Genomic DNA, 110,646 nt, shown 5'->3' with positions numbered 1-110,646 from the left:
TTGAATTTGGAATTTCGATAATTCAGAACTGAAATCGGTAATTCCGTTTTCGAATTCGTCAAATTCGGATCAAATTCAAAAATAAAAATTTTGAAATCGGAGTTACCGATTTCGAATTGGATATTCGATTTAGGAAATTCGAATTCGATTTCTAATAATAATATTTAAATATAATTATAATATAATATAGTTTTTAACATAATAAGTTTACTAATTGAAATCGAGCTTCCGAGTTCCGACAAATTGAGCTTCCCTATCTGCAAAAGCCTAAATTTCTCTTAACTCACCTTGTGCTTCCGCCGCGCCGCCTCTTCCTTCATCGCCTCTTCGTCACTGTCTTCGTCACCGACGAAGCTTACTCCCTCTCACTCTCTTTCACCGACTCAGTTTACTCTCTCACCGACACCCCTACTCACCGCTTCCATCGCCTCTTTCACCTCAGAGATTTCACTCGTGATTTGCATCACACCTGAAATTGAACACCAGTTCTTCAAGTCCGACAGAGACAGACACCATCAGCCTTCATATTCAAGACTGTCGGACAATTTGAGGTATGCCAGTGCTTTTACTCACCTTTTTCAGCTATGTTTCTTACGCCAGTGATTTTTCATCAATAATTTCAATGGCATGCTCAATCCTTATTTTTTCTTAGTTAAATGCGTTCTTTGGGTACTAATACGCACAAAAAATGGTTTTGAGTGTTAATTAACAAATTGTATTATTTGACCTTTTTAATTTCTTTGTTTCTTCTTCTCCCTGACATACACGGAGCAACAGAGGTGCAACAGAGGTGCTGAACTTTTGTTTTTCAACTCCTGTTTTTCACTTATGTGTTTTCCAAGCACATCTTGAAAACCATCCAGCAGGCAGACGCCATTGTACATTTTTGTGCACTGTATGTGTTTTCTGTTCATGCTTCTGGCTGCGAACATTAAATTTGTCAAAAGACAGTTTGCCCGTTTCTAAATTTATATATGACAATGTAAATTAGGGTGTTTGCCTATTTTTAAGTTGATTAGTCGTGGAATATGTGAATGTGCTGAAGGTGCTATGACTTTCAGTTACAATTGGCATTTGTTTGTGCTCTTTCTGAGATCTCTGAAGCTCAGCACTCAGCAGGGTTGAACTTTAATAGATAGAAGATAATGATTAGATGTGTTCATGACATGTTCGTGGATTAAATTGGTGTTAATGATTCTGGTTAACAACCTGTTTTGGTTGGAGGAGGAACGGCTTTCAAATCTCCTCTTAAATAGAGGCGGAAAAAAAAAAGAATTCGGGGAATTCGGAATCCACCGTATTCCGAATTCAATTCGGTATCGAATTCGAAATCAAATTCGGTCGGGAAAACTGAAGCCAAAATTTCGAAAATTTCCGATTTCAAACTTCCGAATTACCGCTTTCGATTTCGATGCACACCCCTAGTCAGTCTGTTTGTCCTGCAATTTTCCTTTTTTTTGACTCGTTAGATAATTTGGTTGCCCTGTTGTTGAGTTGCGCCGCTGGTGAAACCGGAACTTAATTGGGAGGTAGACTCCCTATTAATGTTTTTGGCCGACAATCAAAAATGTCAATTAATTGGTGGTCAGGTACCAGATGTTGGTACTAAACTGCTAAATTCCCAGTATTTCACTGCTAAATTCCACCAACGGCCTCAGTAAAAGTCTTTTTCTTTTGGTATTATCTGAAAACTGGATAAAAAAAAAGAAAAAAAAAAGTCCTCGGTCTTTCAGTTGGACAGCCTATCATATGGTCCCTTCTGTCACTTAATTCAGTAATTGATAACCAAGTCATTGTGGAGTTGTATTATAATTTGATATTGAAGCATGTAGAAAGTTTCCCTTGCTTCAAGTACTTCCATTTGGCGAATTGGGATGAATTTTTGACACGTTTGGTTACTTGGTGAAGTGAAGTGAGAATTTGACACAATCTTCCAAAGCATGTTTTTCAGTTGTTGAACAAATCTTCTTGTTTGTCTTGTCGGGTTAATATAACAGGTTAACATAGATATAATAACCATGACTCTTTCAATAATAATCTCATACTTCCATTTATCATAGTTGCCAGTCTTTCAATCTTTAGCTGTTATAGGTAAACACTTAATCCTATAATTAGAAAACTTTATTAACCGAAGTGCAGTGACACAAAGATTCTATGATGAAACAGAATTTGATTTTCTGTACAGCAAGGTTCTTTTCTTACTTTAGCCAAAGCTTTTTCTGCTTCTGTCTATAAGACAAAATGTTTATACATATCTGGTTTCTGTCCTTTTGGTGTATATTCTTCAAATCATCTTTTCTACAATCCACCATTAGTGTATTTCACAGAAGCTCAAATGCTACTCCACTTATTAAATAATATAAGTCCCTTGCTAGGTTTACATGCTACTAAATCATTCCGTGACCTCCTGTTTCTGAAAGGTAAACAACCAAATCTATTGTTGACTAATTAGAGCTCATTAAATTATGCACAACTTACAGTTGGAAAACTATTATGTCTACATATTAAGACTGCTGTCTAATGCCAAACATGTACAAGGAATCTGAATACTAGAGAAGCAACCAAAAGCTGCCAGGTGTAACCAAGAATGTTAGAATATAAATTCTAGCCTAGGTATAAAAATTCTGAGTTACATGAATATATTTTTGACATCACTAAGAACAATTCTAACCGTGGATGATTCTAACTATGTTCTTGAGGCTAATGATTCTGCAATTGGCCTTAGTCTGACAACCCTAAAGAAACTGTCCTGGTCAAACCTACTTAAGTACTTGTAAACAGATTGCAAATATAGAATTAAAGACTATCCCAGAATGAATGATGAAGCTTTGTTGTCAAGATGACTTATCATGATGACGACTTATAAATTGGACTTGTTTGGACCTTTTGATTGTTTTCTAGACTTGTATTGTTTTTTGTTAATTCTAATATTAGACAATTGGACATGTAAGTTGGATAACTATGTTAATTGTGTGTGTTAATTGTTGGATATTGCTCTTATGTTAATTGTAGTTTAGCATTTATATCTTATTCTGTGCATAGATGTGTGTGTGTGTGTGTTTCCTGAGCTAGGAAACTTGCATTTAGATTTAATCTAATGCTGCTGTTCATGGAAAGGCATGTAGATAGTACACTAACAGGAGATGCAAATTAGGATATATATATTATTTATTTATTTATTGAACCAGGGTTGAACCGGTCCGACCGGTTGAATCTCGACCCTTTCACTTCACCAGTTCGCTTGACGGTCCGGGTTTTAAAACATTGATCACGGGACTTGCTGGTAATTATCAGGTTACGAAACTAGTCGGATCACTCGTAGGGGGCTTGCAGTGATTCTCATTTGATCATACGTAAATGTTTATTTTTGGCATCAAAATGTAGCATAGTTGGTAATATGTCAGGATTAGAAATAGCTTGAAGTTTTATATCAAATGAAATTTATCAGTCTGTCTTCAAAGTAAGATAAAAAAAAATTTGGGTGTAAAAAATTATAAGTTCTCATCAATTGTGTGGGTTAATTCGTAGGAAATGATATGAAACCTTAGAGGTTATAAAATAGGGATAATTTCAGAAGTTTCTGACACTTTCACTGACATCCCCTGAGGTTCTCAAAATTTCACTTACTTCCCTTGCTTTTGATTTTGTGGTAACAATCCAGTCCAAATCAGATTAAAATATTATTTTCATGTGTGAGAAGGTATTTTTATTCCATAGCTACCCTTTGCAGAAGTTGTATTAGTAGAAGATTCAAAGAAGAATAAATGATTTGGACTAATTAGTAAAGTTGAGGGGGGGTAAGTGCAATACAAAAAATTGCATGCACCAGATGTGCCATGCAACAGTTATTTGGCAGATTTTGCAACGGCTAGCTGCAAATTGCAACGGCCAGAAGGTTTGCTGTTTCAGTAGCAATAGCATATAAAGCAAAGCAACTTAACTACCTCTGAGGTTTCAAGCTATTAACATTCTTTGCTACTAATTTGGAGTGATAACAAGTGCATTTGCTGTGCTACAATTAGAGCTCTGAGTAAAAAGTTTTAGCTGCAACCATGGCCTCTTCAAGCCATAGGGGAGAATCATGGAATTCACCTACATCTTTCTCCATTAAAAACAGGTTTTGCCGCTGTAATCACAAAGCAACCGTAATGATATCAGAGAGTGAAAGGAATCCAGACAAGTTGTATTTCTATTGAGAAATTTCCAACTTTGTGATGAATTTTAAAAAAATTCTACAAAAGGGGTGATTTTGGGTTTAATTTCCGTCAGGGGGGTCTTCGCATTTGTGAATTTCACAAATGCGAGCTTACAAGAGCTCGCATTCGTGGAATGCGAGCTCTGGTTATTGAGCTCGCATTCGTGGAATGCGAGCTCTTCTCAATTTTTTTTTTCCTTTTTTAAGAGCTAGGGAATTATTTCTAGGAAGCAAATGCGAGCTCTTATCTTTTTTATTTTGGTATTTTTTGAGAGGTAGGGAATTATTTGCAGAAAGCTTCTAATTTTTGTTTTAAAAAATGTTGCAAATATTTAAAATTTTGCAAATAGCTCGCATTTGTTAAATTTGACCTGCAAAAATTGTATTTAACTTTTTTGTTAGATTTCGCATTTATAAGTATGACTTGTAGAAAATTAGATTCAAATTTAGATGTATTAGGGTTTTAAAAATATTATATAAGTGATAAAAATTTTATAAATTGTAAAAATAAAATCAAACTGCTTGGATAATTAAATGTTATATTTGCATAAGAAATAATACAATAATCATAATAATGATAATACAATAATATTGGTGTAATAAAACTGCCATTAATTTAAATATTTACTTATAATGCCCAAAGAGCCTAATTACCAATTTTTTCTTCTCGCGCTCAAATATAACATTAACCCGCATGCGAGCTAACCTTGAAATAGAAAAAACACAGAATCCCGCTTGCGGGTTTCAGGAGTATTCGGATATTCTCATATGCACCTATGCAAATCGAACCAACCGGATATCTTATCCGTATCCCATTTTTTTAAATAAAAATCTTATAAATTTGAAAAATAAAATCAAATTTAGATGTATTAGGGTTTTAAAAATATTATATAAGTGATAAAAATTTTATAAATTGTAAAAATAAAATCAAACTGCTTGGATAATTAAATGTTATATTTGCATAAGAAATAATACAATAATCATAATAATGATAATACAATAATATTGGTGTAATAAAACTGCCATTAATTTAAATATTTACTTATAATGCCCAAAGAGCCTAATTACCAATTTTTTCTTCTCGCGCTCAAATATAACATTAACCCGCATGCGAGCTAACCTTGAAATAGAAAAAACACAGAATCCCGCTTGCGGGTTTCAACGTTATTCTGCGCTTCGTGTGTTTGCTTTTGTTTTGCTTTTGTCTTTTTTTTTTCGAAATGGAGGGTTGGCGGTGGAGCTTAGTACGAGCTCGCATTCTGAGAATTGAGTTAAGTTAAGACATAATGATTAACTCAAAAATCCACTTAACAACCAAAATGAATGTTCAATATCAACATTTAGACAAAAGACAGAGGTGGAATTGAGCAACACTAGTAAAGGTGTCATGTAGCTTTTCGCAGCACCAGGAAAGGAAAGTTAAAGGAACAAATAAATTTGTACCTTTCCTGTTGTGTTTGCAACTATTTCAAAATAACAATTAATTCTTCACTTTGTTGCCGCTACTCCAGTGCATATTAGGACCACTGGTTTGATCACAATTTCCTTTCCATTTTTGTTCTTGTTATTTCCTCTGTTTCTTTTCCTATATCCAGAATGTCGTATAAGACCACATATAAGTGATCTTATATGTGATCTTGTTATTTCCTCTTGTCAAATCACACCAGGCACAAAAAATGGCGCCAATATTGCAGCTCAATTGGCGCCTTACTCCCAAAATGACTGGATTAATTCATGTATCAGGAATCAAGTTTCTATTATTGTTGTTAAGCTTAATTAATCATATCAGATGCCATTATGTAACTAAACGGTAGTAATTAACCCCAACTACTTGGGATATATCTGTAATTTTGGCCCTGATGACGTCAGAAAAGGGGCCCAATTTTTTATCAAGGGAGGTAAGTGAAATTTTGAGAACCTCAGGGGATGTCAGTGAAAGTGTCAGAAACCTCAGGGGAGGTTTCTGAAATTATCCCTATAAAATAATAATTTGTTTTTTTTAATAATTAGAAATGAACATTGAATTGGGTGGTAAAATAGATTTAACATTCTCGGGTACCATGTTTTCGGATCCGATCTGAAAATCCCTAATGACCATTGTAGCCCTCAAATTATACGTCCGTTGATTCAAACTTAGGCTTCATTTGAATCGAGAGAAAAGGATAGAAAAGAAAGTATCCTGAAGGAAAGTATTACCATTTCATTTCTTTAGAAGTTTTAACAAGGACGGAAGAGAAACGAAATGAACGGATGGGATTTCCTCTAATTGGTGAAAATTTTTCCACCCAAAATTGGAAGGAAAATGACGGAAACTTGTTGGGCGCCAAAGGATATTTTTAATATGACAATTTTATCCTTTAAAAGTTGATACAAAACGTCGTTATTCCCGATATATCCTAGAGTTGATTTGTAAAAGCATCAATGCAAAGCTTTCTGAGTTCTATACTTTCTATACTTCCAACTAGTTCTTTGATTTTTTTTTTGTTCTTCATCCACAATTCAATAATAAAAGATATTTCTTTAACTCAATCTCTTCTTTCTTTCTTTGCTCAATCTTCTCTAGAAAATTGTGAAAAAGTATTTTTTTGTGTATAGATTGTTATTGTTTATAAAAAGTTCTAAATTTTTTGTTCATTTTCTATCTCATAAAATTCTTGTCAACGAACTCTTGATTTTTATAGTATTGATTTGTGATTATATCTTGCATGGTTATGGTACGTGTAAGCTCCAGCGGTAATACATGAATATGAAATTTGAATGCATACAATATGTTTGTTAATTTGCCTACGTAAGCTTCAAATTTAAAAATGATCCAGCAAGAACTTTCATTTCTCATGGATTCCAGTTTTCGTGTTATAAATCAACAATCCAAACAGCTTCACAAAAACTGATGCCTCTAGGAGTTTTATCATCCATGGGATCAGCCCTGACTCTGATCATCTGATCACAGACGATTAGCTTTTTGTAAATAGGGCTAATAATTATGAAACGTATAAAAAATGTGCTCTACATCATTTGAGAACTCAACTTCTTATTATTCATCTTGTGAGAATGCACATGCAATTGTTTTGGAATTTTATCCTGTCCAAATATTCTATTTATTGGAACAAGAAAGCTAATATTTGGACTTTAATTTAAAAATTGAAAGGGAAAATACGTAAAGTTATATTCTCATAAAAGTTTTTCTTTCCATATCTCTCCAACTCTCAAATAAGAGAAAGACATTTCTTTTCTTTTCTTTCATTGAACTCCCAAACCAAAAATGCATCTTTTCCCTTCTTTTCCTTTCTTTCCTAAGTTATCTTTTACTTTTCTTTCCTTTCTTTTCTTTTCTCGTCCTTCATAAACTCCCTAACTGGTTGTTGACAACTTATAAAAGAGTATATAATAATTGTTTCTGTTTCAGTGTGATTTTGCAATCTATCACTTTTAGACAATTGTACACATGCATATGTATATGTGGGTCTCTGTTGCAATAGCATTTGAGTATACAGCATAAAACTGAAATACCGCATTCACCTAATAAGAAAATATATATATATATATATATACACATGCATATACTAATGAAAAAAAGCTGCATAACTTGTTGGAACAACAAATCAAGGTGTTCACACCTTTCAGTTATGAACTTAATTTTAACTCATCGGCTTATAGCCCAATTTTCTCTATTACTACAATCTACATATCTCTAACTAAAATGTGTGTGCCATGATACCATCTTGCTTTACATTGAAAAGATGATTAGTTTAAAAGCATATGATCAAGTGTGACTAATGATTGAGGAGAAACGTAAATGTAGAATGTGTTGTGGAATATTTTACCATGCTGCTGGAAGCAAGAGCGGAGATCCGATTGACCCAGGCATCGACGGCCGACTTCCAGCCGTCACTGAGCTTTTGGTCGGTGGAAGATGGGGCCCATTCCCAGAGGAGACGACGAGTTTTAACAGCAGAGACGACGTGAGAGACGTCCGAAGGGTTTCTGAAGGAGTGTTTTTCGTCTGAAGGAGTGTTTTTCGTCTGAGACATCAATGCGAGCGCCCGCATTGATGTCTCAGCTACTGCGGTCACTTCTCAGGGAATACATCCCAGACGAAAAACACTACTTCAGAACCCTTCGGATGTCTCTCACGTCGTCTCTGCCGTTAAAACTCGTCCTCTCCTCTGGGAATGGGCCCCATCTTCCACCGACCAAAAGCTCAGTGACGGCTGGAAGTCGGCCGTCGATGCCTGGGTCAATCGGGTCTCCGCCCTTGCTTCCAGTAGCATGGTAAAATATTCTAGAGCACATTCTACATTTACTTTTCTCCTCAATTATTAGTCACACTTGATCATATGCTTTTAAACTAATCATCTTTTCAATGTAAAGCAAGATGGTATCATGGCGCACGCATTTTAGTTAGAGATATGTAAACTCAGAAAGTATGAGTCAAAATGGTGTGGAACTGAGTCAGGGACTCTCAAATTAGCAAAAAACCAAACCCATCTCAACTTCACAGAACATCAGTTTAGAACCCTTATAATTTGTGAGAAGTTTAACTCCGTGTTGATTGTAGTAATAGAGAAAATTGGGCTATAAGCCGATGAGTTAAAATTAAGTTCATAACTGAAAGGTGTGAACACCTTGATTTGTGGTTCCAACAAGTTATACAGCTTTTTTTTCATTAGTATATGCATGTATATATATACATATATTTTTTCTTATTAGGTGAATGCGGTATTTCAGTTTTATGCTGTATACTCAAATGCTATTGCAACAGAGACCCACATATACATATGCATGTGTACAATTGTCTAAAAGTGATAGATTGCAAAATCACACTTAAACAGAAACAATTATTATATACTATTTTAGAAGTTGTCAAGAGCCACGGGGAACTCATTTCAGGAGTAATTTGAATGAATATTATACAACCAGATAAATCCTGGGCTGGAATATGCTTGCTAGGATTGACAAGTCAGGAATGCAGTTCAGAGCGTTTTATGGCTTCCTACTCAGAATGGTTCAACAAGATCTTGTCTCATATGCAGGTATTTGAGCTTTTCCCAGTGACATATCAGACATTTTTTGCCTATTAGAGATATCTTTTCTCGTGCTTGATGTTAATCTGTCATTTAAACGTTTTCTGGAAATCACTGGACTCTTTGAGCAACCAAAATCTAAGTGGTGTTGTTGTCATCTGTAGCTTTCCATCTTTATGATTTAAAATGCTATTAATCAAATTCATCAATTTTGCCTTTCCTTTTCCTCAATTGCAATTATTATTCCTGCATTTTTACCTCGACTAATGTCACAGTTCATGTATTCCTGTTGCTCCCAACTGAATGTCGTACTTTGATGGCGGCAAGTATGTTAAGAAAGACTTGAGGGAAGGGAGAAACATTTATGACCACCATATTGGTCGAATGACAAACACATAGGTAAAGTTTTGGCGTATAAAGAACAAAGGGATGTAGGATTATATGGTTTCTAAGAAACGTGAACATAATTTTGTGATTGACTGGCGATAGAGGGAGTTTTTTGGTTCAATCATACCAATATTAAACACTACTATGTCCGGTATTTACCTCATAGCTGTAAAAATTTTGAAATCCTGCTGTTACTATGGGGATTCACATCTTGCTATCTTTCCTTGCTTTCTCATAACCTTAACAGTGCTCTTTAGTTGAAACTCTATTAAATAATTTACTGATAAAGATATTCTTTCTTTCTTTTTTCTTTTTTCCCTTTTGTCACTATGAGCAGCCTCCTTAAGATTCCCATTTCGTGAGGGTCGCTTCTTGTGCCTCAATGTCTGATCTGTTCACAAGGTTTGTTTTGTACTTTACAGCATTAAAAAAACAATTCTCCATGACACGAGTTTAGGGATTATTTCTGGATTTCCTTTTTGATGTCTTATTTTTAATCTTAAGAGCATTTCCTGCATTTCTGCAAAGGGAATCCAAAGAAAGATGTTGCAGAGAAGAACTGTGCAGTCTATCTTTTCTTTCTTGATGCTGAGTGGGTTTAGGAGTTAACTTGTTGAGATGTTATTCAATAGCATGCTTGCTCTTTCAAGCTTAAATTTGTTAGTAGAAGTGCTTGGCTTGTCATGAAATGCGTTCTTGCAGTATCCATAGCAGTGCTGCTCATGTTTTGACTGACTTAGGTTGGGTGGATTTCCTAATGCGAAGAAAGATGGGAATTCGCAAGCCTCTAAGCTTGTTCAACCAGTACTGAATCTATTAAATGAGGATAGCTCTGATGCCTTCTGGGTAGGTATAAATCTGTAGGAAATTCTTTTTTTTTTTGGGAAATTTTTTTCCTCACGAATTGATCTATTTAACTCCTCAACTGATTGATTTCATTCTACCACATTTGATGCATAAAATATTTATTCCTCTTGCAAGTTTTGCATTTCTTTATGATTTCCCATTTAAATATAAAATGTGGTAGTATTCTAGAAGAATAGTTTGTTTGGATAGGAAGATTTGCAAAAAAAATTTCAAATTTTTTTCTACTTATATCATAAACACAATTTCCAACCACCTTTTTATCTCACATACATCACATCACAAAAAGTGTTACAACAATTATTGCAAATAACCTCCTATCCAAACAAACTCAAGCATATCCTACTTCTCACAATATCTTTTGAATGAAATTAATCCTGGAGAAAACGATATAGTTATTAAATTTTTTTGACTTTACCAGGATTCTGGTGTCTCGTTCTTCATCAACCTACATTCCAAAGTCAATAATTGCGTACTGCTTTTTGATTTGTATGTTTTCATAGTAGTAGAGTTATGCAGAATTTCACAGTTGTTTGTCCTTTTCAATCTGTAAGTTCTTTTTTTTTTTTTTCATGATTGGCTTGTGCAGGAAGAAGCTATCTCCTTATTGTGCACACTTACAAATGTTTTTCCAGCTTCTGTCAGCCGACACTACGATAGTGTGAGTAGTTCTTTCTGTATGAAATGATTTTTTCATGCATCTTGTTGATAATCTATTCTCAAATGCCAATGGGTGTTTGCTGTCCAGATTTGAGTTATTTTGAGAATCACCAAAAACTTTTTCTTGTTTACTTACAATTATGTATAGGTTAAGAAATGAAGGTGGCCACTATTTACATGCTAGAAATGTAGAACCACATACTTATCTATGGTCCTTTTGCCAGCACTGTTCTTTGCAGAACATGAATCTGAGTGGAGAACTATATAGTAGAATTGGCCTGCAAAGAAAGATGTATAGTTTGAAATGCTACATCTCATCCTGGGTAATGTTTGCTTGATGTTTAGGGTTCCTAAACTTGCGTTGTTAGTCAGGTAGGGATTTCCGGGGTAACCTTTTATTGTTTTTCTTTCTCCTGGTGAGGTATTGACAATGCAACAGATTGCATGTAAATTCATGTTGGAAATTGCTAATATAAACTTGGGAAAAAGCATTGTTAATCTTTTGAGTGGTGAGAGGATTGGGCTTTAGAAATTTTAAAAATTACTATGTGCAGGTTGGTTATTATTGCAATAGAGTCCTTTTCCTTTCTTCAATCTTAGTCTGGTGTTTGATCTTAGATTCACATTTCATTAGCAGATATACAAAGGGAAGGCTGTTCTGATGCTTATATTCTGGGTTTGCTCATCCTTTTAAGTTTCTTTATCCAGAACTAACATCCCCTAACAAAAGGAAAAAGGAACTGACAGGACCAAGTTGCTCTACTAGACATATTTAACTGGTTTTGCTGGCTATTATTATGAATGATTTACTGATATACAGTGAATTTGCAGGTTGAATCCTCTATATTTTCAAAATTTGTGTCAGAGAATTGTCCTGTCAGTATATTCAAGGTGATAGAATTACTTGATGCATTTATTTTAGGTTGGCTTGTTATAGCCAATCCAAAAAGAGTTAATTTGTCTTGGTCTGCAGAAACTTGCTCATGGCTTGGCCTTACTTCCAAAATCCCGAGGAGATGAGGATAGCTGGTCACTGATGATGCAGAAGGTCTTAATATTCATAAATAATCAACTATATGTTATGTTCCAAGGTCTAGAAGAAGGTAACAGTTGCTTTAATTTGGAGATGGAACTGCTATTTTGATTGAATATTTAGGTGCTGATGTTTTATTCACCTGTTGCAGAGGCCAGAAGTAGTGAGGTAGTGAGGTTGTTACTTCCTCCAGGGAAGGACCCCCCACCTCCCTTAGGAGGGCTAACGGCATCAGCAAAAAACTCAGATCAGGCAATGAAGAGGCCTGAACAAGTATTAGTTTCAAGAGTCTCTACCCTGATGACCTGCTGTTGCACAATGCTTACTGATGCTTATCCCGTTCAGGTGATATGCCTCGTTTAGTTTATGATATCAAATATGTGTAAAGGACCGAATTGATTTCTTGTATTTTTTAAGGGAGATACATGAACTCGTTACCTTGAGCATAAGTTTGTCTGGTGCTCTATGCAGGTTTCTGTGCCTGTTCGTTCACTGGTAGCTCTTGTTAAGAGAGTGCTGATGGTCGATGGCTCATTCTCACAATCCTCCCCTTTTATGACTGCCATGAGACAGGACTTGATTTGTTTAGAACTTCCTGAATTGCATAGGTGCAGCCTGGAGCTTCTGAGTTCTAATGTAAAGGGACTTCGCAGGTGACTGATTTGTCTTCTTCTTGTTCTCTTTTAAATGTAATCACTCTATTTATATCTTATTATAAAGCTTGTCCTTGAGTTCTTTGTCCGTTGGATATAAAGCTATGCTCTTTAGTTTGATTTCCTCTTCCTTCTTTAGTTTACATTTCAAAAATGTTAGTTGTAACTTGATTTTGTATGCGCTTTTGCAGTCAGTTGTTACCACATGTGGCAGATATCACACGACTGCTAACAGAATATTTTAGGACATGCGTCCTGCCAGAGCTAAGGATTAAGGTTTACTCAATTATGAAAGTTTTGTTGATGTCCATGGGGATTGGTAAGTAATTGTTTAACATATCTTTTCACCTCTTTGCTTATGTTGATATTGGGTGCCTGGAAATTGATGTTAGTTCCTGCGCTTAGTTCATCTGTCATGCATTTTGATCCCTTATGGATGCATGTGCAAGAATATATGCTTGTAAGCATGAGATACTCTTCTCCTCCTCCTCTTGCTCATTTCTGTCATATTGGGGGTTCAAAAATAGAAGCACATGGAGCATAAGTTGCTCATTATTTCGAAACCTCTAAAAATTCTGTAGCATTGGAACTCGTGAATCTTGTTAAAATTTGCTTTATAAAACTGTCATTTGAATATCCCGACATTCTACAAGTCTACATGTTCTATGGAAGATCATTGCAATTAAGGTGATTTTCTATAAGTATGCTGCTTGTCAAGAGCCCTGAAAAAGAAATACTAAAACAAAATGAACCTCAATACTTTGCATGAGTCCAGAGCTACTGTCAGTTTGGCCTTGATGAGTTTATTAGGCAAAACGTGTGATTTATGATATTAACACCGGGATTGATCTTGTACGTACTTGAGCATAAAGGACTATCAAAGGTTTATAAGTGCATTTGGTTGGCTGAGGTTAATATTCTTCAAAAGGCATGATACTTTTCAGGTTTGAGTTCTCTAATTTTTTTCACTGGTCAGTATCATATACATGAGATTTTTCGACATCTCAGGTTTTTATGGGATACCATTTCCATGTTGTCTATTGCTTTGCAACTTCTTTTGTGAGAACTAGATAATTGTCCATACTCGTGTTTTTATTTGAAGACATTTTGAACATGATGGTAATTTTCTACTTGATCTACTACCGTATCTAAGTTCGAACATGCTGCTTTACTCGTATGTAGAAGGTTATAAGGAGGTATCAGGTTGATGCTCACAGTTTTAATCAAACTACTTTGACTTGATGACATTTGGTGTCATAACCAGGCAGTAATCTTTTGTTATCTAACCTCGTTTGTTTCTTTTTGTGATTTAGAAGATGTTTTCATATATATCTTTTGCCAAATTTGCTAACAAAAAAATCGTGCACCCATTGTGCATCCTTTACCAATTTTGTGTGACAATTTTTTCCCCTTACCTGCCTTTCTCTTAATCCATATTTGATATAGGTTTGACTTTGTAGCATGCTACAACCGATTTTTTTTTTTTAGCATCTAACTCAGTGGCAATAGTTTTGGTGCTTACCAAATTTGAAGTGATGTTTTTTAGAGTAGTGCTGTTGATACTAAAAAAAAAAAAAAAAATCTTCTTGTAATTCGTTCAATTCAATAACCCTTTACTACCTCTTTCCTTCTTTCGCAAACAAATACAGATGCACACAGAGATCTGTCACATGGAATTGTTTCTCCTAATGGTGGTGGTTCTTGACAGGGATTGCAATATATCTGATCCAGGAAGTTATAAGCAATGCATTGCTTGATCTGGATCCTCATGGTCGTGAGAGTGGTGGCTCGTACTCTGCTGCACGCTCAAAGACCTTACAGGATGCACTGCAACAATGTTTTCAGAGAAAAAGGAAGCACCCAACTTCAGCTGAATCTGTTGGAGACCAATCTGCTAAAGGTGGTCTGGAAGTGGAGACATCCCAAAATATGACTGCAATATCTGTCAGGATTGCTGCATTAGAGGCATTAGAAGCTCTTTTGAGTGTGGTATATTCCTTCTTTATCTAATTAAATGCATTGAGTTACCATCATTTATATGCTTATGAGAATACTACTTTAGCTATTGACTTAGCAAAAGGTGTGCTCACAAAGTACCTCAAGTTTGTCTTTCATTCTGCTTCTTTCTACTGTCTCTGTGGTTATTTTGGAATAAGAATTCACTTTGGAAGCCTTAGAGAGGTGCTTCATTTTTGGTCTTGTACCATGGTAGATCCTGTTAATTGTGCTTTTTATGCAGCCAGTATTAAGCTCCTTGAGCTGAAACTTCATGTAGACGGTGTAATGGTCTATCTAGCTGTACTTATCTGGAGTTATATGCTTACCGGTATCTATTTAAAGTAGTATGCTTAGTTAGTCTTGCCGACACATCTAATCTGCTTTAGTGTTAAATATCATCCATTATGGCTGTGATGTTATAGTTGGTGCTAAGTTGATCCAGACTTCAGGCATTTTCAGGCCGTATTTAGTAGGCCTATGCACTAAATTTGCCCCTTGCACGTTTAATTATGTTTCCATATTGTCACTTAATGGAATGTAGCCTGATTTTCTGACATGGGGGGCATCTACTTTATTTGATGTACCTGTCAGTATTTCAATATTCAAATGAATGCAGCTCCTATTTTTCTCTAATTGTGATTCCAATAAACTGTATATGCTTTCAGAGCTTACAATGAAAATTTTTATTTTTTGTCAACAGGCTGGTGCCATGAGATCAGATGGTTGGCGATCAAATATTGATCGTCTCCTTATAACAGTTGCAACAAATGCTTGCAAAGTGGGATGGGCTGACAACAATAGTACCGTAGTTTATGGTGAAGCTACTCCTATATGGGCAGACTTCCAACTTGCTGCTTTACGCGCACTTTTGGCATCCCTTCTTTCTCCTGGTCGTGTTCGCCCTCCACATCTTGCTCAGGGTCTCGAACTTTTTCATAGAGGTAAGTGCTGTCCAGCCTCCAGTGTCATCTTCTTCCCATGCAATCCATGGGCTGTCTCCACGTTGTACATTTGAATTGGAGGCACGAACAATTTATATAATTAAGATAGATGAGGGGATACCAAGTCAAGTTGGTAAACCTGAAATAGAGGTTGCTTGATTTTGTCCTTTATGTAACTAACATGAGCGGTATAATTGGAGTACTTGTTAAAATGCTTGTCAAATGAGTGATGTATGCCTGCAATTTGTCTTGGTAATTTCGTTTGACAGTAAGAGGTCTTCAATATGTAAGATATGGAAGGAATAACCGTACTTGTAAGAGGTTCTTCTGCGGGGCTACTTGAACCCTTTTTTTTTAAGTTAATGGAATTGAAAAAGTCTACTTTTCTCGACTTCTTGCTCATAGATTTATGCGTTCTGGTGACTGCAGGCAGTCGAGAATCTGGAACAAAAATTTCTGAATATTGCTGTCATGCTCTTTTGACCTTGGAAGTGCTCATACATCCTAGGGCCCTTCCATTTATAGATCTTCAATCGGCAGTTGACCATTATGGCAGCGCTAGCCTCAACCTTCCAGACGTACACTTCGCAGATCACAGAAAGAACACTTCATTTCATTTTAGCACACTAGGAAAGGAGCCTTCTCAGCCAGAGTCTGGGGATGATGATCTGTACGAAAGGTGGCTGGCAAATGGTGATGAAACAGATGTCAATGACCTTGGAAAATATACCAGCAGTGATAAAAAACCCTCTGGGACCTCTACCGATCCAGCATTAGAAAAGCTTCCTCATGGTGGTTCTCCTTCTGAAAGAAATAAGCGTGAAGGTGGTGAATTTGGGGAATCAATGGCTGTTGCAGCTGACAAAGTACCAGTAGATGGGGATGAGATAATGGTTGACTTGCCGACTCCGGAAAGCTACAAGCAGACAGAAGAATGCGATCATATTGAAGGGCGAATATTGGTTGCTACAGCTGGTGGTCATACTGCCATCGAATCAGATGGACTGGTTTCAGGCAGTGCTACATCAGCTGATGGTCATACAGATTTTGTTGTAGCAGCAGGAAAAGATGTCTCTTCTTCAGCAAGTAAAAGAAACACTATGGTTACTGAGCAGAGTGTCACGCCAACATCTGCGAAGGATGTGGTGACAAGCCAAGATCATGAATACACTAGGATTGTGGAAAAGATTTCTGCTACAATATCAAACACAGGAAGGGGCGCTGGATTGGTGCTAGAAATCAATGACGACACTTCAATGGATTCACTTCCTGATATTGTGGATGGTGATCCCGACTCTGATTGAGTGAAAATGTATGTGTATGATTGGGCAGTATTCGATTAGATTTACTAGTGAATGTGTTGAAATTCATTGTATATTGAATTTGAAGTTCTTCGTAAGCATGTTAGAAAAATTAGGGGCTTTTTGATCCTCGTAAGAGGTTTTACGCAATTTTGAGATGAATGAATGCAGTAGATGATAGAAGGCTTCTCTTATCACTTAGCAATGTTGTAAAAGCAGTTCGAAACATATAATCAAGGGGACTTTATTTCCACAATAATCTCATTCTTCAAAACTATTCCCAAACTAATGCACTTACAAAATATATTCCCTTGTTAACTTACTTGTTATCATGTGGACTTCGAGTATGGAAAGTATTTACATTTTCATCTTATATTAAGAGGTACAATCCACATCAATAGATTTTTAATAATTTTTCAGTAGTTCAAATGTTGCTACTTATGTACAATCTTAAAGATAAATAAAAATATTTTTCTATCTATTATTGAGTTAATTAGTATTTCTCACATTAGATTGGCTCATATAGCATGTTAATTTTGATATTTACACTGACCTAGTTATATTTTTTCTCCTATTCTTTTGGAATGTTTACTTGTACTTCAAACAATTTGAATTTTTGCAAACTTCCTAAAATTTACAAAGTTAGGAGACTACCATATATAAAATTGCAAGTAACAAGTAAAAAAGAAAGGAACTTGTGACATAATAATCAAGAATAAAGCGAGGGAGGAATAATGGCAACAAAAAAAAAAGGTTCTTCAGCAAAATCATTGCAATTTGGAGGGTGATCAGCAATTTTAAAACACTAATTATGGATCCACTTTCCTTTTTTTAATTTGCTTATAGAATGTCCTTAAGGTACTAAATAAAGAAAAACTATGTAATATATAAACAAAAGATTTACAAGTTATTTTTTTTCTTTGATGGGGAGTCGACATGACAATAACTAGATTAATAAGGGAATAAAAACTGAAAGAGCATTACTTTGGGATTATTTTTCGAAAAGTAGATTAGTGTAGCCAAAAACTCATCCAAGGGTCATAGTTTGGAGCAAATACATACCATAACATGATTCTTAGTTCTCCTCATCACATATATTGCTACAGAATTCCACTCGCCAAGGGAACAACCAACAAGCGGCCACGGAAACACGGCGATGAGATGCATTCAGATGCGCTCCAATAGAAGTGACCAGGTGCGCAATTTGCTAATGTTTTTTTGTTTTTAATCCATTAGCGAAGTGGTGGTGTCAACGATCAGCTTGTGTTGACACTTGACACTGAAACTTAAACTTCTGATAATCCTAAAGTGAAAATTTGTCATGCATTTTATGTGTAAATCTCCATTTCTTTCCTGATACTAGGCATCCTAGAAACGCCATTCTAGTCCTGCATTCTCGTTTGGGCTACAACCCACATTGTCTGACTTTATTATTGTTTTAACAGTAATTCCCTTAACTAATACTGTGAATTCTATTTCAGTGTAGTCTGCTCGAAATGCTACTTATTAGTTAATACTACTAGTTATTTTCTTTCCTACGTTAGCTAGCTCTCATTTTCTTCTTTATCGGGCTGAAATATTGGGATCTCTTAGGTTTTACCAAAGCCAAGCAAGAGAATCTAGAGGATTGGTCAAAAAAGAAATACTACTACTGAGACAAAAAACCAAAACAAAAAATTAGTAGTGGAGTACGTAGGTGGAGAGTTGAGTGAGAGTCAATCAAGTCTTCTCATGCTTGCTGGAAAAAGTTATGCTTCATTTGACTCGAAAGATGGAAAGCAACTAACTTTAGTTCTCTGGCCGGATGCAAATATGAAATCTCATCTCTGTTAGAATCCATATTTTGTGTTGGTATGCAAAATTTTCTAATAACAAGACTCGATTTCTTTAACAGCTAGATCATCATATACTTGCCACTACGACTTTAGAAGCAATTGGTGGCTTATGGTTCTCAACTCGGAAACTGGAACTTCATCCTGCCATACGCTCCTTGATTGGAAGTATAGTAGGCATGACTGCTCTCCAGGTGTGTCCTACTAAGTTCTAACAATCCTCATTGGCGAGTTTTATCACAATTGTCTGGCCAGTTCCTTGGCATGATTGCCTTTGTCAGACATGCATAAATGATTTTACATTTATGTGTTAAATAAAATTTGCTCCATCGGCAGGTCACTTTGAGAGTATCAACTCTTCTGTCATTCGTACCTGTGTCATCTGGCAGTTGGCATAGCTCATCAAGCTGGAGCTCTAACGCTTCTAAGTATGATGCTTCTGCTCAATCACACCATACGTCGGCCGATGTCACTTCTAAAGACTCTGTCTCCTGTTGTAAAAACAGCCACCTAGATGATCGTCAGGACAATGTGTAGTAGACGGCAGATTATTTTCAGCTTCCGATATTTAGATTACTTAAAAAAAAAACTGCAAATGAGAGTTCTGAATGTAGCTGTTGTATGGAAGAAAGGTTTGGTGCAAGCCTCTCTTGCAGCGGCAATTTCTGTCAATCAGTGGGAATGCTCATTATTTTAGAACCATTGTGGTATTTTCTTTTTCTTTTTTTTTTGTCACTTTTAGGAATTAACCTCTTAAAGCTGCGCAGAGTTTTTGCCCCAAAAATACGTAGCAATGTAGAGTTTTACGCCAAAAATATGCAGCCATGTAGTACACGAGGATTAATAATGGGATCTGCCGATAATTATCAGATTACGAAATTAGTCGGACTACCCGTGGAGGATTTGTAGTGATTTTCATTTGATGATACACAAATGTTTATTTTGGCATCCCAATGTAACATAGTTGGTAATAAGCCAGGAATTAGAAATAGCTCGAAGTTTTATGTCCAATGAAATTTACAAGTTTGTCTTCAAAGTGAGAAAAAAAAAATTGGGATGAAAAAACTATAAGTTCTCATCAATTATGTTGATTAATTCTTACGGAATGATATGAAACCTTAAAGGCTATAAGATAATAATTGAAAAAAAAAACTCAAAAGAAAATAAGAAAGCGAAAAGTTAAATCATCTATAAATTGAACATTGAATTGGGTGGTAAAATCAATTTAACATTCTCAGGTACCATGTTCCTCGGTGGGTAGTGCACCCGTTTGATTAAGTGATAATCCTGTCCCTATCCGTCTCCCGTAGGTTCAGTTGGATCTCCCTCCGTAGTTAGATTAGGATATAAATACAAAAATGATGATTGACAAAAAAAATTAAAAAATTTAAAAAATGCAGGGTTTATCAATTATACCCTCAACTCTCTCGTCTCTCTTCAATGGCGGCCAGTAGTCACATTCAAGGTATGTACGACATCGCATTGAAGCCTTAGCTACTGCGGTCACTTCTCAAGGAATACATCCCGGACGAAAAACACCCATCAGAAACCTTTCAGACCTCTCTCACGTTGTCTCTGCCATCAAAACTCATTGTCTCCTCTCGGAATGAGCCCTATCTTCCACCGACCAAAAGCTCATTGACAGATGGAACAGACTGATGCCCCAAATTCACCACCTTCATGCTCATTTCTTTCGGAAGGAGAATCACCATGAGGAAGCTTTTCAAATGCTGGATGGGTAGAGGTCCCAGAGGATTCTTTATCACTGCTGGTATATTTTCCAAGGTCATTGACATCTGTTTCATCACCATTTGCTAACCACCTTTCGTACAGATCATCATCCCCAGACTCTGGCTGAGAAGGCTCCTTTCCTAGTGTGCTAAAATGAAATGAAGTGTTCTTTCTGTGATCTGCGAAGTGTACGTCTGGAAGGTTGAGGCTAGCACTACCATAATGGTCAACTGCCGATTGAAGATCTATAAATGGAAGGGCCCTAGGATGTATGAGAACTTCCAAGGTCAAAAGAGCATGACAGCAATATTCAGAAATTTTTGTTCCAGATTCTCGACTGCCTGCAGTCACCAGATCACATAAATCTATGAGCAAGAAGCTGAGAAAAGTAGACTTTTTCAATTCTATTAACTTAAAAAAAAAAAAAAAAAAGGTTCAAGTAGCTCTGCAGAAGAACCTCTTACAAATACCGTTATTCACTTATTCCTTCCATATCTTACAGAACTTACATACATAAGAAAAGTAGGTTTCACAAACATAAGGAAATTACGCCATAACTAGCCAAGATAGTAGTACTGAATGATCCAAAAGAAGCACTTGCATGAGTAGTTAGGGATATCATAGCCTAAGGAGCTTTTATTTACTATTTTCTTGCATAAGTTTAGCATAGTTTTATCTCTTTTAATTCATTGATCGTCTAAATAATAGAAAAGTTTTAGTAGTGCCCATAATTGTCCGATCTTTCTCGTGAGATCGACTCGATATATGCCCTAAACTGTTAGTTGACCTGTATACTTGCAGTCAAAATAGGTGTAAATTGGATTTAAACTTGTACTTATATTAAAATTCCCGTCAAGTTTTTGTTACTGTAGCGATTTGATATATGTTAGTTAAAAAGGTGATTGAAAAATGTGTTCATGAAAAATGTGATTGGAAAACGGGTGTAGTTGATTCACGGAAAAAGGTAATTGTTCAAAGAAAAATTGCTGTCCAAACAAGGCCTAAGACTTCCAATGACAAAATCCTAAAGAAAGCATTCCTCCATTCCTTTCATCAGTGTATACTCTGATAATCTTATTCTTGAAGGGTCCAAATTAAAACCAATTTTCTTCCATCTATCAGTCATGTTGCAGGCAATTCATGTGCCTTCTCTTCCTGAAAAGAATTTTGACTTTTGGAACAATTCGACTTTCAAGTCTTGATCTTTCCACGCACGTGCAGGAGCAAAAGAAATTAAAAAAAAAATTCTTGATCTTCTAGAATTCCAAAAGATGCCTAATCTTGATCATGTAACACGGCAGGAGTTTTACCCTTTATACATAATCAGTGGAAACTTTTAGACTTTTGGTTAAAGAAATTCATTACATGATACAAAGTAAGGATATGGTAGAATTGAAGACACTGTTGGCACAAGACTTTACCATCATATTAGATACAACATTAATTTATGTAGTGTTTGCATGTGCTCTTTGTCTAATTGGAAGAATTATATGCTTAATAAGATTCTTGCATGCAATCTAATACTGGAAATTTGGTTAATAGGGGCTAAATCAGGTATCATAAAAAAAGAAAGAAACACCAACACATTAGGAAAATGAGAAGATTACGGTCCGTAACTTGGTTGCAAGTGACGGACACAATCAGACCGCGGATTATATTCAATGAAAAAGGCATACCAGTTTGTCTGACAACGATGCCTCAATTAAGATAAATCAAATTTGTCCAGTGCAATGGCTACCTACATTGACTAGGTAGCTGGTTCCAAATGAAAACATGCTGCCCATTCAAGGAAAGTGAAGCCAAGGGATCTGCTACCGAATTTGGTCCTCGAAAGACATGAGCAACTGACACATGAAGCTGTTACAGAAGAGATCGAAATTTTGCCAACATATTGCATAAAGGCCATTTTGCACCCACCGAATAACTAAGATGCACTCGAATTTGCGAATCAGCGTCCAGACATTTCTCTAGAAAAATTCCAACTCCACGTGTTTTACCAAAATCAGAAACCATTCAAAACATGAGTTTACAGCTGCAGATCTACACAGCAGAAATAGCTACCTCGAGCGCTACCAAGCTCCCCCCTCTTCACCTGAAACAAACGAAGGGACCCGCTGCTGCCCTCAGAGCCATTGCATTAGTTGCAGAAAAGGTTGGAATCTTAATTTCCTTTTGAAGTTTCATAATCTGATTTGCGTTTAGTTCTTTAACTCCAATCTCCATTTCTTAGTGGATGTGATAGTGGTAGTGATAGTGATGATTTGAAGTTTTTCTCTGATGAATGCAGATACAATCATGTTAATACTTCCCAAATTCACTTCAGTGATGTGATAGAAACAAAAATATGCCAGGAGTATTCAAAACTAAAATTGAAACCAAATAAGAAATGCAATGGAAATTGCACATTGCGCCCGTATTGTTAATTGCATAAAAGGAAAAGTTTTTCCATGATCTAATCTAAAAAGTGACTAGGAAGGAATGAACTGAAAAAGGAGGGCGAATGTCACCTCAAATGTTGAAAAATTCTTGAACATGTAATTTGCAAATGCAAGGCAAGAAGTATGATGTGGCTAGCACTTTTTCGATAGGATCCTTGGAGTAGGCAAATCCTATGTTTTGCAAAGTTGGCCATGAACATGAAGAAAAATTCTGAAAGAGAAACAAGAACTAAAGAGTAAGTTGACAAAATTATTATCAAGAAGCTGGGATCATATGCACAACAAATGATGCTCCCGTGATTTGAGGCACTGGAGCATTCCTAGAAAATGAATCTAACAGAAGAACGTACCTTTACACCCCCAAGGTCAAGCTCTTGCGACTGACAAGCAAGATTCAATATAGAATTAGCTCACTATTGAAAGCTATGCAGTTTATATCAGAAACCTTGGGGCCATTCTTTCCCCTCCTTTCTCTTATTATATGGTAATTTGGACAATGAAAACCATATTTTTCATGCATAGTGGAAGCAGGGGAGGACACCAACAACTCTTTTTTTAGCGACTAGAGCTAAGAGCAGTCAGTAATTTCCATATCTTCAAGATAGATGAAGTGTTGAAGACACTTGTAGGTCATTGTTCTTCAGCTCTTATGCTGCTCCAAGTGAAAGATGGTGAGGGTGAAAGACAGGAGCCAGTATTATGGAAGTGACTTTTTTTTTTCAGTGCCACTAATATTGCAGTCTGACCAAGAAGGGAAACTCTGCAATATCCTCCATCAAAAGGATATGGTTGCAGTCTGGAGGCAACACCTAGCTCAAAAGCTCTCAGTTACATGATGCTGCCACATTTTTCAACATAAAGATGCGAGGAGGGCTTGCATTTTTCCAAGCAGCGAACTAAGCTCCTTGCAATACGTACTTCTGAAAAGAGGCATTAAATGATCATGGTCTCAATTCTACAAAGAATTGTAAACAATGATTTGTCTTTCAAATTTTTACATAATTCCTATGTAGAAAGTAGGAAGAGAAAGAGCAGGAAAGGCAACCACGGATGATCCCCCACTTACTGGTGAGCAAATGCCATCTTTGAGTATCAACTCTTTTTCAAGAAGCGTGCTTGAATTACAGAAATTCATTCCAATTCATCAAAGGTCTATAGGGATATATGAAAATATTTACAATGAATACAAAGTGCAACATACCTAGAATATCTTGTTGCATAGGATAATATGAAAACATCAGAAGTGGAGCAGAGCATTAGAGTGGATTATGCAGCAAATACATAACTAAAGAAGCTATACCAGAGATAGAGTGCAGTCAATTGTACTCCATGAAGAACAACATACAAGGGGAAGAGATATTAGAAACCACTTCAAATTAGTTGCCTTTTTTCTTTTTCAGAAAAAATGATTATGCAGTAGTTATTGCTTCCTTTCTGTTTTTTATTACTAAGGGCTAAAATAAGTGAGCAGTTTGAATTTATTCACCTTTCTGTTTATTCAGAATTGTTGATGGTTATTGTCAAAAATGTACTCATCTGATGTTTATACCCTTTTTGAGTAGAAAGATCTTAGAAAGTTGAAATTTAGACATCAGCTAGACAAATACAAGGTGAAGATAAAAATGAAATTAAGTCATAATTGTCATCAGCACAAATATCCATCACTGGTTTTCTGCTCATTTTGTTTTTGCACCCCTTTCTACTCTCCAAATTAATTTGATGAACTCTTCATCTATTTAGGATCAAACACAAAGAAATATCCAGCAATGGTGCCTTATACATATCTAATGCTACCACGTCAAAAAGGGTCAATACCATTGAAACCAACAACGGGCACCTAAGCCTGGTGAGCTTCTGATTCACACTACTTTTCATATGAATAGAAATATTATTTTTATGTGTACCTTGAATTGCTTGAATAACACAGCATAAATCCCATTAGCTGTGTTATCTCTCATCTCATGTCTAAACTAGTGATTCCCAACCAACATACAACACCCAAGTCTAGACTATATTTTGAGGGGGATATGCAATTCTAGATCTAAAAACCTTACCATAATGCAATGAATAATGACAGCATGATGTTGTGGCCTGAAAAACATATATGCATGACAGGTTCTAGCTTGCGATATTCTGGTTGATGGTTTCCACATTGGTCTGTTTGCTGTATGAAAAACCAAGGAAGTTAAAGATATGTGGAAGTAAACTGCATCTTACCATAAAAAATTGTTCAATTAACCTCAAAATAAAAATGAAATTTGCAAAAGAAAGTGCTGGAATAGTTTAAAATAGGCATAATAGGTATGGAAGTATTTAGTTTAGTGAAATCTTAGAGAAGATGTCCTACAATAGCATAATGATAAAGAAAGAAATTCAGGAAATTCAGGAATTAACAGAAAAAGGAAAATAACAAACCTTCAAAGATGCCATCAAGAACAAATACTCGTATAGAATGGGTGCATAACAGTTCCCCTAATAGGAATTGAATATAATATGTGAAATATTTACATTACATTGTACTGTGTAGTGTTCAAAACAATTTTAAGAGTTACCATAACTATGGCATAGAGGAAGAACAGATCTTGATGTTAGGGAAACAAACTAAAATGCCAATGAACCAAAAATAATAATAATTGTAATGTAAACTGAAAGTGCATGACTGATCGCAAGGTAAGTTTATCATCGACATGCTTGAAATATGAGCTACCTTGTTCTAATCTTCTTCCTTTCTCTACACTAAAAATAATGTCAACAACTTTGCAATGGCCGTCATTCTATAAATATTAATCTATTGCAAAGATGGAGGTCACCACCCCCATTTTGCAATGGCTGAAGATAGAGCAATGATGGTCCTTAAAGTATTGAGAAAGGTGTATCACCTCGATTGGGAGAGAGCAACCCACGTCCTGGCAGATACATCAAATTTTGACAAGATTAGAGTACTTTAAAATTGCTCTTGAAGAAGCAAATTGTGTTCGATTATAGTTTAAAGCAGAATTAAAGGATTATAAAACAATTACATTAACAAGTCAGGCAAAATAAGCTTATAGCTTCAAACAAAAAATTATTGAGTGTATCAAAGAAAGCACAGAAAACATTAAGAAAGTTTAAGAACAGCCTAATTATTGTAGGTTTTCGTTCTCCATCAGCAGTTACCAAGGAAAACATTTGTCTGCCTAAATTTGTGGCCTACATGACTAGGGTGCAGAAATAAACCAAAAGCATGGGCTCTTATTTAAGAAAAAAAAAAGCTGAAAAAGTAATACAAATGGTGAAATCTGTAGCTAGAAAGTAATATATTATGAGATTGTTACACTAGTAAAGGCTATTGCCTCAACTGTCCTTTCAGCACATCCTAGTTATTCACAGCAGGCAATTCGCACTGCAATCACAACAAAAGATGCGCTAATTACTTGTCATTTTGCCTTTTGAGGTTTCAGAGTATTCCAAGAGAATAATATATATGAAGGAAAGAAAAAAATTGAAAAACAAACATGTACCTTTAATTATATAAATAGATGATGATGAAGGTCTTGTAACTTTTGGAGGCAAGCCCTCACCTGTGATCGGTGTCATCATCAAGGAACTAGCTCGTCATCGATTACCAGGCAAGGGATGTGAGCAATCTTGGGCCAGTCTTGTCCTTTATCCCATTCTAGCCTTGGTTTCAACATTGGGCAATCTGAGATATCTAGTGTGGTGAGAGAGGCAGGTAGTCCCTCTTCTGGTAGGGATTGGAGTCTATGGCAGAAGCCGATTACTAGGTGTTGGATGGAGGTGAGGTGTCGAAGACCTGAATAGTTTAGCACTTTTAGATTCTGAAGGGATTGCAACAAGAGAGCTTCAAGTGTGCAAGGCAGCTGCTAGTCCTTCTCTGGAAATGACTCTACTCCATCCTTGATATCCACAATCCACAAGTCTGTGAGATAAGGGAGTTTCTCCAGACCCCACTCTTTCCGGCGACTCGTGAGCTTTTTGCATCTCAAGATCTTAAGGGATTGTAGGCTGGAGGGCAAGCCCCCTTCTCAAAAGCACTCAATTTTTGGACAATTTTCTAGATGCAGATATCGAAGAGATGGGAGAAGGGATTCCATCCGTTGCGACAGCGCCTTGAGCTTCTCACAATCCTGGATAAAAATCTCCGTTGGATTGGGGGCTGCCAATCCTCCCTCTAGAAAAGACAACAAATTATCGCAATTGATGATGTCTAAAAATTGCAATGATGCCATCACACTACTAGCAGAATTTGTTGTACTACTCACGATCCCAGATGCAGCAGGAATTGAGAGCACCTCAATACTCTTGCAATCGATAATAGAAAGACCTTTTAGCTTGGGAAACGATGCAAGCCGCTCGACTTTGAGAGAATCACAATTTTCTAATCTCAAGTAGTCCAAGGTCCCATCCTCCTCCGAGCTTTCACTCTCTAATTCCAAATTGTAATTGTAACATTCAAGTGATTTAAGTGAGGCAGGTAGTCTACTCACGTGCAAGGGTAAAAGTGACTCGCAATCATCAATTGTCAATTTCTCAAGCCTAGAAAATTGGTTGAGTCGCAGGGGCAACGCTCTCAAATTTTTTAGCGCTGAAATCCTCAATTGACAAAGAGACGAGAGTTTTGGTTGAATCTCTTCATTGAAGATGCTCAATCGACCATCGGGACTCACAAGATTGCTGCAGTTAGATATCTCAAAGCTTTGCAGTAATGAAAGTTGTTGGGGAAGTTCTCCAATTAGTTTGGGATAATCAATTATACTAAACTCTTCGAGTCTATTGAAAACTTCACCTTCTGGTATGTGCCATCTCTCCGACTTTGGCAGCTTATTAATTCTCAATTTTTTTAGAGATTGGAATGGTTTGGTTGCACTGACATCTCCATAAAAATCTTGTGTCAAGGCTGATATACGATGCATTCCAACAATTTCAAGTGATTGCAAGAACCTTAACTGCCCAAGTGTAGGCAAGGAATGACAATATTCACAACTAGAAAGACTCAAGGATTCCAAACGGCTTAATGAAGGGTTGACTAGCCAATTTGGAAATGTTATCCCACAGTATCCTTCGATTTTAAGATACTTAATACTTGAATGAGGCCGTAGTTTATCAAGGACATCCCTTGCAACTTGTGAATTGTTAGCATCACCGTTCCACTTGAGAGTTAACTTTTCAAGGTTTTTCTTGCCTTCCATGTTCGCTAAGGATGCATCCATACCGCTAGAAATATTTTCCAGCCCAGAAAGGAATAGCTTACCACGTAGCATAGGCAGCTTGCCTAACTCCTTAATTGTCAAACCATTGTCTTTGCCAAGACTCGAAGGTTTATTAGTCTACCCTGTTAGGTCTAGTCCCAGAAAATTAACTAACGAGAACAATAGGGTTCTTGCCAACTCAATAATGACAATAACAAAATAAATAAATCAAATAGAGAAACACGAAATTTACGTGGTTCAGTCCAATTTACCTACGTCCACGAGCGAAGGGGTAGCAGATTTATTATGACAGAAAGAGAGTACAAAAGAGAGAGTACAAAACCCTAGAAAATAATTTCCAAGTCCAAAAGACACCTAAAATTGAAAACACAAAAGAGGCTAAATAGCACTAAATGCTTAATGGTCCAAAGACCAATGACTTGCTCTTTTGGTTTGATGCCAAACCAAAACTCCTCTCAGATTGGGGCGCGGGCCCCCAAAACTCTCTTAGACTGATGCACATTGCACTCGGGCTGGTGCCCTTAGCACAATTAAACTCACTTAACTCCACTATATTTATAACCACTAAAAGGAAATACTTCTTTATAAAAGTTCCGATGTGGGATACAAAGACACACTCAACAAATCTCCACCTTGGCATGTATCCAACATCGGTAAATAGTAGATAAATAGCAAACAAACTCCACCTTCTTCATAAAGTTCCAACGGATCTCAACGAACCACAAAAGTCCCAACGAACCACAACGAGCCACCAACAAATCAAGATGCAAAAGCCTCAACAGGTTCCAACAGGTCAAAACTCACAAAAGGTTCAACAGATCCCAACGGGTTAAAAATCACGAACATAGTAATCTTGCTCCATCTTCTTCTCAAAACCCTTAACGAGTTCCAACAGGCCAATTAACTCTTCTTCAAAATCCAACCGAACTCCAATGAAAATTTTTTTTCTTCACTCTCTGTAGCACCCAAAACTTGTTATTGTCATCAAGAACCCAAAATCTGACCATGACCCAAAACCTGAAGCTCTGATACCAATTTGTTAAGCTGGTCCCAGGAAATTAACTAACGAGAACAATAGGGTTCTTGCCAACTCAATAATGACAATAACAAAATAAATAAATTAAACAGAGAAACACGAAATTTACGTGGTTCGGTTCAATTTACCTACGTCCATGGGCGAAGGGATAGCAGATTTACTATGACAGACAGAGAGTACAAAAGAGAGAGTATAAAACCTTAGGAAATAATTTCCAAGTCCAAAAGACACCTAAAATTGAAAACACAAAAGAGCCTAAATAACACTAAATGCTTAATGGCCCAAAAGCCCATGACTTGCTCTTTTGATTTGATGCCAAACTAAAACTCCTCTCAGATTGGGATGTGGGCCCCCAAAACTCTCTTGGACTGATGCACATGGCACTCGGGCTGGTGCCCTTAGCACAATTAAAAATGAGATACTTCTTTATAAAAGTTCCGTGAGATACAAAGACGCACTCAACATACCCATTTGTGGTGGCATTTTCTTCAATGGAGTTTCACTAATATCCAGGCAACACAAGTTAATCAACTTTCCTAGATTTGCCTGCAACTCTTCAAGTTCTTTGCACTTTGACAACAACAAAGTTTGTAGATTATAGAAACTACAAATCCACTTCGGTAGCTCCTTTATTTTTGTAGAAGAGAGATCCAGAAATTGAAGTTGTTTCAAACCACTACATGAGTTCGGTAACTTCACAATATTCTCATAATAGGACAAAGAAAGAACCCTTAAAGCCATGAATTGGGGCAAGGTATCCTCTAAGAATTTGTTGCTTAGAAAACACGTACGATCCAAATCTTGATCCATTCTCAATGGCAAGAATGTTCTTATATCCTTAGACCCCCTCGAGATTAAATTTATGAAAAGTGTCACACACACTAGGATAGTATGAAAAATGTCTTGCACCAGCTATTGTAGCATTGCCTTCCTGATGATCTTCCAACCCAAGGCAACATTTCCCAAAAACAAACCTAGCCAAATCGTTGACAAGGTCATGCATGGAGAAAGTATGGTCAGTTGACTGATGAAATAATGATCTCATTATCAGTTCATGAAAGCACTTCTCACCCTTTTTCTCAAATCTTTTTTCTTCTCCTGGATACCCTAGAAGATGAGAAGGAAGATGAATGTAGCTTAATCTCAATACTGGTGTGGGGCCATTTTGATTATCCATTTGAGTCCACTCTTCACTTATTAAAATTTTTTCCCACTCTTCCGGGGTTGTTCTGGAGCGCAAAATACCTGCAACTGTTTTCACAGCCAAAGGCAACCCTCCACACTTTTTCACAATTTTGTTTCCTATCAATTAGAGTTCTGCATTTTCATTGGCATCTCGATTTTCAATGCATGCTTCTTAAATAATGACGGGCAATCCTCCTCTGCTATCAAATCCAGATGATAAATTGACCTTTCTTTAGCCATCATTCTTGCAACATTCTGATCCCGTGTTGTAACAATGATCTTACTTCCACGTGATCCACCGTAGAAAGGGCTCCTTAAATTATCCCACTGATTGTAATTACTATTCCAAACATCATCCAAAACAAGAAGGAACTTTTTCTCAGTTAGGCCAGCTCGTAGCTTCCATTGAAGGGAGGACAAGTTATCACTGTCGACAAAAGAAATATCGAGTTCCCTTAGGAGTTCTTTTGATATCCTGGTAGCATCATATTCTTCTGATATGCTGAGCCATGCCCTAGTGGGAAAACTCACTTCCACCCTCAAATCTTTGTAAACTATTCGAGCCAAGGTGGTCTTGCAAAGCCCACCCATTCCAACTATTGGAACCACTATGATATTGTCTCCATTTGCATCCTCAGATAGCAACATTTGAATTAGCTTCTCTTTATCAGCATCTCTCCCAAAAATAGCAATCTCATCAACCAAAGGGGTTTCATGTTGTTGATGTGATTGTATTCTTGATTGAATGACTTGCAAACCCAAGGGATTAATTTGTTCTATATACCCCTCCAGGCCCTCCACTATTGTTTCTATCTCGGGCATGATCTTCCTAAGAAACTTATCACCCGAAGATGTACAAGGCAGAATCCTTTCAAAGCATAATCTTCTTAAGGCACTTTTCCAAGTGCTGGTAGTGCTTTGGTACTCAGTTTCTACCTTAATTCGCAGAGTTTGAGCGTTGATTCTGTCCAGTAAATCCTCTGCTTGATAAAATGTGTCATGAAGCTCTTCAAGCCATTTCTTGACCGATTGGTTCCGTATTTCCTTGTTCTCTGCATCATCAAGCACCGCTCCAACAGTGTGTAAGTTTCTCTTGAGCTTCGGGAGGAGATCATCATCAGCCGTCCTATTACGAAACAAATTCAGGAATTCAGGTCTGGCCATGCTATCAAATAGCACTTGAAGGAAAGCGGAGAGGAGTGAGCCCCCCACTAAGGCAGCAGCCATATCTCCAGGCGAAGATAAAATGAAAGAAACTTGCACAAGGAAAACAACGAGAGACAGAGACCTGCAATAAATGAGGATAATCAATTTTGTTTGGGAAAGTCAAGCTCAAAGAAAGAACATGAACATCAATTCGTTAGGTGTGGCTTTAGTTTAATTATAATGAATTGGTAAAAAAGTAAGCGGCAGCCATAAGTTGGGTTTTAAGTTGACAAAAGTTTTACAATTTTTCTGGGGCCAATTAATACGCTTAGTTTAGCATTTTGAGTCTCTATTTAAATGAAAATGAACTTTCAGACATCGGGGAACCTTTTTTTTTTTTTTTTGCCTTTCACATATTCTTTTCGTATATTTTTACATTTTCTTTATTGACAAAGATTTTTTATGAATTTTAAACTCAGTATAAAACTTGTTAAATGGACTAAAGACCAAATGAAACGGTTTAAAAAATGAGAATGGTTAGCACAAAACTTTTGCAACAATAGAAAGCAGAAGAAAATTGGAGAAAAAAAATGCAAGAAATACACTATTACTAGTAATTCCTCTTAGTTTGTAAGGTTGAAAGATGAACTAATCTACCCGATACTCGAATCGAGATTGGATTGGTAAGAGTTCATTCAAACTTAGTTCACTAATTAGTCAAGCCAGTTTGAATAGCATCTTATGTTCCATAACATTTAAATTCAATAAAAAAAAACAAGTTCAACAAATAAACAAACTAAATTTTAACAAAATTTTGACCTTATTAAAATAATCAAACAACTTTGAATACTAGAGTCTTCGACTTTATTGGACTTATTTACACCCATACCTTTTCGTGATTATTATTATTATTATTACCCGCTATGGTTTAAAATCCTATATTTAATTCGCTCATGATTTGGATTAAAATTTCACCGTCAATAGTAAAAAGCCAAAATCAAACTAATAAATTGACAAATTCAACCTTACACTACTTTTTTTTTCTTTTTTCCTTTTCTTTGTCTCTCTCTGTTTTTTTTTTTTTTGGAAATGAAGAGATGATTTTGAAAACCTACAAAATTTTAATTTTCTCCAAATACGAAAGAGATGGAAGAGAAATAAAAAAATAAATAAGAAACAAAAAAGATGGAAGGGAAATATAAAACAAATAGATAAGAAACAAAAAATATGAAATCTTTTTCCACAGCAAATATCATTATAGGTGTTCAAACCAAATCTTTAATGGTATTTTCTAGTTCTTATTTATCTATTTTTTATTTCAATTTCTCCTTTTTTATGTTTGGAGGGGAAAAAGGTAATGAAAGGATAAATTTGTCAATTTATTAATTTGAATTAACTTTTACTATTGATTGTCAGTTTTAATGGAAAACTATGATATTTTAATCTAAATTATAAGGAGATTATATATATATATATATATATATATATATATATATGTTTTTAAACCATAGGGGAGTTACGTGGTAAATCACGAAACCACAAGAAGGGAAAAAATAATTTATCCTTATTATTATTAGTTTAACTTTTTGTAATCATGTGTATAATCCAATAACAATTACATAAAAATCATCACATCACTATAGAAAAAGCAAGCTTCTGAAATGCAAGTTTTCTTAGTGAAAAAAGCAACGAAAGAGAAACAGGTACAAAAACCATTTGAGAACCAACCTTAGGTACCTTCCCTGCATTAAAGTAACAAAAGCAGAACAGGAATGCAAGTTTTTCCAACTAACTGGCAAAACGGAAAAAATAAAGAGAAAGAGAAAGAAGAAAATATGAAAAAGAAAAGTAATGGTGGGTGGTAGGGAAAGTAACCAATGATTCCCTCTGGTGGTGATGAAGAAAAGGACGAACCGACAAGAAATTGTCCCATGAGAAGATTAATTTAAAAAAAAAAAATGGCTACAGGACCTATAGTACTCTTTCAAGAAAAGATAAAGAGGGTTGCTTTGTTTTGCCAACTAATCAGCTAAGGATCGGTCTTTACCCTAAGTTCTCGATTCGAGTTGTACCCCCGGGAAATGCTTTCTGAACATAAATTGGAAGTGAGACAGATTTTACACCTAAGTGGATATATTTTAGGGATTAAATTGGAATAAATTTCATACTTTAGGGATTAAAATGAATAAGTTATATATTTTAGGGACTAAAGTATAACATTTTATAATTCAGGGACTAAAGTGCCCTATTTTAAAGTTTAAGAACCAAAGTGAAAACTTGGGTATAATTAAATGATACAAAGTGGAATTAACCCCATGATAATTTCTTCATTTTTTTTTATTAACAAAGGTTAAAATTAGTCAAAGTTAATATGATCATATCCCTCCCTAATAAATGAAGATACATGTCATGCATCCAGATGCGCACTACAAGAAATGAAGAGAGAATTCATTGGAGAGGAGCCAAATTCTTATAGGGTTTTCTTAAACCTTTAATGTGGGATTTGAATTTTGTAATTTGCAATTAACCCAAAGTGTCCCCACATAGTTACAAACGAATTTAACATTTTCAACCTATTAACGAATATAATTTGTTTATCCGCTGAACCTATACCAAAACAGTAAAGTGTACACAGCTCATCTTCCTTTCAAGTTCATGCAATCATTTGCTTGTTAATTTTCTTAAACTGATGAGTTGTCAGATGCCAAAAAAAGAAGTGGTGGGGTATTATTTACTTTGCAATATATTAATTTGAGGAGTTAACTAATCTACTAAAGCATGGAGATCTAGTGAAACTTTAATTGGAATTACTGACCAATGAAGCAATGCTGTTCATTTTTTTTTTTTTTGGCTTAAAAGAAAAGACACAGAGCCTTTTCACGAGTAATTTGAAGAATTAATGTGTAATTTACACGGTTTGAAAGCTAGTTCAAAAGACAAAGTGAATAGAGGAATTTCAATCCGTCTAATATCTTGGAAACTGCGTAGAAAAATATTAAAATAAAAGCCACATCTGGAAACGGCAAGGAAAAGACAATGAAATAAAACAACAGGGTCCATTATTAAGTCGATGAACCACAAATCAAGACTTCGTATCAGCACAAAGCTTGGCAACGATTGTCATATCGTAGCTGTTAGTATTTGTTGACAAATTTAAAAACATTTTAGGACTTTCGTTAATTTAAATTTAGCAATTGGTGCTATATTAGGTGATTGCGTATTTGATTGCCTTCTGGGTTATAAATAGGCTATTTTATAGTATTTTTCTATGAGATTTTTTTTTTTCTTATCTTTCTCATCTCTGCTTACACCCTTCACACCTTCAAGTGTTAGGTTTAAGATTCAAATTTTGAATCTAATAATGAGAAAAAGTCCAAGAGCCCTTCTCTGTTTATTAGACCGACTACACTGGTCAGAGTTTAAAGGACTTATTGATCACAATTTATGTGACATTCTTCATTGTTTTAGATCTAAAATTATTGTGATTTGATTTCTTTATTCCATCCCACATAATTAGTATTTGATTATAAAATTCCTTCAATTCTGTGATCATGCACAATATTAATATTAGAATTCTAAATTTTGAGATCTACAGCATTTCCTTTTCTTTCTAGTAACTCTTTTTTTTTTTTTTTCATTGGGCTTCTTTCTAATAACTCACACACTACATATTCAAGCTTAGGTATGGCAGAAATGATTAAACTTAGAAATGCAAAAATGAATTAGAAATAAATTGTCATTTTCTTTGTTAATAGAGGAATTTATAGATGCGATAAGGAAACAAATTTCAGGTTTTTTAAAATATTTTTTAAGTACAATGGGTGTGAAATTTAAGAAATAGAAAGAAAAAAAATGGAGATTTGAACTCAATACTTCTAGTTTCTAAGATTTCAATTCTAACCACTACATCAAAACATTCTTGACCAAAATACGTGTATCTTTTATGATATAAGCTTCAAAGTAAGAACTATAATAATAATATTTGTATATCACATTGATAAGTTAAAAGTTTTAAAGTAACTTGCCTAAACTTGAATTTAACGAATATTAGTACTTTTATGGTCACTATTCGACTTTAACGAGATTCAACTCGGGCTCCAACTCATCCAAGTAAGCAAAACTAACACGACTCGGCTACACTTAGTAGCGTACCAAGCTTGGAACAGGGTCCATTATTATTAACGAATTCATTTTCACACCTCATAGCTCTAGAGGCCTCCGGGATCATAGTTGGCCCACAGTCTCTTGAATTCCATCAGCCCAACCCATGTTCAGAAATGTACAGGACGTCGTCGTCTGGCAGTTCAACAAGTTGAAAATCTCTTCCTCTTTTGCTTTTTGTAAAGATCGGACAGAAATACGACAACTTCTGAACTACAAGAAGATGATGAAAGGGTACGCATGGGCTGTTTCGGCTGGATTCAATGCTGCTCTTACTGCCATTGCCGCCAAGCACTTTTCTTCCCAGGTGATTCTTGAGATATCCTCCAATAATCAACTAAATCATATCAGCAAGAAGAGGCGTTAATAGTTGTTAATAGAAAATGTATTCAGCATTAATGGCTTGAATTTGGTTAATTATCAAGAAATTCGTCTTATATTTAAGTTTGTTAACTTCCATGTTGATCTGGAATGAGAATCTGATTAGGTTGACGTCTATTTATCTCCTGATAAGAGATATGTCTTGTTGATTTGTAGTGAGAAATGAAAATTTGTTCTTCAGTTCTATCTAATATGTTTTAACTCTTTAGCCCCAGTATAAATGTGAATATCAATGTTATCTGGGTAATTGGTCATCCCATTTCGGCTGCATACTGTTTTATTTCAACTAGTTTATAAGAGGCACTCCTGCTTTGTGTATTCTAGAAGCCTAAATTTTCTACTATATGTTCAGTTGCCTCGAGCTGGAATTCCTTCTTTGAAGGCCCTGCTTCCTACTCGGATCAGCTCATGTATGCAAGTTGTCACGTTAAGGAATACCAGTGTTAGTTTGAGTGCCTAGTAATCTTGAGCAAAAGAGTACTTATTTTCCTTCCCAATATGAAGATTGAAATGTAATTAGCATAACACATTACACATGCCATGTCAAATTCAAACTCATCAACAAAAGTTAGAGATAAGCTAAAACTTATAATATTGCTTATGTTATTAGTTGCTGTTTATCATTACATACCTGAGAGCGTATCCATTCAGATCCAAATTCTGCTTATGGAATTTAGCAGGGAAGGAGTCAACCTTGATTATTTGTAGAAATCTTAATTTTCTGCTAGTATCTATCGTTTGCCTGCATGTGTTCATGAGGAACAGAGATACAAGAAAGTGTACAAGTTATCTGAGCGTGTCTCTCTTTTCTTCTCAGGAGATATCTAAATGTCTTTGCTGCGGGAGTACAAATAAAACCTATCTATAATCTATTATCACTCAACTGACTTGTTTTTGTTGTAATAATAGCTTGTTAGGTATGGCCTGGTCATAGTACTGAATGCTTTAATGTGGGGGTGTTATGTAAATAGCCTAAAAGCTCTATCATCTCTCCAAGCTACCGTTACAAACTTTGCAATGAACTTTCTATCTTCTGGATTGGCTGGATTCTTCCTCTTCAAAGAGGTGCTGCCGTTTCAGGTAATTAAGATGATTTTCAGAGGTCAAGACACCTGCACACTTCGACTTATTATGATAGCAAGATTTTCCCCAAATCCAGCCTTATCCATGGCTACATGCCATAGTTTTACTTAGTTGCTGCCATTGCAGCACTTCCTTTGTCCTTCTTAGACAGTGAAGTGATGGACTCAAAGTAGTAGTTTAGTTGAGTTTTGACTCTTATCTCATCTTTTTGTGCCAATGGCTGAACTTAGTAGTGTTTTACATGTTCATCCTAGTCTTTTTGTTTGTTGAGGAAATAAGATAGGATGGATGATAGAGAGGTAGAGCTATCACACCATGTCTTGGTTCCTAATTTCGATTCATCTAGCAGTGTTCAAGCATCAATCTCTGTGGATTCATTTCTTGATGAGTTGTTAAGAAATGGCCAAACATGTACTCACACCCATACTTGCAACCCTCCTGGCCCTGATGCTACACATACTCACACATGTTACCATACTCATACCCAAGTCATTCCATCTGAGAAAGTGGACAATCCTAGTGAGAAAGTAGATGGTCCTTGTGATAGTAGAAAGTCAACATCAAAGACTAGGAGGTCTTCTGGAAATAGAGAAGCTGTTAGGAAATATAGGGAGAAGAAAAAGGCACATACAGCTTACTTGGAAGAGGAAGCTAAGAAACTGAGACTGGTAAACCAACAGTTGATTAGGAAAGTGCAGAGGCAAGCTATTCTTGAAGCAGAAATCTCGAGGCTTAGAAGCCTTTTGCTCGATGTTAGAGGGAAGATTGATACTGAATTGGGTGCTTATCCCTTACGAAAGCAGTGTACTGCAAGCACTAAAGTTAAAGAAGGGGAGTCAGGGATGCAATATTCTGGTCTGGCAATGAAGCTTCAGTGTGAGAATGATTTAACTTGCTTCCATCCTCACGGGGATTCATCCATAGAGGATGGTGGTTTTGGTGGATGTGATAAAATGGGAGCTTCATCTTGGGAAGGAAACTGCCAGTTTGCAACTGTTGCTTGTAAAGCTAATGGACCTGCAGAAAGAAGTGGTATGGACTCCGTGGAAACAAGGCTTTCATCTGCATCTCAAGCAGAGTAATCAAGAGCCAAGGCAAGATATCAATTATGACCTTCCCGATCGTCAAGTCTTATAGAACTTCTGCTTTAGTTAAATTTATGATAGAACTATGCTAGGTTGGCTGGGGTAATACACATCTGAAGTACTGAACATTCCAAGAATATAGTCATAAATCAGGTTAACACTTTGTTCTATAGAGAAGTATGAACCTGTAGATATTTTTGTACTCAAAAGGGGAAAAAATGACCTCTATAGTATATGGTATCCTACATGTATGAGAGCACTGATTGATGTACATAAATCTCTATTTCACTAGTGCGGTTTTCAACATTTTGGTGGTTGTATAATAGCACCCCTGAGTAGCTCTCTATGTGGTGGGATTTCCGGTACACTACCAGAATACTTAATGGATGTTATCTTTTCTCTACGTTGGTGTAATTGTGATTTGATTGTATTATGCAAAGATTCTTTGATTAGGAATCTAGGTACCAATTGAAGTAGAAGCTCTTTTTCTTAACACTAGCAACTTTCTATCTGAAGTTTCCTTTTAGCACAGATTGGTGCTGGTTATGAAACTAGGACATTTGTATCTATAGAAGGGTTTTTGTGTAGCACAGATTGGTGCAGGTTATGAGACTAGGAAATTTGTATCTCTAGAAGACCATACAGATGACAAGCTTGATGGATAGGGTTAAGCATCCCAAATCTTTCCACTTTGCTGAATGTCAGTATTATTTAAGGACAGAGTATTCATTGGTCATTTCCTTTCCTTGCAAGGGTGGTTAATTACTCCAACATTTTTTTTTCTGATAAGTAAGTTTTCCATGAAGATTTTGAAGGTCAATGAACGCCTGAATTCTTGAACATTTAATCCTTCCCCATAATAGATGTTGATTAAACGCAAGATATTTACTTAAAATGTACAATGCCATCTTAACCATCTTGACCCATTCGAGTCTATATGGCACAAGTTCATGAGGTTACAAAATGGATAATCCTTTGAGGTAAACAATTTTCATTAACAAAAAAGATGTGTAGATTATACAAGGAACAAATCAAATCTGGTACTTCTGGACAAATGTTGAAGAGACGTCGAGAAAAGTAGTTGATTAAAACTGTGGACTGGACTAGGCGACGCAACGACTTATTTCGAGATAGAGAGCATTGCAGGGACCGGAATGTGGGCAATATTCATGCCATCAACATCCTGCTAAGTTTCCTTGGTGTAATTCAAGGTTTCATGCCTGTCACATAAATCATAAGAATGATGAGAAAAATATGTGCAGAATGCAGTTAGCTTATGATCAGATCATTCCATAGATTCTTTTGCAGGATTTTACCGTGTACTTGAGGGTCTTCAAGTGTGGTAGATCTTAGATTTCAGCCACAGAGGAAAGGAGGCAGCGACTCTTCTGAGAACAATTGGAGTTCTGTTCCCCCTCAATCTTGAAGGAAGATCTTGAAATTGCATCAAAGCAATTAACATGCCAGGGTGTATTCTATTGGTATTTTGAAGTGTAAGTGTAAGCATTGTTATGATCTTAGTTTTTGTTATTTCAATTATGCCCTTCTTAATTTGTGGTTAAAGTTTTATCTAATATTAATTGTGGGTGGCTTAGAAGAACAGAGTGGTTGATTATTAAGATCACTAAATTGCTTCATACCATATTGATTTAGAAAGAAACATCTCCTTAAGGTTATAAACAGTGAAATTATTTGAGAAACATTACTCGGATGAATTACATGAGTTGTACACATCCAATTCAAAAGGGAAAAATTTTTTCATGTTGTTCCGAATGGATTTCAATATGCAAAAAGTAATGGAACATTTATAATTGAAATAACAATATTGAATTGGAAAAATGAAAATCCAAAGTAGCACCATACAAGTTATTATTATGTTTAATATCAATACCTCAAAATAAGAAAAACTAAAAACTATTTATAAGATGATATAAAGTGAATAGCAAATGAATCAAGAAGTTGGAAACACAATTCAAATGATAACAAAGACGATTTCTAAATAATTGAAATCCCAATTCAAGTGATTGAAATCCAAGGGAAGGCAAACATATTGTTATTGGCAATAATATAGTAGTAATTTATTTGTATTGCTTTGAGTAAACCAAGTCCATCCATCAAGCCATGCAAAAACCATGTCTAATGATAAAACAAGAATGATAATAAGAGTAAACTTAAAATGAAGAATGATATCCTTTTTTTTGTGATGCCCAAAATACCCTTGGTTTCTAATGATTACACACACACACACATATATATATATATATATATATATATATATATATTGTATTACAATATTAGTGAATAATGGTAGCGGTTATGAATTTCATTTATGGTGACAATTGTAAATAGATAGATTTAGTGCATTCCAATAATTGACAATAATGATAGTGGTTATGTATTAAAAGCTGGCAATTGAAAAATAAAACACTCCAATATACTAAAAATTAAGATTAAAACTGTTAATTAGCCACAATTTGCATTCCGATTCCATGATCATCAAAAACAATGATGCTGAAACCAAAAAAATTGTGTTCGTGTGAAAAAGTATACTTGTTGCTTTTTCTTTGCATTGGATTATGCTAAAAAGTATGAATAAAAGCAAAGGAAAATGGAAAAATCCAACTATCTCTATCTATGAAATTTCAATTGTCATGAATCATTATACTCCATTATTGTCAAAAATAGCAATAAAAAGAATTCAATAATTTGTTTATACTCAATTCATACGTAATGATTGTGGTTTATAAAAAAAATTGAAACAATTGTAGTTTTATATGTAATAAAATCACTAATATACAATAAGTTTGGTAAATCATGATATTATCAATATTTGATGTGTTAGAGTTGAAGCTATAAATAAAAAAATCTTTGGTTCATGAATTCAAATTTTAATCCTAAGGGACATGTTAACTAATTGGAATGCTTTCTTTCTCTTTCTATTTAATCAAATTTTTAAAAATAATTTGTTAAAGAAAATAAATAACATAAAAATACTAAATTATCATATTGATGATCAAAATTTTACAAAAAAATCTTATTATTTAAAGAGTAATATATTTTAGAATATTATAATCACGTGCAAAGTAAGTATAGTATTTACTAGTTATGTAAATCTAAGAGTACTATAATGCTAAAAATCGAGGATGCAACTTCGACTTCTACGAGCTTTAAACTAGTTGTGAACTTTTAGGCTGACCACAGGTCCACAAAGGCTAGCCAGAATAGTGTTGGAGTTCCAGGAGATTAACCAGAATAGTGTTGGACCTTTTTAGCTGGTTATACAGAACACAAGCTTCATTTCCATGACAAAAAATTTCGAGTTGTACCTTGAAGGGGTTCAAGAGGTAATACAGATATTTTTAATCAGGACAGACGTTCATACATCACAAAGAGTAAATTATTCTTATTCTTAGCTATAGCACAGACATTCACCATAAAAGAGACATTGATTGAAGTACAGGAAAGCTCAGCATGTCTGAGACATCATGCTTCAGAAAGAGAACAAGTGTTTGCATCATAAAATTATTATGTTACCGTAAGTTAAAGAAATGCAATAAATCCAGTCTCTAAATGTGATTCCGAAATTGAATCGTTTTGAGAATGAAGCCACTGAAAGAAGGAACAATTCATCTTACTCACTGAGAAGTAGACAGCATTAATGTTCATCCAAGAACCACACAAATCCAACTACAAAAGCAGATTGCTTGTGGCAAGCATCAAACGAAAAACATATATCTGTATTTAAAGCCGTTAGTTGATCACCATATACAGAAGGCACACACTCAGCTTGAAATTTGAGTTAACAGAGTTCCAAAAAGCATGAGTAGAATAACGCACAGCCAACCATTTGGCTGTGTATTAAGAACGAACTAGCGTCACTGTTGATGAGCATATCTTTTGCTATGTTTAAAGAATCCAAGAAAGCTCAATTTTGAAGGCTGTAGTTTGTTTGCGTGCAATGATCCTTTCTTTTTGCTCCCCACCCATTACAGAGGAACTACTGCTACTAAAATATTAAATGTTCTACGGCTACTTTCAATTTAACCATAATAGTTTAGTTAAAGTAAAAGTTATCCAAATCAATATCCACACAATCCTCTAGAAAATTTCCAACTTCTCGTACTTGCCAAAATCAGAAACCTTTCAAAACGTAAATTTACACAGCAGAAATAGCTGCCTCGAGCCCTACTAAGCCTACCACCACCCTCTCTTCACCTGATATGAAGCAGTCATGGTACTCGCCGCTGCCCTCAGAGGCATTGCATTAGTTGCAGAAATGTCAATCATTCAATTCAAAGCATGACAATAAAGCCACATTTTTGCTTAAAAGTAAATATTGGAGTCTTAATTTTCCTTTTGCATTTTCACAATCTCCTCTTCGTTTTGTTCCTTAACACTAATTTCCTTTTCTTAGTGGGTGTGATAGCGATAGTCATGATAATCATGTTAATACTTCCAAATTCACTTCAGTGATGTGATTGAAACAAAAATATACCAGGATTATTCAGAAACTAAACTTGAAATCAAATAATAAATGCAAAGGACTTACAACATGTGCCCCTATTTTTAATTGCAAAGAGAAAGGAAACGTTTGTCTACGATCCAATGTAAAAAGCGACTATGGAAGAATGCATCGAATAAGGAAAAGGAATATCATCTCAAAAGTTGAAAAATTCCAGAATTTGCAAATGCAAGGCAGGAACTATGATGTGGCTTGCACTCTTGCAATAACATCATTGGAGTAGACAATCAGATGTTCTGCAAGGTTGGCCTTGAACAAGGAGAAAAATTCCAAAAGAAAAACAAGAACTAAAGAGTAAGTTGAGAAGATTTTCAGCAGGAAGCTGGGATCATATGCACAGGAAATGACACTCCTGTGATTTTAGGCATTAGAGCGTTCCAAGAAAATGAATCTGACAGAGGAAGGTACCTTTAGACCCTCAGGGTCGATCAAGTGATAAGCAAGATTCTATGTCGAATTAGTTCACTATCTAAAGCTATGAAGTTTACATTAGAAACCTTGGGGCCAGTCTTCCCCCTCCCATTCTGCCCTTACATAGTGATTTGAGCAATGAATACCACATTTTACATGCATAATGGAAGAATGGAAGTTGCCAACCACTCTTTTTGTAGCAACTAGTGCTGAGAGCAGTCAGCTATTTCCATCTCTTCAAGATCTGTGTAGTGTTGATGATGCTTGTAGGTCGTTGTTCTTCAGCTCTTGTGCTGCTCCAAGTGAAAGATTGTACCTGTGCAGTGTGCAAGACAGCAGCCAATATTTTGAAAGTGACTCTTCTTCCACGGTGCCACTAATCTTGCATTCCCAACGAGAGGGGAAATTCAGGATATCCACCATCAAAAGGATATGTTTGTAGTCTGGAGGCAACACTGAGCTACAAAAGCTCTCAGCTACAGGATGCTGCCACACTTTTGAACATTAATGCACGAGAAGGGATTGCATCTTTCCAAGCAGCAAATTGAATCCCTTGCAATATGTACTTCTGAAAAGAGGCACTAAAAAATCAGTCCAAAATTTTGGAAATAATTATCAAATACAACAATGATTTGACTTTCAAATTTTTGTCTATTTCCTGTGTCGAAAGTGGGAAGAGGAAGAGGAGGAAAGGCAATAACGGGTTACTGGTCAGGGAATGCCCTCTTTAAATACCAGCTGTTGTTTCAAGAAAAGTGCTTGAATTACAGAAATTCATTCCAATTTATCGAAGGTCTACAAGGATATATGAAAATATTTACAATGAACACAAACTGCAACATACCTAGAATATCTTGTTGCGTAGGGTAAATATGAAAATATTAGTAGAAGTGGAGCAGAGCATTAGAGATGGATTATGCAGCAAATACATAACTAAACAAGGTATACCAGAGAGAGAATGCAGTCAATTATACTCCATGAGGAAAAGCATACAAGGGGAAAAGATAGCAGAAACCACTTCAAATTAGTTGTCTTTTCCTCTTTCAGAAAAATTGATTCTTCAGTATGTATTGCTTCCTTCAGTTTATTATTATCGAGGGCTAAAACAAGTGACCTGAAATTTTATGTTTTGGGACTCTCAAGTAACTATTATATGAACTGTTGACGGTTAGTGTCAAAAAGGTACTCATCCAACGTTTATACAGTCTGTGTGTAGAAGGATCTTGGAAAGTTGAAATTTGCACGGCAATCACACGAATACAAGGTGTAGATAAGAATGAAATTAAGTTATAACTGTCATCAACACAAATATCCATCACTGATTTTCTGCTCATTTTCTTTTTGCACCCCTTACTACTCTCTCTTCAAATTAATTTTATGAACTCTTCATCTATTTAGGATCAAACACAAACAAATATCCAGCAAGGAGCCTTTTACACGCCTAATGCTACCAAGTCAAAAGGGTAAAATACCATTGGAACCAACAAAGAGTACACAAGCCTGGACCATATTTAGAAAGGACCATGCCAAATCCATAGCAAGAAATATTACCTTAATGCAAGGGATAATGATAAACCAAGGAAGCCAAAAATATTTGAAGGAAACCAACATCTTACCAGCAAAAATTTTTAATTTACCAGAAAACCTAAAATTAAGAATGGGAGCTGCAAAAGAAAGCACTGCAAATGTTTAAAAGAAGAGTACAAGGCATGGAAGTATTTAGCTTGGAGAAATGTCCGGAGATGTTCTGCATGGCATATTTATGCAGAAAGAGAATGAAGGACATACAGGAATTGACAACCTTAGTGGTATGCAACATTCTAATCTAAGAGCAATTTTTATGACAGAGATAAAACCATAAAGAAAAGGATTTTTTTTGTACCCCAATACATCTTGCATGTACAAAGTACTCAAAAATGAATTATGTCTTCCAAGACAAACAGGAAAAGGATGACTCTACTGGAACCCATGACAGTTTGTGTTCAATACAAAGGTGCTGCTAGGCTGTGCCATATCCCTTCAATTTATCATTTCCTCCATTCATTTCCGCAGTTTTCTTCCCCATTTCATCTTTTTGGTCTTGTTTAACGTCTTATTATATATAAAAGCAAATGAATATTTTGAAGAAAGCTTGGTGCAAAGAGCTAGAAAGGAGCAGATAACTGAACATACCTAAGGTGACTTGAAGATTCTATTGACTTTATATGCTACAGACATTCTGGAAACATACATAAGAAATTCAAAATGACAAAATACACGCTACTAAGTACTAAGGTATCAATGACCAAAAAATATGATGGTGATAATATGGGTCTTACCAAGTATCCTCTCAACTTAAGGTCAAAAGAAGCTAGCCAAATCTGGATATGAAACAACTGTCAACATCTATAAAACCTGAGATCAAATGACCAAGTTCTCCAAGAGTCACGACATTGAAGCGTCACTTTTCAACCAGTAATAAGAAAACCTTAATAGACATTTTCACTTGTGTAACTAAGCTTGATCCAATTGATACATCCCATGGTTTAAGCAGGTTACATGCCAGAAAGAAGTCCTTTTTCTATTCTAAAGAACTTCAACTAAAATTCATCACAGGTAAAAGGATTAAATAGCTCATGAAGATTAACAATGGTGCAGCAGTTCAAATGGAGTTAATAGGAATAAAATAATATTACAATGATGTCAACAGGAACAAATACTCATAGAGTACAAATGAGTAACAATTCCTAAGTTGAGTTTACTATAACTTGCGGATTGCATTTTACTGAACTGTGTGCTATCTGTTCAAAACAATTTCAAGACTGCACCACAATTGCCATATAAGTGAAAGCACAAATCTTTATGCTCCTAAGAATTGTCAGGGGAACATAATGAAAAGTCAATGAATTGCAACGTGCAAAAAGGAAAATAATTTACCTTCAGAGAAATTGTGAGTGCATAACTGATCACAGAATAAATACATCATTGGCATCCATGAATTGTCAGCTATATTGCACCAATCATCTTCTACCCTGTAGTGTCATCAATGTGGGCAGTTTTTTATTTCTGCCATAAAAAGCAGGTAGGTAGACCCTCTTCTGGCAATGGCTGAAGCTGAAAGCAATAACGAGCTGTATTCCCTAGATGGGAGAGTGCAATCCTATTCCTCACAGATACAACAGATCAGGATCAAATTAAAGAAGCCAGGACTGCTCCTAAAAAGATGAAAATTATTTCCTATTATAGCTTAGAAAGTAAACAGAAAATTGCAAAGCATGCACATAGAAAACTTTTAGCAAGTTTAAGAACAGTCTAACAATCATAGATGGTTAACAACATATTGAAGGTTTCCTTCCTCCATCAGCATATATCAATTGAACAAACGTGGAGAAGAAAGGCCAAAGACTTTAGCCCTCTATTTAATCACAACACAGAAATCCTACTGTACTATACCAAACAATCAAACAGAGCTAGCCAATATGCGAAAGAAGTTGAAAACACTCAAAGATTAAAAGTGTTAAAAAAATATAGGGTACCTTAATCCAAAGAGATGATGGAGGTCTAGTAACTGTGGGATCCCTCACACTTCTAGCGTTTTTGTGAAGGGATTAATTCTTGATCAACTACTGTGTAGGGATGTCTCTAATCTCGGGCCAGTCTTATCATTTCTCCCATTCCAACTTTGGTTTCAGCAATGGGCAGTCAAAGATTTCCAGGGAGGTTGGAAGTCCCTCTTCTAGTAGGGATTGGAGTGGAGTACAGGTCATGATTGTTAGCTTTTAAAGAAAATAGTAAGGTGTCAAAGACCTGAATAGTTTAGCATGTTCAGATTCTTAAGGATCCATAATCCAAGAGATTCAAGCAAGGCGACAGTCCTCCTGCACAACTCTACAAAGCTACCACCAATGCTCAAGTGTGTGAGAGGCAACTTCTCCAAACCCCACTCCCTCCGGTAACTCATGAGCTCTTTGCAATAGGTGATCTCAAGATAATGTAGGCTAGAAGGCAAACGACCTTCTAGGAAGCACTATTTGTCTAGTTTCAGATATCAAAGAGGTGGGAGGAGGGATTTATCCTTTTTGGCAGGAGGCACTTGATGAGAGTAATCTACTATAGATAGGGGGCTGGAAATCCTCCCTCTGCAAAAGACATAAGATTAATGCAGAACTCAATAAGGATTGCTATGACATCAGTCAAAAAAATTCATCTTTGAGTACCAATCCTTTATTCAAGAAGAGTGCTTGAATACAGAAAATTTTTTCAATTTATCAAGCTCTATAAGGTGGCATGCAAATATTTACAACCAGCACAAAGTACAACATACCTAGAATATCTTGTTGGATATGGTATATATGAAAACATCAGTAAGGTGGAGCAGAGGACTAAAGATCGATCATGCAGCATATAAATTATTAAACAAGCTATACCAGAAATGGTAAGAAAAAAGAAAATGCAAATGCAAACCACAGAGGCAGAGTGTAGTCATTTGTTCTCATGCAGGAAAAGGCTTATGAAGGAAAAAGGCATCCAAGAACCCACTTCAACTAGGTCTTTCTACATCCAGAAAAATTAGATTTTGGTATGCATTACTTACTTTCTTTTTCTAATTACCAAGGGCTAAAGTAAGTCAACTGAAGTTTAATTGTTTTAGCATTCTCAAGAAACTATCATAAGAATGATTGCTGATTAGTGGCAAAAGAAGAAAGGTACTCATCTAAAGTTCATACCCTCTTTGTGCAGAAGGATCATGTGTCGCTCAAAACTTACATAGTACTCCGACAAACACAAGGAGTAGATAAGACTGAGATCAAGAAACACAAATATGCATTCCTGCCATTTGATCCTTTTTTTTCTTTCTTGTTACCCCATCTTGCAATCTGAAAATCAATTTACTGAAATCTTCATCTATTTAGAATCAGAAAACAAATAATGTCTAGATAGCAATGGTGCCTTTGATATTCCCTCTACTCTAAATTCTAAACTGGTGCTTAGCATCCCCAACCAACATAAAGCACCCAAGTCTAGACTATATTTAGAAGGGGCCATGACAATTCTGGATCTGGAATCCAAGCCTTAACGTGAGGAATGATAAGAGCGTGTGGTTGAGCCCCAATAAACATGCACGCATGACAGATTTCAGCTTGTGATGTTCAGGTTGATGGTTTCCAGAGTGGTCTATTTGCTGCATGGAAAATCGAGGAAGCTAAAAGATATGTAGAGGTTACCTGCATATTAGCAACAAAAATTGTTCAATTAAATAGTAAACCTCAAATTGTACATAAAAGATAAAAGAAAGCACAAAAATAATTTAAAGAAGGCATAATCAGATGGAAGCATTTAACTTCAGGACATCTTAGGAAAAATGTCCTGCTGTTGCATAATGGCGCAGAAAGAAATTAAGAAATTTAGGAATTCCCAAAAAATAGAAAAGAAAAAATTCAATGATCTCGTCAGGAAAAAATACTCATATAGACAGGGTGTGTAACAGTTCCCCTAATTAGAGTTGACTAGAACTTGCAATATATTTGCATTACATTGTACTTTGTAGTGTTCAAACATTTTTAAAAGTTCCCATGTCTGTAGCATAGAGAAAGCATAGATCTTGATGTCGAGCAAGCATACTGAAATACCAACAAATTACATTATGTAGAAAAAAAGAAAAAAATAATTTAAATTGAAAGTGCATAGCTGATCATAAAATAAGTTTATTGTTGACATCCTTGAAATATGTGCTACCTTGCGCCAATCTTCTTCTTCTCTACTCCAAACATAATGTCAGCAATTAGTTAGTTCTTGGTCTCTAGCATAAAAAGGGAGGTCACTAGCCCCAATCTTCAATGGCTAAAGATGAAAGCAACCTTCGAGGACTGGAAGAGAGCAATTCCTGCATCAAATTTTGAAAAGATTAGAGCACTTCATAAATGCTCCTTAGAAGAAGCAAATTGTCTTTTATTATACTTCAAAGCAGAATTAAAGGATTGTAAAACGAACACATTAACAACTCAGGCAAAATGAGGTCATAGCTTCAAACAGGAAATTATTGAGTGCATCAAAGAAATCACAGAAAACACTTAGCGAGTTTAAGAAGAGTCTAATAATCGTAGATACCTTATAGAAAATTGAAGGTTTTTTTTCTTCATCAGCAGTTGCACAGTTACCGAGGAAAGCATTTGTCTGCCTGAGTTGGTGGCCTACTTGATTGGAATCTACAGAGCAGAAATGTACCAAAGCATGGACTCTTATTTTAAAAAAAAAATTGAAAAAGAAATACAATGGTGAAATCTATAGCTAGAAAGTAATATATTATGAGATTGTTGCATCAGTAATGGCCATTACCTCAACTGTCCTTTCAACACATCCTAGTTGTACACAACATTCAACACATCCTAGTTATACACAACAGGCAATTCGCACTGCAATCACAACAAAAGATGCATTAATTAGTTGTGATTTTGCCTTTCGAGGCTTCAGAGTATTATGAGAGAATAAAAAATATGAAGAAAAAAATTGAAAAATAAAGAAGTAACTTAATTATATGAATCGATGATGATGAGGGTCTTGTAACTGTGGGAGGCAAGTCCTCACCAGTAACCAGCGTCATCGTCAAGGAATTAGCTGCCCATCGACTTTTACGCAGGGGATGTGGGCAACCTTGGGCCAGTCTTGTCCTTTCTCCCATTCTAACCTTGGTTTCAGCAGCGGGCATTTGGAGAAACGTAGTTCAGTGAGGGAGGCCGGCAGTCCCTCTTCTGGTAGGGACTGGAGTCGTGGGCAATCATTGAAGCCTAGATTTTGAAGAGAGGTGAGGTGTCGAAGAGCCGAATAGTTTAGCACTTTCAGATTCTGAAGGTAGTTCAAGTGGAGATATTGAAGCGTGCAAGGCAACAGCCAGTCCTCCTCTGGAAACGACTCTACTTCATCACAGGGACCGCTAATGACCGATTCCGTGAGAGAGGGGAGTTTCTCCAAACCCCACTCTCTCCTGCGACTCACGAGCTTCTTGCAACCGAAGATTTTAAGGGCTTGTAGGGTGGAGGGCAAACCCCCTTCCGGGAAGCACTCAATTTCTGGACAATTGCCTAAATACAGATATCGAAGAGATGGGAGGAGGGATTCCATCCGTTGCGGCAGTGACGTGAGCTTCTCGCAATCCAGGATATAAAGCTCCGTTAGACTGGGGGCTCGAAAAGACATAAGATCATCGCAGCCCGAGATGTGTAAGTGTTGAAGTGACGCCATCACACTGCTAGTACTACTAGTTGTAGTAGTTGTTGTCATGCCACTCTGATTCCCAATCCCAGGTGCAGGTGCAGCAGGAACTGAGAGCATCTCAACACTCTTGCATTTATAAAATTGAACACGTTTTAGCATGGGAAACGAGGCAAGCCACTCGACTTTGACTTTGACAGTGTCACAATTTTCTAATATCAAGCGCTCCAAGGCGCCACCATCCTCCCCGCTTGAACTCTCCAATTCCAAATTGCAGCATCCCTTGTACTCAAGTGAATAAAGTGAAGCAGGCAGTCTACTCACGTGCGAGGGTAAGAGAGACCCACAATCATCAACCGTAAGTCGGAATAATTGGTTGAGCTGTAGGGGCAACTCCGTCAAATTTTTTAGCGCTGAAATCTTCAATTCACGGAGAGATGAAAACTTTTGTCGAATCTCTTCATTGAAGATGCTCAATCGACCACTGGGACACACAAGATTGTCGCACCCAGATATCTCAAGGCTTTGCAGCGATGCAAGTTGTTGGGGAAGCTCTCCAATTAGTTTGGGACAGTCAATTATACTGAGTTTTTTGAGTCTATTGAAGACTTCACCTTCTGGTATGTACCATCTCTCCCACTCTGGCAACTTCTCGATTCTCAACTTTTTCAGAGATGGGAATGGTTTGGTTGCACTGATGTCTCCATAAAAATCCTCCGCCAAATCTGATATATGATCCATCCCAAAAATTTCAAGTGATTGCAAGGACTCTAGCTGCCCAAGTGCAGGCAAGGAAAAACAATTTTCACAATTAGAAAGACTCAACGATTCCAAATGGCTTAACGAAGAGTTGCCTAGCCAATCTGGAAATGTTGTCCCGCCATACCCTATGATCTTGAGATGCTTTATGCTTGAATGAGGTTGTAAATTATCAAGCACATCTCTCACAGCTTGCGAATCATTGATAGCACCATTCCACTCCAAAGTTAACTCGTCAAGGTGTTTCTTGCCCTTTAGATTCGCCATCGATGCATCCCTACCACTACAAACATTTTCCAGCTTTGAAATGAAGAGCCTACCACGAAGCTTAGGAAATTTGCCCAACTCCTCAATCATTGAACCGCTGTCCTTGCCTACTATAAAATTAGTCAAAACTCGAAGGTTTCTCAGTCTACTCATATACAGTGGCATTTTTTTCAACGGAGTTCCACTAATATCCAGGTAAGACAAGTTAATTAACTTCGCCAAACTTACCGGCAACTCTTCCAGTTTCTCACAATCTGACAACAACAATGTTTGGAGGTTATATAAGGCGCAGATACACTCTGGTAGGGTTTCCAAAGGAGTAGAAGAGAGATTCAGCAAACGAAGGTGTTTCAAATCACTAATTGAGTCGGGCAACTTATGGATTTTATAGAACAACAACGACAGAAACCTTAAGGACCTGAATTTGGGCAACATTTCATGCAAAAATTTGTGGCTCAATCCTTTTCCGCCACGTCGTTTACTTAATGGTAAAAATGTTCTCAAGTTCTTGGTCTCCCTCAAGAGTTCAAATTTATGAAATGTGTCATGAAAACTACTAGGATGGTATGAAAAGTAACTTATGCTGCCTATTTTACCATGTTCCGGGTCATTATCTTCCAGCCTGTAACAGTACCTTCTAGAAACAGCTATGGCCAAGTCATTGACAAGGTCGTGCATCGAAAACAAACCGTTAGTTGACTGCTCAAGTAAGGACCTCAACCTCAACTCACGTAAGTACTCTTCACCGATTTGTTCAATTCCCCTGTTTTCTCCTGGAGGCTCCAAAAGATCATTAGCTTGCCATAAATGAATTATTTCCTCTTTTTTAAACTGGAAATCCTTATGAAATACAGCACAACATGCAAAGCACCTCTTAAGACGAGATGGAAGATGACTGTAGCTCAATCTCAACGCTGGCAAGATGTCATCTTCATTGTCTGTTTGAGTCCATACTTCACTTACTAAAATATCTTCCCACTCTTCAGCCGTTGTTTTTGAACGCAAGAGACCTGCAACTGTTTTCACAGCCAAAGGCAACCTTGCACACTTCTTCACAATTTTCTTTCCTATATCTTCAAGTTCTAGTCTTTGATCTCCATCTATATTTTCAAAGGCATGCTTTTCAAATAAGGAGCAGCAATCTTCCTCTGCTATCAAATCCAAGGAATAAATTGACTCTTTTTTACACATCATTAATGCAATTTTCTCATCACGTGTAGTTACAATGATCTTACTTCCTTGCATTGCACCTGTGAATAGCACCTTGAATCTATCCCAGTCACTGTAGTCCCGATTCCAAAAATCATCTAAAACGAGAAGAAACTTTTTCTGAGTTAGCCCCAATTGTAACTTCATTTGAAGGGAATTCAAATTCTCGCCCATATCAGAAAATGGAATACCGAGCTCCCCAAGAAGTTCTTTCGTTATCCTGGCAGCATCATAATCTTCTGATATGCAAACCCATGCTTTTGTAGGAAAGTGATTTTGCACCCTGTTATCTTTGTAAATCAATTGAGCAAGAGTGGTCTTACCAATTCCCCCAAGTCCCACTACAGAAATCACAGTGAAATTGACTCCATTTGCACTCTCAGATAGCAACATTTTAATTATCTTCTCCTTATCAGCATCTCTACCATACACTGTGGCCTCATCAACCAAAGAAGTTGAAGGAGTTCGACAGGATTGCCTTTTTGGTTCAATAACTCGCAAACCCATAGGGTTAATTTGTTGTATGAACCAATCCAATCTAGCAACCATTTTTTCTATCTGTGGCATCATCTTCCCAAGGAAATCATTACTGAAAGATGAGCTGTAATTCAAAGCACTTACCTGACTGGTCGAGTTATGGCATTTAGCTTCAACCTTCAGTCGTAGTGCCTCAGTGTTGATCTCATCAAGCAAGTCATCTGCCTCGTAGATAGTGTCATGAAGCTTATTTAGCCATCCTTTGACAGCTAGGCTGCTTGTTTGCTTGTTCTCTGCATCATCAAGCACATCTCCAACTATTTGTAAGTTCAGTTTGAGTTTCTCGAGGAGTTCTCCGTCATTCTCTCTTCCCCGAAATAGATTCAAAAACTCTTTTGTAGCCATCCTATCAAATACAACTTGAAGGAAAGCCGAGAGGACAGAGCTTCCCATAGCTAAAGCAACGTCAGCCATATCTCCTAGGCACAGGTCGGGAAAGCAAAATGCTTGCAGCCTGAAACAAGAAAGAAAAAACAGCCCCACAAATAACGCAGGCTTCTTAATGCAGTTGGAGGCTTAATCTTGTGACCTCAGAATGGATAGAACACACAAGTACCTTGAAGATTCAAATTGAAATAGTTGAAAAGTAATGAGTGAGAGAAGTTTAGCTGGCTTAGTTTGCACTTCGCAGGAAGTTTCTACTTCACAATTTCACTGAATGTGGGATGAACTAATACATGTTTTAGAGATACTAAATGAAATTGAAAAATTAAGATAATGCTCATATATACAGTCAAAAGAATACCAAAATGAATTCACTGTCATTGGTATTTTAGCGCATTGGCACTTTTTCTTTTTCTTTTTTTGCTTGATTAGTTGTATATCTGTGCAAGGCGAGCATAATTTCAGATAAGAATATCAACAATGCTCTTGCACATCTGTTTAGAAAAATTCGTATATTCTAAATGTTCAAATACTATGCAAATTTTGAAAAAAATTTTATACATCCGTTTATTTTGATGTGGTAGTATTGACTGAATACTGCAATACAGACAAACAATTGACCTTTTTTTTCATGAGATAGTAATTTAACTTATGCAATGCTTATACACATAGAACTATACAAAGCTACATATTCATTTTCATTTAAATGCAAAAAAAAAAATGCATTGATCCATTTTCTTATGAGAAAATATTTATTTTTTAGCAAAGTCAATAAATTCAAACGTAATGATTAAAACCATGGTAAGTTAAGTCATTCAATACATACATTGAAAAAGATCAAATTTATTTAAAGAGATAAATGTCTAAGAGAGAGAGAGTACAGAAGGCTTGGATACAGAAATAAATAATACCAAAAATGCCCATATGCCAGAACACAATTTTGGGGATTGTCTCGAAATAAAATTGACTACGCAATTAACCTATTATGGGATTTCTGTTTTTTGATAAAATAGAAAAAATGATTTTGAGGTGCTTTTCCTAAGAATCTAATTCAATTTCTATTTTTCTAATTGATGTAATGACATTGAGTTCAAGTAGTTTCATGATTACGTTTTGCTTTTAATTTATTCTTTTTACAGATTGTGGTTAATGCTAGTAAATTTCCTTTTTCTGATAAAAAGAAGGAAAAAAAATCTCATTACGTTGAGGAGATTGTAAGTGCTTCACTGACTTGTTCATATTAGCCTAAAATGTTCATATAAATTTTAGTGGGAACGTTCTCAAGTTAGATGTATTTTTAGTCCAAAGAGATTTCACGAATGGAGAGACAAAGAAGCATTGTGACCCGAACTATTTACTATTCACTTATTCAGCCCCATTTCACCCAAAAGAAAAAGGATAAAGGCAACTTTTTTTTGGAAAGACTGAACAAAAATGGACGCTTTCTATAACAAAGAGCAGTTTGAGAAAGCACATTTGAAGCAGTGACAAAACTTACTTTAGAGCACTGTACCGCAGAGACCTGTAATTTGGGTCAAAGTGAAAGTTTTTAATTTTAATTTTTTTTTGCAGGGCGAAGTTTTACTTATAATTAACTTAACTCATTTGAAATCATTCTAAATTTCAGGGACAAATAACATAAATTTTTAGACTTGGGGGGCAACGGTCCTCTGCCCCTGCTTGCGTCATTTGAAGTTAATAGGATTGCAGAAAACTATAGAAAATTTTAAGCAGTAATAGGAAATAGGGTCTACGGTTCAATCTCAGAACTTCAGCTAAATTCGTATCCTACACCTCAACAATTATCCCATTAACTCTATGAGAAAACATAGAAATTAATACAAAAAAATACAGCAATTAGAATAGGAAGATCACAACTAGAAGTGGCAAAATGGATATATGGTTGATAAATGGTTTTAGTTAAATGGATAGTGGATTAAATTGATCCAATCCAATTAAAACCATTTAATAAATGGATCTAAATGGATGTCATTTAAATAGATAGTATAAACCATGATCCATCCATTTATCCATTTACTCTCCCAAATCCTAAATTTAAGATCCAAATGTTTTTTTTTCCAAAAAATACAGATTCCCAAAGTTCTATCCTTAAATCACCTAAAACCTTTTGGTAATAACAAATGCTTGTACTACTACTTTATTTCAGTTCTTCATAAAATTAGTTTGGTTCCAAGAAAATTTAACTGTTGTGGTCAATTTAACCTTTCGTCATTACTTTAGGTATCATTTTGTAAAGTAATGAACAATTAAGAACTTGGCTATATTTTTATAACTTTTGAATGAATTGAATACGGCTTTACAGCGAAAAGAAGTTTACGTTTCCAATTTTTTGCACTCCTATTCAAGAGTGATGTCTTGAATAAAAGTGGAGTTCTAATAAGAAATCTTATGTTATTTGACAAGTAAAATATTTTCATCACATGTGCACGTAGTACCTAAAAATGTATGAAACTCCTTATTATACCATTGATTACAAGCTACCTTAAATTACTTAGTAAATTAGGTGTCTTTTTTTTTTTTGGATAGTTGGGTTGGGTGATAAGGGGAGAGGGATTGCAAGTATGAGGATTTGGAAAAAAAAAAGGTGTCATTTATGTATTTTAACCAACGTTGCGGGGACACTCGTTAGAAAAATTCTTTTTATAAATAAAAGAATTAAAAAAATAAAAACTATTTTGACACTGCATGATGCATTCTCGCTTTTTCTTTACTTAATAATATAAATGTTTGCAATCATTACTACATGAGAGTTTAATTAAAAAAAAACAAGAGTAGAGACTAAAATATAATTTTGAAAAGGATGGAAGAAGTCTAGGAACAAGAAGCAAATAAAATGCAATTAATGTTATTGGTAACTTGGCATGTGAGGAAGTTATGAAGGAAAGAATAGGTGGTCTCACAAAATTAATTTGACATATGAGGAAGTTATGAAGAAAAGAATAGATGGTCCCACAAGATTTTATCTCACATTTTTATAAATGTGTTTTCTATTTTTTAAATTAAATGGATGTATATGGATAAGAAGGATAATCCATTTAAATCCACCAACATAATTGGATTTAAATGATTATCCATTTAAAACCATTGAATTTATATGAATCATCCAAATCCATTTAAGGTTGGTTTATATGGATGGATTGGTGGATATGAATCCATTTTGCCACTTCTAATCACAACCATGTATATGTTTGTCAAACTCAACCCAATTCTTACTAGTATACCAGAAAAAGTGCATGAAAAAAAAGTACTTTCTGAACTTTAATTTATTCTGTTTCATGGAATTCAAAACACCAAACTTTGGTTAGCTTTGAGAGAATTCCAGCCTTGTATGATAAATTGTACAAAGAATACTGTTCCAAGGTGCATCCAAAATATTAAGGAGAGTGCTATAAAGACTTGAAATTTAAGGTACCATTGAAAATAGAGGACATTTTATTATGGAATATGGCGTCACATTTTTTGAAATTTATAATTTGAGCAGTGATTTGGAAACGGAAGATCTTTATAGTTTTAGAATTCAAACCAAAAGTTGTTTTTTTCCCCTGTTTGGTTTGTAGATTTTGAAAAGAAAATCCTTTGCTTTTCTTTTTCTTTTTTTATTATGAAAATTAACTAATAAGAAGACGAATTTTGAAAAGGAAATGGAAACAAAAATCTCTTTTTTTTTCTTTTCAAAAATTAAAAACTTGACAGACAATCAATTAAAATAAGTTGGAAAAATATTTTAATATTGACGCCAAACTTTGAACTAAAATTGTTTAGATCACCTCATTCTCAACCTCAAACCTTCACTTGCAAACTTGAATGGAAACTGGAAACTAATTGCAGAGTCTATAAAAGAATATTAATAATAATAACAGTAATAATAAAGAACAATAATATTTTGCTAAGAGACCATATAACACGAATTTAACAAAATGCCATGAAATTGAAAAAATTGAAAATTAAAAATGCAATGATGTCGAAGCAAAATGAAACTTACGGTAGCAGACAAAACAAGTTTTGCTTCGAATGATTTCGGGCTCACAAGTCAGTCCAGAAGTTGATGAAAGCTTCTCTATCTCATCTGCTCCTTTGTTGAATGGTGTAGCGAAATGAGAAATGGTGCCGAGTGAAGTTGGAGAAAAGGATTGGGATAGAGTCTGTGATCAAAGAAAGTCATCAGAAAACAATATGAAATTAGAATGTAATCTGAAATGATGAGAAGATAATGGAGCAATTGCGTGGGTAATAAATAGAAGGACCAGCAACAAGAAATTGTCCTTTGATGTGAGTAATCCAGAATAGTATGGGATATATATATATATATATATATATATATATATATATATATATCTATCTATCTGTGTGTATTCTTTCTTTCTTGGGTGCAAGAAAGAAAGTCGAAGTTTCTAACCGCTTAAGAAAGTGAAATGCAGGTTGGAAAGAAAGTAGACACTGATTCATCCATTTAGAAATTCTCAATGATTGTACTCAACCTTTGCTTCATGACTTTGCTCCAATTATCAGTCCATTTAATGCCAAAAAAGAAAGAAAAGCAAAAAATCAAATTCTAAAAAATTCTAAAAATCCAGAATAGTATTGGACCTATAAATTAAATTTCTTTTCCATTTCTTTGGTTTAATGATTCGAACTTGATATCTACTTGCAATTTAATACAAAATCTTCTAATCCAAAGTTGTCTAACAACAAGTTCTTCGCTATGAAGATAATTATAAGAACACCAATAAATTCAGATTCAACTTGTATACCCAGTATTGAATTAAAAAATGTATTAGTATGTTAAATTTATATTGTAGCTCATGTTTCTATATTTGCTTTCTTACCACCCTACATTAGGGAAAAAATCTATCAATATGAGCATATCCCAGAGTTTTACTTTAAAGTACTAAATGAAAGAGCCAATTAGTTACAAAATTGTAATACATGTTTAATAATGGGATATATTTGGAGACAATAAACAAAATTCTAAGAAAATAATATGTAATATAAAGCATTTAATAGAAAATTAAAATTTGTAGATCAACTGATTTAGTAACATTCTAAATATATATAGACAAGTTCATATTTTTCCGAAGGCAAAAAGTTTAAGTGAAGGGGAGGCAAACTGTTTAGGGGTTAAAGGAGATTAGGCAAAAGTTGGGGGTTTTGGGTTGGGGCTGGGGGGCTGCCCCTATTGGCCGCCCCTAGTACCTTTTGACGATTATTTTTGTCCAATTAATACATAAGCATAGGATAGCATTTGAGTCTCTATCTAAATCAAATGAACTTTCAGACAAAAAAAAAAAAGAAAACAAAACAATTAGGGAATTTTTTTCCTTTCACATATTCCTTTTTTATATTTTTATATTTTCTTTATTGTTATAGATTTTTTATGAATTTTAAACTCTGTATAAAACCTATTAAATGAACTAAATCCCAATTGAAACGTTTAAAAAATGAAAATGGTCAGCACAAAACTTGTGAAAAAATAGAAGATAGGGGAGAATTGCTGAAAAATATAATGGTAATTCCCCCCCCCCCCCCCCCCCCCCCCCCCTTTTGTGATTATCATAATTATCGGTTTTAACTTTTTGCAATCATGTATAAGTCCAACAACAGTCATCATATCACCCGAGAAAAACATGTTTCTCACGTGAATCAAAATTCAATATATTCCAAAAATCAAGAGTTTGAAAAATAAATTTAAAGTGGATACAGATTTAAAGCGGATACAATATAAGTCCAAAAATCATTACATCAATTTCAACTCCAATTCATCTAAAGTATATGCTATTCAACATAACCATGCCACGCTCGGGGGAGGGTTGGGTTGGTTGGTACGGAGGAGGGAGTGTAAGCAAGAGGTCTCGGGTTCGAGTCCTCCCGCTTACACTTTAAAAAAAAAAAAAAAAAAAAAAACACCACTCCACGCTCAAGAAGATTGGACTAAGTATAATCGGAAATTTGCTCATTAGTTCAAGGGTAAAAAGCAAAAGGGCCATCTATGGTCAAACAAATTTATAGGAAAGCTCTCAATAGTTTCAAAATGTACAATTGACATCTTATGGTTTGAACCAAATTGGAAAAGCAATGAAAATCATTAAAACTAACATGAGTAAATAAAATGACAAAAATATCCAAATATATATAAGGACAAAATGCAAAAAAATCCTCTTGTGGTTAAGCCAACTTATAGGAAAGTCCCCTATGGTTTCAAAAAATATAATTTTCATCCCTTTCACACATAAAATAGTTGTTCTGATTTGGTTAATATCTGTATATGGGATAACATGATGATCACAAAAAAAAAAAAAAAACCCACAATCATTCATTGCACACGTAAAGTACAATAGTCATTTTGATGGCCTTTTTGACCTTAACAATTTTTACTTTCGCTATTTTTGTGAACATTCACAAATTTTGTACCGGTAGGTATTATAGGATCTAGTTCTATTGCCCACTCGAGAGTATGAGACAGATATAAGCAACTATTTTGCAAAATTTTTCTTCACTTTATACAAAGAAAAAGTATTAAAATTCTTACTTAAAATTTTTTTAAAAAAACCTCTAAGATAATATTATAATAGCAAAATTCCAAATTGAAAACTTTTACCATACCTCAAAAGTAGTGTGCATAAGATTGGTAGTTGATTTCTCTCATGAAACTTTACTCCCTTTTCAATATATTTTCTGAAAGTTTCAAATCAAATCCAGTTTGTATGTTTTGAAATTACAGAGGATTTTTTTTTCTTTAAGTTGGTTAACCATAGGATGCTTTTTTGTATGGAACAAAATAGGTATATCAACTAAAAATTGATTATAAAAAACTATTTTCAGGTACTATTAATTGCAAAACAAGCTCGTGTGCATTTGACACGCTAGTTTTAACGATTTGCATTACATTTTTAGTTTAATTCAAATCATGAGATGTCGGATTATATGTTTCGAAACTACTGGGACTTTCTTGTATGTTCACTTAACCACAAATGCCTTTTTTATTTTTAACCCTTAGTTCAATATTAGATAATGACTTTTTTATTTTTAACCCTTAGTTCAATATTAGATCTTGATTTAATTGAGGTTTTCCTCTTGTAAAACTTTATCAATGATCGTAATAAATTTCCATCTTTTGCTAAAAATAGTGATTGTAATTGCCCTATTTGACGAATTTTAACAGAATTCAATAGAATTTGCAAATTTTGATAATGAAAAAGAAATTAAAGAAAAATGAAGCTTACGGTCAAATGATATCGGGCTTAGTACTTAGCAGTCAGTCCAGTACTGGATGAAGCTTCACCTGTCGACTCCTTTTGGTGTAGACTCTGTGCTCAAAGTTCGTTGTTGTCCCACACAACATACAGAAATTAGAATGTACTCTGAAAGAAGATAGTGGAAACTGAGCAATACGTGGACCAGGAATCAAAAGTGTGGCTAATCACTGCACTGCACCCTTTTGATGGTGGGAATAGACGAATTAACCAGGGAGCAATAAGTTGTCCTTTGATGTGATTAATCTGCAGCTCTACGAAAGTAGAAATTGAATTTTATATGACAGTGACTCTAATTCAAAATGCTCACATCTATTATATTATTATGATAAGCTTCCCTCAATTACTTGAGGAATGCAAGTGAAGATCAATCATGCTTATGCCGAAGCGATTTTTTTTTTAATCTTTTAAATATATATTTATCTATTTACACAGACAGCAGCGTATGAAATTATAGTTTAAATGTAAGTTGGAATTAGTTAGAAAGCAAACAAAGAGTATATTTTCTCCTTTAATTCTTTCTTTAGATTCTATTTTGCAAGAATTTCTTGTTTTACACAAATAATTCTACTGATTAGTTTTACATCAAATTAGATATGTTGATGCTTATTGTTTGTCAATATATTTGCTGCAAAGAGGGTTACCAGTGCATTTCGCCGTTGAAAAGAAAAGTTAAAATGAAGCAAGCAACTTGATAGAAAGACAGACTTGGTGGACGAATTTTACAAACCAACAAATGGAAAACAGAAACAAAAAAGAAGAAGAAGAAAAAGAAAAGTAATGGTAGTTGGTGATGAAATTAACCGACATCGATTCAATTTGGTGCTGATCAGAAAATGGACAAGACAGACTGACAAGAGACAAGAAATTGTCCTGTGAGGTGATTATTCAAAAGTTTACTATCTCAAGAAATGGGAAAAAAATTTGCAAAATTTTGGGGCGAAAGTAAAATAAAGGTTGTAAAACATGTTATTCTGGTTTCATGACCGGATGTGCATTCCGAAAAACTCCTTGCACGCTTTTATTATGTATTTTTATCAAATTATACACGTTTGATATGTATTTTATCAAATTATACACGTTTGATCTAAAAGTTTCAGAAAGTGTTTCAAATGTTGAAAAGAATGTGAAAGTCTCATAAACCTTTGGCTTTGTGAGCCTCTCCATTTGCATGAGCATTCGTGTGAAAGCAGCCAAAGACTAAAAATTCTGCTGTTGACTACGGGGAGTTTCATTGTACCTGATCAGGAGGTCTTGCCCGGTCAGGCCAGGATAAGAATCCAAGACCTGTAATTTGGGGTCAATGTGAAAGTTTCTAAATATTTTGTAGGCCAAGTTTTACTTTTTGTTTTTAAAGATTTTTTTAACCCTCCATTTCACGTCCACTTGATCAGTTACCGTCCATTCGACTGGACATTAGAAAGATTTTTAAAGTCATCCCCTATTCCCATGAAAATCTTTTAGAATTTCGGGGACAAATAACATAAATTTTTAGACTTGGGGATGATCCGCTCTCCTTGCTTCAGTCATTTGAAGTATAATAGGATTGCAAAAAACTATAGGAAACTTTAGCTTTCTTTCTTCAGAAATAATCGGTTACCATTACTATTATTTTTGTTTAGTTCTATTGTAATTTTTATTAAAGCAGAAATAGGAAATAGGTTCTATGGTTCAATCTCAGGGCTTCAGCTAAATTCGTATCCTATACCTCAACAATTATCCCATTTAACTGTATGATAAAACATAGAAATTGATACCCAAAAAAAAATAATAATAATACAGCAACTAAAACAGGAAGATCACAACCATCATTTATTTGTTTGACATACTAGTATACCAGAAAAAGTACTTTCTGAACTTTTATTTATTTTGCTTCATGGTATTCTTTTTTTTTTTTTTTTTTGCCAAAAGCGGCAGATTCTTCATGGTATTCAAAACACCAAACTTTGGTTTGCCTTGAGAGAATTGTAGCCTTGTAAGATAAATTGTCGAAAGAATTCTTCCACGGTGCATCCAAAATATTAAAGAGAGTGCTATAAAAACTTGAAGTTTTAAGGTACCATTGAAAATAGAGGACACCATCTCATGACTATCTTAGATTGATTATATATATTTAAAAAAAAAAAAGTTGATTATGGAATAGGGTTAATTACATTTACCTCCCCTGAGGTTTGACCATATTACCAATCAATCCCTGTAATTTGTCCAAATAACGGTCTCACCCTTTGACTGATCAAACATTTAACAAAAACCCCCTTAATGCCGAAAATGCCCTTATTGAGGCCATGTTGCATTAAAAAAAGAACATATTTTTATTTTATTAACCCTGAAGCAATCCAAAAAAATAGAAAAAAGTTTTTGCTTATTATTTTATAAAAAACATATCTTTGCTTCCATAAATAGTTTTGAATCAATAATTATTTTAAATCTTAAAAATGAATATTAAAAACTAGATAAATTGAAAGAAAAATAAAAAAAGAAGAAATTATTTTAATTCCTGAGGTATGGTTCAAATTGAGGAAAACATGCCTTGTGCTCTCCGCAACATGCCTTGAACCACAAATTCGAACCATACTTGAGGATTTAAAATAATTGCTTCTTTTTTTATTTTTCTTTCAATTTATCTAATTTTTAATATTCATTTTTAAGATTTAAAATAATTATTGATTCAAAACTATTTATGGAAGCAAAGATATGATTTTTATAAAATAATAAGCAAAAACTCTTTGATGATTTTTTTGGATTACTTGAAAGTTAATAAATAAAAATATGTTCTTTTTTTAATGCAATATGGCCTCAAAAAGGGCATTTTCGGCATTAAGGGGGGTTTTTGTTAAATGTTTGATCATTCAAAGAGTGAGACCGTTATTTGGACAAATTACAGAGATTAATTGGTAATATGGTCAAACCTCAGGGGAGGTAAATGTAATTAACCCTATGGAATATGGCATCACATGTTTTGAAGTTTATAATTTGACCAGTGATCTAGAAATGGAGGCCTTTATATTTTTAGATGTCAAATCAATCTTCATATAAACTCAAAATTATCCTTTTTTCTGAAAATCTTATGGGCATGGGATCCAGGGTTTGAAAATCAAACACGTTTTCATCAATTTCAACTCCACTTGATTCAGGATTTATACTAATGAGCGCGTTAACATAACCATAGCATGACCTTAAGACCGGGGGGGGGGGGGGGGGGGGAGATTCCTAGCAATAAGGCCCAATTTGTTCTCCGAATTTAGCAAGGAAAAGGAAATCAAAGAAAAGAAAAGCAAATTACTTTGGAAATGTTAAATCCCTCATCTTGTTTGGTTATGAACGAAAGTAGCAAGGAATGATCTCTACAATATTTCTTTTCTTTTTTTTTTTCTGTTTGATTTATTGATTTTCAAAATGAAATCCTTTGCTTTTCTTTTTCCTTTTCATGAAAATTAACTAATAAGAAGATGAATTTTGAAAAGGAAAAGGAAACGAAAATTTCCTTTTTTTCTAAAAATTGAAAAATTAATAGACAATCAACTAAAATAAGTTGGCAAAATATTTTAATTTTAACGCCAATCTTCCAACTAAAATTGTTATATCTCCTCATTCTCAACCTCAAACCTTCACTTGCAAACTTGAAAGCAAACTGGAAACTAATTGTAGAGTTTATAAAAGAACATTAATAATAATAACAATAATAGTAAAGAACAATATTTTGCTAAGACCATATGATACGAGTTTAACAAAATGCCAAGCAGTTGCAAAAATTGAAAACTAAAATTGCAGTGAAATCGAAGCAAAATGAAACTTACGGTAGCAGACAAAAGAAGTTTGCTTCAAATGATTTCGGGCTCTCTATATCTTCTGCCTCTTTGGTGAATTGGTGGGCTCTGTATCTCTTCTTTCAGTCCTGAGGGTGAATTGGTGAAATGAGAAACGGTGACGAGTGAAGTTGGAGAAAAGGTTTGGAAATAAGAAGATGTTTACCAAGTCATCAGAAAACAATATGAAACTGGAATGTAGTCTGCTGAAATGATGAGAACATAATGGAGTAATTGCGTGAGTGATAACACAATGGACCAGCGACAAGAAATTGTCCTTTGATGTGAATAATCCAAAAGAGTATGGGACCTATAGCAATTATGTTTATTATTATTAATTAATTGTTATTATTTGGTGCAAGAAAGAAAGTGGAAGTTTCTACCCGCTTTAGCAAGGGAAATGCATTCAAATAATTCTAAATTAAGGACTGCATAGCAATTAACTACAGTCCAAATCCCATAAGTATGTTTCTTTCCGATCTTCGTAATATTCAAATAGTAACATTTAATATGGCTATACGAGCTTAAAATAGAATTAGAATTGGTTTTATTTCCTACCCTACTGTCTTTAGCTTCAAGTTTTGTATAGAGGGGAAACATATTACTTTGCTATATATTAATTTGAGGAGTTAACTAATCTACAAAAGCATGGAGATCTAGCGAAACTTATTGAATTACTCACCAATTAATTAAGCAATGCTTTTCTTTCTTTTTTCTTAAAAAAAAAAAGACACAGGGAGTTTCCAAGAATAATTTGAAGAATTAATATGTAATTTACATGATTTGAAAGCCAATTCAAAAGACAAAAGTGAACAGAGGAATTTTGGAGGCAATAACCTTACGGAAAACGAGAGGGCGAATGCGGTCTCAAAGAGGACGGACTTTAGCCCGTCTACCGTCCCGGAAACTGCATGGAAAAGGAGATCAAAATAAAAGCCACATCCCGGAAACGACAAGGAAAGTGCAAGGAAAGGCAATTGAAATGAAGAACGGTAGCGTCAACTGTTTAAGTCAATGAACCATTAACCATGACTTTGTATCAGCACAAAGCCTCACAATAATTACAGGTAGCGGTTAGTTGTTGACAAAATAAAACAAGTTTTTAGGACTTTCGTTAATTTAAATTTAGCAATTGGTGTTACATTAAGTAATCCCGTATTTGAGTGGCTTCTCATCCTCTAAGTTCAGAGGGTTATAAATAGGCTATTTTATGATATTTTTCTATGACATTTTTTTAAAAAAATTTTACCTTTTCCACCCCTCTCCGTACCCTTTCCATCTCCTAGTGTGAAGCCCAATATTCAAATCTTGAAATTTGATAGGGGAGAGAACTCTAAGAACCTTCCACTGGCTACTGGATCAACCGCAGTGGTTAGAGTTTGTAGAATTTATTTGGTCACAATTTATGTGACATTCTTTGTTGTTTTAGATATTAAAAATACTGTGATTTGATTTCTTTATTCCCTCCCGCATAATTAGTATGTGATTATGTAATTCGTTCATTTCTATGATCCTGCGAAATATTAATATTAGAACTCTAAAAGCTGGGATCTATAGTAGTTCTTTTTCTTTCTGTAACTCTTTTTTTCTTTTTGGTAACTCATACACTACATTGTCAAGCTTAGGTATGGCAGAAAAGATTAAACTTAGAAATGCTAAAATGAATGGGAAAATAAACAGCCATTTTCATTGTTAATTACTTTGTGATGAGGAAATAAATTCCAGAATTTTTAATTTTTTTTAATAGACGAAAGATGAGATTTAAAAAGTAGAAAGGGAAAAAAGAGATTTGAACTCAAGATTTCTAATTCTTAGGATCTCAATCTTAACTGACAGGGTGTCGAAGCCTGTACAATAATAAAATTAAACCTAATTGCCAGTAAAAATGACCAAAACCCAATTCGAAATACTGGAGCAGGGACTCTAGGTGTGTAATGGGTTACTTGATTCACCTTATTCCCGAAGAGTTTGCTTGATCCGATATACCCGAATGGAATGGTTATTTCTTTTCACAAATAATTATGAATTTGTAGACAGGACAAGTAGGGTCGTATCCACAGGGATTGGGTATATTTATTTCTTAAGAAATCCAAAGTAACATAGGGGGGTGATATTGTAGGAACGACGACAATCCAATAAATTCAAATAAGAAAATAAAAATAAATAACTAGTTAGAAATTAAACCACAATTCACTGAACTTAAAGTAACAATAATTAAAGGCCCAAATCAATTAAAACAAGGAAACAATTAAAAATGAAATAAAGTAGACAGCTAAAAGTCAAATGGCAATTCACTAAAATCAAGGTAATATTAATTAAAGATTTAGCCAAGAAATAACTTCAGCAATGGTTCACCTAATTGATCATTGAAACAAAGGCAATTCCAATTATTTATCAATAAATAGGTTATAACTACCAAACAAGCGATGACAGTCAACCCCTCCTTACTGTGTCGGTGATCAAGGTACGCCCGTTAATCACTGCTCTAATTAGGAAAATAATCCTAAGTACGCTCGTAAGATTTAATTCCCCAACTGCCTTACGTATTAGAGGAACCCTATTCTAACCAAATAACGCACTACCAGGGTTATTTCAGATTAGCCCGCGTATCCCCCTGACACGAATCTAATCGTGCCAGTTGTCACTATTTCATGATAATTAAATAATTACGGATTTAACGTCCTAATTGACAATAAGTTACCAAATCAATTAATTATCTGGATCCAAGACAATCAATTAATTAAATAATCATAAGCATAGCAATCAAGGAATATGCGAATACCAATAAATAAAAGGAAAATATTAAATTAAATCGATCTCACAAATTTTAGGCGAGCCAGACCCTTCGTTGCCTCCTTGACTAGAGTGAGGAGATTAGTTCATATTTGATGAACAAAATCCCCAAGAAATTAAAGCAGGAGCTGCGGCCATCAAACGGACAAATTCAAGTCGTTCAAATTGCAAAGGAAAACGAAGTCAAGTCATCCAATTTGCTCTTTTCATCCGCAGAAGGAAACGAAGCTACTAAGAATTAGGAGTAAAAGGAGTCAAAGTTCCTCCATCCGGTCTTGACATGCGCAGGATTCAAAATCGAAAAGAGATCAAAAAGAAAAATCAAAGCTCAAAGCTAACAATTGCTTGCTCCTGACATGCGTAAGTTCCTAAAGCCAAGAGTAAGTCCTAGGGAAAAGTCAAAAGCTAAGAATGCTAAGTGCTGCCATGCGTAAGAAAGGCCACAAGAATTCCTCTTGGAAAAGTCAGCAATTCATCATAAGCTACAGACGAAAGACTAAGAATCAAGCCCCCCATTCCATTGCTTCCTCTTCTTTCTTTTAATTGCGGCGGCACCTCAGCATAACGAAGCCCTTCAGCCATCCTTCCCTCGCGGAATTTACCAAAATGGGCGTAACATCTTCTTTTCCAAAAATACCCCTGGGACAAGCTCTATCATCTGGACTGCTTTTCTGTCAAATTGGCACCTGTTATCATATTTTCGTTCTACTCCCTGAAATAAATGCAAATTACAAAAAGTGAGTAGAATCTACTAATTAATCCACATCAGGTCAGGTAATAGGGAAAATTAATAATAAAATAAATAGTAAAATTGTAACTTATCAATTTTCCCCACACCTAAACCATGCTTGCCCTCAAGCATAAGAAAAGTACACAGACACCAAGATTTGATAATGGTCATTGCTCTACCTACCAAATTGCCAAGATACCAAGAAAAATATATATCAAGTATCAGTGATCAAGATCCAAGAAACATCACTTCGGTTAGCTTCTAAAACATAGACACCTCTAATTTCAGATTAACTAATCTAAGAAAAAGGAATGACGTGCAACATTTATCAGCAAATGGTCCAAATATTCACACAAGTCTCCATATTAAGTCCATAAACCGGCAAGCTTTTCTATTTTTTTTATTCTCTCCCCCCTTTTTTTATTATTATTTTTTTTATTTTGATTGGTTTTTTTTTTTTGATAATAATAAAAACAGCACAAAAAAACTTAGTCTCTAGCCGTTGAAGTTTTTTGACGCGAACTCCAACATTTCTAGATGAAGGAGCCCGGTTACTCAGCTCCTACCGCTACACGACCACGTACTCATAGAAGTACTACCTTTTGACGCGAGAATCAACACTTTTAGGTGCAAATTCCCGGTTACTCAGTAGTAACTAATAGTGGAGTACAGTCAAGCTTATTCACAGCCAAACAACGCAAAAATGCAAAATAACAACACTAGAAACCAAAAATAGGAACAGCTAGCCTCATTATTGCCCTACATGGAGTATTAGAGTCAATATTGGACCAATTCACATGAAAATGCAACAGTTATTCCCTATGCCTAGAAAAGTTAACAAAGAAATCAAAAGAGTCAAGCAGTCCGATATTCACCAAGGGGATATCTTGGATTCAACCACATTAATCCGATACATTTTTATTTAAAAAAAAAACTTGGCAAAAGTAGAATTAGAGTCAATAAACCAACATCTTTTTTTTTTCTTTTTTTTTTCATTCACATGAGAGATAAGCACCAAGAAGAAAAAAAGAAAATAAGCAACTAGAAATAAAACTAAAAACTACTAAAAACTAAAAACACTAGCACCCCATTAGACCCCCCCACACCTATAGGACACATTGTCCTCAATGTGACAAACAAACTGTAAAAGTGGGAGAGAGGGCAACCAAACTTCCCTGAAACCGGGTCAAAGTGGAGGGTGAGGTGGTGCTGGGGACGGGAAACCCGAGTGCTGCATGAAAGTCGCCAGATTTTGTGCCATAGCCGCCACATTGTTATCGATGTTAATCATCCGGGCCTCCAAATTCTGAACCTACTCCCGGAGTTGCCGCCATTCAGTAGTCCCAGGTGGTGGATATGATTGACAGGATATGATGCGCCTCTCACAGACCTTACCATATCTCTGCTGATCGGTGGGTCTAGTAAATGTCAAGTGCCCCCTCAAAGTGAGCTGGGGTACTACCTGAGCACCCTTACCCCTACCCAAGCGGGTTCGGACTCCGGGGGCATAAGGTTGGTTTATAGGGGTATTGACCGGAATGGAGGATTGGGGTTGAGACTGAGAGGGTCTAGGGGCTTTAGACCTAGAAGCTGATTTCGGCCTCACCATGATTTGGAGCAATCAATTTAATCGACAGAAGCTCCAACAGGTATAGAAACAAGCAAATACAACTAGCAAAAGAAACTCAGCAAGAACAAAGCAATAATCTCCCAGTAGTAACCCAATCAATAACAAATAGAAGAGTTTCAGCAAATAAAAATGCCCAATGCCCCACAGAAAGTCAATGGGGGCAACAATTCGCACAATGGAGAAGAGTAAAAACAAAGACAACGCCTTCCCAAGTCAACAATTTAAGCCATCAGTCAGAGGGCCCCCAACAATGCAATTAGGCAAGACCAACCTTACAAATTAAATCAAACGGCACAGGATCTCAACTCAATATGCACTATTAGAATCAACTCAAGCAAAACCCCCCACAAAAACCTCAACAATTCCTTCAGCAATGCAAGCAAAATAGACCCCAGCAAGTCAATTTCAACAAGCAACGTTAGGTTCAAAGTCTCCTCCAAATTTAACAAACAATCACAGCATTATAGCTCACCCAAAATCTCAATAAACGGCTCCAGTTGGCCAATAGAAGTCGCAACCCAAAATCAGCAATTTCAAGGATAACAAGTCAGGGATTGGACAATAATCACTTAGCCAACCAAATAGAAGTACCCAATTGAGGTCCAATCACCCCACCAGTACCACTGGTGTAGTAAACTATGGAAGAGAAATCACACACCACCAATATCAGGCCACCGATAAACCAAAATAACAATTAACACTGCCCACAATTGAGAATCGCAACAATCAAAACACAAGCAAAGCTGCCTCCCAATTAGCAAAAGACAATTTCACAAATCCAGCCCACCCAAAAACTCGACAAATTTACCCAAAAGTTCAACAAATATTCTCAAGAGTATGGCAAACTAGGAATGAACAAGATCTGGGTCAAATATCACAACCAGTACCACTGGTTTACCACGCAATTGAAGAAATAACCTCCAACGGCCAACATTACTAATTATTGAGAAACCAGACAGCACCAATGAATATTAAGAAATTGGGGAATAAATTCCAAATACCTCCACCAAAGAAAGTAGCGTGCGAGGTTGGCTGGGGCTGTTGGCAGCGTCCAAGCGCTTCGGTGGTGGCGTTGGCTCGCAATGGAGCTGCGGCGGAGCTGGCTATGCGAGCAGAGAGGGATCAGCGAGCTAGAGTGCTGCGCGAGCTATGGTTGAACGCGCTGAGGTGGAACGAGCAAAAGGGCGGCGACTTGGGCAGCAGAGGCGGGTGTCAGCAGTGGGCTGCTGGCGGCGGATGAGGTGGAGGTTCAGCGGCGCTCGATGGGGAAGAGCGAGCGACTGTGGAGCAGATCTGGCGGTGGAGAGCTGGTGGTGAACAGCAGCGGGGAGAGAGGGAGAGAGAGAGAGACACGAGGGGAAGTGGTGGTTCGCGGGCTGCTGTGGATCCCAGACGGCAGTCAACGGTGGCCGTGGCAGTCACGTGGAGTCGCGGGCAGCCGCGTGTCACCGAGTGCGGGAGTGGAAGGTGGCGGACGGGCTGGAGATAGACGGCGGGGTGGACGGCGTTGTCTGGCGGGCGGCGATGTGGGCTGGTGGAGGTCTTTTGGTTGGCGGCAGTGGACCAAGGAGAAGGGAAGAGGGTGGTGCGCGGTTGGAGTTGATGGCGATCGAGGAGCGGCGGAGCTAAGCTCGCGGAAATGCGCAGAGCAGCGGCGGACCAGCAGGAACATAGAGTAGAAGAAAGGAAGAATAGAGAAAGAAAGAAGAAGAAAGAAAGAAAGAAAAAAAAAGAAAAAAAAAAGAAGGAAAAGAAAAAGCAAAAGAAAGATTTTTTTTTTATTTTAAAGATCTATTTGAGCTACAGTGAGAAAAAAAAATTTGGTTTTTTTTTTTATAAAAATTTCTTTTTTTATTATTATTGTTAATTAAATTTTTTTCTCCCTTTTTTTAACTATTATTATTTATATATATTTTTTATTATTACTTTTTTTTTGAATCCTTACCGTTCCCGCGAACGTGACGCGGGCACGTCAAGAGGGCAAAAGAGCTCTCTGACCATGAGCTCTTCCTGCGTCATGATGGGGGCGCGTCATGAGGATCGAAACTCTTTATAACGATTCTGATCGTGAGCTCTCTATACGTCATGACGCGGGCGCGTCATGAGAGCATGAACCCCTTCTGACGATTCTGACCGTGAGCGCTACATACGTCATCACGCGGGCGCGTCATGATAAAAGAACACTTACAAATCAGTAACAACGAAAATTGAACCCAAAATCAGTCAAATTCAAGGAAAACATATTTAAACTATCACACGAAATCAAACAAACAATTAAAAGAAACAATTGGGTTGCCTTCCAATGAGCGCCTTTTTTTAATGTTTTTTGCTAGACATTGAACACCACTCTTCAATCTGGGTGTAACTCAATTTTCCTGGAAATCGGTGGCCTTCCTCCAGGATCCAAATAGCCTTTGAGTGCAGCTCTCTTTTTAAATTTTCTACTCCTTTTCACCTCATACAGTGCTTTCATCCCTTTATACTTGTTCTCAGTAAATTTGAATTTATTCCTATAAGCAAACTCAGAAAATTCTTGCACAGAGGGATTAATAGCATGAATAGTAAACACAGGATGAGAGTTAACAGGATGTTCCATTGTATCAAAAATATTAAAGTGGACTAGTTCTCCATCAAATTCCATGGATAATGTACCCTTATTAACGTCAAATTTTGTCTGTGCTGTGCTAAAAAAGGGTCTACGTAGCAGCAAAGGTGAGGGGTTAAGGGAATGATCATCATCCATGTCAAGTACATAAAAGTCAACTGGGAATATCAATTCATTAACTTTAACCAGCACATCCTCTATCAACCCATCAGGGTATGCGTTTGTTCGGTCAGCTAATTGAATTATTATCTCGGTTTCTTTTAATGGACCGAGGTTCAGAGAATCATACATAGATTTAGGCATTACGTTGATCGATGCTCCTAAGTCCAGCAGGGTATTCCTAATCAGAGTATTACCTATCTTACATGGGACAGTAAATCTACCTGGATCCCCACACTTTGGTGGGAGCTTTCTTTGGAGAACTGCTGACACATTCTCCCCAACAACAACTCTTTCATCTCCCCTCAACCTCCTTCGATTGACACATAAGTCCCTCAGAAATTTTGCATACTTCGGCACTTGCTTGATGGCGTCTAGTAAGGGAATATTGATCTCTACCTTGCGGAACACCTCCAGGATCTCTTTCTGCTTGTCCTACTTCTTCGATTTCTCCAACCTGCAAGGAAATGGAAGAGGATTAGTTTTAACGTTTATGATCGGGTCAGGGAGTACCACTGGGTTTTTGGTGCTTGTATTCTCTGCCTGAAGTTCTTTCTCAATCTTCTCTTCGTCCTTATCCTTTGGAGTCACAAGTTCGGGCCCCTGAATTTTCTTCCCGTTCCTTAAAGTCATTGCACTTACGTTCTTCAGGTTCAGTTCATGTTAGGATGGCAATCTTCCATTTACTTGGGACTCCAAACGGTTGATTTTTGTGGCCATTTGACTCATTTGATTCCTTATGTCCTACATTTCGGAATTCGTCCTTTGCTGATTTTGCGTAATGGTTGTCATTAGTTGTTTCATCATCTCCTCAAAAAATGGACCAGAGCTTGGGGGCGGAGGTGGTCGAGGTTGGTACTGCAGCTGATACCCTTGTTGTTTATTTGGCACGAAGTTAGTCTGTCTGTTCCCTCCATAACTGAGGTTAGGGTGGTCCCTCCAATCAGGGTTGTAGGTACTTGAATAGGGGTCATAAGGCCTTCTTGGCGGGGGGGCGTGACCAGCCATGTTCACTTGCTCTGTACTTTCTTCCTGAATCATTAGGCACATGTCTGTAGAATGATCCATACCAGTGCAAACCCTGCACACCTTAGCCTAAGATGCATTTCCTACAGCCAGTTGCCTAACAAAAGAAGTCAATTCAGTCAACTGCTGCTGGATAGAGGATGTCTCTACCTCGTTCACTTTGCATATCGGGGCATCCTCCCTCGTACCAAATTACTGCAAATTCTCTGCCATCCCCTCTATTAACTCCCGTGCTTCCCGAGGGATTTTGTTCACCAGTGCCCCTCCGTTTACAGCATCAATTATGCTCCTATCTCTGAAAAGGAGCCCCTCATAAAAATACTGTATGAGCAACTGCTCACTTATCTGGTGTTAAGGGCATTTGTTGAACAACTTTTTGAATCGCTCCCAATACTCATAGAGTGACTCCCCTGGGTGCTGCTTGATCCCGCAAATTTCTTTCCTTAGACTTCCAGCCCTGGACGCAGGAAAATATTTATCCAAAAATTTTGTCTTTAATTGGTCCCACATGGTAATGCTACCTGGTGGTAGGTAGTACAGCCAGTCCTTTGCAGAATCCTTCAAGAAAAAGGGGAATGCCCTCATTTTTATTTGCTCTTCTGTGATTCCCGGGGATTTCATACTGTTGCACACGACATCAAACTCCTGCAGATGCTTATACGGCTCTTCACCTGGTAAACCATGAAAAGAGGGTAAAAGATGAATTAGACCAGATTTTAATTCAAATGGAGTGTTATCATTTAAGGTGGGGAAAGTAATGTGAGGAGGGTATTTCCAGCTCAGCCGAGCTGGGATCCCGTCCTGAGTTTCTCCGTGTCCGGCTGACTTGGAAGTTGACTTCGGCCTCTCACCATCGGGTGACTTCGGCCCATTTACTACCTCAGCCAGGGCTTTCCCTGGCTGAGCCGAAGTCGGGAATAATGACCTGGCAACCGGAGTTGTGAAACATGGTCTCTGACACCTCTGATAAAGCTGCCCTAACGTGCGACGCCTGACACACTGTTCCGGCGTACCTTTCCGCAGAGTCCATCAAGACATCTTGATACGCTGACTCTGCCAGATCTCTAGGGACCTGTGCGAGCAGTCCCTCTCTCCTACCTGACCGCTATAAGTACTCAACACCTCTACTGAAAAGAGGACGGCCAAACTTCTGGTAAAAACATACGTCTTCTCTATATACTTATCTCTCTCTCACCCCCGAACTGACTTAAGCTTCAGAGTTACACCGGGGACGTCAGTCCCTCCTACAATCTAAGCAGGTCACCTCGTCTGAGATAACCACCCAGGATCAGAGGTCTTCTCCAGCTCGGGTGATTCATTCCAGCAGGGGCAAAAACGACCTCTTCAATTGGCGCCGTCTGTGGGAACGCGAAGACATCAGAGAATGAGGCCTACCCGTTCTAGGAGCAGGAAAGCTCTCACCATTGGTGCTGAGCAAAGCAATGCAGCCCAACAAGAAAATATCCCTGAAGGGCAGGATTCTCCGAAGACTCAGCCCGCAAACGAAGAGGCCATCACTCGTATGGCCGAGTTCGTAACCGAGAACCCTAACATTTTCGAGGAGTTAGGGAGGTATTTCAAGAGACAAGGCAAGCGAGAGGCTGAGTCCTCTAAAAGGAAATCGGATGGATCCCCTGAAGTTTCATCCGAAGAAGAATCCGACGGGAGACGCCTGAGCCGAAGTGCTTCAAAAAAAGCATTCTCCAAGGCCACTTCTAAGGTAGCCTCCCTGACCAGGTCCTTGTCAAGGGGGCTCTTGGGCCGACGACCTGAGGAACCTCGACCCTTGGAGAAAGTTGGGGTGGATTATCAGAGGGCTCCACCCTTCACGGATGACATCAACGAGGAAAGGCTTCCTCCTAACTTCAAGCTCCCCTCGATACCGTCTTACGACGGCCGAGGTGATCCGGAAGACCACATTCATGCCTTAATTTCGGCCTTCCGCCTATACTGCATCCCTGATCCCGTCATATGCCGAGTTTTTCCGGTATTCCTCCAGGGGACAGCTCGAAAATGGTTTTGGGGTCTAGAACCTAGGAGCATCTCAACCCTGGGGGAATTAGTGGAGAAATTCCTTCACCGTTTCGTCTCCTCCCGACCGACGACCCGGATCTCGGCTTATCTGTTGAATCTGCAGCAGAACCCGGGGGAATCACTTCGGTCGTATGTCCAGAGGTTCCACGAAGAAAGCGTGCAGATACCTAACCCTAACGAGCAGGTCACCATTGCCGCTTTCACCCATGGGCTCGTTGCCGGGGTATTCAACACGGGGATTCACAAGAAGTATCCCCGCTCACTCCACGAATTGTGGTTGAAGGTCGAGAAGGGCATCCAGGCTGAAAACCTCAACCGCATGAAGAAGGAGGTCCAAGCTGCCCGCCCGAAGATAGACCCCAGGAAGGGGAAAGACCTTGGCCGAAGTGAAGTGGGCTCGGGAAGTGCCTTCCAAAGTCCTGGCCGAGACCGCCGTAGCGTTTTCGACAGGATTTTTAAGGGGAAACCACCCATTCCTGAGTTCGAGTTAACCCCCCTGAACACCACCCGGTCCCGGGTGTTGTCTGTGATGGAGCAAAACAACCTTGGGAAGGCCCCTCCCAAGATGTTTGGCAGCAGGGACAAGATGAATTCGAACCTCTAATGTCTGTATCATCGGGACACCGGCCACGAAACCGAGGAGTGCAACGACCTAAAAAGGGAAATCGAAAACCTCATCCGACAGGGACACCTGAAACAGTTCGTCCGCCGAGGTGGAGGTCAACCTCGTAATGAGCCTCGACGTAACCACCGAAGTGATCAACGCCGGGATGAAAGGCGGACGTCGAGAAGCAGTTGCAGGCCCCCGGAGGATCCTAGGGAGACGAAAAGGCCTCCCCGAGAAGGATCCTCAGGTCATGGACTAGGGTATGGATCCAACATAGCCGGGGTCATCAATATAATTGCCGGAGGTCCGACGGGAGGGGACAGTCAGAACTCCCGAAAGAGGACCTACAGGCAGGCCAACCCGGATCAGGCCGAGGCGAGTTCCCGCCTATCCGAGGTGATCTCTTACGGACCTAGTGACCCCGTCCCGGCTGCCTCCAGCAGTCATGAAGCCTTGGTAATTGAATCCTCACCAATAACTACATCGTGAAAAAGGTCTACGTTGACCTGGAAAGTTCAGTTGACGTCATGTACCTCCGTACCTTTGAGAGCCTTAAACTGGCCAGGGAATGCATGACCCCGGTAAGGACCCCTCTTGTCGGGTTCGGGGAACACATTGTGCACCCCGAAGGGATCGTGGCTTTGACAGTGACAGTGGGGCGTCACCCCCGCTGCAGAACCATTCCCGTCAACTTCGTGGTAGTCAAGGCTGACTCCCCCTACAACTTACTCCTCGGCCGACCCACACTTAATGCTTTGCAGGCAGTGAACTCCACCTACCATTTAAGCTTTAAGTTTCCTACTCCCGCTGGAGTGGCCGAGGTCAGCAGCGATGTCTGCGCTGCACGAGAATGCTACCTCGCCACTCTACAAGCAGCTTCCCCATCAACCTCCGGGGCACGGCCCGAGAAGAGGTCAAATATCTTCACAATAGATAGCATTGATCCTCAGCGAACTGAGAAGATCCCAAGGCTGGAGACTGGGGATGAGGTGGAAGAGTTACCTCTGGACCCCACGAAGCCTGATCAAACAGTTCGCGTTGGTACCCGACTGCCTGATCCTGCTAGAAAAGGTATGGTAGACCTCCTCAGAGAGTACCGGGACGTCTTTGCTTGGGCCGCAGAGGAGGTTCAAGGAGTCCCGCACCACCTCATGGTACATGAGCTAAACGTTGATCCTTAAGTCCGCCCGGTCAAGCAAAAAAGGAGGCACCTCGGCCCTGAACGTAGCCGAGTTGTGAGCGAAGAGGTGGACAAGCTCCTCCCAGCAAAGATCATCCGAGAGGTCCAATATCCGACCTGGCTATCAAACCCGGTCATGGTGAAGAAGGACGCCGGAGCCTGGAGAATGTGCGTCGACTTCACCGATCTCAACAAGGCTTGTCCAAAGGACTGCTACCCCTTGCCCAAGGTCGACACCTTGGTAGACTCGGCAATGGGATATGAAGTCCTCTGCTTCTTTGATGCCTTCAAAGGATACCACCAGATCGGAAAGAGCCTGGAGGATCAGGAGAAAACCGCCTTCTACACTGACCAAGGCACCTATTGTTACACCACCATGCCCTTCGGACTGAAGAACACTGGGGCTACGTATCAACGCTTGGTCAACCAAGATTTTAAAACCTAAATCGGCCGGACTGTCGAAGCATACGTGGACGACATTCTTCTCAAAAGTCAGACAGCCTCCACGTTTCTCGCCGACCTGAAAGAAGTTCTGGAAGTCCTTCGGAAGACGCGAATGATGCTGAACCCCAAGAAATGTGTTCTCGGGGTCACCTCGGGCAAGTTCCTAGGCTACCTCGTCTCCAGACGGGGTATTGAGGCAAATCCGGACAAGGTGAGGGCAATCCAGGAGATGTCCCCACCACGGTGTGTCCGCGACGTACAGAGGCTGACGGGGCGATTGGCCGCCCTGAATCGGTTCTTATCGCAGTCAGCCTCCAAGGCGTTGCCATTTTTCAAAGTCCTTAAGAAAGCTGACAAATTTTCTTGGACGGAAGAATGTTAACATGCCTTTGAGCAGTTAAAGGATTACCTCAACTACCTCCCGACTCTCACCTCACCCCGCCCAGGGGACAAGCTATTCTTGTACCTATCCGCTGCAGCCGAGGCTGTAAGCGCCGTACTGATAAGGGAGGATGGTGTCCAAACACCTGTTTATTATGTCAGTCGAGTTCTCCGAGGGCCGGAGACGAGGTACGCTCAGGCGGAGAAACTTGTGCTGGCCTTGATTCATGCAGCTCGTAGGCTTAAGCCCTACTTCTTAGCTCACCACGTCTGCCTGAGGACAGACCAACCACTTCGGCAGGTCCTGTCGCGACCGGAGGCCTCTGGACGCCTCACCAAGTGGGCCATCGAGTTGGGAGAGTATGACTTATCCTATGAGCCTCGCACGGCAATTAAAGCCCAGGCTCTCGCGGATTTCCTTGCCGAGCTCACTTTTGAAGAAATAAATGAGACCATCCCGGCTACCACCCAGGCTGTCACTTCGGCCACCCCAGAGCCTCAACGATGGACCTTGCATGTGGATGGCTCATCCAATAGTGAGGGTAGTGGAGCCGGTTTGCTCCTCGAAGACCCCCAAGGAGAGATTTGCTCGTATGCCTTGAGGTTTGATTTTGCAGCCTCAAATAATGAAGCCGAATACGAAGCAGTCATCGCCGGCCTGCAATTAGCTCGAAAGCTCGAGGCCGCGCATATCATGGTCTATAGCGACTCCCAACTCGTCGTGTGCCAAATATTAGGTGAGTACGAGGCCAGGGAAGAGGTGATGCAGCGTTACCTCTCCAAGGTACACCAACTGGCCACACACTTCGAGTCGTTTGAAATCCAAAGAATACCGCGGTCATAAAATAGAAGGGCTGATGCTCTCTCCCGACTTGCTTCTACCTCTTTCTCCGATATGAATAAGACAGTTCTGGTAGAAATTCTGGCTGAGCCAGGATATCTAGCTGAGGTTGTGTACCCCGTCTACCCTGGGGACACCTAGATGGGGCCCCTGACTCGATACCTCAGCCGGGGTGAGCTCCCAGAGGATCGAGCTGAATCACGGAAGCTTCAATGGAAAGCGGCCCGATACACCCTCCGGCAAGGCCTCTTGTACAAGAGATCCTACTTCGGCCCCTGGTTACGGTGTATCACCCCGGAAGAAGGCGAGAGAATCCTCGAAGACATTCATGAGGGACTCTGTGGTGCCCACGTCGATTTCAGGATACTCGTGAAAAAGGCTTTGCTTCTCGGGTACTTTTGGCCCACCATGAGGGTGGATGCCCAGGTCATGGTCCTTTGTTGTCCTTCTTGTCAACACCATGCACCTGAGCACCACCAACCAACTAATCTTATGATCCCCATCACCTCGCCATGGCCGTTCGAGCAATGGGGGACTGATATAATCGGTCCATTCCCCAGAGCCCCAGGCAACTATGCCTACGTGGTGGTGGCAGTGGACTATTTCACCAAATGGGTCGAGGCAGAACCCCTGAGAAGCATCACCGGGATGGCTGTTCAAAAATTTTTCTGGGAAAACGTGGTCTGTCGCTTTGGACTGCCTCGAGTCGTCATCTCGGATAACGGAAGGCAGTTCGCTGATAATCCTTTCAAGGCGTGGTGTGAGAACTTGGGGATCAAGCAACACTTCACCTCGGTGGGGCACCCTCAGGCAAATGGACAAGCCGAAAACTTCAACCGAACTCTCCTCCATGGCCTCAAGACCAGGCTTCACCGGGCTGGATCATCGTGGATGGAAGAGCATCCCAGCGTGCTGTGGTCCTACCGAACAACGCCGAGGTCAGCGACTCAAGAAACGCCGTTTTTCCTAACCTATGGATCTGAGGCCGTCGTTCCAGCCGAGTTCATCACACCCAACCCGCGAATGGCTGCGTATGCGGCCGAAGTGAATGAAGAGGAGCGGCGAGTTGACCTCGACCTCACCGAAGAGAAACGTGATGTGGCCGCGGCTAAAGTTGCTATCTACAAAGATATCCTAACTGGCTATTACAATGCTCGGGTCAGACACTTAAGGTTCAGTCCGGGAGACCTCGTGCTCCGAAAGAACTCGGTCAGCCGAGCTGAGCGTCAGGGAAAACTTAACCCCAAGTGGGAGGGACCCTACCCTGTTATTGAGTCCAGCCAAAATGGATATTGTAAACTGGCTTACCGAGATGGTTCGCGTGTGCCCCGAACTTGGCATGCTGAGAATCTTAAGTTGTATTACCCTTGAAGGGTATGTGTTCTTAAATCTCACTCCTTTTAGCTATTTCTCACTCGTTCTTATTTCATTACAAGTGATAAATAAGGGGACAAAGCAGTAGTTAAAAGGAGATAACTGAACTCAATTGAAAAGAAAGCAAAAATATGCAAGATTAAAAAAGCCAATTTCACTGAGGTACGAAAAGCAAGAGGCCGAGTTCATCTACGACCTCGGCCCCCAATTAGAAAAGCTAATGGCCGAGGTTATCTACGACCTCGGCCAGTCTATTACAAAACAGGTGCTTCTAAGCACCCCCGGCCCCGGGGTCCTGTTCCCCCAGGGTCTCTCCGCCTGCCTCGGCATCCCCCCCGCCTGCCTCGGCATCTTGTTGTTCTTCTCCTCCACCGGCCTGACCCTCTTCGGCACTATCACCGTCCACCTCGAACTCCAGGAGTCACTTGTTGAATTCAGTTCGGACTTCGGCCAGGTCCTTTCCAGCCCGGATGCCCTCACCCACGCGGTCGCATAGTTCTTTGGCATCCTCGTTGTAGTGAGAGGCACTCTGAAAGGACTCCAGCTGCTCAGGGGAAAGGAAGGATGCCGCCTCGTTCATGGCCGACGTGTAGCCGAACATGAAGCTCGGCCGAGTAATCTCACCGAGGTCACGAATGAAAGACTCCGACTTCCGGAATGCTTCCACGGCAGTGGTCCCGGCTGTTTCTATAGCCAAATGGGATGATTGTTCTTCCTGAGCTCTTTTGTCCCTCTCCTCATCAAGGGCAGTCAAGAGGGAGTTATTGGCCACCTCGGCCTTCTTCTTCGCCGCCTCGGCCTTGTCACGCCCCAGCTCGGCGGACTTTAGTTTCCCCTCCAGGTCGGCAATCTTCTTCTGGAGCTCGGCAGGTGACTCGTAAGTCTCTATGAAATGACCAAAGCGTTGGTACATTTCAGCAAGAAACGCCGTGGTCGAAGCCCAAGATACCGAGGCGCCCTGCATCAGCTCGGCCGGATTGAGTTTCCTGGTGTAGGTGTTGTCCCGTGGCAGGACTGAATTCACCAGCAGCTCGTGCGCAACTTGCGGATCCTTGCAGCGGTCATTAACGTTGACCGACCACTCCGGGCAAAATTGTGCCCCGGAGTGCCTCTTGTCCTCCCCGGCCGCTACAGATGGCACGTGGTGGAGGTTGAACATTGAGGACCCCGTGATGGGGTTATCCCGGGTAATGGTTGCACCTCGGCCCCGCCCCCTAGGAGGTGAGGCTATGGTCACTCCGTGAGAGGGGACTCCCACCGGGATGGATGAGGCTTTGGACCTCCCAGGTGAACCCGAGGTGTGCGAGCCCTCGCCTATATCACCACGCCGGGCTCGCTGGTGCCTGTCGCCGCAGTGGCCTTCTTAGCCGGCCTGGCGGAAGACTGACCAGCGTCCTTGCGCTTTTTCGTTGGCCTCTTTGCCACCTCGACCTCACCCGAGGTAATCAGGTCGGAAACCTTCTTCACTGCAAAGCACGAGATGAAGTTAGTTAGAATTCAAGGAAAACAAACAATAAAGTGAGAAGTGGAAAAGTACAAGGTATGTGAAGCCTAGTGGAGATGAGGACGGGAAAGTCCGAGCTGATCAAGGCTCGGCTGAGCCCGCCCTTCACGAGCACTCTTTCAGGGAAGTCCCAACAGTTAATCTTCAGGCCTGACCCCGTCAACTTTTGGAAGTTGCGTTCTTCCAATTTGCCCGGGGAGGTCTCTTTGACCGGAGTGGGAGGTCTCCACCAGAATCCCCTGGGGAAGTCCTCAGCCGGGACGAAGAAGAAGTTATTCTTCCACTCTTTTATTGAGCTCGGGGCATCATATACCAACTTGGGAACCTTGTTCCCGAAGTAGAACCACCCCTTCTCGCTCCAACTGTTCTTGAGTGAATAACAGCGACGGAAGAGGTTGACGTTCGGCTCTATCTCTTGATGTCGGCAGAGTAGCTGGAAGCCGACGAGAATACGAATCGCATTTGGGGTGAGCTGAGTAATTCTCACCCCCAGTACCTCAGGCAGTCCCGAAGAAACCTTGTAGTGGGCACCCTGAGCCCGGCCTCCAGCTGTTCTATGTAGATAGCCACCCTGCCTTTTGGAGGCAGGGCGGCGGACTGATGCGGGCGTGGCAGGTAAATATTGTACTCTCTCCTCCACGGATACTGGCGGATCACCTCGGCAATGGAAGCTTGATCCACCGCGCTGGCGAAGGTTGGCATCTGGCCATAGTTTAGCGTGGCCACGTTTGGAGGAGTGGAGGGCTCCTGTACACCCACGTCCCTAGGAACTTCGTTCCCGAGGTCATCATCGTACAAGACCTCAGGCTCGACCTCAACCTCGTCGGCCTGTTCTTCCGGAGACTCAGCTCGGCGAGACGCCTCAGCACCTCCCTCCCCGGCGTCAGAAGCAATTCTCTCCTCGGAGGGGTCAGGCCTTTCTACCTCGGTAAAATCCGGCCTCACTGTCTCTCTGTGTGTGCGAGCTGTTCTAGTCATTCTATTAGAGGAAGGAGAAGTGAACTTACTAGAAGAAATGATTCGAAGGAACTGCTGAAGAAGATGTAGTTCGGAAAGACTCCCGAAGTGAAAAAGCAGAAAGACGGAGCTCTGAGGTGATTTCAAATTTTGGTAAAGAATGAAACGGTAGAAAAGGGCCCCTATTTATAGGCAGCAGGGGGGAACCGAAGAGACGCGATCTTTGGGATTCCCTAAGGTTCTCTCTCTCCCCTCATTAATGAAGGCACTGTTCACCTGACAATCCGTCGTATCGGTCCGACGTTAAAGCTGCCATCCCCCATTTCATCTTTCCCCAGTCACATCTACGCAGTCGTGACGTGTCCTAGCCATGTTCTGCGTTCCACACGCGCATCAGCCTCGGGAAGTGACGACCTCGGGAGATCACGACCTCTTCCTTCCCAAAGCTTGGGGGGCTGTGAGGAGGGTATTTCCAACTCAGCCGAGCTGGGATCCCGTCCTGAGTTTCTCCGTGTCCGGCTGACTTGGAAGTTGACTTCGGCCTCTCACCATCGGGTGACTTCGGCCCATTTACTACCTCAGCCAGGGCTTTCCCTGGCTGAGCCGAAGTCGGGAATAATGACCTGGCAACCGGAGTTGTGAAACATGGTCTCTGACACCTCTGATAAAGCTGCCCTAACGTGCGCCGCCTGACACACTGTTCCGGCGTACCTTTCCGCAGAGTCCATCAAGACATCTTGATACGCTGACTCTGCCAGATCTCTAGGGACCTGTGCGAGCAGTCCCTCTCTCCTACCTGACCGCTATAAGTACTCAACACCTCTACTGAAAAGAGGACGGCCAAACTTCTGGTAAAAGCATACGTCTTCTCTATATACTTATCTCTCTCTCACCCCCGAACTGACTTAAGCTTCGGAGTTACACCGGGGACGTCAGTCCCTCCTACAATCTAAGCAGGTCACCTCGTCTGAGATAACCACCCAGGATCAGAGGTCTTCTCCAGCTCGGGTGATTCATTCCAGCAGGGGCAAAGACGACCTCTTCATAATGCATAAAGGCTGCTGATTTAAATCAGGAGCAGCCAACTCCCTGTATGTCCGTACATTAGCCATAGTCATTTCCTCTTGATCAGAGTCACTCGAAGTGTTACCAAACGAATCCGTTGGTTCAACTCCTGGCTCAGGTCTTTGAGATGCAACACTGGACTGCTCCTCTCTGAGCAGTCTGGTTTCCTTTCTCGTTCTTCGCGCGATCTTCTCTACTTCAGGGTCAAAAATCAAATCATATGTACGAGAAGACCGAGGCATACACTAGAAAAAAAATACCAAAAAATTAGAACAAAAAAAATGAATTTAAAAAGAAACAAATAATAACGCCAGTCCCCGGCAACGGCGCCAAAAATTAATAGGATGTCGAAACCTGTACAATAATAAAATTAAACCTAGTTGCCAGTAAAAATGACCAAAACCCAATTCCAAGTACTGGAGCAGGGACTCTAGGTGTGCAATGGGTTACTTGATTCACCCTGTTCCCAAAGAGTTTGCTTGATCCGATATACCCGAATGGAATGGTTATTTCTTTTTACAAATAATTATAAATTTGTAGACAGGGCAAGTAGGGTCGTATCCACAGGGACTGGGTATATTTGTTTCTTAAGAGATCCAAAGTAACACAGAGGGTGATTTTGTAGGAACGACGACAATCCAATAAATTCAAATAAGAAAATAAAAATAAATAACTAGCTAGAAATTAAACCACAATTCACTGAACTTAAATTAACAATAATTAAAGGCCCAAATTAATTAAAACAAGGAAACAATTAAAAATGAAATAAAGTAGGTAGCTAAAAGTCAATTGGCAATTCACTAAAATCAAGGTAATATTAATTAAAGATCTAGCCAAGAAGTAATTTCAGCAATGGTTCACCTAATTAATCATTGAAACAAAGGCAATTCCAATTATTTATCAATAAATAGGTTATAACTACCAAGCAAGCGATGGCAGTCAACCCCTCCTTACTGTGTCGGTGATCAAGGTACGCCCGTTAATCACTGCTCTAATTAGGAAAATAATCCTAGGTACGCTCGTAAGATTTAATTTCCCAACTGCCTTACGTATTAGAGGAACTCTATTCTAACCAAATAACGTACTACCATGATTATTTCAGATTAGCTCGCGTATCCCCCTGACACGAATCTAATCGTGCCAGTTGTCACTATTTCATGACAATTAAACAATTACGGATTTAACGTCCTAATTGACAATAAGTTACCAAATCAATTAATTATCCGGATCTAAGACAATCAATTAATTAAATAACCATAAACATAGCAATCAAGGAATATGCGAATACCAATAAATAAAAGAAAAATATTAAATTAAATCGATCTCACAAATTTTAGGCGAACCAGAACCTTCGTTGCTCCTTGACTAGAGTGAGGAGATTAGTTCATATTTGATGAACAAAATCCCCAAGAAATTAAAGCAGGAGCTGCGGCCATCAAACGGACAAATTCAAGTCGTTCAAATTGCAAAGGAAAACGAAGTCAAGTCATCCAATTTGCTCTTTTCATCCGCGGAAGGAAACGAAGCTACTAAGAATTAGGAGTCAAAGGAGTCAAAGTTCCTCCATCCGGTCTTGACATGCGCAGGATTCAAAATCGAAAAGAGATAAAAAAGAAAAGTCAAAGCTCAAAGCTAACAATTGTTTGCTCCTGACATGCGTAAGTTCCTAAAGCCAAGAGTAAGTCCTAGGGAAAAGTCAAAACTAAGAATGCTAAGTGCTGCCATGCGTAAGAAAGGCCACAAGAATTCCTCTTGGAAAAGTCAGCAATTCATCCTAAGCTACAGACGAAAGACTAAGAATCAAGCCCCCCGTTCCATTGCTTCCTCTTCTTTCTTTTAATTGCGGCGGCACCTCAGCATAACGAAGCCCTTCAGCCGTCCTTTCCTCACGGAATTTATCAAAATGGGCGTAACATTTTCTTTTCCAAAAATACCTCTGGGACAAACTCTATCATCTGAACTCCTTTTCTGTTAAATTAGCACCTGTTATCATATTTTCGTTCTACTCCCTGAAATAAATACAAATTACGAAAAGTGAGTAGAATCTACTAATTAATCCACATCATGTCAGGTAATAGGGGAAATTAATAATAAAATAAATAGTAAAATTGCAACCTATCATTAACCATCAAATCAAAATATTCTCGGTAACTCTAGGAATAATGAACAAGAAGCAAAATGAGTTTCCTAGTCCTGGGCATCAAGCATTTCAATAGCAGACTATATTTTGAGAGCTGGACTGCATTAAAACTTAAATCCTCATCCAGGAGAGGACAAAATATTTGGTTCCTCAATACTTGTAAAAATGAATGAATTGTTTCCAGTCAAATTCTTGAGGTGATTGGGAGATTTGTCTAGCAGCCCAGCGCTTTTGGCTGACTTTATGATCAACTAAACTCAATGTACCTTGAAGTATCTTCTTATAATACAAAAGATAAACTTTGATGACCAAAAATATTTTTTCTGTTATCCAGAGTAACAACTATAACAGCTGTATATCACATTGGAAAGCTTGAGTGCACTTTTTGGTTTTTGCTTGCTATCCTGTAGTTTTTCATTTAACGCATGCCGTCTTCCTTATCTATTAGGCATTGGTCTTCAGGCATGACATTGCCTAATTCGAGCATTTGTTGGAACGAAAGTTCGGACTGGATACAAGTAACTAGAAATTGCATTGGTAGATTTATAATGAAACATTTTAGTGTTAATTTTTTCTTAACACTAGCAACTTGCCTATTTGAAGTTGTTGTACTCTCGTCACAGATTAATGCTGGTTATGAAACAAGGCACACTTGTATTTGTGACGGTCGTAAAGTTAGAGGTAATTCCCAAATGATGTTGGTTTTTGAAAGAAGTTCTCAAATAGTGAAAGTTAAAATAAATAAAATGAAAAAGAAAACTTATTTACCAAATTAGTTTTCTAAACATGTATCTATTGAATGCATTATTTAAGAAAATAATGCCCAAATAATTGAAATAACAAACTTTGCGAATGCTTCTTTTAAGGGGAGGGAGAGGGGGAGGTCTGCCCCTATTGCCCCCCTTCCTTCCATGGCTCCGCCCAAGTAATGAATGTTGAAGTAAATCCCATCAATTTCACAGTTGTCTATATAAAGTCCCAACTAACTGTATCATAAATTTTCATTAGATCAACTTTAAAAATACACTTTGTTGAATCGCCTTCTCTGTGATAACCTCTTACATTTTGTCTATTGCTGATTGAAGAGGTCGTCTTTGCCCCTGCTGGAATGAATCACCCGAGCTGGAGAAGACCTCTGATCCTGGGTGGTTATCTCAGACGAGGTGACCTGCTTAGATTGTAGGAGGGACTGACGTCCCCGGTGTAACTCCGAAGCTTAAGTCAGTTCGGGGGTGAGAGAGAGATAAGTATATAGAGAAGACGTATGCTTTTACCAGAAGTTTGGCCGTCCTCTTTTCAGTAGAGGTGTTGAGTACTTATAGCGGTCAGGTAGGAGAGAGGGACTGCTCGCACAGGTCCCTAGAGATCTGGCAGAGTCAGCGTATCAAGATGTCTTGATGGACTCTGCGGAAAGGTACGCCGGAACAGTGTGTCAGGCGGCGCACGTTAGGGCAGCTTTATCAGAGGTGTCAGAGACCATGTTTCACAACTCCGGTTGCCAGGTCATTATTCCCGACTTCGGCTCAGCCAGGGAAAGCCCTGGCTGAGGTAGTAAATGGGCCGAAGTCACCTGATGGTGAGAGGCCGAAGTCAACTTCCAAGTCAGCCGGACACGGAGAAACTCAGGACGGGATCCCAGCTCGGCTGAGCTGGAAATACCCTCCTCACAGCCCCCCAAGCTTTGGGAAGGAAGAGGTCGTGATCTCCCGAGGTCGTCACTTCCCGAGGCTGATGCGCGTGTGGAACGCAGAACATGGCTAGGACACGTCACGACTGCGTAGATGTGACTGGGGAAAGGTGAAATGGGGGATGGCAGCTTTAACGTCGGATCGATACGACGGATTGTCAGGTGAACAGTGCCTTCATTAATGAGGGGAGAGAGAGAACCCTAGGGAATCCCAAAGATCGCGTCTCTTCGGTTCCCCCCTGCTGCCTATAAATAGGGGCCCTTTTCTACCGTTTCATTCTTTACCAAAATTTGAAATCACCTCAGAGCTCCGTCTTTCTGCTTTTTCACTTCGGGAGTCTTTCCAAACTACATCTTCTTCAGCAGTTCCTTCGAATCATTTCTTCTAGTAAGTTCACTTTTCCTTCCTCTAATAGAATGGCTAGAACAGCTCGCACACACAGAGAGACAGTGAGGCCGGATTTTACCGAGGTAGAAAGGTCTGACCCCTCCGAGGAGAGAATTGCTTCTGACGCCGGGGAGGGAGGTGCTGAGGCGTCTCGCCGAGCTGAGTCTCCGGAAGAACAGACCGACGAGGTTGAGGTCGAGCCTGAGGTCTTGTACGATGATGACCTCGGGAACGAAGTTCCTAGGGACGTGGGTGTACAGGAGCCCTCCACTCCTCCAAACGTGGCCACGCTAAACTATGGCCAGATGCCAACCTTCGCCAGCGCGGTGGATCAAGCTTCCATTGCCGAGGTGATCCGCCAGTATCCGTGGAGAAGAGAGTACAGTATTTACCTGCCACGCCCGCATCAGTCCGCCGCCCTGCCTCCAAAAGGCAGGGTAGCTATCTACATAGAACAGCTGGAGGCCGGGCTCAGGGTGCCCACTACAAGGTTTCTTCGGGACTGCCTGAGGTACTGGGGGGTGAGGATTACTCAGCTCACCCCAAATGCGATTCGTATTCTCGTCGGCTTCCAGCTACTCTGCCGACATCAAGAGATAGAGCCGAACGTCAATCTCTTCCGCCGCTATTATTCACTCAAGAACAGTGGGAGCGAGAAGGGGTGGTTCTACTTCGGGAACAAGGTTCCCAAGTTGGTATATGATGCCCCGAGCTCAATAAAAGAGTGGAAGAATAACTTCTTTTTCGTCCCGGCTGAGGACTTCCCCAGGGGATTCTGGTGGAGACCTCCCACTCCGGTCAAAGAGACCTCCCCGGGCAAATTGGAAGAACGCAACTTCCAAAAGTTGACGGGGTCAGGCCTGATGATTAACTGTTGGGACTTCCCTGAAAGAGTGCTCGTGAAGGGCGGGCTCAGCCGAGCCTTGATCAGCTCGGACTTTCCCGTCCTCATCTCCACTAGGCTTCACATACCTTGTACTTTTCCACTTCTCACTTTATTGTTTGTTTTCCTTGAATTCTAACTAACTTCATCTCGTGCTTTGCAGTGAAGAAGGTTTCCGACCTGATTACCTCGGGTGAGGTCGAGGTGGCAAAGAGGCCAACGAAAAAGCGCAAGGACGCTGGTCAGTCTTCCGCCAGGCCGGCTAAGAAGGCCACTGCGGCGACAGGCACCAGCGAGCCCGGCGTGGTGATATAGGCGAGGGCTCGCACACCTCGGGTTCACCTGGGAGGTCCAAAGCCTCATCCATCCCGGTGGGAGTCCCCTCTCACGGAGTGACCATAGCCTCACCTCCTAGGGGGCGGGGCCGAGGTGCAACCATTACCCGGGATAACCCCATCACGGGGTCCTCAATGTTCAACGTCCACCACGTGCCATCTGTAGCGGCCGGGGAGGACAAGAGGCACTCCGGGGCACAATTTTGCCCGGAGTGGTCGGTCAACGTTAATGACCGCTGCAAGGATCCGCAAGTTGCGCACGAGCTGCTGGTGAATTCAGTCCTGCCACGGGACAACACCTACACCAGGAAACTCAATCCGGCCGAGCTGATGCAGGGCGCCTCGGTATCTTGGGCTTCCACCACGGCGTTTCTTGCTGAAATGTACCAACGCTTTGGTCATTTCATAGAGACTTACGAGTCACCTGCCGAGCTCCAGAAGAAGATTGCCGACCTGGAGGGGAAACTAAAGTCCGCCGAGCTGGGGCGTGACAAGGCCGAGGCGGCGAAGAAGAAGGCCGAGGTGGCCAATAACTCCCTCTTGACTGCCCTTGATGAGGAGAGGGACAAAAGAGCTCAGGAAGAACAATCATCCCAGTTGGCTATAGAAACAGCCGGGACCACTGCCGTGGAAGCATTCCGGAAGTCGGAATCTTTCATTCGTGACCTCGGTGAGCTTACTCGGCCGAGCTTCATGTTCGGCTACACGTCGGCCATGAACGAGGCGGCATCCTTCCTTTCCCCTGAGCAGCTGGAGTCCTTTCAGAGTGCCTCTCACTACAACGAGGATACCAAAGAACTATGCGACCGCGTGGGTGAGGGCATCCGGGCTGGAAAGGACCTGGCTGAAGTCCGAGCTGAATTCAACAAGTGACTCCTGGAGTTCGAGGTGGACGGTGATAGTGCCGAAGAGGGTCAGGCCGGTGGAGGAGAAGAACAACAAGATGCCGAGGCAGGCGGGGGGATGCCGAGGCAGGCGGAGAGACCCTGGGGGAACAGGACCCCGGGGCCGGGGGTGCTTAGAAGCACCTGTTTTGTAATAGACTGGCCGAGGTCGTAGATAACCTCGGCCATTAGCTTTTGTAATTGGGGGCCGAGGTCGTAGATGAACTCGGCCTCTTTCTTTTCGTACCTCAGTGAAATTGGCTTTTTTAATCTTGCATATTTTTGCTTTCTTTTCAATTGAGTTCAGTTATCTCCTTTTAACTACTGCTTTGTCCCCTTATTTATCACTTGTAATGAAATAAGAACGAGTGAGAAATAGCTAAAAGGAGTGAGATTTAAGAACACATACCCTTCAAGGGTAATACAACTTAAGATTCTCAGCATGCCAAGTTCGGGGCACACGCGAACCATCTCGGTAAGCCAGTTTACAATATCCATTTTGGCTGGACTCAATAACACGGTAGGCTCCCTCCCACTTGGGGTTAAGTTTTCCCTGAGGCTCAGCTCGGCTGACCGAGTTCTTCCGGAGCACGAGGTCACCCGGACTGAACCTTAAGTGTCTGACCCGAGCATTGTAATAGCCAGCTAGGATATTTTTGTAGATAGCAACTTTAGCCGCGGCCACATCACGTTTCTCTTCGGCGAGGTCGAGGTCAACTCGCCGCTCCTCTTCATTCACTTCGGCCGCATACGCAGCCATTCGCGGGTTGGGTGTGATGAATTCGGCTGGAACGACGGCCTCAGATCCATAGGTTAGGGAAAACGGCGTTTCTTGAGTCGCTGACCTCGGCGTTGTTCGGTAGGACCACATCACGTTGGGGAGCTCTTCCATCCACGATGATCCAGCCCGGTGAAGCCTGGTCTTGAGGCCATGGAGGAGAGTTCGGTTGAAGTTTTCGGCTTGTCCATTTGCCTGAGGGTGCCCCACCGAGGTGAAGTGTTGCTTGATCCCCAAGTTCTCACACCACGCCTTGAAAGGATTATCAGCGAACTGTCTTCCGTTATCCGAGATGACGACTCGAGGCAGTCCAAAGCGACAGACCACGTTTTTCCAGAAAAATTTTTGAACAGCCATCCCGGTGATGCTTCTCAGGGGTTCTGCCTCGACCCATTTGGTGAAATAGTCCACTGCCACCACCACGTAGGCATAGTTGCCTGGGGCTCTGGGGAATGGATCGATTATGTCAGTCCCCCATTGCTCGAACGGCCATGGCGAGGTGATGGGGATCATAAGATTAGTTGGTTGGTGGTGCTCAGGTGCATGGTGTTGACAAGAAGGACAACAAAGGACCATGACCTGGGCATCCACCCTCATGGTGGGCCAAAAGTACCCGAGAAGCAAAGCCTTTTTCACGAGCATCCTGAAACCGACGTGGGCACCACAGAGTCCCTCATGAATGTCTTCGAGGATTCTCTCGCCTTCTTCCGGGGTGATACACCGTAACCAGGGGCCGAGGTAGGATCTCTTGTACAAGAGGCCTTGCCGGAGGGTGTATCGGGCCGCTTTCCGTTGAAGCTTCCGTGATTCAGGTCGGTCCTCTGGGAGCTCACCCCGGCTGAGGTATCGAGTCAGGGGTCCCATCCAGGTGTCCCCAGGGTAGACGGGGTACACAACCTCAGCTAGATATCCTGGCTCAGCCAGAACTTCTACCAGAATTGTCTTATTCAGATCGGAGAAAGAGGTAGAAGCAAGCCGGGAGAGAGCATCAGCCCTTCTATTTTGTGACCGCGGTATTCTTTGAATTTCAAAGGACTCGAAGTGTGTGGCCAGTTGGTGTACCTTGGAGAGGTAACGCTGCATCACCTCTTCCCTGGCCTCGTACTCACCTAATATTTGGCACACGACGAGTTGGGAGTCGCTATAGACCATGATATGCGCGGCCTCGAGCTTTCGAGCTAATTGCAGGCCGGCGATGACTGCTTCGTATTCGGCTTCATTATTTGAGGCTGCAAAATCAAACCTCAAGGCATACGAGCAAATCTCTCCTTGGGGGTCTTCAAGGAGAAAATCGGCTCCACTACCCTCACTATTGGATGAGCCATCCACATGCAAGGTCCATCGTTGAGGCTCTGGGGTGGCCGAAGTGACAACCTGGGTGGTAGCCGAGATGGTCTCATTTATTTCTTCAAAAGTGAGTTCGGCAAGGAAATTCGCGAGAGTCTGGGCTTTAATTGCCGTGCGAGGCTCATAGGATAAGTCATACTCTCCCAACTCGATGGCCCACTTGGTGAGGCGTCCAGAGGCCTCCGGTCGCGACAGGACCTGCCGAAGTGGTTGGTCTGTCCTCAGGCAGACGTGGTGAGCTAAGAAGTAGGGCTTAAGCCTACGAGCTGCATGAATCAAGGCCAGCACAAGTTTCTCCTCCTGAGCGTACCTCGTCTCCGGCTCTCGAAGAACTCGGCTGACATAATAAACAGGTGTTTGGACACCATCCTCCCTTATCAGTACGGCGCTTACAGCCTCGGCTGCAGCGGATAGGTACAAGAATAGCTTGTCCCCTGGGCGGGGTGAGGTGAGTGTCGGGAGGTAGTTGAGGTAATCCTTTAACTGCTCAAAGGCATGTTGACATTCTTCCGTCCAAGAAAATTTGTCAGCTTTCTTAAGGACTTTGAAAAATGGCAACGCCTTGGAGGCTGACTGCGATAAGAACCGATTCAGGGCGGCCAATCGCCCCGTCAGCCTCTGTACGTCGCGGACACACCGTGGTGGGGACATCTCCTGGATTGCCCTCACCTTGTCCGGATTTGCCTCAATACCCCGTCTGGAGACGAGGTAGCCTAGGAACTTGCCCGAGGTGACCCCGAGAACACATTTCTTGGGGTTCAGCATCATTCGCGTCTTCCGAAGGACTTCTAGAACTTCTTTCAGGTCGGCGAGAAACGTGGAGGCTGTCTGACTTTTGAGAAGAATGTCGTCCACGTATGCTTCGACAGTCCGGCCGATTTGGGTTTTAAAAGCTTGGTTGACCAAGCGTTGATACGTAGCCCCGGCGTTCTTCAGTCCGAAGGGCATGGTGGTGTAACAATAGGTGTCTTGGTCAGTGTAGAAGGCGGTTTTCTCCTGATCCTCCAGGCTCAATCCGATCTGGTGGTATCCTTTGAAGGCATCAAAGAAGCAGAGGATTTCATATCCCATTGCCGAGTCTACCAAGGTGTCGACCTTGGGCAAGGGGTAGCAGTCCTTTGGACAAGCCTTGTTGAGGTCGGTGAAGTTGACGCACATTCTCCAGGCTCCGGCGTCCTTCTTCACCATGACCGGGTTGGATAGCCAGGTCGGATATTGGACCTCTCGGATGATCTTTGCGGGGAGGAGCTTGTCCACCTCTTCGCTCACAGCTCGGCTACGTTCAGGGCCGAGGTGCCTCCTTTTTTGCTTGACCGGACGGACTTGAGGATCAACGTTTAGCTCATGTACCATGAGGTGGTGCGGGACTCCTTGAACCTCCTCTGCGGCCCAAGCAAAGACGTCCCGGTACTCTCTGAGGAGGTCTACCATACCTTTTCTAGCAGGATCAGGCAGTCGGGTACCAACGCGAACTGTTTGATCAGGCTTCGTGGGGTCCAGAGGTAACTCTTCCACCTCATCCCCAGTCTCCAGCCTTGAGATCTTTTCAGTTCGCTGAGGATCAATGCTATCTATTGTGAGAATATTTGACCTCTTCTCGGGCCGTGCCCCGGAGGTTGATGGGGAAGCTGCTTGTAGAGTGGCGAGGTAGCATTCTCGTGCAGCGCAGACATCGCTGCTGACCTCGGCCACTCCAGCGGGAGTAGGAAACTTAAAGCTTAAATGGTAGGTGGAGTTCACTGCCCGCAAAGCATTAAGTGTGGGTCGGCCGAGGAGTAAGTTGTAGGGGGAGTCAGCCTTGACTACCACGAAGTTGACGGGAATGGTTCTGCAGCGGGGGTGACGCCCCACTGTCACTGTCAAAGCCACCATCCCTTCGGAGTGCACAATGTGTTCCCCGAACCCGACAAGAGGGGTCCTTACCGGGGTCATGCATTCCCTGGCCAGTTTAAGGCTCTCAAAGGTACGGAGGTACATGACGTCAACTGAACTTTCCGGGTCAACGTAGACCTTTTTCACGATGTAGTTATTGGTGAGGATTTCAATTACCAAGGCTTCATGACTGCTGGAGGCAGCCGGGACGGGGTCACTAGGTCCGTAAGTGATCACCTCGGATAGGCGGGAACTCGCCTCGGCCTGATCCGGGTTGGCCTGCCTGTAGGTCCTCTTTCGGGAGTTCTGACTGTCCCCTCCCGTCGGACCTCCGGCAATTGTATTGATGACCCCGCCTATGTTGGATCCATACCCTAGCCCATGACCTGAGGATCCGTCTCGGGGAGGCCTTTTCGTCTCCCTAGGATCCTCCGGGGGCCTGCAACTGCTTCTCGACGTCCGCCTTTCGTCCCGGCGTTTGATCACTTCGGTGGTCACGTCGAGGCTCATTACGAGATTGACCTCCACCTCGGCGGACGAACTGCTTCAGGTGTCCCTGTCGGATGAGGTTTTCGATTTCCCTTTTTAGGTCGTTGCAGTCCTCGGTTTCGTGGCCGGTGTCCCGATGATACAGACAGTAGAGGTTCGAATTCCTCTTGTCCCTGCTGCCAAACATCTTATGAGGGGCCTTCCCAAGGTTGTTTTGCTCCATCACAGACAACACCCGGGACCGGGTGGTGTTCAGGGGGGTTAATTCGGACTCAAGAATGGGTGGTTTCCCCTTAGAAATCCTGTCGAAAACGCTACGGCGGTCTCGGCCAGGACTTTGGAAGGCACTTCCCGAGCCCACTTCACTTCGGCCAAGGTCTTTCCCCTTCCTGGGGTCTATCTTCGGGCGGGCAGCTTGGACCTCCTTCTTCATGCGGTTGTGGTCTTCAGCCTGGATGCCCTTCTCGACCTTCAACCACAATTCGTGGAGTGAGCGGGGATACTTCTTGTGAATCCCCGTGTTGAATACCCCGACAACGAGCCCATGGGTGAAAGCGGCAATGGTGACCTGCTCGTTAGGGTTAGGTATCTGCATGCTTTCTTCGTGGAACCTCTGGACATACGACCGAAGTGATTCCCCCGGGTTCTGCTGCAGATTCAACAGATAAGCCGAGGTCCGGGTCGTCGGTCGGGAGGAGACGAAACGGTGAAGGAATTTCTCCACTAATTCCCCCAGGGTTGAGATACTCCTAGGTTCTAGACCCCAGAACCATTTTCGAGCTGTCCCCTGGAGGAATACCGGAAAAGCCCGGCATATGACGGGATCAGGGATGTAGTATAGGCGGAAGGCCGAAATGAAGGCATGAATGTGGTCTTCCGGATCACCTCGGCCGTCGTAAGACGGTATCGAGGGGAGCTTGAAGTTAGGAGGAAGCCTTTCCTCGTTGATGTCATCCGTGAAGGGTGGAGCCCTCTGATAATCCACTCCAACTTTCTCCAAGGGTCGAGGTTCCTCAGGTCGTCGGCCCAAGAGCCCCCTTGACAAGGACCTGGTCAGGGAGGCTACCTTAGAAGTGGCCTTGGAGAATGCTTTTTTTGAAGCACTTTGGCTCAGGCGTCTCCCGTCGGATTCTTCTTCGGATGAAACTTCAGGGGATCCATCCGATTTCCTTTTAGAGGACTCAGCCTCTCGCTTGCCTTGTCTCTTGAAATACCTCCCTAACTCCTCGAAAATGTTAGGGTTCTCGGTTACGAACTCGGCCATACGAGTGATGGCCTCTTCGTTTGCGGGCTGAGTCTTCGGAGAATCCTGCCCTTCAGGGATATTTTCTTGTTGGGCTGCATTGCTTTGCTTAGCACCAATGGTGAGAGCTTTCCTGCTCCTAGAACGCGTAGGCCTCATTCTCTGATGTCTTCGCGTTCCCACAGACGGCGCCAATTGAAGAGGTCGTCTTTGCCCCTGCTAGAATGAATCACCCGAGCTGGAGAAGACCTCTGATCCTGGGTGGTTATCTCAGACGAGGTGACCTGCTTAGATTGTAGGAGGGACTGACGTCCCCGGTGTAACTCCGAAGCTTAAGTCAGTTCGGGGGTGAGAGAGAGATAAGTATATAGAGAAGACGTATGCTTTTACCAGAAGTTTGGCCGTCCTCTTTTCAGTAGAGGTGTTGAGTACTTATAGCGGTCAGGTAGGAGAGAGGGACTGCTCGCACAGGTCCCTAGAGATCTGGCAGAGTCAGCGTATCAAGATGTCTTGATGGACTCTGCGGAAAGGTACGCCGGAACAGTGTGTCAGGCGGCGCACGTTAGGGCAGCTTTATCAGAGGTGTCAGAGACCATGTTTCGCAACTCCGGTTGCCAGGTCATTATTCCCGACTTCGGCTCAGCCAGGGAAAGCCCTGGCTGAGGTAGTAAATGGGCCGAAGTCACCCGATGGTGAGAGGCCGAAGTCAACTTCCAAGTCAGCCGGACACGGAGAAACTCAGGACGGGATCCCAGCTCGGCTGAGCTGGAAATACCCTCCTCAGGAATCATCCAAAAGTTAGGGTGGGGGAGGGCGGCTGCCGCTATCGCCTTCCCCCTTGTGGCTCCACCCAAGTTACGAATGTTGAAGGAAATTTCATCAATTTTACAATTGGCAATTAATACGAGTACCCTTTGATGTGACTAATCCAAAGAGTCTCGGACCTATTGCTTTTTTTTTTTTTTCTCTTTCTTGGTGTAAGACAAAAAAAGTGGTGAAAGTGAAACGCAGGAAGGAAAGAACGTAGAAACTTAGTCATCCATTCAATAATGGTAACTCTCAATGATGGTAAGAAAAAAAGAAAAAAATCTATTAGGTTCCAAATGCCAATAAAAAAAAGGAAAAAATCCAATTGTAAAAGATTCTAAATTTATCACCCAGTTCCTTAATTGCATATTCTTTCGTGAAAAATATTTTTTTATTAGTTCTAAAAAAAAAAAGATTACATGAGATTTACTTCTTATCCTCTTGCACCAAACAACGGACCTACTCTATTGTTTGGATTGACCTTTATTTCCCCAAATATATTTGCTTACATCAACATTACGATTTTCAATACACCTTTTTACCTTCCCAATTATCTTTTTATCTCACATACATCACATTATAAAAAGTGCTACGGTAAAAATATCTCAAATAACTTACAATCCAAACAAAGTTATCATCCCCAAACTATTTACCTATCAATAATTCTAGGAGCACGTGGGCATTGATAAAAATGGTGATAATTTAAGCCTCGTATAATATCCCGAAAATTTCAAGGAAAAAGATGAAAAAGAAAGCTAAAAGGCTTGTCAATTATAAAGTGAATGAACAATGGACTTGTATTACTTGCAAGAGGGTATCTAAAGTACAATGGGATGACAAGTTGACAACTAACAATTGTCACGTCGAAATTCTCCATGGGATTGCTATTTTTTAAAATTTTTATAAAAAAAATATTATAATTATTTGATGTATATGAGTAAAAAGATAATTAAAAAATATGTTTATGAAACACATAAATTCTTTTTTTTGTTAAAATGTACAATCTAAACAAGGCATTCATTTTCCCAAAAAAGAGAAAAATAACTCATGCCATTTGGCAATGCAAAATAACTTCAAACCGTGCATTTTTTTTTTTTTGGATTAAGGAAAACTAGTAAATCTATGCCAATTTTATTTTATTTTTCTGATGGAGCAAGTTAGATAAAAGGCATTTAAAAGGCTGAAAGATTTGTTAGTTTCACAAGTAAAAGTTTCTAAATTACTGAGTTGTCCAACTTAACAACATCATTTTCTCGGAAGAGCACTTTGCATAATAAATGACTACGAAATTATACTTTTTGGTAGTACTAAACGTCTTTGAGATGATGCATTTTTTTTTATTTTAAGGAAATGTTTGTAGTGCTATGGTAATTACTTTTACATATGGTTAATTAATCAAAGGACTTTTGAAATAGAAAATGTTACACATTTTACAAGTTCTCTTTTTTGTTTTATATAAGTGAGAGGGTTCGACTATAAAAACTCTTGCTTATACTTCCTCCTTCTGAACCATCCAACTTATCCGTCCACCAATTTTACAAATTCAAATAACAATACTGCCTAAACCAAAAATCATTTTTCAAGTTACTACCTTACGTAATTAGATTTATACCAAACGACACAATTATGGCAAAATCCAAAATACAATCCCACCCAATTGCAAATGAAACTTCAACACTCAATCTAAAAACGGGTTAATCCCACTTTTCCCAGTTGAATAGTACCTTAATTTTTACTTTTATTTTTTAAATTCTAAATTAGGACACTTTACTCCCAAAACTGTTAAAATCGCCCCACTTAAGTAAAATCAGTAACGGAATCTGCAAAAATAATAGAATCTTAAAGGAAATCTCATCAATTCTACAGTTGTCTGTATAAAGTTTAGGGTTGCAAACGAATCGAGCCGCTCGAATACAAGCTCGAGTCGAGTTTGGTCAATATCAAATTCGAGTCGAGTTCGAGCTAATCATGTCGAACTCAAGGTTGAACTCGAGTTCAAAAATACCAAATTTGTTGGCTCGCGAGCTTAATTATATATATTTTATTTTCATTTTAATAGTAAAATTGCATATATATCTATAATATTTTATTATTTATTAAAAAATTATTATTTTATTCATTTGAAAAATAAAATAATAATTATTTTTTATTTTTTAAATTCAAACTCGAGCTCGAATTTAAGTCGAACTTGAGCTCGAGCCAGACATTTTGAGCTTGTCGAGCTCGAGGTTGAGCTCGAATTTCATAAAATTAATTTGAGACTCGACTCGATTAGATCAAAGTTTGACTCGACTCAACTCGTTTGCATCCCTAATAAAGTCCCAACTAACTGTATCATAAATTTTCATTAAATCAACTTTTAAAAAAATACATCTTATTGAATCACCTTCCCTGTGATAACCTCTTAGTAAGGATCTTGGAATAGCATTTGTATACTACATTACAGTAGACAACTATCAAAACCCTTTAAGCTGAGGGCCGCTCGGCGGCCCCTTCCAGTTTCCAGTGCTCTGCCAAAGTAATGAATCTTGAAAGAAATCCCATATATTCCACAGTTGTCTATAAATACAAGGACTAGTGACAAGAAATTGTCCTTTGATGTGATTAATCCAAAGAGTATGGGACCATAGCGTATTGTTTTGGGCGTATGAAAACAAGTGGAAGTTTCTACCCACTTTAGAAAGTGAAATGCATAAAAGAAAGAAGGTAGAAACTGACTCATCCGTGGCGAATTTCTCAATGATCGTACTCAACCTTATGATTCATGACTTTGCTTCAATTATCAGTCCATTTAATGCCGAAAAAAATCTATGAGGTTCCAGAAGCCAATTGTTAAAAAAAAAAAAGAATCTAATTGTAAAAAATTCTAAATTTATCACTCAATCGCTTAATTGCATACTTTTTAGCAGAAAATATTTCTTTTATTAGTTCTACCAAAAAAGATTACATCAGATTTACTTCTTATTATCCTATCTGTTAAGGGCACCAAACAATGGACCTACACACTATATTTCAGAGTTAATCATCCCCAAACCTATTTTTACCTATCAATAATTCTAGGAGCACATGGATACTGATTAGGGATAAATTTATGTCTCGTATAATATTCTGGAAATTTCGAGGAAAAGATGAAAGATAATTTCAAGCCTCGTATAATATCCTGGAAATCTCAATGAAAAAGATGAGAAAGAAAGCTCAAAGGGCTTTGTTGTTTTTAGTTTTGTGAATTGTAGCACGGAAGCAACAGTTGAAGATTGGTGTTTTTCTGTTTTTACTTTCTACAAATGCTTGTTTTTGGGAGGAGGGTTGGGTTGGGTTGGACGGTACGGGGGAGAAAGTGTAAGCAAGAGATTTCAGGTTCGAATTTTTCTGCTTATAAAAAATTTATAAAGGAAATCTCCAAATAATTACAAACCAATTTGACATTTTCAACCTACTAACGAATATAATTTGTTTATCCATTCATCTTATACTGAAGATTGATATCAATACAGTGTGATAAACATGTCATTCCCTATAGAAACTTACCAAAACGGTGCAAAAGTACGCCGTTCATCTTTCTTTCAAGTTCATGCACTTGCTAGTTAATTTTCTTAAACTGAAAAGTTGTCATATGCCAAAAAAAAGAAAGAAGTGATAGGGTATTTTTGCAATCACCTACGTGTAGGACAAGGGATCAAATCCCTTGACTTGTATTCTAAAAAATCCAAATTTTTCTGAAAATTTTGCTGGGTGCATTCTAAAATATCCAAATTTCCTAAAAAATTTGTCAACGGGTGTGTAGGTATTCGTCTCGACCGATGGTGGTTCAGTCTCTTTTAAGTTCCCCTTTGGCTCCTTTGAGCCCCCTCCTATAGAATGGGAGTAGGTATAAAATAAATGTTTTTAAAAAATGACGTTGGTTCAATCTCGTTTGAGTTTCCCTTTGATCCCTTTGAACCCCTCCTATAGAATAGGAGTAGGTATAGAATAAAATTTATATAAAAAAAAGGGTATTATTTGCAAAGAGTTCCTGCGGGGAATGGTAATTATTATTAGACCCCCAAGGATCATATGACCACTTGTTTACTGTGTAATTGTTGAAACCAAAATAAGAGTCGGTTATGCATTCAAATAATTCTAAATTAATGATTGCAAAACATTTGACTCTCCCAAAAAAATTAGTACTTATTTTGTTATTCTATTTAGCGGTACAAAGCAATTTCTGGCAGTACATTTTCTTTTATTAAAGAAAATTTATACTACAAACTATGCCAATTTTACTTTTTCCAATACCATAGGTTAGCGAAAATACAATTAAAATAGGGATAGATTCTTTTAGTTTTACAAGTCAGACTTTCTGAAGTTACCATGTTGGCCAATTACCTTACATATTACAATAAGATGACCTATGTCTCCTCATCTGAGAAAGTCATTTTTTATTTTTCTTCCCCAGTTTTCAGGCCAACGGGGATAGCTGAGAAAAAATTTAATAAACTGTAAAAGACAATGAAAGTGTACTTGTTTTAATAATGCTGCTAGGGCTAAATGTACCTACGTACATATATATATATATATATATATATATATATACATATATATATATATGTATGTATATCTAAGAATTAGAGATCTTGAATTCAAATTCCCTTTCTCGCTAAATTTTTCTTAAATTTCACTTTTTCCTGTTGCAATGATACATTAAGGGTCTGTTTGATTGAAAGTAAAATGTTTTCCTTGGGAAAATATTTTCCGTGGAAGTAATTTTCCATGAAAATCATTTCCCTTTCATCATTTTCAGGTGTTTGGTTAGTTTATTGAAAATATTTTCTTACTTCATTTTTCTAGTGTTTGTTTCACTTTTGAAATATTTTCACTTTTATCTCTATCTTTACTTTCTACACATTATAACTACATACTTCTTCCCATGCAAAATAAGAAAATTTATCTCATTGTTTAACTTTAAAAAATCTTGGAGAAATGTATATATGAATAAAAAATATCTCCTTAAGCAATAAACAAATTGCTTGCCATTTAGTGTCAAATATCAATCACATGCAATGCTTATTGTGACATATATCTTGCACTCTCACTGCTGAAAGTTTCTCTAGAAAAGAATGTCCCTATTATACATAATTAATTACTTTCATAGGATGAGCAGGATGAGGTTATTTTTTTTTTATTTTGAATATACTAGGGGGAGGGTTGGGTGGTACGGGGGAGGGAGTGTAAGGAAGAGATCTTGGGTTTGAATCCACCTGTTTACACTAAAAAAAAAAAGAGAACATATTACAAGATGTTTTCAGTAAGTTTGGAACATACTACAGGCGGGAATGCATGTATTTCGGAAAACAACTTCAGTAAGTTTGGAAGGGAAGTTGTTTTCCATAAGATGAGTGAAAATATTTTACATAGAAAAATGTTTTCAGTAACTTTTGTGCAACCAAACACGGGAAATTAGGAAAATATTTTCACCCGAAACAAACGGACCCTAACAACAAAATTGATAGCCGAAGTTGTTAAAAGATGTCCCTATGCAAATGAATATCACTTTTGAGTAGCAAAATTTTTTTTTGTCCCACAAATGAAGCTCCTGAAATTGCGTTTCTCCATTTAATATTGCCGCACACAATGTAGGAAATTTTTTTTTTTAAATTTCGAATAGTGTCTACGCACATGTTGTGTCGGTTAGCTCGGGTGGCCTGTGTAGCCTCATTAGGTGAGACAGGTCTGGGGTTCGACCCTGAGCTTGAGCAACCGGGGTATTTTCCTGAGGATCGGTGGGGCCCGCTCTCCTCGGGGTTGGTAGGATTAGTCGGGGTGAGCCCGGACACCTTCCAACTGAAAAAAAAAAAAAAAGACTGAATAAATTTACTTTTTGCATTTCAGTCCCTGAAGGACTGCAATATAATTTTTTTAAAATGGAGAGTGGCCGCACACTCAAAGGCACTTTTTGATAGAGAGCTGCCGCAAACATGACATACAATGTACAAAAACTTATATGCATGTTTGGATGGGAGTGTTTTTCAAAAATTAGTTTTTTAAATACAATAAAAATTTTTAAAAAGCACTCTAAAAGGTAATATAAAAATTAGTTTAAATTTTTTTAAAATTTTAAAAAATATCTCAAAATATATTCTAGAAACAATTCTACTCTTAAATATTTCAAAATATTTTCTGAAAATATCCTAAAATATAATCTAAAAACTCTGATACAGCAAAATTTTTCAAAAACACCCCCAAATACATATTTTGATATCTGCATATCATTTAGATATATTTTTCAATTTAATTTCATTCTCTAAAAAACATACTTTAGATGAAAGTATTCCCACTAACATACTTTTTTTAAAAAAAAAATTTATCTCACATGCATGTTTGTCCAAAAAAAATACCTGTTAAAATAGGGTTGGAATCCCACTTAAGTAGTGCACTATGGATAAGGATAATTGTTGGAAAAATTCAAATTCCAGTTGGAGTGTTAATAATTTAGAAGGCGTATTACCCAAAATATATTTCGTAGTAGTAAAATTAATAAATATTCCGGTTTGTTTCTTTTTTTTTTTTTCAGCTTGAGATGTTGTAACCTAATCCTCATGTTTTTGGTATTCGCTACTGATTTGTTTGGGTTTACACAGTAGCCATTTGTTGGAGTCATTGAATTTTTCATAGCTACAAAAGAAGATAGACGTGAAAATGACACAAGAATTCCTTTTGTAGTTGCTTCGAGAGAAAATTGAAAAAAAAACTATTAAAAATTATTATCAACACTATTGAAATTAGTTTAATAATTTACTTGCCTTTTTTTGGTAATAACAATTTACTTAACTTTAATCTAACTAAACTGTGATTTAGGACTACTTCATGGATTGTTTACAATTTCTGCTATTTTCAAACGTCATAACATGCACGAAGTTTTAAAATACCAATACGTAATAAGTTTGAAGTGGAACGTTAAGGTGTCATATTTTTTGTTAGTTGGAGACATTAAGCTCAATAAATATAAGTCTACAAATAATAGTAAAAAAAAAAAAAATTTGTCCCACAAATGAGGCATTGTTGGAGTTGTTTCTACATATAATTTAATCACGTACGCTGCTTCGTATTCTTTCATTATGTAACGATGTCTGAGAAGGCTATGAGAAATTTTTTTTTTCTTTTTGGGAGGAAGGATATCAAGAGTACATATTCTTTTTAGATGGGAAGGACACTAAGGTTATGGACGCCCAGCACCCGGATATACATTCCCAATGTTTTTAATAACAGAATAACACCAAGCAATGACTAGAAGGAATGAATTGATCCTCGTCCACAAGACAAATTCTGTAATTAGAGATCCCAAGATGCAGTGATTTGGAAATACACAATTACAAGAAAATGTTCTTATGGAAAGCAATGACAAAATTAGCTAGTATACGCGTAGAAGAGAAATAGTTTGTTAAATTGGGGAGCATGCAGGATATGACAAAATTAGCATGCAAGAGGAATTACCTTCCTTTTTTTTTTTGTAGGAAAAAAGTTTGGATGGATTGTACTTCAATTATCATCAAGGGTCAGAGCATATTTCCGGGACCATAGATTACTTGCAGAGATTCTTAAGGATCGTGCACTTACATAGTACTCACATCAATAGCGAAATTTGAGCATATATTAGCAGCGAAATTCGAATACATGATCGTTTGTGAGAAAGTAATCCGTTCTTGCCAGCTATAGAGTTAACTTATGTTAGCAAAGGAATTAGTTTCTTTCTTGTTGCCAAGCATGCCATGGAGGGTCAAGATTGTTTCCTTCTCTTCGCATGAAAATGCATTTGAGTCACTGCACTCTCTGTTGAGTCCTTCGAGGACTGAATGTAGTGACACTATTTAAGGAAAAAATACAATACAAAAAAAATTTGCTGCGTTGCCGCACACTTTGAATGCGGCCACATTGAATTAATACGGAAATGCTGAATGGAGTCACGAACCAAACAAGTGCACTATTACATTAATTGGATTTTTTAACAAGGAAGAACTATGCAAGTTTCTTTAATCTCCTCTTCTCCCATAGTATATGTTAGTATAGGTGTAGAATAGATGTTGTCATTATCCCAAAAAAACAAAAAGCTTCATTTGTGGGATAATTTTATTATTATTACTACTTGCAGAAATTTGGCCACTTTGAGTCCCTCTTTAAATTGAAAATGAACTTGAAAAAGAAAAAAAGGCAAATGAAGAGTGAATGTCTTCCTTTAATTCCATCTTTATATTTTATTTTGCAACAATTTCTTGCTTTACAAAGTCTCCCCATAATTCTACGAACTTGTTTTAACTACAACAAATTAGATGGTCGATTCTTATTGTTTGTCAACATACTTGTTGCAAATAGGCTGTCACTAGTAGCCAATATGGATATTGTAGCGACACAACCCTTAGATCAAGATCGAGGAGGAAAAAAAAAAAAGAATGACGTCCAATTATCGAGTTACTTCTATTGTCAAATGTACTGTATAGATGACTTTTCCCAGGCAAGAATTATTGGACGCAAGGACGTAGAAAGTGTCGTAAATGAGCATTCCTGACAAAGATGATTCAATTTCCAGTGCATTTCGCCATTGAAAAGAAAAGATAAAATGAAGCAAGCAACTGATGGAAAGATAGACTTGGTAGACGAATTTTTTTCAAACCAATAAAAGCAAAACAAACAAACAAACAAAAATGAAGAAGAAAAGGAGAAAGAGAAAATTAATGGTGTTTGGTAAGGACATTAACCGGGTGAGACTCTCCATTTGCGCAGCTGAGCGTTTGTGTGAAAGCAGCCAAAGACTACTAGAAATTCTGCTTTTGACTCTGAGGAAGTCCTGGCCAGTCGGGTTCGGATAAGAAGCCAAGACAACCAATGATCTCACAGATCTTTTGGCTTTGGATAGGAATTGAAGACTTCGTAAATCATAAATGTTGATATCGTTTTCCATGGACTAAAAGAAGTGATACATGAGTTTCTCTTTTTACGTTGGGAAAGATTCAGTACGAATCTTGTTAGACTTTTCTATACCCTAACGTACGATTAGGAGTAGACTATTGCCGTTAGGGAAAAAGAAAAGGATGAAAGAAAACGTTAAGAACTCGCATCGAATTTGTCTGAATACAGGCTTAGTCAATAACCAAGATGGAAAATAGACGAAGCGTAATGGGATCGCAACTACAATTGTCATATTGAAGCCGTTATTATAATTTTCTCCCCCTTATTTCGACAGGAGAAACAAAGAGGAACTAATAAGTTGTGAACTACATCATTAGGCCCAGACATATTTATGATTTGGATAGAATTGAGATGGTTTCTCTTCCTATGCATTTAGTCAAGACTTCCAAGAACACTTTCGTCTGGTAATAAACAAATGATATTTTGCTTCTTAAGATTATCTATTAATCAACCAATCCAATTACCTCATAGGGAAAATTTGTTAAAAGGGTACAAGAAGATTGAAAATTCATAGAGAAATGTATACATAGGGTATGAATTATATAAAAGTTTGTGATGCTTGAAAAATCACAAATTTTCCTTTATGTGCACGTACCAGCACTCGTTTTGAAAAGTTCACCCACTCTCATGTGTGCAAGTACATCGTATATTACATATGTGCACATAAATCGATTTAATAGTGCACAGTTCGATGTATGCTTATGTTCATCAAAGTGTCTATTTTTGTTTTTTAAAGTGCGCGTTTCTTTTTTTTTTTTTCGAAACGATAAGTGAATGCACGTTTCTATTCAACACGGTACAAAGTGTCTATTCTTTGTTCTTTAAAGAAGTTTGACTGATGCTGAAAGGAAGAAGAAGAAAGTACCTGTGACAAATACGAATATATATGTGGATGGGTGAGCGAAAAACTATTTTGAGTGCAGTTGACGACTAAAACTGGCAAAATAGTTCACAATATCGGAAAGGGATTTTTAGCATGCTTCTCCTGCTTTGAACAAGGAATCACTACCAGTTCGAAGTCCACAATTCAAAATTCTGTTCGTTTTATTAGATCCACAATGAGTGAGGCAATGCATTTTGAAGATTGGCTACAACAGGCCAATAAAATAGGAAAGGTGAAAAAACATAAGTGAAAGATCAAGAATATCATGCAGTGGAGATATTCTAATGCACTGTTCACTCTGAGGATTTGTTCTATCTGAATTAAAAAAAAAAAAAAACTTAATCCTTTCTTGGGTGAGCTTCTTTATTCTTGTTCTTAAAAAATGATGTATGCCAAAAAACAAGTATCTTGCACATTTTTTTTTTTTTATTTTAGATACTTTTGGATTGGTGTTTTGATTTTTAAGAATTTGCACCGATTTTAAAAGGAAAAAAAAAACTAGTGTTCTTAGATCGCGCTGCAATGTTTGTTCCTTGAGGAATTAATGATAAGATGGATGATGGAGAGGTAGAGCTTTCCGACCGACCATGTCTTGGTTCCTAATTCTGACTCAATCCCTGTGGATTCATTTCTTGATGAGTTGTTAATAAATCCCCAAACATGTACTCGTGGCCCTGGTGCTACACATACTCACACATGTTACCGTACTCATGCCCAAGTCAATCCTTCTATGAAAATAGATAATCCAAGCGATAGTAAAAGCTCAACGTCAAAATATAGGAGGCCTTTTGGAAACAGAGAAGCTGTTGGAAATATAGGGAGAAGAAAAAGGCGCATACAACTTATTTGGAAGAGGAAGTTAAGAAACTGAGATTTGTGAACCAGAAGTTGATTAGCAAAGTGCAAAGGCAAGCTATTCATGAAGTAGAAATCTCGAGGCTCAGATGCTTTTTGCTCGATGGTAGAGGGAAGATTGATAATGAATTTGGGACTTATCCATTAAAAAATCAGTTCACTTTTAGCACTAATGTCAAAGAAGGGGATTGTGGTATGCGATATTCTAGAGTGGTAGTGGGAATCCAATGTAGGAATGATTTAACTTGCTTCCATCCTCGAAGGGATTCATCTATACGGGGTGGTGGTTTTGATAGATGTGATAAAATGGTAGCTTCATCTTGGGAAAGAAACTGCCAGTCTGCTACTGTTAATTGTCAAGCTACTGGAAATGCTATTGGAGCTACCAAAATAAGTGGTCTGGAGTTTGTGGATACTAGCTCTCATCTGGATCTCAAGCAGAGTAATCAAAGGCCAAAATCAATGTACTATCTTTCCCTGAGGATGCTTAAAGGATATATCATCTTTCTCTGAATCAATTTATTCGCGATTTAATGGTATTGTGCAAAGCTTTTTTGATTAAGAAATTACTTGCCCAAAAATTCTTTGATTAAGAATTTAGGCATCAATTGAAGTAGAAGCTCTTTCTTAACACTGGCAACTGATTGGTGCAGGTTTTGAAACCATCTCTAGAAGGCCACACAGACGACAAGCTTGTTAGGATTGGGTTAGGCGTTCCTAATCCTTCAACTTTGCTGAATGTTAGTTATAGTATCATTTAAGGACAATTGCAACTTAAAGAATATTTGTTGACCATTTTCTATCCTTGCAAGGGTTAATTACTCTGCTTTCTAGTTTGAAAAGTTAGTTACCGTGAAACTTATGTTCAACCAACTCCAGAATTCTTGAATCTTCAATCCTCCCCCGAAATGGATGTTGATTAAACGCGAAATATGTACTTTAGATGCACCATGCCATCTTAGCCAATTTGACCCATTCCAAAATGGATAGATTGTTGAGGTAATAACAAACTTTGTAACAAAAAGAGTGTGGATTAAACAACAAATAGAATATGGTACTTCTTAACAAATGTTGAAGACGAGAATAGTTGATATAAACTGGTAACAGGACTAGGCAAGATAAATACTCTATTTCGATACAGACACAGCATTGCTGGGATCATAATGTGGGCAATATTCATGCCAACAACTCCCAGCTAAGTTATCTTGGTGTAATTCAAGGCTTCATAGCTGTCAAATATATCACAAGAATGATGAGAAAAGTATGGTCATTTGCAGAATACAGTTAGCATATGATCAAGTCATTATTACAAAAACCTTTTGCAGGGTTTATGTACTTGAGGGTCTTCAGTGCAGCAGAGCGTCCTTTTTTAGCTACATAGAGGAAAGTTGGTAGCGGCTCTTCTGATTTCAAGCAGCTCTGTTCTCTCTGGTCCCTCTTTGAGATTCTATGGGAGGCCTTCAAATTGCATCAAGGCAATTAAGTTACAAATATGCCTAGATATATTCTATAAGAAATACACGGTAATGTAGAGTAGTGCAATGCTAAAAAATTGAGCATTGATGAGCGCGGGTATACATCTATCAATTAGCTCATCCACAGTCAAATTTTACATTTATAAAATTCTAAATATTTCATGATTAGCTTATAGTTTACATGACATGTACGGTAGAAACTACATACGATTTCCACAAGTATATGAGTCGTGATTGAGTATAGGATATTAAGAGTCGAACCCACAGGGCAAATTGTCAATTACCGATGATTTTCAAACTCCTTTATTATTTAGAATATCACAAATGTAAAAAATTAATTCTACACTATAAAAGTAATAAAAATAACAATAGAAAACTTCTAGAGATATGAAATTCCTTAATACTCTTGCAAGTGAAATTACCGTCTGATTGAATGCTATTATCTTGGCTAGTTATAGCGTAATTTTCTCGTGTATGTGAAACCTACTCTTGTAGTAAATCAATTATACTTGTAACTAAGTCATATTTAACCTACTCTTGTAGTAAATCAACTATACTTGTAACTAAGTCATATTTACTCTCGTGGTTATAAAATTAACTACAAGTTCAGTTTTTCTATGAAATTACATGAAACAAGTCACTAAAGTCATATAAGTGCTCCTCTATTCTCGTGAGTAAACTCTCTAAGTTTATCACTTCTTTAAACTAGTGTCCAATATCAATTCTCATTATAAATTTAGCACCTTACGATTATCACAATTAATGCCCAATTAATCATGATTAGAAAAGTAAAAGTGATAAATAACTTGCTCCAAATAATATCATCCAATAACCAAATAAATATCACAAATAAGATATAGAAAGTTCATCCATAACTCTAGGCATACACTTTAGCAAAACATGAAAACAAACACCAAACTTGTATTATAGCTAAATAGGAATTCAAATACAAAAGTGAAAGTGATAGGAGAGAAGTCATCGTTGTCACATGAGATCCAACTCTCCATCTTTGGTCCTCAATTCCTCATCAAAATCTAACTACAAAAACAAGAAGGATAATCTACACTAACTATACTAGACTACTCTAACTAATGAACTAAGAAAATTTTAGTAGAATTTCTCTAGCTTTCCAAAGTTGTGAAAATGTTTTTCACAGACTTCTATTTATAGAGGAATTAAATCTCAAGAAGAGTTGTCTCTAGTTGGCATTTTTGGCTCTTCAAATCACCAAAGGTTCTTTGTCCAAGTTTCTATTCTTATCTGCTCATTTCCAGCCGGAATCCTGGTAGAAAATGTAGTCAAAAAGCTTGTGTGAATAGAGCATAAGTTGCAGAGCAAGTTGCAATCGAAATTGAAGAATACACTACCTTGAATACCCCATGTATTGCTCTTTTGCAGGTTCGCTCATCTCTAGTCAAGTCTTCTCTTTGCTCTTTTTTTGTTCAATTTCAACTGATATTTTCTCGATGATGGAAGTAGAATTAGCTCTCGTACAAAACATAAAAGTTGTAGATCTTTGAATTATCTTTCCAATGCATTAAGAATCATTTAATTTGGAGTTTTATGGACCAATATATGATCAAAATACCCTCAACTAGTCAAAACTCTATTT

General features: G+C 38.7%; 4 protein-coding genes, 1 long non-coding RNA gene, 1 other non-coding gene and 1 pseudogene across 26 annotated transcripts; 5 read left to right on the top strand and 2 right to left on the bottom strand.

Annotated features, from left to right (window-relative positions):
- The first annotated feature begins 224 nt into the window (after positions 1-224).
- Positions 225-17,250, top strand: LOC113732410 (uncharacterized). 8 transcript variants are annotated; one of them, XM_072080381.1, is made up of 14 exons: positions 225-551; positions 778-895; positions 9,116-9,228; positions 10,347-10,452; positions 10,892-10,959; positions 11,060-11,131; positions 11,962-12,021; positions 12,104-12,233; positions 12,315-12,508; positions 12,635-12,816; positions 13,008-13,135; positions 14,525-14,805; positions 15,515-15,755; positions 16,185-17,250. In XM_072080381.1, exons 8-14 carry the CDS (start codon positions 12,167-12,169, stop codon positions 17,057-17,059), a joined length of 1,968 nt encoding a protein of 655 aa, XP_071936482.1. In that variant the 5' UTR covers positions 225-551; positions 778-895; positions 9,116-9,228; positions 10,347-10,452; positions 10,892-10,959; positions 11,060-11,131; positions 11,962-12,021; positions 12,104-12,166; the 3' UTR covers positions 17,060-17,250. The 8 variants fall into 8 exon arrangements, with proteins under 8 accessions (XP_071936482.1, XP_027113943.2, XP_071936478.1 ...); XM_027258142.2 differs by lacking the exon at positions 10,892-10,959 and adding an exon at positions 9,944-10,008; XM_072080377.1 differs by lacking the exons at positions 778-895; positions 10,892-10,959 and adding an exon at positions 9,944-10,008.
- A 4,955-nt stretch (positions 17,251-22,205) lies between these two features.
- On the bottom strand, positions 22,206-31,730 carry LOC113728969 (putative disease resistance RPP13-like protein 1; annotated as a pseudogene).
- A 4,256-nt stretch (positions 31,731-35,986) lies between these two features.
- Positions 35,987-37,223, top strand: LOC113732407 (uncharacterized). The gene is made up of 2 exons (XR_011840715.1): positions 35,987-36,102; positions 36,529-37,223. It is a non-coding gene; the product is annotated as an uncharacterized lncRNA (long non-coding RNA).
- Positions 37,224-37,365: 142 nt separating this feature from the next.
- On the top strand, positions 37,366-38,800 carry LOC140003722 (basic leucine zipper 23-like). Its single transcript, XM_072080376.1, has one exon. The coding sequence runs from the start codon at positions 37,544-37,546 to the stop codon at positions 38,339-38,341; it is 798 nt and encodes a 265-aa protein (XP_071936477.1). The 5' UTR covers positions 37,366-37,543; the 3' UTR covers positions 38,342-38,800.
- A 4,374-nt stretch (positions 38,801-43,174) lies between these two features.
- Positions 43,175-64,968, bottom strand: LOC113732403 (putative disease resistance RPP13-like protein 1). 14 transcript variants are annotated; one of them, XM_072080364.1, is made up of 11 exons: positions 64,865-64,968; positions 64,690-64,787; positions 60,863-61,146; positions 57,625-57,784; positions 49,842-53,691; positions 49,593-49,669; positions 49,365-49,462; positions 48,993-49,140; positions 46,793-47,395; positions 46,194-46,416; positions 43,175-43,845 (listed from the first exon to the last, which is right to left on the bottom strand). In XM_072080364.1, the coding sequence occupies exon 5, from the start codon at positions 53,649-53,651 to the stop codon at positions 49,860-49,862; it is 3,792 nt and encodes a 1,263-aa protein (XP_071936465.1). In that variant the 5' UTR covers positions 53,652-53,691; positions 57,625-57,784; positions 60,863-61,146; positions 64,690-64,787; positions 64,865-64,968; the 3' UTR covers positions 43,175-43,845; positions 46,194-46,416; positions 46,793-47,395; positions 48,993-49,140; positions 49,365-49,462; positions 49,593-49,669; positions 49,842-49,859. The 14 variants fall into 14 exon arrangements, with proteins under 14 accessions (XP_071936465.1, XP_071936468.1, XP_071936474.1 ...); XM_072080367.1 differs by adding an exon at positions 47,984-48,133 and having other exon boundaries at positions 64,690-64,924; XM_072080373.1 differs by adding an exon at positions 45,596-45,671 and having other exon boundaries at positions 46,194-46,471; positions 64,690-64,924.
- A 9,016-nt stretch (positions 64,969-73,984) lies between these two features.
- Positions 73,985-74,091, top strand: LOC113733536 (small nucleolar RNA R71). The gene has a single exon (XR_003459047.1). It is a non-coding gene; the product is annotated as a small nucleolar RNA R71 (small nucleolar RNA).
- A 33,165-nt stretch (positions 74,092-107,256) lies between these two features.
- LOC140036227 (basic leucine zipper 19-like) lies at positions 107,257-108,072 on the top strand. Its single transcript, XM_072077556.1, has 2 exons — positions 107,257-107,271; positions 107,485-108,072. Exons 1-2 carry the CDS (start codon positions 107,257-107,259, stop codon positions 108,070-108,072), a joined length of 603 nt encoding a protein of 200 aa, XP_071933657.1.
- Positions 108,073-110,646: the final 2,574 nt, after the last annotated feature.

The sequence above is a fragment of the Coffea arabica genome, chromosome 2e (assembly GCF_036785885.1).
Source record: "Coffea arabica cultivar ET-39 chromosome 2e, Coffea Arabica ET-39 HiFi, whole genome shotgun sequence".
Lineage (NCBI taxonomy): Eukaryota > Viridiplantae > Streptophyta > Magnoliopsida > Gentianales > Rubiaceae > Coffea > Coffea arabica.
The sequence above is the reverse complement of the archived record's forward strand: the minus strand, read 5'-3'. Positions and strand labels throughout refer to the sequence as shown.

What these genes read in the sequence shown, in the direction of transcription:
- LOC113732403 (XM_072080364.1), bottom strand. Translation starts at nt 53,651, where the DNA reads ATGGCTGACGTTGCTTTAGCTATGGGAAGCTCTGTCCTCTCGGCTTTC.
- LOC113732410 (XM_072080377.1), top strand. Translation starts at nt 9,989, where the DNA reads ATGTCTGATCTGTTCACAAG. An exon ending in ATAGCTCTGATGCCTTCTGG is followed by an intron (nt 10,453 to 11,059) that starts GTAGGTATAAAT and finishes TGGCTTGTGCAG; the next exon opens with GAAGAAGCTATCTCCTTATT. An exon ending in TCAGCCGACACTACGATAGT is followed by an intron (nt 11,132 to 11,961) that starts GTGAGTAGTTCT and finishes GTGAATTTGCAG; the next exon opens with GTTGAATCCTCTATATTTTC.
- LOC140003722 (XM_072080376.1), top strand. Translation starts at nt 37,544, where the DNA reads ATGGATGATAGAGAGGTAGAGCTATCACACCATGTCTTGGTTCCTAAT.